This window comes from Oncorhynchus clarkii, chromosome 10 (genome assembly GCF_045791955.1).
Source record: "Oncorhynchus clarkii lewisi isolate Uvic-CL-2024 chromosome 10, UVic_Ocla_1.0, whole genome shotgun sequence".
Taxonomy (NCBI): Eukaryota; Metazoa; Chordata; class Actinopteri; order Salmoniformes; family Salmonidae; genus Oncorhynchus; species Oncorhynchus clarkii.
In genome coordinates, this window is record NC_092156.1 from 20,529,956 (window position 1) to 20,651,735 (window position 121,780).

At 42.9% G+C, this 121,780-nt stretch overlaps 4 protein-coding genes across 10 annotated transcripts; 3 read left to right on the forward strand and 1 right to left on the reverse strand.

Annotated features, from left to right (window-relative positions):
* The first annotated feature begins 11,613 nt into the window (after positions 1–11,613).
* Positions 11,614–39,181, forward strand: LOC139419464 (solute carrier family 8 member 2a). The gene is made up of 13 exons (XM_071169411.1): positions 11,614–11,976; positions 12,266–12,403; positions 13,046–13,273; positions 13,395–13,676; positions 13,944–14,399; positions 15,187–15,551; positions 19,975–20,078; positions 31,299–31,316; positions 31,561–31,673; positions 31,889–31,927; positions 36,372–36,474; positions 38,074–38,340; positions 38,694–39,181. The coding sequence occupies exons 1-13, from the start codon at positions 11,614–11,616 to the stop codon at positions 39,068–39,070; spliced, it is 2,853 nt and encodes a 950-aa protein (XP_071025512.1). The 3' UTR covers positions 39,071–39,181.
* Positions 39,182–50,186: 11,005 nt separating this feature from the next.
* Positions 50,187–71,150, forward strand: LOC139418112 (serine/arginine-rich splicing factor 7-like). Of its 4 annotated transcripts, none has more exons than XM_071167313.1 (7): positions 50,187–50,312; positions 53,725–53,953; positions 54,129–54,311; positions 54,479–54,547; positions 62,218–62,391; positions 70,178–70,288; positions 70,713–71,150. In XM_071167313.1, exons 2-7 carry the CDS (start codon positions 53,733–53,735, stop codon positions 70,762–70,764), a joined length of 810 nt encoding a protein of 269 aa, XP_071023414.1. In that variant the 5' UTR covers positions 50,187–50,312; positions 53,725–53,732; the 3' UTR covers positions 70,765–71,150. The 4 variants fall into 4 exon arrangements, with proteins under 4 accessions (XP_071023414.1, XP_071023415.1, XP_071023416.1 ...); XM_071167314.1 differs by having other exon boundaries at positions 50,191–50,312; positions 54,129–54,312; positions 54,486–54,547; positions 62,215–62,391; XM_071167315.1 differs by having other exon boundaries at positions 50,191–50,312; positions 54,129–54,312; positions 54,486–54,547.
* A 1,877-nt stretch (positions 71,151–73,027) lies between these two features.
* Positions 73,028–85,662, forward strand: LOC139418111 (heterogeneous nuclear ribonucleoprotein L-like). 4 transcript variants are annotated; one of them, XR_011635274.1, is made up of 14 exons: positions 73,028–73,204; positions 74,040–74,158; positions 74,304–74,541; positions 76,583–76,668; positions 76,987–77,083; positions 77,196–77,268; positions 82,708–82,743; positions 83,009–83,077; positions 83,204–83,484; positions 84,046–84,167; positions 84,264–84,465; positions 84,618–84,675; positions 84,762–84,904; positions 85,284–85,662. XR_011635274.1 is itself a non-coding variant. In XM_071167309.1 (14 exons), exons 1-14 carry the CDS (start codon positions 73,124–73,126, stop codon positions 85,340–85,342), a joined length of 1,665 nt encoding a protein of 554 aa, XP_071023410.1. In that variant the 5' UTR covers positions 73,028–73,123; the 3' UTR covers positions 85,343–85,662. The 4 variants fall into 4 exon arrangements, 2 of the variants coding, with proteins under 2 accessions (XP_071023410.1, XP_071023411.1); XR_011635275.1 differs by having other exon boundaries at positions 84,762–84,952; positions 85,284–85,521; XM_071167309.1 differs by having other exon boundaries at positions 84,809–84,952.
* A 19-nt stretch (positions 85,663–85,681) lies between these two features.
* LOC139419465 (cation channel sperm-associated auxiliary subunit gamma-like) lies at positions 85,682–117,911 on the reverse strand. Its single transcript, XM_071169412.1, has 29 exons — positions 117,654–117,911; positions 117,501–117,554; positions 117,266–117,413; positions 116,985–117,108; positions 116,404–116,476; positions 115,972–116,127; positions 109,731–109,902; positions 107,223–107,360; positions 106,915–106,980; positions 106,438–106,560; positions 106,254–106,301; positions 102,877–103,006; positions 98,143–98,257; positions 97,834–97,995; positions 96,921–97,039; positions 96,591–96,804; positions 96,150–96,212; positions 95,823–96,024; positions 95,519–95,631; positions 95,119–95,199; positions 94,899–94,955; positions 94,428–94,584; positions 93,942–94,005; positions 93,685–93,783; positions 93,436–93,537; positions 86,552–86,644; positions 86,351–86,450; positions 86,026–86,152; positions 85,682–85,773 (listed from the first exon to the last, which is right to left on the reverse strand). The coding sequence occupies exons 1-29, from the start codon at positions 117,909–117,911 to the stop codon at positions 85,682–85,684; spliced, it is 3,450 nt and encodes a 1,149-aa protein (XP_071025513.1).
* Positions 117,912–121,780: the final 3,869 nt, after the last annotated feature.

A 121,780-nucleotide genomic window follows, 5' to 3' on the forward strand; every position in this document is an offset into this window, starting at 1 on the left:
GTTCCAAATGGTACATAGTCACAACATAGCGATACTTGTTTTAATGAATCTCACTCGCACAGAGACCCATATGTATTTTTCATGTAACAACAGTAACATGCTATTACCATTTTACCTTTAATCGTGTAGGGTAAAGTTGAACTGGAATTAAATTCCCCCCCCCCACCCCCCCACCCCCCCCCCCCCCCCCAAAAAAAAATTGTCAGATGTTCAGACCTCCAAAGTAGTCTAATGTCAATACAAGTACACATTTTATATCAATGGTTGTGTAGATCCATCTACATGCCTCAACCCCAAATGAATGGAAAAGATAAGCGCTGCAAATATGGAAATTATATGGTGTCACGCAAACCTGACCTTAGAGATCATTTTATTGTCTCTATTTTGGTTTGGTCAGGGTGTGAGTTGGGGTGGGCATTCTATGTTTTGTGTTTCTATGATTTTCTATTTCTATGTTTTGGCCAGGTATGGTTCTCAATCAGGGACAGCTGTCTATCGTTGTCTCTGATTGGGAACCATACTTAGGTACCCTTTTTCCCACCTGTGTTTGTGGGAAGTTAACTTTGTTTTATGGTATATAGCCTTAAGCTTCACGGTTTGGTTTGTATTGTTTATTGTTTTGTCGGCGTCATTTCGAATAAAAGAGAAAATGTACGCTCACAACACTGAACCTTGGTCCAGCTCTTTTAACGGCCGTGACAGAACTTCCCACCACCAAAGGACCAAGCAGCGCGGTAAAGAGGACTCCTGGACATGGGAGGAGATCCTGGATGGTAAGGGACCCTGGAGGCAGGCTGGGGAGTATCGCCGTCCACGGGAGGAACTGGAGGCAGCTAAGGCAAAACGGCAACGTTATGAGGGAACACGGCTGGCAAGGAAGCCCGAGAGGCAGCCCAAAAAGTATTTTGGGAAGGGCACACGGGGACTTTGGCAGAGTCAGGTTGGAGACCTGAGCCAACTCGCCGTGCTTACCGTGGCGAGCATGTGACTGGTCAGGCCCCGTGCTATGGGGTGATGCGCACTGTGTCTCGGCCGAGCATTCACAGGCCGATGTGCTCGGTGCCTGCGTCCCGCATTTGCCGGGAGGAAGTGGGCATCCAGCCAGAACGGGTGGTGCCAGCTCTGCGCTCAAGACCGCCAGTGCACCCCGGCCCAGTGTATCCGGTGCCTCAGCCAAGGAAGAGGTCTCCTGAATGTCTCCCCAGCCTGGTGAGTCCTGTGCCTGCTCCCAGAGCCAGGTCTCCTGTGTATCTCCCCAGCCTGGTGAGTCCTGTGCCTGCTCCCAGAGCCAGGTCTCCTGTGTATCTCCCCAGCCTGGTGAATCCTGTGCCTGCGTCCAGGCCAGAGCCTCCAGACGGCCTCCAGCCCGGAGCCCGCTGCGAGGGTCCCCAGTCCGGGGTTGGCGGCGAGGGTCCCCGCACCAGAGGTGCCACCAAAGTGGGGTGAGCCAGCCGTGGAGTTGGGTCTGCGTCCCGCACCTGAGCCGCCGCCACGGATAGATGCCCACCCAGACCCTCCCCTATAGGTTTAGGATTTGCGGTCGGAGTCCGCACCTTTGGGGGGGGGGGGGGGGTGCGCTGTCACGACCTAACCTTAGAGATCCTTTTTATGTTTCTATTTTGGTTTGGTCAGTGCGTGAGTTGGGGTGGGCATTCTTTGTTTTGTGTTTCTATGATTTTCTATGTTTTGGCCAGGTATGGTTCTCAATCAGGGTCAGCTGTCTTATCGTTGTCTCTGATTGGGAACCATATTTAGGTACCCTTTTTCCCACCTGTGTTTGTGGGAAGTTAACTTTGTTTGACGGCACATAGCCTTAAGCTTCATGGTTTTTGTATTGTTTGTTTTGTCGGCATCATTTTGAATTAAAGAGAAAATGTACGCTCACCACGCTGCACCTTGGTCCAGTTGTTTTAACGGCCGTGACACGTGGTTCTTCTTTTTCCATTTGTTTTAGATTAATTTGTGTAGTTATGATTGTCATATTTTCTTGTGTTTTTATGTATCTGCACTCCTACCTTGTTGGATAGATAAACTATTTTGATTTGAAAAAATATATATATAAATATTGTCAAATCACCTTTAAGACATGAACTTTGGCGACTACTAAGTATGATTTAACCCTCCCACTTTAGTCTGGATGTGTCAATGTATAGTTCATACATGCATAATCTATGAGCAAAATTGTTTTTACCTCAATTGGCCACAAACTCCTTAGTTTGAAAGCAACTGTTTTTCTGGAAGCTGTGCTGAGCCATTTTCCACCACATGGACCAGCCCCCTAGCAATTTAAGTTCAACCAATGAGCTTCAGCCCCTCACCATGAGTGACAGCTAGCATGAGGCACATCATGCACACAGCAGAGCGAGAGAGCAATGTATGGTGCACATATGTGATGTTGTATGCATGTTACGGGGACCACTTTTGGTTCGTGAGCTCTACTTTAAGAAATACTACCTAAGGTATACAAAAGTACGTCATGTCAAACAAAATAATTGTTAATTTCAGTTAATTTGGCCAAAACATTTTGTAAATTGCACAGTTGAAGGTGCCCCTATTACTCTCATTGACTTTTAGCTAGCAGTGGCGAAAGTTCACTGAAGTTTATAATGACTGTTTGAAGAAATCTGAACCATGGATTACAGTTTATCCTGGCCCATAGTCACGCTCGCTATCCTCAAACTCCCTGTCATAAATCGACCAAGGCGCAGCGTGCATGTAGTTCCACATCTTTTAATGAAAGTGAAACCGAAACAACCCCCCAAAAAAAACAGGTAAACAGCAAAGAACGTGACGCAACCGAGGTGCGCACACACACACAGAAAAATAATTACCCACAACACACAGGTGGGAAAGGCTACCTAAGTATGGTTCTCAATCAGAGACAATGATAGGCAGCTGCCTCTGATTGAGAACCACACCCGGCAAAAAACATAGAAATAGAAAATCATAGAACATAGACTGCCCACCCAAATCACACCCTGACCAAACCAAAATAGAGACATAAAACGCTCTCTACGGTCAGGGCGTGACACATAGACTACTTTCAGGCTGAGTAACCATCTAACATTAAGTTGTGAAATACTGATCTTCCCTTTGAGTCAGACATTTGCATCGCTATTATCATCCCTTTGTTAATGGAAAGTTTTAAAACTGAAAAGGTTCACATATACTGTATCTTGACATTCATTATGTGTGGAAAAAAATGAATATGGAAAACAACCTAACCGGGAGATTGTTTAACAAATCCTAGGTTAGGCCTAACTTTGAACCAGAGGTCCAGGATCCAATTTATTTTCAAGTGGTAATTATTACCTCTGTCTTAACAGATGCAATGTGTTGGCGGTAAATTGCTCTTCAAAAAGGTGTTTTTCAGTGAAGTCACAATTGTAACATTATGGAAGTTACTTTGGATAAAGCTTCTGCTAAATACTGGTAACCATGAATTACTGTGTGTCCGTCAATCCTATTCTTAATCATCTTGAACATCTGCATGTACACATCCCTCACTTATATCAGAATTGTAACAGTTGTATGATAGTAGGTCTAATTGTAACAGCGCTATGATAGTCTGTCTGTCTGTGTGGCCCGGGGCCAGAGGTAGATTAGTTTACACTCTGACTCATCTGGTTCTTACAGGTTCCATGGACAGCCCTCACTTTACTTATTAAAGGGATGGATCACTTTCCTTTCTTTCATTTAACAGCAAACAGGGTGACTGTCTAACTGCCATGATTTGTGGGTAACTCAGACTAGCATTACCATTACGGCATAATGGATCGGTTGCTTTGTTGCGAGTAGCTACATTTTGCTATCACATTTGTGGTTTTGCTTTGGCATATTTTCAAGGGCATTGAATAATAAAGTGTGTTCCGTGAAAAGACCAAAAGGGTTATTTCTAAGCTGTCCATGTTAGGAGTAATGCTGTATACAGGCCTCTGTGTGCTAACAGAAACGAGGCAGACTTTGGCATGCTAACCCTCCTGAAACATTCACTCTAGGAACAAAAACACAGTGAAAGACTTGAAGCTGGGTTGTCTTTGAGCCAAAACAGAGTCACTGTAGAGAGTCCAGTGTGTTGTGTTTGAGCCAGAATGGAGCCAGCATGCTCTCATTGACAAAATTAATGCAAATGGAGTATACTGCCACCTGCACCATGATGGTTACAGTTCACTTGAGTGAAGGTTTGTGGTCTTCTTTACTCCTGTTAAGTGCTATAAAATGTCAACACAGGCTTTCTATTAAAGGAACAGTTCAGATAAATGGCATATTTAGACATTTGTTTCCTTGCCTTGAAAGAGCTTTATGTACAAGAAGTGACTGCAATCCACACTTTGGTATTTTTAAACTAGCCATTGCCAACATACGCATTGGTAATATAAGCATTTTTAGATTTAATTCAATTTAACAATGTAGCGTGTTTAGGCTAACACTGTACCAGAGGTGTTATATACTGTATATTGTTTGATTATGAAATTAAACAACAACAAAAACATTTTGATAGTGACTTTTTTTCTCTATATAATTTTAAAAACCATTCTTGGCCCATTTGAGTGTATTCTCTTATATTATTCCTTCAGCAGTGGGGTCCATTTACATAGAAAGACCTCACTTTGCTTAAGTGTAAAACACTCATCTCTGTCTCTTCCTCTCTCACTTTCTCTCTCTTTCTCTTTCACTCTCTCCCTCACCTGAACCTAGAGAGACAGTATCCCTTACCTTACCTGACGCTTCCCCTCCGTCACCATGTGGGGAGAGAAAATATGAAACGGTAAAAGGTGCTAACTCCCATTTTGTTGACGCCGCTATCTGTGTAAATTAATCCCAGGCAATCACTTATCGGCGTCGCTGAAAGACAGCAGCCGTGTCGCTGGGGTTAACGAGAGAAGAGCTGTCACACAGCTCAGTGTCCTGTACAGGAACAGAACAGGCGACGGACGAGACGGTTTACCGTACTGACACCTCAGAGAGGACAGGGGAAACGAGCTTCTCCATCAAAGAACAGCTTGCTTGGAAGGCGCGTGGAATGCTTAAATCTCATTAATGGTCATTGTTAGAGAGTTAGAAAGTAGTTCAATACTTTCAAATATTAAATTATTAAAATATTTACATCCATTATAATTTCTACATACTTTCTGGTTTTAGTCAACAAGCAAGAATTGACCAGCAGGCATGGAGTGATTTCAGTGCAAACAGAAATTGTATTTGAATTTAATAATGTTTAATTTGTATTAAGCTATTGAATATGAATGTAATATTTGTTTATGTTTAATGCACAAATTTAATCATTCAATTAATAAATTGAACTTGTATTTCATGATTTTAAACCGAATTTAATGAACATTGCATTCAGTTTGAAAATTTTATTTAAATTACATTTTATATTCAATATTTATATATTCAGTTTCAATATTGTAGATACTGCATTCATTGTTTGTGTATCAAGTTTATAAACCATAATTTCAGTCAGGAAAGGTAAAGGAGAACAGATGGAATCAAATCAAGTTCAATTTATGAATTCAATGATTCAATTTGTGCATTACAAATGAAATATTATTCAATTCAAATTCAATATCCTAACACAAATTCAAAATTTGCTCCATAAGTATTTGGCCACATAAGACTATTAAAACACAGTCAGGGTCTCACAGATTTAAACAAGGAGACGCAAACAGCTGAGCAGCAGCCACAATCCCAACAGTTTGCCCTCTGCAGATCTGCTGAGTAGAGAGACTGAAACACAACGGAAGTCATTAACCCATCTAAGCTCTCACCCATTGTGAACTGAATTAAAATACACTCTAGCCTGGGAACTACAGTGCATTTGGAAAGTATTCAGGCCCCTTGAATGTTTCCACATTTTGTTACGTTACAGCCTTATTCTAAAATTGATGAAATAGTTTTCCCCCCGCATCAATCTACACACAATATCACATAATGACAAAGCAAAAACAGGTTTTATTTATTTTTGCAAATTTATTCAAAATAGAAACGGATATCACATTTACATAAGTATTCAGACCTTTTACTCAGTACTTTGTTGAAGCACCTTTGGACGAGATTACAGCATAGAGTCTTCTTAGGTATGACACTACAAGTTTGGCACCTATATTTGGGGAGTTTCTCCCATTCTTCTCTGCAGATCCCTCAAGTTCTGTCAGGTTGGATGGGGAGCATTGCTGCACAGCTATTTTCAGGTCCCTCCAGTGATGTTCAAGCCCGGTTCAAGTCCGGGCTCTGGCTGGGCAACTCAAGTACATTCAGAGACTTGTCCTGAAGCCACTCCTGCGTTGTCTTGGCTGTGTGTTTAGGGTCGTTGTCCTGTTGGAAGGTGAACCTTCACCCCAGTCTGAGTTACTGAGTGCTCTGGAGCAGGTTTACATCAAGGATCTCTCTGTACTTTGCTCTGTTCATCTTTCCCTCGACCCTGACTAGTCTCCCAGTCCCTGTTCCTGAAAAACATCACCACAGCATGATGCTGCCACCATCATGCGTCACTATAGGGATGGTGCCAGGTTTCCTCCAGACGTGACGCCTGGCATTCAGGGCAAAGAGTTCAATCTTGTTTTCATCAGACCAGAGAATCTTATTTCTCATGGTCTGAGAGTCCTTTTGGTGCCTTTTGGCAAACTCCAAGCGGGCTGTCATGTGCCTTTTACTGAGGAGTGGCTTCCTTCTGGGCCTGATTGGTGGAGTGCTGCAGAGATGGTTGTCCTTCTGGAAGGTTCTCCCATCTCCACAGAGGATCTCTGCAGCTCTGTCAGAGTGGCCATCGGGTTCTTGGTCATCCCCTGAACAAGGCCCTGGCCAGGCAGCCAGCTCTAGGAAGAGTCTTGGTGGTTCCAAACTTCTTCCATCTAAGAATGATGGAGGCCACTGTGTTCTTGGGAACCTTCAATGCTGTAGAAATGTTTTGGTACCATTCCCCAGATCTGTGCCTCAACACAATCCTGTCTCGGAGCTCTACGGACTATTCCTTCAACCTCATGGCTTGGTTTTTGCTCTGACATGCACTGTCAACTGTGGGACCTTATATGGACGTGTGTGCCTTTCCAAACCATGTCCAGTCAATTGAATTTACCAAAGGTAAATTGTTTAATTTGTATTAAGTTGTAGAAACATCTCAAGGATGAGCAATGGAAACAGGATGGACTTGAGCTCAATTTCTAGTCTCATAGCAAAGGGTCTGAATACTTGTATAAATACTTGTATAAGTATTTCTGTTTTTTATTTTTAATACATTTGCAAAAAAAAAACTGTTTTCCCTTTGTTATTATGGAATATTGTGTTCAGATTGAGGATTTATTTTAAATCAATTTTAGAAATAGCTTATTTATACAAGTATTCAAAACTAAATTTGTAAAAAGAGTCAAAAAGTCAAGGGATCTGAATACTTTCAGAATGCATTGTAAGTCTATTATGGGATTTATGGGAGTGATAAATAATCTCTACACCTCTGTTACCCTAATGAGTCTATCGATTGACTGTTCTTATAAACGGGTTTCATCTGCAGTGTTACCTGATGGTGGTCCAGAGGGAGAACCTAAAGGCCATTGATCTCAATATGGATTGGAAACCCAGAGTGAGTGCACCACTTAGTAGTGCCTTCACCCAATCAGAATCACAATGTAAACACATTTGAACTGCCACAGATGGGTCTGGGTCCCGACCAGAAAAGGCCTCAATAACGGACAATGCAGTGCAGTGCAGTAAGCACTTGTGGAGATCTGAAATAATTTGACAGATAGAAGCAATATGGTGAAAGTCCTACCAAGCCTATCAGTTATTAATACACTTAGTGTACAAAACATTAAGAACACCTGCTCTATCCATGACAGACTGACTAGGTGAATCCAGGTGAAAGCTATGATCCATTATTGATGTAATTTGTTAAATCCACTTCAATCAGTGTAGATGAAGTGGAGGAGACAGGTTAAAGAATACTTTTTAAGGCTTGAGACAATTGAGACATGGATTGTGTATGTGTGCCATTCAGAGGGTGAATGGGCAAGACAAAAGATGTGCCAGGCACACCGGTTTGTGTCAAGAACTGAAATGTTGCTGGGTGCGCAACTCAATATTAGGACAGTGTTCCAAATGTTATATCTATTCAGTCCTCTCAGATCTACATGAAGTGTAGTGGCGCAGCGGTTTAAGGCACTGCATCTCAGTTCTAGAGGCGTCACTACAGACCCTGGTTTGATTCCAGGCTGTATCTCAACCGTCCGTGATTGGGAGTCCCACAGGGCGGCGCACAATTGTCCCAGCGTCATCCGGGTTAGAGCTTGGCCAGGGTAGGCCGTCATTGTAAATAATCATTTGTTCTTAACTGACTTGCCTAGTTAAATAAAAGATAAAAAATTTTAAAAAAGGTTTACCGGTGAGGGTTTGTTTATGGACCAGGCCTCAGAGTGTGAGTTTACAGGCAGCTAGCTGTCTGTCGATAAGGTTTATTTTCTGGTATGGTGTGTTAGCGGTGTCCTATGAGTGCCTGTATGAAAATAAGTGTGTGTTTTTGCATGGCTCACTCCTCTATTTGTGTGTATGATGTCCATGATAGCACAGCCTAGGGGTCACAAGGAGTGTTTATGTATTTTGTAAGTCTGTTGATTAGTATTACTAATCAATTAGTGCTGCTGCTCCAGTTTCAACTGTTCTGCCTGCGGCTATGGAATCCTGACCTGTTCACTGGACGTGCTACCTGTCCCAGTCCTATTATTTGACCATGCTGGTCATTTATGAACATTTGAACGTCTTGGCCATGTTCTGTTATAATCTCCACCTGGCACAGCCAGAAGAGGACTGGCCACCCCTCATAGCCTGGTTCCTCTCTAGGTTTCTTCCTAGGTTTTGGCCTTTCTAGGGAGTTTTTCCTAGCCAACGTGCTTCAACACCTGCATTGCTTGCTGTTTGGGGTATTAGGCTGGGTTTCTGTACAGCACTTTGAGATATCAGCTGATGTACGAAGGGCTATATAAATACATTTGATTTGTGCTCTGTCACCTGTTCAGTATTCCTGTCCAGGTGTGAACAGTCGGTGGGTTATTTTTGGTTCGGGCCCCTTGGCCCCACTGCCCGGTGTAAGGTGGCCCTCAGTCTGAGGCCATGGTAACCATAGCAGGCCTTGGAAAGTGAAATGTGATGCGGTGCATGGTGCTCGGGGCCACATTTCTCAATCACAACCTAATAATGAGCTTGCCAAGGCACAGGAGGCATCAATGATGCAACACTGCGGTGTCTGTTACCGTGGGCAACGCACACCTGCCAGCACGCTTCCATTTCCATCACTCACTCTCACTCAATCACTTACCCCCCTCCACAAACACACACACACAAGCTCATGCTCTACACATTCTTTCAAGTCCATAGATGACCCATCCCCATTTTTTTCACCCACACATGCATGTATGATACATGTTACATGCATGCATGCACGCACAACCTTGCATGCATTGACTTACACAAACACACACTCAAGCATGCATTCACTTTTTTTATGTAATAAGTGTGTGTGTGTTCCCTAGATCCGGTGTTCCCAAACGTTCTGCTTCCTGACCCACCAATTGCAAAAGGGTTGAGTGGTGAAAAAATATACCCAGACCAGACAAAAGTAAAAAATAATTATAAAATCATCCTCTTTAAAATATTTAACTCTTATGTAGATTTGACTGTGAGCTCTTGTGACCAATTCTAATTAACTGAATTGTAACAATGCACAAAAAAAGCACCTGGACCCCTGCCGTGGCCCACAAGTGGGTCCTGACCCACAGTTTAGGAACCACTGCCCTAGATGACATACATGGGGTTTTAAAGTTCTTACCTATTAACAGTTCAAATTAGCATTAGCCTAAAGCATAGGTCTTGTTTGTGATAGCACTGAAAATGTACCCCGTATTTAGTAGTGTAGATAAATATTAATGTATTTGTAGCTAGTTACAGAAGTTATCATCAAAAACCATTAAGATGTCTGCCTCCATTCTGTTTTTCAAAGTTATCATGGCAGCATACTTGACCTGCTAATAGACAGATTCTTTCCATTGTAAGGACACTTTTTTCATAATGCATGTTTATTGGGGACCAGTCACAGCCAGGCTTGTGCCCGTCATAACTAATTGAAGAAGTAATGACCTTAAGTTCTCAATGAATAAGACATGGTGCCACACACACCACCCCAGGGTTACCTGTGCGGGAGGGGGGGGGGGGGGGGGGTGGCAGGTGACCCTATAGGTGGCCTCACGCTGTGACATAAACCCCCCATGGCCAGTGGGCAGCTCCAGGGTAAGGATGGGTTTAAGTCAGATAGGGTGTTTAGTGTTACCCCACCTGCATCTGATCTCCACCTTCAAAGGTGCTCTGGTAGGACTTTACATTAAGGTTCTGTTTGAGGGGGGTGGTTTTCCCTTTTAAAATAACTTTCGATATTTAGTTATTAGTTCATGATTTATAAACATATTAAAGCTATTTTAACTGTCTATAACCTACATGCAAAACCTTCCCTTAAATGGTACCTACATGTAGTGTTACCGCTGCACCACCTTTAGTACTATACAGGCCTCACATCTTTCTGTGTTTGAATGTTCTTTCATGTTTCTGTTTATGTCATTGTAACTCTTTGCCTCCTGCAGTGATCTTATATCAGTGTCTTTATACCTTCTCTCTGTTTGTTTGTTTGCACCTCTACTCTCTCTTCCCCCCTCCTCACTCTCTCTCCCCCTCTCTCTTGTTTCTGTCTCCTCTCCTCTCCTCTCGATTAGATCGCTGCTGACTGATAGCACTCTGCATTTGTCTAGACTGGCATTTGATACCGCCAGAGTGAGGTAACATGCATATTTTACTTACACACTCATTAGTCCTTGTTCTTTTCATTTTGACGATATTTGTCTATATTTCCTTAACTTGAGAATGGTCTGTGTGCCAGAAGAGACTTCAATCCACGCTTTGGGTTTTGTTTACTAAGCTCCAGTGCCCAACCACTAGCATTGGCATCGATGACTGTAAAACAATGGTACGTTTCTAGAGAACTCGGGTTTGAAGTAACTAAGGTAATGTTGGACAATGTAGAGCATGCTAACTCGGGTCCCTTAACTTCCATTGTGTATTAGTCCTAGCTGCTAATATTAACCGTTGGTGACTGTAGCTAAATAAACAAATATGAAACATCCCCAATCCTTAATCCCCCCCCACCCCTACCAAGGCGCATACAAAAAACAGCACAAGAAACAGATAAACAGTTCAAAACAAACAAACAATAGCAATAAATATTATACTAATACTTATAAAATGGTAATTATAGCAGCATTGCTGACATTCAGAATGTTAAAATAACTACTTTAAAGTAGGTAGGTTAGAAACAATTTAATTTTTATTTTTGGGTGAACTATCCCTTTAATTCATCTCAGAAATACCCAAATGGCATTCATGTATGTGGGGAGTGGCACAGTTGAATGTATTGTAGGCCTTATTAATATACCCTAGTGAACAATTTAGAGAGCCACATCCTCAACCCCTGTTGTTCTTTTGGTCTTTCTCTCTCTCTCTTTTAATGTTCTCTCAGGAGAGTGTTCCTACCCAGCTGCTCCTCCGGTGACCCCAGGCACCACCTAACTCAGGGATAGCATGGGACCCCACCCTGTGTATCCCCCACTCCCATCCTTCCTACTCCTCCTCTCCATCCTCCTCCTCCTGCCCCACCCGGCCACCTCTTCCTTCCATTCCAAGCCTCAGGTGGTGGAGCGGGCATCTGTATCAGGCACCCCAGCTTCCCCATCTGGTAACACCACAGGGGGCAAGCGGGCGTGCACAGACAAGGTTATGTGTAGACCTGGCATTGTGCTGCCTGTGTGGCTACCACTCAGCCCTCCACTGGCGGAGCAGACGGGGAGGGCGATAGTCTACTTTACCTGCCTCATGTACATGTTCCTGGGTGTGTCCATCATCGCCGACCGCTTCATGGCCTCCATCGAGGTCATCACCTCCCAGGTGACCAGTGACCACTTCTCTCTCTGTTTTGTCCTTCAGTCATTCTCATGCTGTGGTGATTCTGAAAACTTTCCCCAAAGTTCCCAGGTTTTTCAGAAATTTAGCAGGAATGATTCTGGGATTCTCAGACCGGGATTTCTGAAAAACCTGTGAACTTTGGTGAATGTTCTGGAACTTTTGAAATACTGTCCTCTAGCATCAGCTCATAGGCAATATCACTGAATTGTTGTATTGGTAAAACACTAGCTGCATGTTCCCCTAACTGTGATGTGTGTCCTTGTCTTTGTAGGAGAAAGAGGTGACTATCACCAAACCCAACGGGGAGACGTCAGTGACCACTGTGCGGATCTGGAACGAGACTGTGTCTAACCTCACGCTCATGGCCCTGGGCTCCTCTGCACCAGAGATCCTTCTCTCTGTCATCGAGGTATGCTGGTGACCTCACAAAACCTTCATCACTACACACCACCCCATAGTATATACAACACACTACCCCAGTGTCCCCACTCCCCATAAACCTAAAAAACCTATCAGATTAGGGCTGGGTAGGTCGTAACTTTCATCACTAACTAGGGTACGGGCAGGGCTCAGGTATCACAAATTGATCACTAACATTTTGAAGCTGAGCCATTTGCGCTTGCTCCCCTGCGCGGTACAGTCATATCTGAGTAAGATCATAACAGGATGTCAGAAGTGCTTCAACCTGCACGCAGGGAGCGAGTGACAGACAGAGAGGAGCGGCTAATGCATTTACTAATGGAGGAAGTTATTTCTGATCTTGGGTTTCGGACAGGGCCTTCAATTTCGCAGAAGCAATCGGCCTGGGTAGGGTAGGGCCTGAACGTTGCGAGTATGGGTAGGGCTCGGGCTTAAAATTCATGCCAGTGCAGGGCTCTACACACTACCCCTGAGTGTCCCCACAATCCATTTGTACTACATGCTACACCTGACGGACCCTTGATTTGCTTGAATTAGACTGGGTTCCCCATTGACAGATACCTTAATGGAGGTAGCGTAACCTTAGCTTATTTTGTTATTCAACTTGATTTCTTTGCTGTCTTGTTGGCAGGTGTGTGGTCACAACTTTGACGCGGGTGAGCTTGGACCGGGCACCATCGTGGGCAGCGCTGCCTTCAACATGTTTGTGATCATCGGAGTGTGTGTGTGGGTCATCCCCGACGGGGAGTCGCGAAAGATCAAACATCTGAGAGTATTCTTCATCACAGCCTTCTGGAGCATCTTCGCTTACATCTGGCTCTACCTCATCCTGGCTGTTATCTCCCCGGGAGTAGTGGAGGTCTGTATTATTTGCGTGTGTGTGTCTGTGTGTTTGTGTTTCAGCGGGGGTTTATAGACAGATTTTGAATGCATTTGTGTGTTTTTATATTATATAGAAATGTTGTGTGTTAATTCTGCAGGTGTGGGAGGCTCTGGTCACTCTGCTCTACTTCCCAGTGTGTGTGATCTTGGCTTGGATCGCCGACCGCCGCCTGCTCTTCTACAAGTACATGCACAAGCGTTACCGTGCCGACAAGCGGCATGGCATTGTTGTGGAAACGGAAGGTGACCTGGCGCCCAAGGGGATCGATGTAATCATGGACGCTAAGTTCTCGGATAGCAATTCCACTGCTGGAAACTCCTCTAGTGTCTGCACAGTCTCTGTTCAGACAGGCAAGGAGCTGGACCAGAACAGAGATGAGGTAGGCTGAGCCAGGAGATCAGGAAAGAGAACAGTCAGGACGAGTCAGAAGAGTTTAGCATTATAGGAGAGTGGAGTGGGCAGGGAGATGGTATTGGTCCTTTACGTGTCTTGGCCCTGGTGCTGTTCCTTTTTTTAAAACATTGTGTTAACGTTGTATTTCAAACATTGTGTTTACATTGCGGTATCATTTTGTTATCCTTGTTTAAGCCTGGTATTAACACATTAACATTAGTTAATATTGTGTTTACGTTGTGACCTAACCTAGGTGGTACGCATACTGAAGGACCTGAAGCAGAAGCACCCGGACAAAGACTTGGAGCAGCTTATCGAGATGGCCAACTACTCAGCTCTGGTGCAGCAAAGGAAGAGCCGCGCCTTTTACCGCATCCAAGCCACACGCATGATGATCGGTGCCGGCAACGTGCTCAAGAAGCATGCCGCAGAGCACACGAGACGCAAAGCCGCCGCAACGGAGTGTGGAGCCCTGGAGAAAGAGGACAGGGCCACGTGCACCCACCTGTCCTTTGAGCGTTCCCAGTACCAGTGCACAGAGAACTGTGGTACCCTGAGCCTAGCAGTGATCTGTGAGGGTGGCATGGGGCAGCACACCTTCTATGTGGACTACCACACGGAGAATGGCTCGGCAAATGCCGGGGCGGACTATGAGTTTAGCGAGGGGACGCTGGTGTTCAAACCAGGGGAGAGTCGGAAGGAGATTAAGGTTAGATGGAGAGGAGAGAGAAGGAAGGAGAGGGGAAAAAAGGGTGGGAAATTATGAGAGGAGGGAGGTGAATAGTCGCTGTTTACTGTAGTTTTGAGTAATACTTCGATCAACCAAACAATCAATCAACTAACTAATTGACTAGTATTTGTTTACTAGTCAATTTACTAGTTTACTAGTACAGTACTTGTCAGCAACTTGTCATGGTCTGCACCTCCAAAGAGCGAAAAGAGGCGACAGTGGCAAGGGAAAACTTGCTCTTGGATGGATTAGAGATTAGTTTCAATCATTTCAGATGATATTAGATTAAAGGCACAATGCAGCTGTTTTTACTTCAATATCAAATCATTTCTGGGTAACAATTAAGTACCTTACTGTGATTGTTCTCCATCAAAATGCTCTAAAAGGAACAAAAATAACTTCTTAATTAACAAGAGCAATTTCTCAAGGAAGAATTTTGCTAGGACTGTCTGGGAGTGGTCTGAGTGGGGGGGGGGAACTAGCTGTTATTGGCAGAAAGGTTTGGAACTCTCTTTCTTATTGGAGTGATGTCAACAGGCAGGCCAAAACTCCATCCCACCAAAACAGCATGAAATTTCCAACAGCTCTCACACTAAAAAGTGCATTATCATCATGTTCACAATTTCACAGTATTATTCCTACATGGAAATATATATAAAACCCAGGAAAGTCACATTTTTGACTGCACTGGGCATTTAAATAAGATTGTCTCAATGCATACAGTAATTCCCAACACAACTTTTTGTGTGTCCCCTGTCCTTTTTAGGTGGGCATCTTGGACGACGACGTCTTCGAGGAAGACGAGCACTTCTTTGTGCGGCTGCAGAATCTCCGTCTGGATGAGGGCGGCAACGAGGTTTCACTGGGAACGCCGCCCAAGGGCCGGCTGGTGGAGCCGTTAGTTGCCATGGTTACCATCCTGGACGACGACCACGCCGGCATCTTCACGTTCGGCGAGCGCGTGCTGCGAGTGAGCGAGAGCTCCGGTACGATGGTGGTGACGGTGGTGCGGAACTCTGGCTCGCGGGGCACCGTGATGTTGCCCTACCGCACTGAGGATGGCAGCGCCCGTGCCGGCGTGGACTACGAGGAGACCAAGGGCGAGCTTGAGTTCTCCAACGAACAGACGAGGTGAGGCCTGCTCTATGCCAACCCTAAAGTAGGGGGACGGTACCCAGCCGGAAAAACTGTTTGAAATGGCGTCATTACAACCAAATTACAACCTGTTGGTTGTAAACCGGTTGTAATTATATAATTTAATTTGGTTGTAAACTAATTGTAATCTGGTTGTAATTACATAATTTCAACCAGATGTCAATGCTAGGTCATCAACAGCCTATAGCCTGGCACATGAGGTTAGACCAGGGAAGGGTTACTCTGGATTTTGCTAGCCACAGTATACTGATTGCTGCTCTTTCCTTTTAACTGGTGTCTGATTCCACCTGGAAAACCAGCTGTATGCACTTAGTTACACAAACAAATCAATGATGTACAGACAGGAAGCTGAGAAACCCAGTAGACACTGAGGCTCCAAAACAAGATTGCCTAATGCCTACTCTCTCTGCTAAGGAATCAGATGGAAGGTTTGTTAGCAGCAGTGCTGTACAGATGAGAGTACAGAGTACAGATGAGGGTTGAGGTCTAGAGGGAACTGTCATACAGTTTAGTGTAAATGCATCGTTGTATGTTGGTAAATGTGTTTTTCCATCAGTTTGTGTCCACATATACTGAATGTTATACGTGTCCCTCCCATTAAGCAAATGGGATCAAAATTATATTCATGTACAGAATGTGTGTGTCTGTGTAGGTGTCCACATGTACTATGTAATATTGATGGAAATGTATCCTAAGGCTACAGTAACTGGGGTGATGGGGATTATTATGGGTTGTCACTGTGTCAGTCAGTGACTCCCATGTGGAGCAGCGTCCATTAGTTTATGATTGACAGCCTCTTGCTAATGTTAGCGGACAGATCCTTTCTTAAACGTTCAGACGATATAAGCTGTGGTTGCACATTGGACTAATTGTGCACTTACAGGTAGTACTCATACTGTAATGTGATGTCATTTCAGGTCACATATTGTAGTTATTACTGTAATGGTGCACTAACACCTCGACCTACAGTGGGGCAAAAAAGTATTTAGTCAGCCACCAATTGTGCAAGTTCTCCCACTTAAAAAGATGAGAGAGGCCTGTAATTTTCATCATAGGTACACTTCAACTATGACAGACAAAATGAGAAGAAAAATCCAGAAAATCACATTGTAGGATTTTTAATGAATTTATTTGCAAATGATGGTGGAAAATAAGTATTTGGTCAATAACAAAAGTTTATCTCAATACTTTGTTATATACCCTTTGTTGGCAATGACAGAGGTCAAACGTTTTCTGTAAGTCTTCACAAGGTTTTCACACACTGTTGCTGGTATTTTGGCCCATTCCTCCATGCAGATTTCCTCTAGAGCAGTGATGTTTTGGGGCTGTTGCTGTTGCACGGACTTTCAACCTCCAAAGATTTTCTATGCGGTTGAGATCTGGAGACTGGCTAGGCCACTCCAGGACCTTGAAATGCTTCTTACGAAGCCACTCCTTCGTTGCCCAGGCTGTGTGTTTGGGATCATTGTCATGCTGAAAGACCCAGCCACGTTTCATCTTCAATGCCCTTGCTGATGGTAGGCTTTGTTACTTTGGTCCCAGCTCTCTGCAGGTCATTCACTAGGTCCCCCCGTGTGGTTCTGGGATTTTTGCTCACCGTTCTTGTGATCATTTTGACCCCACGGGGTGAGATCTTGCATGGAGCCCCAGATCGAGGGAGATTATCAGTGGTCTTGTATGTCTTCCATTTCCTAATAATTGCTCCCACATTTGATTTCTTCAAACCAAGCTGCTTACCTATTGCAGATTCAGTCTTCCCAGCCTGGTGCAGGTCTACAATTTTGTTTCTGGTGTCCTTTGACAGCTCTTTGGTCTTGGCCATAGTGGAGTTTGGAGTGTGACTGTTTGAGGTTGTGGACAGGTGTCTTTTATACTGATAACAAGTTCAAACAGGTGCCATTAATACAGGTAACGAGTGGAGGACAGAGGAGCCTCTTAAAGAAGAAGTTACAGGTCTGTGAGAGACAGAAATCTTGCTTGTTTGTAGGTGACCAAATCAGTATTTTCCACCATAATTTGCAAATAAATTAATTAAAAATCCTACAATGTGATTTTCTGGATTTTTCTTCTCATTTTGTCTGTCATAGTTGAAGTGTGCCTATGATGAAAACTACAGGCCTCTCTCATCTTTTTAAGTGGGAGAACTTGCATAATTGGTGGCTGACTAAATACTTTTTTGCCCCACTGTACATCGTCAATGCGCAAAATGGTACGCAGCATCATCTGGATATGTGTGCAACAAAGTTCAACATTCACCGTCTGCTACCATTTCTGTCAAGCCGTCTATGCATACATTTTGATACATACGTTCGATAAATCCAAATGAATATACTTCTGGTGTACCAAAATGCAATGATGCTGTCGGTGTGATCGAGGAGTAAGTGGTAAGTGGTTTAAGGTTCTGTTTATCTGTTGTTTAGTTCATGTTTGTATTTCTGTGTGTGTACAGTACCGTGTGTGTTTGAGTGTTGTGTATGTGATGCACTGTGAATTATTTAGCCTCCGCTATGTGTTAAATTCTTTATTGCACCTCAGCTACTGATGTGATTTAAATGACAGGGTGTTTGTTAATGTTTCAGAGGGTAGGAAAGTATTGTTTGCTTGCTTCATGGGACGGGTGCGAGACCATTCCATCATGGTTGACAACTCCAGGAGTTCACCTTCCAGAGTTCAAAGAACCTTGGCGTGATCCTGGACAACACCCTGTCACTCTCCGCAAACATCAAAGCAGTAACTCGCTCCTGCAGGTTCATGCTCTACAACATCCGTAGAGTACGACCCTACCTAACACAGGAAGTAGCGCAGGTTCTAATTCAGGTCATCTCCCGTCTGGACTACTGCAACTCTCTGTTGGCTGGGTTCCCCGCTTGTGCAATCAAACCCCTGCAACTTGTCCAGAACGCTGCAACCCGCCTGGTGCTCAACATTCCCATGCTCTCCCATGTCAACCCGCTCCTTTGCACATTCCACTGGTTCCAGTCAAAGCCCGCGTCCACTACATGGTGCTTTCCTATGGAGCAGCAGAAATTAAACCCTTGCATTTCGTGAAGTAACAGTCGCACTTATTGAGAAACAATTGAAGAGTTTCATTCCAAAACGCTATATATCCATTTTCAGAATTGTTTGAAAATTAACTTTTATTTTTTAAAGAAATTTTGAAAGATATTTTTTTACCGTCTAATCATGGCATAGGGTTGTTCAATGACAGACATGTATTTGTTTAAAATCTGTTACTTGACGGTTTCATTTCAGAGACAAATAATCATGTTTTTTTAATGCTATATATCCACGTCACTCTGAGAAATAAGTAGTACTGCTGGGTTTTACACAGTTAACTGTTACAAATAACTACATTTGAAATAAAGAACTGTACAAATTACACATTTGTGACAAAAATAAATAAATAATAATTCAATACAGTTATGAGATCTGTATGTAAAACATTTACATTTGACATTTTTGTCAGGTGCTCTTATCCAGAGAGACTTACAGTTAGTGCGTTCATCAACCACAAATCACAGTCAAATGTACAGGATAGGAACGATTCCAGCTAAACAATGAATATACTGTCTAGTGTTTTGCAAAATAACACATCTAAACTCTATGTATAAAAACATGTGTCCCGTACGTGTGGAGAGACGGACCAAGACACAGCAGATGTTGAGTTCCACATATTTATTATAAAGTGAAACTTAGTTTATTGATTTATTTTTTTGTTAATGCTAACTTCGAAACGTGACTATGTGGTGCACATGCACAAAACACAAAGTAATATTCCACAAACACAGGTGGGAAAAATGCTACCTAAATATGATCCCCAATTAGAGACAATGATTACCAGCTGCCTCTAATTGGGAATCATACAAATCACCAACATAGAAAAATAAACTAGAACACCACATAGAAATAATGAACTAGAATACCCCCAGTCACGCCCTGACCTACTACACCATAGAGAAACAAGGGCTCTCTATGGTCAGGGCATGACAACATGAGGGTACCCATACACATTAAGTTACTCATAAGCAATAATTTCTGATGAAAAAACAAGTGAAAATGTGTGGATTATACGTGTTTTATAAGTACTCTTCAGTTGTACTTGCTATTACTGAGATGTGGTTGTCTCACCTAGCTATCTTAAGATGAATGCACTAGCTCTGTGTGTGTGTGTGTGTGTGTGTGTGTGTGTGTGTGTGTGTGTGTGTGTGTTATTCAACAAAATATTTATCTTAACATGTTTTCCTTTTATCCTCATCAAATGTGTTTAAAACGTCTACAAATATAACAATGTGTATTGATGACAACCCTCTTCTCTCTCTCCCTGTGTGAGTGTGGGTGTGTATATGTATGTATGTGTGTGTGTGGGGGGGTGGGTGCATGCTTGCATGTCTCTCCACAGTCAGACTCTACAGGTACGCATTGTAAATGTGGAGGAATATGAGAAGCAGGAAAACTTCTTCATTGTGCTGGATGAGCCCAAATGGCTAAAGCGAGGAATCTCAGGTCAGTGGGGTGTGTTGTGTGTGAAGGTTAGTGTTAGTTAATAAAAAATCTCAAAAGGTTTGTTCAACCTACTATCCACTGTTACACACAGCGAAAATTGCCATTTGGCACATATTGTGAGAAACCTTTTCCCACTACACTTGCAGTATCTCTAGAAGAGTTTTATAAGATAATATAAGATTAAAGGGATACTTCGGGATTTACAGAATCTACTTCCCCAGAATCAGATGAACTGTCTCTGCAGCCAATTTTCACAGAGATGGCCGCCTCGCTTCGCGTTGCTAGGAAACTATGCAGTATTTTGTTTTTTTACGTGTTATTTCTTACATTGGTACCCCAGGTAATCTTAGGTTTTATTACATACAGTCGGGAGGCACTACTTGATATAAGAGCAACGTGAACTCACCATCATTACGACCAGGAATACGACTTTCCCGAAGCGGATCCTCTGTTTTGCCCACCACCCAGGACAATGGATCGGATCCCAGCCGGCGAACCAAAACAACGACACCGTAAAAGGGGCAGACGAAGCGGTCTTCTGGTCAGGCTCCGGAGACGGGCACATTGCGCACCGCTCCCGAGCATACTACTCGCCAATGTCCAGTCTCTTGACAACAAGGTTGATGAAATCCGAGCAAGGGTAGCATTCCAGACAGACATTAGAGACATTTTTATGTAACGTTCTTTGCTTCACGGAAACATGGCTCACTCGAGACACGCTATCGGAGTCGGTACAGCCAGCTGGTTTCTTCACACATCGCGCCGACAGAAACAAGCATCTTTCTGGTAAGAAGAGGGGGGGGGGGTATGCCTTATGATTAACAAGACGTGGTGTGATCAAGTCCTTCTGTTCACCTGTCTTAGATTCCTCACAATCAAATGTCGACAGCAGGGTAGCCTAGTAGTTAGAGCGTTGGACTAGTAACCGGAAGGTTGCAAGTTCAAACCCCCGAGCTGACAAGGTACAAATCTGTCATTCTGCCCCTGAACAGGCAGTTAACCCATTGTTCCTAGGCCGTCATTGAAAATAAGAATTTGTTCTTAACTGACTTGCCTAGTTAAATAAAGGTAAAATAAAAAAATATTGATTGTGCTACCAGGGCTGGTAAAACCCTGCATCATTGTTATTCTAACTTCCGCGACGCATATAAGGCCCCGCCCTCCTTTTGGAAAAGCTGACCACCACAGCCTATAGACAGAAACTAAAACAGGAAGCTCCCGTGCTCAGGTCTGTTCAACGCTGGTCCGACCAATCTGATTCCACGCTTCAAGATTGCTTCGATCACGTGGATTGGGATAAATTCCGCATTGCGTCCATCAACAACATTGACGATACGCTGATTCGGTGAGCGAGTTTATTAGCAAGTGCACCGGCGATGTCGTACCCACAGCAACTATTAAAACATTCCTAAACCAGAAACCATGGATGGCAGCATTCGCGCGAAACTGAAAGCACAAACCACTGCTTTTAACCAGGGCAAGGTGACCGGAAACATGACCGAATACAAACAGTGTAGCTATTCCCTCCGCAAGACTAATCAAACAAGCTTTGCGTCAGTATAGAGACAAAGTAGTCGCAATTCAACGACTCAGACACAAGAGGTATGTGGCAGGGTCTACAGTCAATCACGGATTACAAAAAGAAAACCAGCCCCGTCGTGGACAAGGATGTCTTGCTCCCAGACAGACTAAACAACTGCTTTGCTCGCTTTGAGAACAATACAGTGCCACTGACACGGCCACTACCACAACCTGCGGACTCTCCTTCACTGCAGCCAACATGAGTAAAACATTTAAACGTGTTAACCCTCGCAAGGCTGCAGGACCAGACGGCATCCCCAGCCACGTCCTCAGAGCACGCACAGACCAGCTGGCTGGTGTTTACAGACATATTCAATCAATCCCTATCCCAGTCTGCTGTTCCCACATTCAAGAGGGCCACCATTGTTCCTGTTCCCAAGAAAGCTAAGGTAACTGAGCTAAACAACTACCACCCCGAAGCACTCACTTCTGTCATCATGAAGTGCTTTGAGAGACTAGTCAAGGACCATATCACCTCCACCCTACCTGACACCCTAGACCCACTCCAATTTGCTTACCGCCCCAATAGGTCCACAGACGACGCAATCACAACCACACTGCACACTGCCCTAACCCAACTGGACAAGAGGAATATCTATGTGAGAATGCTGTTCATCGACTACAGCTCGGCATTTAACACCATAGTACCCTCCAAACTCAACATCAAACTCGAGACCCTGGGTCTCGACCCCGTCCTGTGCAACTGGGTACTGGACTTCCTGGCGGGCCGCCCCCAGGTGGTGAGGGTAGGTAACAACATCTCCACCCCGCTGATCCGCAACACTGGGGATCTGAGTCCTCTCCTCTCTTTCTCCTGTACTCCTTGTTCATCCACGACTGCGTGGCCATGCATGCCTCCAACTCAATCATCAAGTTTGCAGACGACACTACAGTGGTAGGCTTGATTACCAACAACGACGAGACGGCCTCCAGGGAGGAGGTGAGGGCCCTCGGAGTGTGGTGTCAGGAAAATAACCTCACACTCAACGTCAACAAAACAAAGGAGATGATCATGGACTTCAGGAAACAGCAGAGGGAGCACCCCCCTATCCACATCAACGGGACAGTAGTGGAGAGGGTAGTAATTTTTAAGTTCCTCGGCGCACACATCACGGACAAACTGAATTGGTCCACCCACACAGACAGCGTGGTGAAGAAGACGCAGCAGCGCCTCTTCAACCTCAGGAGGCTGAAGAAATTCGGCTTGTCACCAAAAGCACTCACAAACGTATCACCGCCTGGTACGGCAACTGCTCCGCCCACAACCGTAAGGCTCTCCCGAGGGTAGTGAGGTCTGCACAACGCATCACCGGGTGCAAACTACCTGCTCTCCAGGACACCTACACCACCCGATATCACAGGAAAGCCATAAAGATCATCAAGGACAACAACCACCTGAGCCACTGCCTGTTCACCCCGCTATCATCCAGAAGGCGAGGTCAGTACAGGTGCATCAAAGCAGGGACCGAGAGACTGAAAAATAGCTTCTATCTCAAGGCCATCAGACTTTTTTACATTTTTAAATTTTACCCCTTTTTCTCCCCAATTTCGTGGTATCCAATTGTTAGTAGCTACTATCTTGTCTCATCGCTACAACTCCTGTACGGGCTCGGGAGAGACGAAGGTTGAAAGTAATGCGTCCTCCGATACACTACACAACCCAACCAAGCGCACTGCTTCTTAACACAGTGCGCATCCAACCTGGAAGCTAGCCTCACCAATGTGTCGGAGGAAACACTGTGCACCTGGCAACCTTGGTTAGCATGCACTGCGCCCGGCCCGCCACAGGAGTCGCTGGTGCGCGATTAGACAAGGATATCCCTCCTGGCCAAGCCCTTCCTAACCCGGACGACGCTATGCCAATTGTGCGTCGCCCCACGGACCTCCCGGTTACGACAGAGCCTGGGCGCGAACCCAGAGTCTCTGGTGGCACAGCCCTTAACCACTGCGCCACCCGGGAGGCCCGGCCATCAGACTTTTAAACAGCCACCACTAACATTGAGTGGCTGCTGCCAACATACTGACTCAACTCCAGCCACTTTAATAATGGAAAAATTGATGTAAAAAATGTATCCCTAGCCACTTTAAACAATGCCACTTAATATAATGTTTACATACCCTACATTACTCATCTCATATGTATATACTGTACTCGATATCATCTACTGCATCTTGCCTATGCCGTTCTGTACTGTCACTCATTCATATATCTTTAAGTATAAGGTAGTTTGTATAAGGTAGTTGTTGTGAAATTGTTAGGTTAGATTACTCGTTGGTTATTACTGCATTGTCGGAACTAGAAGCACAAGCATTTCGCTACACTTGCATTAACATCTGCTAACCATGTGTATGTGACAAATAAGATTTGATTTGGTAGTTTGGTGAGCCAATGCTAACTAACATGCTAGCACTTACCCTAGATGTCCAGTCATTGCGCTAATGCTAGTTACATTAGCAACTTCCATCAAACTGCATGCAGAGACATACAAATGGTATCCATGAGTTCATCGGACTTTGGGGAGGTAGATAAAGAGCTTCATTGCCAAAATCCTGAAGTATCCCTTTAATTGTATTGTCCCTCGGGGAAAATCATCCTGAAACAACACTGCGCATTTTCTTGCAACGCGATCTACGTCGGCCCTGCCAAACATTTCCCATATTAAGGAGACCACCCCGGGGTGTAGCCTCCACTCCTGAGAGAGAGGATCCCACCTGGATAAAAGATCTGCACTGTAGTTGAGTCAACCGGGGACATGCTTCAACTGAAGCGAGAACATGTGCTCACTGCTCCCCAGCAGTAGGGAGTGAGCCAAGATTAGAGTCTCCCAGTGTCCATGAGAACAAGTACAAACTTCAGCCCCCAACGTCCAGGGGCTGAGCAAGCTCTACCACTATAGGACAGTTTAGTTGGCGCAATGTAAGACAGTCTCGTTTTCCAATTGTTTGTTTTAGTAGTGTGAATTGTTCCTGATCACACCGAGGTGAAGAGCTGAATAATTGAAGGAATGAAGCCGAGCCTCATGCTTATCACCTGTGGAAGGCAGGACTTCCAGCGAGGCACGGATTTCATGGGCCTTATCACGTGTGATTGCATATCCTTCATTCAAAGTTGTGAGAGTGCAACTCCCCCATAGTATGTTGTAGCAAAGTTGACTGACTGAAAGGGAACTCAATGTGCCAAGGAGGAGGTGGTGTGGGAATCAGAAAAAAAGGAACAGAATAGATTAAAATTGAATTGAGGAATGGAGGATATTTATTTGAAAGGAGGGAATTAAAGAAGAGCTGAACTTCAAAAACAACTTAGCTGATTGAAAACGGCCTATATATCATCGGTACTAGTCGTAAAAAATTGTAGTAGTTGCAAAATGGACTACGGGTAAGTGGTAGAACTTTGGTCATTGCGTAATATTTTCCATAACCAATCTTCCAAAATGTAGGGAATCTAGGGTACACAACAGCTTTCCCACAACAGCTTTCCTTTTTTGGGGTTTAGATTTCAATCCTGCCCACATGCTCATGGTTGGCAGTGCCAAAATAATCAGTGATTCGGAGCTCAGCAGCAAGCGACCCGATCTCACTGCAGACTCAACCTAAAGTACAGCTGCATGCTATCCAATCGTAGCAGTAGAAACAAACCTATAGCCCGCCCTTTTCTTTATTGACACCAATTGAGGCATTAGCGCACAGTGTCTCTGGACTAAAAACGAGACATACATCATCGCCAATGTTATGTTGACAGAACGAGACTTGTTCATCATAAACAGCTTGGGTTTTTCCAACTCAAGCATTTTCACATTTTTGAGTTAATGTTAGCATCACAAACACAACTGTTATCAAAGATACTACTCTTCTCCTTCTATTGTATCATTTTTATTGTATAAATGTTTTTATTTCACCTTTATTTAACCAGGTAGGCCAGTTGAGAACAAGTTCTCATTTACAACTGCGAACTGGCCAAGATAAAGTAAAGCAGTGCAACAAAAAACAACACAGAGTTACACGTGGGATAAACAAATGTACAGTCAATAACACAATAGAAACATTATATACAGTGTGTGCAAATGGCGTAAGGAGGTAAGGCAATAAATAGGCCATAGTAACAAAGTAATTACAATTTAGAAAATTAAGACTGGAGTGATAGATGTGCAGATGATGATGCAAGTAGAAATCCTGGTGTGCAAGAGAGCAAAAAAAAGTCAATAAAAACAACATGGGGATGAGGTAGGTAGTTGAATGGACTATTTACAGATGGGCTGTGTACAGCTGCAGCGATCGGTAAGCTGCTCAGATAGCTGATGCTTAAAGTTAGTGAGGGAGATATAAGTCTCCAACTTCAGCTATTTTTGCAATTTGTTCCATCATTGGCAGCAGAGAACTGGAAGGAAAGACGGCCAAAGTAGGTGTTGGCTTTGGGGATGACCAGTGAGATATACCTGCTGGAGCGAGTGCTATGGGTGGGTGTTGTTATGGTGACCAGTGAGCTGAGATAAGGTGGAGCTTTACCTAGCAAAGACTTATAGATGATCTGGAGCCAGTGGGTCTGGCGCCGAATATGTAGTGAGGGCCAGCTGATGAGAGCATACAAGTCGCAGTGGTGGTTGGTATATGGGCTTTGGTGACAAAACAGATGGCACTGTGATAGACTGCATCCAGTTTGCTGAGTAGAGTGTTGGAGGCTATTTTGTAGATGACATTTCCGAAGTCGAGGATCGGCAGGATAGTCAGTTTTACGAGGGTATGTTTGGCAGCGTGAGTGAAGGACGGTTTGTTGCGAAATAGGAAGCCGATTCTAGATTTAATTTTGGATTGGAGATGCTTAACATGAGTCTGAAAGGAGAGTTTACAGTCTAGCCAGACACCTAGGTAGTTGTCCACATATTCTAAGTCAGAACCGTCCAGAGTAGTGATGCTAGTCGGGCAGGTGGGTACAGGCAGCTATCGGTTGAAAAGCATGCATTTAGTTTGACTAGAGTTTAAGAGCAGTTGGAGGCCACGGAAGGAGTGTTGTATGGCATTGAAGCTTGTTTGGAGGTGTGTTGTATACAGAATGGTGTCGTCTGCGTAGAGGTGGATCAAGGAAGCACCCGCAGCAAGAGCGACATCATTGATGTATACATAGAAAAGAGTAGGCCCGAGAATTAAACCCTGTGGTACCCCCATAGAGACTGCCAGAGGTCCGGACAACAGGCCCTTCAATTTGACACACTGAACTCTATCTGAGAAGTAGTTGGTGAACCAGGCGAGGCAGTCATCTCAGAAACCAAGGCTGTTGAGTCTGCCAATAAGAATGTGGTGATTGACAGATTCAAAAGCCTTGGCCAGGTCGATGAAGACGGCTGCACAGTACTGTCTTTTATCGATGGCAGTTGTGATATCGTTTAGTACCTTGAGCGTGGCTGACGTGCACTCCGGATTGCACAGCGGAGAAGGTACAGTGGGATTCGAAATGGTCAGTGATCTGTTTGTTAACTTGGCTGTTTGTTAACTTGGCTATAATGGCATTTGCAATAATTGGATGTGCATTCTGCCACCTACTGTGCAGGTAAATATTAAGGATCCCTAAAAGGAAAAAATAATATACAAAACTAACAACGAACAAAATAATTACTAAACAAAATCAACGCTTTTCTGTAAACCCCCCCCCCCCCCCCCCCCAATTCTAATCAGGTACACAAGCTCAGAAGACTCCTGTGAGGGCGGGAACATTTCCCAGTGACAATAGTCCAGTCTTTGAGCCCCAAAATCATATTGGCTGCAGATGTAATGATATCCAGTAATGATATCCAGCTTCTTGGACTTCTTAGACACTTATGCTGTACAATTAATTACTGTGGCTATAAATGCCACAAAATCCACCTTCTTCACAAGGAATGTATCAGGATCACTCGATTGACTTAAAACACTAGCAACTGGTTGTAATGCATCTTCAACACTGTTGCCTCTTGCCCCTGGGACTGTCTTCAACGCCTCCACATAGATCTGCTGCACAGCCATGATCCTTGACACCTCCTTCACCCTAACAGGGCACTTAAGGAAGTCTGGAGTATGATCCCCACCACAGTTGCAACAATTTCCATTCACATATTCTTCAATACCATACTTCTCCCTTCTACAAACATGTGACCATATAATACCTACATGTTTCAAGCAGACCTCCCTGTGCCCTAGAAAGTGAAGGTAACCTGCCTAAATGATTACCGCCCCATAGCATTCACGTCGGTAGCCATGATGAGATTTGAAAGGCTGGTCATGGCTCACATCAACACCATTATCCCAGAAAACCTAGACCCATTCCAATTCGCATACCACCCCAACAGATCCACAGATGACACAATCTCAATGGCCTTCCACACTGCCCTTTCTCACCTGGACAAAAGGAACACCTATGTGAGAATGCTGTTTATTGACTACAGCTCAGCGTTCAACACCATAGTGCCCATAAAGATTATCACTAAGCTAAGGACCCTTGGACTAAACATCTCTTTCTGCAACTGGATCCTGGACTTCCTGACAGGCCGCCCACAGGTGGTAAGGCTAGGCAACAACACATGTGCCACGCTGATCCTCAACCCGTGGGCCCCTCAGGTGTGCGTGCTTAGCCCCCTCCTGTACTCCCTGTTCACCCACAACTGCGTGGCCAAGCACGACTCCAACGCCATCATTAAGTTTGCTGACGACACAACGGTGGTAGGCCTGATCATCGACAATGATAAGACACCCTATAGGGAGGTCAGAGACCTGGCAGTGTGGTGCCAAGCGAACAACCTTTCCGTGTGCAAGACAAAGGAGATGATCGTGGAATGCAGGAAAAGGAGGTCCGAACATGCCCCCATTCACATCGACGGGGCTGTAGTGGAGTGGGTTAAGTTTCAAGTCCCTTGGTGTCCACATCACCAACAAACTATCATGGTCCAAACACACCAAGAAAGTTTTGAAGAGGGCACGACAACGCCTTTTCCCCCTCAGGAGACTGAAAAGATTTGGCATGGGTCCCCACATCCTCAAAAAGTTCTAAAGCTGCACCATTGAGAGCATCCTGACCGGTTGCATCACCGCCTGGTATGGCAACTGCTCGGCATCTGACCGCAAGACGCTACAGAAGGTAGTGTGTAAACCACTGGGGCCAAGCTTCCTGCCATCCATGACCTATATACTAGGTGGTGTCAGAGGAAGGCACAAAAAATTGTCAAAGACTCCAGTCATGCAAGTCATAAACTGTTCTCTCTGCTACCGCACGGCAAGCGGTACCGGAGCGCCAAGACTAGGTCCAAAAGGCTCCTTAACAGCTTCTACCCCCAAGCCATAAGACTGCTGAACAATTCATTTGCATTATTTGCATTGGCCCCCCCCCCCCTTTGTTTTTACACTGCTGCAACTTGCTGTTTATTATCTATGCATAGTCACTTTACCTCTACCTACATATACAAATTACCTCAACTAACCTGGACCCCCACACATTGACTCGGTTTTATTGTCACATTTTATCTTGTACAATTCCCACACTATAATGGTTTGGGCACAAGTGCTCTCACAGCTTACCTTACATATCCAAGCTTCACATATTCAGGTAGAGTCTCCTCAAAGAACAATAATAATGATAGTCTTTTCTTCTTCCTTCCATTTACCATACGGATCAGGTGAAATGCACTGACCACTCCTAGGATTTTCTGACTATATCCAACGAGACTCCAGCTATAACTCCTTTGGCAGGCGCCCTGCTCCGAAGATCAATAGATGTTACTTCTGACGTGGACAATTTTGCCAGATCCAGTGCAGCTTCTTCTGTTCTTCATCGACACAATAAACCAAAACAAGGCCGCTTCGAGTCACCTTGATTGAATGCACCTTTCCCACTGCTTTCTTCACAGTCCTCAATATTGCAAATGGATTTCCCAAATTAATCTCCTTGTCCAAAAAACGCAGTCCAATAAGAAATGCATTATTGGACCGGTCCTTGTCTTCTACTACAACTTGCTTGGTTTGTTCCATTCTTTTGATTTCACTATTTTTGACTCATTGTTACACACTTCACTTGCCACACTTTCAGATTTAAACACATTCAAAGATACTTCTCTAGAGATGAGGACATTTTAACACTCGGAGCTTGGGATTCTTGACCAATTACGTTCACGTTTTCATGCTGCGTCACGCAGTTGGTACAGTGGCTGTTTGGGATATCACACCCACATCAAACCACACCCCCAAAACGAATGGCTTCTTGCATTTTTTGTGAGAAGGCTAAAATACTAGGCCTAATCAATGAGTTCAGCCCCTCTTTGAAGGCAGAATGTAGTGAGGCTGGGAGATGTGCCAAAGATTTTTAACTACACTGACAAGATAATGGACTTGCCTTGGGAATCGTTGTCCATGTAGTCGGAGAAAAGGCTGGAACTCTTAACCAATAAGATGCCAGAGAGATTTGTCACTAGGCAGAACAAGACCTGAAATAAAGTTGTTTTCCTCAAATTCGTTGTGATTGTTATATCTAGCTGAGCTGTAGAACACACGTTTGCACGGTTTCACCTTGTAAATCACTCCGACGTTTAATGTACATACTACCTCAATTGGGCCGACCAACCAGTGCTCCTGCACATTGGCTAACCGGGCTACCTGCATTGTGTCCCGCCACCCACCACCCGCCAATCCCTCTTTTACGCTACTGCTACTCTCTGTTCATCATATATGCATAGTCACTTTAACCATATCTACATGTACATTCTACCTCAATCAGCCTGACTAACCGGTGTCTGTATGTAGCCTCGCTACTTTTATAGCCTCACTACTGCATATAGCCTGTATTTTTACTGTTGATTTATTTATTTACTTACCTATTGTTCACCTAATACCTTTTTTGCACTATTGGTTAGAGCCTGTAATGAAGCATTTCCCTGTAAGGTCTACACCTGTTGTATTCGGTACACGTGACAAATAAACTTTGATTTGATTTGACATGTGCCACTCATTCTGATAATCCATTCATATATAAAGCAGCACACTGTCGTGCACCATAACAACAGCACAGTACGACGTACAGTGCATAACAGTGATGTCAAGCTTGTCCACTCATACAGGACCTTCGTAACAATGTAAACATTATGCACCTCCTAGTCGATCAAATAGGCCTCACATAGTGAATTAGCTTTCATTTTTTTATGTTAATCGAACTCGATGGACCCTCTCCCATTGAAAAAGCACTTCCACATTTTTTTTCACATGGATTAAAGTCACGCCTATACCTCTTTGGATGAGCTCACTATTGCATTTAGTAGAGGATGGAGACGCAGGAATATTTAAATTTGATGTCGGTTAATTTGTACTGATTCTTTCCTAACTGCATGGTTACTTTCAGAATGCACATTGTGATCTGATGAATCTGTCATTAATTTATTGTTTGTACATTGTCCCAAGTATAATGTTTCTCAGTTGATCAATTCCTTGCATGTGTACTGTGTACTGTCACTTCTGTCTTTTGTCGACTGCTGCTATTTTGACAAGGTCTCGCTTGCAAAATACATTTGATTTCAATGAGACTAACGTGAATAAATAAAGGTTCAATGCAAAAATCACTTTAGCTTGAATAGCATTATAAGTAATCACATCTCAAAATCACGCATTTATTTTTTTCTCTTCCTATTGCAGCTCTGCTGCTCAACCAGGGTAAGATCTAATAAGTTTTGCACACAATTGAAAGGTCCACTGTGATTTTTACAGACGCTTTTGAACATTAAAATGATATATACCCATTGATTATTTTACAACATCGCTTATTAATGCATCATGAGCTTAGTTCACCTGTCTAACCCCATCATTACTACAAAATATGTATTTGTTTAACTCCATTTATATTAGTCCCATCATGTATTGTAGTAAGAGAACATTCCCCTTTCCTCTCCCCCTTTAGGGAACCCTACTCCAGAAGAGGAGGACGCCAGACGTATCTCAGAGATGGGGAAGCCCATTCTAGGGGAGCACAGCAGGCTAGAGGTCATCATAGAGGAGTCCTACGAGTTTAAGGTGTGTGTGTGTGTGTGTGTGTGTGTGTGTGTGTGTGTGTGTGTGTGTGTGTGTGTGTGTGTGTGTGTGTGTGTGTGTGTGTGTGTGTGTGTGTGTGTGTGTGTGTGTGTGTGTGTGTGTGTGTGTGTCATATACAGTGTGTGCGTGCGTGTCTGTATGTGTGTTGTGTTATGTTTGATTAACCCCTCTCACTGTGGCACCCTCTCACCCAACAGATCCGACAGGGAATGACTCCAAATGGGATACTAGACCCGGTATTGTAGCAACTAGCATGCAGTGTGCTCTGGGATTAATTTGACAGGACTGAGGTGTCTCTTAACTGAGAACCTCTAGAACTGGAGGATCTCTACTTCAATTTACACATTCTCATCTTTCAGAATAGAACAGAGCTGTTGCTCAACCTAGTTTTGCCCCCCACCAGCCATTACACATTTGGTCTATTCAACCACCAGAACACCTGATTCAACTTCTTAAGGGCTTGGTAATTAGATTACTAATTGAATCAGGTGAGCTAGTTCTAAAAATGTATTTTAAACTAATGTGGAATCGCTGGGGTAATCTCTCGGGGGGATGTCCGAGGACCAGGTCGGGAAACACTGGAATAGATACAGTATATTGTGATGTTGATAGAATGTATATCAAAGCCAATAAACCTTTTCACACAAACTGTCCTGTAAGTGACAAGACAGGAAATGTATGTAATGTAATTGAAAAATAGGGGTAGGATTGTAGAGAATCGAAGGACTGTGAATGTAATAAGAAACCTTAGGTGCTGGTTTGAGCCCGGTAGCAAACACTACAGAATGTCCGGTCAGAACAAGGATGAGGCGGATATAGGAGTTTAATGGAGGATATCCACACTCACACACACAAATGACACATCTGACCACTCATGGTTCAGACAACTGAGAATCATGTCCAGTGTTAACTGACATTAACTACAGTGGGGCAAAAAAGTATTTAGTCAGCCACCAATTGTGCAAGTTCTCCCACTTAAAAAAGATGAGAGAGGCCTGTCATTTTCATCATAGGTACACTTCAACTATGACATACAAAATGAGGGAAAAAAATCCAGAAAATCACATTGTAGGATTTTTTTATGAATTTATTTGCAAATTATGGTGGAAAATATGTATTTGGTCAATAACAAAAGTTTATCTCAATACTTTGTTATATACCCTTTGTTGGCAATGACAGAGGTCAAACGTTTTCTGTAAGTCTTCACAAGGTTTTCACACACTGTTGCTGGTATTTTGGCCCATTCCTCCATGCAGATCTCCTCTAGAGCAGTGATGTTTTGGGGCTTTTGCTGGGCAACACGGACTTTCAACTCCCTCCAAAGATTTTCTATGGGGTTGAGATCTGGAGACTGGCTAGGCCACTCCAGGACCTTGAAATGCTTCTTACGAAGCCACTCCTTCGTTGCCCGGGCGGTGTGTTTGGGATCATTGTCATGCTGAAAGACCCAGCCACGTTTCATCTTCAATGCCCTTGCTGATGGAAGGAAGTTTTCACTCAAAATCTCACGATACATGGCCCCATTCATTCTTTCCTTTACACGGATCAGTCATCCTGGTCCCTTTGCAGATAAACAGCCCCAAAGCATAATGTTTCCACCCCCATGCTTCACAGTAGATATGGTGTTCTTTGGATGCAACTCAGCATTCTTTGTCCTCCAAACACGACGAGTTGAGTTTTTACCAAAAAGTTATATTTTGGTTTCATCTGACCATATGACATTCTCCCAATCTTCTTCTGGATCATCCAAATGCTTTCTAGTAAACTTCAGACGGGCCTGGACATGTACTGGCTTAAGCAGGGGGACACATCTGGCACTACAGGATTTGAGTCCCTGGTGGCGTAGTGTGTTACTGATGGTAGGCTTTGTTACTTTGGTCCCAGCTCTCTGCAGGTCATTCACTAGGTCCCCCCGTGTGGTTCTGGGATTTTTGCTCACCGTTCTTGTGATCATTTTGACCCCACGGGGTGAGATCTTGCGTGGAGCCCCAGATCGAGGGAGATTATCAGTGGTCTTGTATGTCTTCCATTTCCTAATAATTGCTCCAACAGTTGATTTCTTCAAACCAAGCTGCTTACTTATTGCAGATTCAGTCTTCCCAGCCTGGTGCAGGTCTACAATTTTGTTTCTGGTGTCCTTTGACAGCTCTTTGGTCTTGGCCATAGTGGAGTTTGGAGTGTGACTGTTTGAGGTTGTAGACAGGTGTCTTTTATACTGATAACAAGTTCAAACAGGTGCCATTAATACAGGTAACGAGTGGAGGACAGAGGAGCCTCTTAAAGAAGAAGTTACAGGTCTGTGAGAGCCAGAAATCTTGCTTGTTTGTAGGTGACCAAATACTTATTTTCCACCATAATTTGCAAATAAATTCATAAAAAAATCTTCTCATTTTGTCTGTCATAGTTGAAGTGTACCTATGATGAAAATTACAGGCCTCTCTCATCTTGCACAATTGGTGGCTGACTAAATACTTTTTTGCCCCACTGTATGTGGTCCTGAAAGGAAAGAGGAGAAAGAAATAATATCACATATGGCATCATTTAGTAACCAAAAAAGTGTTAAACAAATCAAAATATATTTTAGATTTTAGATTCTTTAAAGTAGCTACCCTTTGCCTCGATGACAGCTTTGCACACTCATTCCCTCAACCAGCTTCACCTGGAATGCTTTTCAAACAGTCTTGAAGGATTTCCCACATATGCTGAGTACTTGTTGGCTGCTTTTCCTTCACTCTGCGGTCCAACTCATCCCAAACCATCTCAATTGGGTTGACGTCAGGTGATTGTGGAGGTCAAATCATCTGATTCATTCTCCATCACTCTATTTATTGGTCAAATAGCCCGTACACAGCGTGGATGTGTGTTAGGTCATTGTCCTGTTGAAAAACAAATGATAGTCCCACTATGCGCCAACCAGATGGGATGGCGTATCGCTGCAGAATGCTGTGGTAGCCATGCTGGTTAAGTGTGCGTTGAATTCTCAGTAAATTACTGGCAGTGTCATCAGCAAAGCATCCCCATACCATCACAACTCCTCCTCCATGCTTCACGGTGGGAACCACACATGCAGAGATCATCCGTTCACCTACTCTGCGTCTCACAAAGACACGGCGGTTGGAACCAAAAATCTCAAATTTGGACTCATCAGACCAAAGGACAGAATTCCACCGGTCTAATGTCCATTGCTCATGTTTCTTGGCCCAAGCAAGTCTCTTCTTATTGGTGTCCTTTAGTAAATGTTTCCTTGCAGCAATTCGACCATGAAGGCCTGATTCACCCAGTCTCCTCTGAACAGTTGGTGTTGTGTCTGTTACTTGAACTCTGTGAAGGATTTATTTAGGCTTATCCTCTGTTGCAGAGGTAACTCTGGGTCTCTGGGTCTTCCTTTCCTGTGGCGGTCATGAGAGCCAGTTTCATCATAGCGCTTGATGGTTTTTGTGTGTGCACTTGAAGAAACTTTCAAAGTTTTTGAAATTTTACGCATTGACTGACATTCATGTCTTAAAGTAATGATGAACTGTAATTTCTCTTTGCTTATTTGAGCTGTTTTTGCCATAACATGAACTTGGTCTTAGCCCTATTTGGTAAATCTTCTCTATACCACCCCTACCGTGTCACAACAAAACTGATTGGCTCAAACGCATTATGAAAGGAAAGAAATTCCACAAATAAACTTTTAACAAGGTAAACCTGTTAATTGAAATGCATTCCAGGTGACTACCTCATTAAATTGGTTGAGAGAATGCCAAGAGTGTGCAAAGCTGTCATCAAGGCAATTATATTATATAAAAATATATTTAGATTTGTTTAACACTTTTTTGGTTACTACATGATTCCATATGTCCTATTTAATCATGTTGATGTCTTCACTATTATTCAACAATGTAGAAATGGCAAAAATAAAGAAAAACCTTTGAATGAGTAGGTGTGTCTAAACTTTTGACTGGTACTGTATATAGAATAGAAAATAGCTTAGCACAATAAATGAGTAATGCTAATAAATGCTAATCACTAACAGTTATGCTGAAATGCTCATGCATTCCAATACAAAATGCTAATGGTAGTGCCAACGCGAGCGGGAGCTCGAGCTAGCTAACAACCTCAATACACAGTAATTGTACACAATAAACCACTAAACTTAGCTCCACATAATATGACACAGATCTCAAGGCACTTATGTTTAGATGCACACACAATTAAACATCAGACATACAGGGATTCAGTCCACAGCAGGAAAAGTTCAGAAAGTGGTAAAACTGTGGATGTGCTCATCAGGATGGGGATAGCATGTTTCTGACCACACAGAGTGCTGGGGTCATAGACTAACTGAAACTGAAGTCCTGGGAATCAAGGCCAGTGATAGGCTGAAGGAGATGTGGTGATAATTATTTGGACTGACCTTGACCAATAAGACACTAACAAAAGTGGGGGTCCTCTGAATGGGAGACTAAGCTGCCGAAGTAATGGCTAGAATCAGCTGACTGAAGCTGGCCGTTTTAACAGTAATGATACTTCTCTTCTACCCTCATGTCTATCCTGACTTCAGTTTGATAAGAACAGAAGTCATGAGACAGAATGTGTGTGACATTTTATGTGTTTGCGCTTCAGAGCATGCCGTGTCAGCTTTTGTTGTTGAATACTTGCCCACTCTCATTGCTAATCTTTTTTGTGTTTTGATAGAGCACCGTGGACAAACTCTTGAAGGACACCAATCTGGCTGTGGTGATTGGAACTCATTCCTGGAGAGAACAGTTCATTGAGGCAGTCACAGTCAGTTCAGGAGGTCAGACATAACCTGAGTTATGTCATGTAAATAATTCACAAATATGTAATGATACATACAGTGCATTCGGAAAGTATTCAGACCGCTTGACTTTTTCCACAATTTGTTACGTTACAGCCTTATTCTAAAATGGATTAAAAAACAACTTTTATTAATCAATCTACACACAATACCCCATAATGACAAAGCGAAAACAGAAATACCTTATTTACGTAAGTATCCAGGCCCTTCGCTATGAGACTCGAAATTGAGCTCAGGTACATCTTGTTTCCATTGATCATCCTTGAGATGCTTCTACAACTTGATTGGAGTCCACCTGTGGTCAATTAAATTGATTGGACATGATTTGGAAAAGCACATACCTGTCTATGTAAGGTCCCACAGTTGATATTGCATGTCAGAGCAAAAACCAAGCCATGAGGTCGAAGGAATTATCCAGCCTCCATCATTCTTAAATGGAAGACGTGTAGAACCACCAAGACTCTTCCTAGAGCTGGCCGCCCGGCCAAACTGAGCAATCAGGGGAGAAGGACCTTGGTCAGGGAGATGACCAAGAACCCAATGGTCACTCTGACAGAGATCCAGAGTTCCTCTGTGGCGATGGGAGAACCTTCCAGAAGGACAACCTTCTCTGCAGCACTCCACCAATCAGGCCTTTATGGTAGAGTGGCCAGACAGAAGTGACTCCTCAGTAAAGGAACATGACAGCCCACTTGGAGTTGGCCAAAAGGCACCTAAAGGACTCTCAGACCATGAGAAACTAGATTCTCTGGTCTGATGAAAACAAGATTGAACTCTTGGGCCTGAATGCCAAGCGTCACATCTGTAGAAAACCTGGCACCATCCCTACGGTGAAGCATGGTGGTCTGGGAGACTAGTCTGGATTAAGGGAAATATGAACGGAGCAACGTACAGAGAGATCCTTGATGAAAACCTGCTACAACGCAGGAGTGGCTTCGGGACCGGTCTATGAATGTTCTTGAGTGGCCCAGCCAGAGCCCAGACTTAAATCTGATCGAACATCTCTGGAGAGACCTGAAAATAGCTGTGCAGCGGGGCTCCCCATCCTACCTGTCCAAGCTTGAGAGGATCTGCAGAAAACAATGGGATAAAGTCCCCAAATAAAGGTGTGCCAAGCTTGTAGCGTCATGTACCCAAGAAGACTCCAGGCTGTAATGGCGGCCAAAGGTGCTTCAACAAAGTACTGGGTAAAGGGTCTGAATACTTATGTAAATATGATATTTCGGGGTTTTTTTGTAATAAATTTACAAAAATTTCTAAAAACCTGTTTTTGATTTGTCATTGTGTGTCATTGTATTGTGTGTAGATTGAGGGATTAAAAAGAAAACTTTTTTTTTACAATAAGCCAGTAACGCAACAAAATGTGGAAAAATCAAGGGATCTGAATACTTACCGAATGCCCTGTACATATATATTGTGTATATTTTACAGTATATTGTGTGTGTGTGTGCATGCGTGTTTGTTTGTCTGTATGGTTTGTATCATGGTTTGGTCTTTTCTCCAGCAAATGTATGCTATCGATAAATGCTCATCGATAACACTGTTTTTCACTGTCCTCTACCTGCCTCATTTTGCCAGGTGACGAGGAAGAGGGAGTGGAGCGGCGAATGCCCAACTGCTTCGACTACTTCATGCACATTGTGACAGTTTTCTGGAAGATTCTGTTTGCCTGCGTGCCACCTACCGAGTACTGGAATGGCTGGGCCTGCTTTGTGGTGTCCATCATTGTCATTGGCTTACTAACCACCGTCATCGGGGACCTGGCCTCCCACTTCGGCTGCACCGTGGGCCTCAAAGACAGTGTCACTGCTGTGGTGTTTGTGGCTCTGGGCACCTCCATCCCTGGTGAGTGTGTGTGTGTGTTGGACGTGTGTGTGTGTGTGTGTGTGTGTGTGTGTGTGTGTGTGTGTGTGTGTGTGTGTGTGTGTGTGTGTGTGTGTGTGTGTGTGTGTGTGTGTGTGTGTGTGTGTGTGTGTGTGTGTGTGTGTGTGTGTGTGTGTGTGTGTGTGTGTGTGTGACTGAGTGTCTGCTTTAAGTTACTTTATCTTCAATCCAAGCTAGCTATTTACCCTAAACCTAGCTCTTGAACCAACTATATCCCAAAACCATACCTCCCAACCTCTAATTAAACATCTCCCAGCCTTAGTGATACTAATCCTAACCTTATTCTAAACTCTAACCCAAATCTCTTTCCATAGACACCTTTGCCAGTAAAGTCGCTGCCACCCAGGACCAGTATGCCGACGCGTCGGTGGGCAACGTGACGGGTAGCAATGCAGTCAACGTTTTCTTGGGCATCGGGGTGGCGTGGTCCATCGCTGCCATCTACTGGGAGACCAAAGGTCAAACTTTCCGCGTGGACCCCGGCTCACTGGCCTTCTCGGTCACGCTCTTCACCATCTTCGCCTTCATCAACATGGGGGTGCTGATGCTCCGCCGCCGGCCATCTGTAGGGGGAGAGCTGGGGGGGCCCAAAGTCACCAAGGTGCTCACCACCCTATTCTTCTTTGGCCTCTGGTTCATCTACATCCTCTTTTCCAGCCTGGAGGCCTACTGCCATGTAAAGGGCTTCTGAGGGAGCACAGGGCTAGATAGGTAGATGGGTAGATTGAGAAACTCACACATGCACACAGACACACACACATGCGCATACATGCTTGCACGCACACATACACACACATATACATACACATCATCATCATTGCCACTGCAACGACACATCTTCGACATCTAGCAGAAGATCCACTACCAGGAGTAATGATGCAAATGTCTATTTTCTGTACTCACTGCTCACAGAGAGAATGTCAGACACTCTCTCTCTCTCTCTCTCTCTCTCTCTCTCACATACACACACACACACACACACACAAACACACACACACACACACAAAATGTAGGGTGTAGAAGAAAATGTAGAAGGAAAAGCTGGTTATTAGTAGAGGAATGTGGTGGTGATGGACTATGTGATGATCTCAATCACAGGATGCTAATATGCCTGGTATAGAAAGTGGAGGGGACACCGTGCAAAGACACTCTTTAAAATAGGCTGCTCAGGTTAAGAGGAAAGATATGGATGGAGTGTGAAGTCTGGATCTTGACACCACCGGAGACCACATCAACATGATTCTGGTCTGAGTCTGTCTGGGCCTCAGCTCCTGAGGTCTAGGTATAGTTTTACAGTTTTGGACCAGGCCATGATCTTTGGTAGTCTCTCAACTCACGTGGTCAAGATCTGTCACTGAATACCATCTCTTGTCAGAGTTATTTGGCCATGTAGCTCTGGTCCATCGTGCAACGACAACAACGAGTTACCTCTTCAGAGGCAACTCGTTGTTGTCATCACGCGATGGACCAGAGCTAGTGGCCAAGTAGGACTGACACAACACTGAGGGGACACCTTGTTCTGCATGCCTTGCCGGCGGCAAAGTATCAGCACCCCAATGTTAATTCCCTAATGTGGGAGCCGGGTAGGAATGCAATGGCTAACACTTAGGTGGACCCATTGTGCAAAACTGTTTGAAATTATATAATTTCAATCAGTGTTGCCCACTGGGGAAGATGCCTTATTTGACTGTAAGGTCAAATAAGAGTTTTGGTTTGAGTCTAGGTCTTCATCTTGCAGCTTATGACCTACCTATGTTAGTTGAACGAGGGCACTACGGTGGCTGATCCAGATAAACTTGATGAACAGAACAATGTAAACTACACATGGCAGATAAGCATCTCCCTTTCTCCCCTTTTGTCCTGTATGGCTCAATGGATACAGCTGCCTCCGACACCCACAACAACCTCTTCCCCAGCTTTTGTATTATACAGTGCCTTGCGAAAGTATTCGGCCCCCTTGAACTTTGCGACCTTTTGCCACATTTCAGGCTTCAAACATAAAGATATAAAACTGTATTTTTTGTGAAGAATCAACAACAAGTGGGACACAATCATGAAGTGGAACGACATTTATTAGATATTTCAAACTTTTTTAACAAATCATAGGACAATAGGACAACAATCAGTCGTATATTGCACAAATCTGGCCTTTATGGAAGAGTGGCAAGAAGAAAGCCATTTCTTAAAGATATCCATAAAAAGTGTTGTTTAAAGTTTGCCACAAGCCACCTGGGAGACACACCAAACATGTGGAAGAAGGTGCTCTGGTCAGATGAAACCAAAATTGAACTTTTTGGCAACAATGCAAAACGTTATGTTTGGCGTAAAAGCAACACAGCTGAACACACCATCCCCACTGTCAAACATGGTGGTGGCAGCATCATGGTTTGGGCCTGCTTTTCTTCAGCAGGGACAGGGAAGATGGTTAAAATTCATGGGAAGATGGATGGAGCCAAATACAGGACCATTCTGGAAGAAAACCTGATGGAGTCTGCAAAAGACCTGAGACTGGGACGGAGATTTGTCTTCCAACAAGACAATGATCCAAAACATAAAGCAAAATCTACAATGGAATGGTTCAAAAATAAACATATCCAGGTGTTAGAATGGCCAAGTCAAATTCCAGACCTGAATCCAATCGAGAATCTGTGGAAAGAACTGAAAACTGCTGTTCACAAATGCTCTCCATCCAACCTCACTGAGCTCGAGCTGTTTTGCAAGTAGGAATGGGAAAAAATGTCAGTCTCTCGATGTGCAAAACTGATAGAGACATACCCCAAGCGACTTACAGCTGTAATCGCAGCAAAAGGTGGCGCTACAAAGTATTAACTTAAGGGGGCTGAATAATTTTGCACGCCCAATTTTTCAGTTTTTGTTTTGTTAAAGTTTGAAATATCCAATAAATGTCGTTCCACTTCATGATTGTGTCCCACTTGTTGTTGATTCTTCACAAAAAAATACAGTTTTATATCTTTATGTTTGAAGCCTGAAATGTGGCAAAAGGTCGCAAAGTTCAAGGGGGCCGAATACTTTCGCAAGGCACTGTACATTCCCTCTTGGAAATAGTTGTATCTCTATTCCCTATTATGTCATCTTGTGGCAAGAGGTGAAATGCTAATATAATTCGCCTATCCCCTTTCATTTGGGCTCACCCCAGTCTTCATAGCAACAACAACCAAAGACTATGGGCTCAATGCTGTTTAGTAGCATGCTATTGCATGCTGTTTAAAAATGCTGAGAAGCTGCTATGACATGAAATACTGTAAATTATAGAGAAATAACTGAGTATCTGCCATTTAGAGTGACAATGTGACAGAGATAATTCATCCAACTCAAAATGAGTAGTCTTATCATCAATTTATTTATGAATTTTGTCATTAAATGTATGTATATTTTAATGTAAGAACTTACATTCACAAGAAATGACATTGTAATTTATTTCAAGTTGTAACAATTACATTGAAAATGTATCACAATTCTCAGTCTCTGTTTGATCAATCTCATATTTTATTGTAATATTGTAATTATTTTTATGCCTAAGATGTGAGATGTGTCTCAGTGTCTGTGGCCTATGGAAGTTTCTGCTGGAGCCAATGTCTATGGCTGGAGCGAGCTCAATATTGGACTAAAGGAGCATAATGTTACTCCTTAGTCCTAGGACCATACATGTTCTGGTTAAAGGGCAAATTGGCTCTGGAAGCCAAAACAGCTAAATACTCCATCTAAATGTGAATCGATTCTCAATTGCAGTATAGTCCTAGAAACATAAATCCCTCTACTTTCATATCACATCCAAAATAATTTCACAAATGCAAAATACACACTTACTTTTAATCTATTTTTAACACTGTTGCAGCTGACAATATTTTTCAGTGACAACATGTTTGTGTTGTCTGTCTTCTGTTTACACACAGGTGTTCAGAGAATCAGATAGCTAATTAGCACAGGTAGTCCACACCAATCTTCCCTCTAAACTGCGTGCGTGCGCGGGACTGCCATACGAAGGAAATATAAGCGCACACAGAGAAGCACAAGATTGAACTTCACTCAAAGTTCTAGTTTTCCCCCTTAGTTAACACTATCAATGTTTCCCATTACTGTTGGAATTGTGATAGAATAAACACAATATTAACCATCAATGTAACATACTGAAACAAAACCAACGATGCAAGAATAGTAGGCAGAACGTATTGTAGTAGGATTCTATAGCATTAACATGCACGACACTGTACTCTACACAGACCTGTGCGGCTTAACGAATCAGAACTCTAGTAAGTCTACAGTTGAAGTCAGAAGTTTACATACACCTTAGCCAAATACATTTAAACTCAGTTTTTCACAATTCCTGACATTTAATCCTAGTAAAAATTCCCTGTCTTAGGTCAGTTAGGATCACCACTTTATTTTAAGAATTTGAAATGTCAATAATATTTGTCAGAAATAATGTCAGAAATTATTTATTTCAGCTTTTTAATCCATTCCTCCTGACAGAGCTGGTGTAACTTAGTCAGGTTTGTAGGCCTCCTTGCTCGCACACGCTTTTTCAGTTCTGCCCACACGTTTTCTATAGGATTGAAGTCAGGGCTTTGTAATGGCCACTCCAATACTTTGACTTTGTTGTCGTTAAGCCATTTTGCCACAACTTTGGAAGTATGCTTGGGGTCATTGTCCATTTGGAAGACCCATTTGCGACTAAGCTTTAACTTCCTGACTGATGTCTTGAGATGTTGCTTCAATATGTCCACATCATTTTCCCTCCTCATGATGTCATCTATTTTGTGAAGTGCTCCAGTCCCTCCTGCAGCAAAGCACCACCACAAAATGATGCTGCCACGCCCGTGCTTCACGGTTGGGATGGTGTTCTTCGGCTTGCAAGCCTCCCCCTTTTTCATCCAAACATACGATGGTCATTATGGCCAAACAGTTATATTTTTGTTTCATCAGACCAGAGGACATTTCTCCAAAAAGTACGATCTTTGTCCCCATGTGCAGTTGCAAACCGTAGTCTGGCTTTTTTATGGCGGTTTTGGAGCCGTGGCTTCTTCCTTGCTGAGCGGCCTTTCAGGTTATGTCGATATAGGACACGTTTTACTGTGGATATAGATACTTTTGTACCTGTTTCCTCCAGCATCTTCACAAGGTCCTTTGCTGTTGTTCTGGGATTGATTTGCACTTTTCGCACCAAAGTACGTTCATCTCTAGGAGACAGAATGCGTCTCTTTCCTGAGCGGTATGATGGCTGCGTTGTCCCATGGTGTTTATACTTACATACTATTGTTTGTACAGATGAACGTGGTCCTTCAGGCATTTGGAAATTGCTCCCAAGGACGAACCAGACTTGTGGAGGTCTACAATTTTTTTCTGAGGTCTTGGCAGATTTCTTTTGATTTTCCCATGATGTCAAGCAAAGAGGCACTGAGTTTGAAGGTAGGCCTTGAAATACATCCACAGGCACACCTCCAATTGACTCAAATGATGTCAATTAGTTTATCAGAAGCTTCCAAAGCCATGACATAATTTTCTGGAATATTCCAAGCTCTTTAAAGGCACAATCAACATAGTGTATGTAAACTTCTGACCCACTGGAATTGTGATACTGTGAATTATAAGTGAAATAATCTGTCTGTAAACAATTTTGGGAAAAGTTACTTGTGTCATGCACAAAGTAGGTGTCTTAACCGACTTGCCAAAACTATAGTTTGTTAACAATAAATTTGTGGAGTGGTTGAAAACTAGTTTTAATGACTCCAACCTAAGTGTATGTAAACTTCCGACTTCAACTGTATATGCAAATATACCATTGCCATATATGGATCTGTGCCATTCACTTTGAACTGGACTGTATTTACAGCATGAGGGTCGTGAGTAGATGTTTTGTTGAGATCAAAGCGAGAGCGGCATGTAGCCACGTGTGCACATTTGTTCATATCCTTTGCTAGTTAGTGAGTTATTATCTCAGATATAGATCATTGATAGTTAACAATGGGGGCGTGATTTCTTCCTACAAGAGCACAAAACTTTCCAGACATTTTTGAAAAGCTAGTTGGGTAAAGAGCTTTTTTTGTCTTAAAGGGGCAGTGTTGCATTTTGAGACAGGCTTGAATAAGCTATGTAGCCAATAGGCAGAGGGTAGCAAAATGTGTCTGATTCTCTGTAATAATGGTATGGGAATAATAGTGCATTCTATTTTGTAAAGTGTTTTCTTGCATCAAATAACACAACAACACAACAACATTTTCAGTCACCTCCTTGTCAGAAGGACAAGTAGATAATCAAGCCCTGCATGTTTTTTTTCTAAAGTCTCATGGAATGTAAGGCCTACATTGAACACCACACATTGGTTGCTTCTGTAGGCTGAATGATAGAAAAGCTATTTTCATGTTAAAAGGTTATGGGATGCATTTTCTCCTTTGTTTTTTTTAAATGGTAGACCACTCTGGTAGGCCTACATTATGATCAAATAACCAAAGTAGCCTACTTGACCACTGTCTGAAATGGTACATTAAAGTGGGTACAGCCTCAGTGTTCACAGTAAACGCATCTGGATGTTGCACCGAAATTTCACAAAGTTCAAGTTTGTGCTCAGCAGACCTGAAATTAGCTCAGTGACCAACATTTTTGGAAGGAACATAGGTCCACACTGTCTTCCATCTGTTTTCCATAAACAAGTGCTGTAACATGGAAATATGGCTATGGGAACCCTAAACCTATAAAGGTTTGTGTCAATTTAACCTTTTTTTTTCCTCACTGATATGAAAGATAAGGTCCTTATGCTTCTAAAACTGTACCGCAAGCGATTCGTGTTCATGTTCAGACCAAGTGTCATGGCTCTTAACAAAACACAGAAGACGCATTCGTCCAATGACTTATGTGTAATGTAATCAGTGGTGATTTTAGCATGTAAATATTGGTGGGGCAAAAAAATAAAAGTGGGATGCAAGCCAGCAAAGCCACTACACAACACAATACAACACTAAACAATACATTAATTGCACTATACAGTGCCTTGCGAAAGTATTCGGCCCCCTTGAACTTTGCGACCTTTTGCCACATTTCAGGCTTCAAACATAAAGATATAAAACTGTATTTTTTTGTGAAGAATCAACAACAAGTGGGACACAATCATGAAGTGGAACGACATTTATTGGATATTTCAAACTTTTTTAACAAATCAAAAACTGAAAAATTGGGCGTGCAAAATTATTCAGCCCCTTTTTGCTGCGATTACATGTCTCTATCAGTTTTGCACATCGAGAGACTGAAATTTTTTCCCATTCCTCCTTGCAAAACAGCTCGAGCTCAGTGAGGTTGGATGGAGAGCATTTGTGAACAGCAGTTTTCAGTTCTTTCCACAGATTCTCGATTGGATTCAGGTCTGGACTTTGACTTGGCCATTCTAACACCTGGATATGTTTATTATTGAACCATTCCATTGTAGATTTTGCTTTATGTTTTGGATCATTGTCTTGTTGGAAGACAAATCTCCGTCCCAGTCTCAGGTCTTTTGCAGACTCCATCAGGTTTTCTTCCAGAATGGTCCTGTATTTGGACCTGATGCTGCCACCACCATGTTTGACAGTGGGGATGGTGTGTTCAGTGTGATGAGCTGTGTTGCTTTTACGCCAAACATAACGTTTTGCATTGTTGCCAAAAAGTTCAATTTTGGTTTCATCTGACCAGAGCACCTTCTTCCACATGTTTGGTGTGTCTCCCAGGTGGCTTGTGGCAAACTTTAAACGACACTTTTTATGGATATCTTTAAGAAATGGCTTTCTTCTTGCCACTCTTCCATAAAGGCCAGATTTGTGCAATATACGACTGATTGTTGTCCTATGGACAGAGTCTCCCACCTCAGCTGTAGATCTCTGCAGTTCATCCAGAGTGATCATGGGCCTCTTGGCTGCATCTCTGATCAGTCTTCTCCTTGTATGAGCTGAAAGTTTAGAGGGACGGCCAGGTCTTGGTAGATTTGCAGTGGTCTGATACTCCTTCCATTTCAATATTATCGCTTGCACAGTGCTCCTTGGGATGTTTAAAGCTTGGGAAATCTTTTTGTATCCAAATCCGGCTTTAAACTTCTTCACAACAGTATCTCGGACCTGCCTGGTGTGTTCCTTGTTCTTCATGATGCTCTCTGCGCTTTTAACGGACCTCTGAGACTATCACAGTGCAGGTGCATTTATACGGAGACTTGATTACACACAGGTGGATTGTATTTATCATCATTAGTCATTTAGGTCAACATTGGATCATTCAGAGATCCTCACTGAACTTCTGGAGAGAGTTTGCTGTACTGAAAGTAAAGGGGCTGAATAATTTTGCACGCCCAATTTTTCAGTTTTTGATTTGTTAAAAAAGTTTGAAATATCCAATAAATGTCGTTCCACTTCATGATTGTGTCCCACTTGTTGTTGATTCTTCATAAAAAATACAGTTTTATATCTTTACGTTTGAAGCCTGAAATGTGGCAAAAGGTCGCAAAGTTCAAGGGGGCCGAATACTTTCGCAAGGCACTGTAACAGTGGCAAACTGTGCCCACAAACTGTTAGGGCCTACATAAAGCTGTCCCAACAGCAGTCCCAACATCTTACCACTGCTACACCTAGCTAGCAATGGAGCCTTGTCTGGCAGCGAAACAGTTCATTCAGCCTCATTTACTGCCTTTTAAAAAAACATAGCTGATATGGCTGACTTGCTTAAACAAATGTGTTTTTTAATGACAATTGAGATGTACAAACTATGGCATAAGGGAAAGGAAAAGGGGGATACCTAGTCAGTTGTCCAACTGAATGTATTCAACTGAAATGTGTTTTCTGTATTTAACCCAACCCATATGAATAAGAGAGGTGCGGGGGCTTCCTTAATCGACATCCATATCTTCGCTCGGGGAACAGTTGGTTAACTGACTTGCTCAGGGGCAGAACAACATATTTTTACCTGGGGACAACAAGCGGATAAGAGGCAATCCATAATTTCGATTAAGACATTATTGAATGAGCTAGGATGGACGTAGTCAATATACTGTAACTATTTGTTTAGCACTTTTTAAATGTACTGCGACAGAATTCAGAACATGGGCCGTTCTTACAGTGTTCTCCCTGTACACCAAGTCAGAACCGTAGGATAAATAAAGGGGGGCATATAAGCAGACAATGAAAGCTCTTACAAAATTTGATGATTACATTTCTCTAAAACAGGTTATAGGCTATATGTGCACCACCAAGTCAGAACAGTAGGCGAAATGAAGAGGGGTAAACAGATCAAATTATTAGGGTGAGGCACATGGCTACTAACAGCTTACAACATACACTTAGTATTACTTTCTTAGCTACAGTATACATATCGCCCTGGCATATTACATCATTTATGCAGCAGCATTCAAGACATTTTTGGACTCACCTTGTGTTGTGCTCACTTGAACAGGAAGGTGGCATGGCGGTCCTTTGTGGGCAAATTTTGTCATCAAAGTCTGGCATTCGCTGGATGTATAGTGCTTTCAAGACAACTGGGAACTGAAAAAAAACAAGGTAATTTCATGATGACGTCGTTGATCTTCAGGTCGTAGCTCTAGAAAAAGGCCCGAGTTCCCAACTTACAATTCCGTTCAAAATGTATTTCCCAGTCGGAGCTCGTTTTTTCCGGAATTCCCAGTTGTCTTGAACTCACTGAAGTCAAGTTTTCACAGTTCCAAGTTAACAGTTGTTTTGAGCGCGGCAAAATCATGCTTCATTGACAGCATGGCCAATGTTGAATGTTTATAATTTTAAATTTGGAAAAGAGCCCCTTAATCCCAGATTTGGGACCACACAGCCACTGTCACTGATTCCTTACAAACCACTCATTGTTGAATTTGCGATTTCCAACTTGCTGAGTAATGTTAATGTCCAATGGCCGATGAGCACCGAATACGTTTTATCTATAATTTCTCTTCATTATTTCTCTTCATATGATAAGGATTAAAAAGGATTTGCCAGTAGATTGTCGACTTGATTCATGATGATTACTGCTAGCTAAGATTTTGAAAGTATGATGTTGATATGATCAGTCCAATCCAAGCTACTGTTCATATAATGTGATTTGACGTCATTTTATCTGTGGCCAATGACCTTGAGCCTTCTTGGACGGGCACTTCTATTGCAGCACCCAAGGGGATAGAATTTACAAAGTCTACCATTAAACTTGGAGGTGAGCAATGTCCCCATGAGTGACAGAACACTGAGCCAATCACGGCGCAACGCTCCATATTTTCTGCTGGCTTGCCCCACCACCACCACAGAAAGCACTGAGCTAGGTTGTGACACCTGCATTTTGGAGCTGCCTTAGTCAAGAAAACAAAAAAGAGACCATGTTTGTATGCGGCTTTATTAACTCAAATATATATATTTGTTGCAAACAGATATGTGACACATATTAATGCCAAAATAACATGCGAAACAGGCAAGTGCTAGAAATGTTGGGCTCAAAACTGGTGGGTCTCTGCCCCACCTGCCCTGAATGACGGGTCGCCACTGGATGTAATATAACTGAGAGTCTTTTTATTTTATTTTTTTAGTTAACCTTCATTTAACTAGGCAAGTCAGTTAAGAACATTCGTATTTACAATGGTGGCCTACCAAACAGCAAAAGGCCTCATGCGGGGGCTGGGATTAAAAATAAATCATAAAATATAAATGTAGGACAAAACACATCACGACAAGAGAGACAACACAACACTACATAAAGAGAGACCTAAAGACAACAACATAGCATGGTAGAAACAGAACATGGCAACAACATGGTACAAACATTATTGGGCACAGACAACAGTGCAAAGGGCAAAAAGGTAGAAACAACAATACATCACGCAAAGCAGCTACAACTGTCAGTAAGAGTGTCCATGATTGAGTCTTTGAATTAAGAGATTGAGATAAAACTGTCCAGTTTGAGTGTTTGTTGCAGCTCATCCCAGTCGCTAGCTGCAGCGAACTGAAAAGATGTGCGACCCAGGGATGAGTGTGTTTTGGGGAACTTTAACAGAATGTGACTGGCAGTACGGGTGTTGTATGTGGAGGATGAGGGCTGTAGTAGATATCTCAGATAGGGAGGAGGGGGGCCTAAGAGGGTTTTATAAATAAGCATCAACCAGTGGGTCTTGCAACGGGTATACAGAGATGACCAGTTTACGGACGAGTATAGAGTGCAGTGATGTATCCTATAAGGAGCATTGGTGGCAAATCTGATGGCCAAATGGTAGAGAACATCTAGGCGCTCTAGAGCATACCTGCCAATCTATAAATTATGTCTCCGTAATCTAGCATGGGTAGGATGGTCAACTGAATCGGGATTAGTTTGGCAGCTGGGTGAAAGAGGTGTGATTACGATAGAGGAAACCAAGTCTAGATTTAACTTTAGCCTGTAGTTTTGATATGTGCTGCGAGAAGGACAGTGCACCTTCTAGCCAGACTCCCAAGTACTTGTATGAGGTGACTACCTCAAGCTCGAGTCATGTTCAAGGGCTAGGCTGGAGCCAGACCCAATTGTGTAAAATGTTTCATTCATCCATCCACCTGTTTATTTTAATAGTCCATTTTGTTTACTTGTGGAATAGTCCATTCAACGTTAATGTATAATTGGCGTGTGACGTGTCAATAGCATTTACCATGACTAGTAGTCGTCACTCGTTCCAATTTTTATTTTTTTCCCATTCATTTTTACACCAATTTTGAGTTTGTATCTTCACCATCTAGTGGAAACCGTGCATAGTGTTTGTAGGAACCAATGGGATGTTACTATTGAGGAAATCCCTCCTCCTTGAAACCGAAAGAAGAAGCGCTCTCCGGTTGGCCAGGGAAGGCTGGCGGTATTTCCTTCTCTGGGTTATCTGTAAAACGTGCTGCTGCTCTATGTGAAGAGCTAACAGCTAGGTCAATACGGGAAAGGTGGACCTGGAAAAGGTGAGTGCCCGGATTGATTTGTAACTACGCTAAGGAAATAAAGACGACATTAATTAAATGTATAAACTCTTGAAAAGAATCACATTTTCTTACTCGTGTTTTCAGCTGACTGTCTGAGGCCAACCGGGAAACGGTGTTCATTCACTCGCTGAGTTGAGGCGGCTAGTGTTAGCATAGCTATCTGCATCAAGTGAATATGGCAGCCATTGAATATGGTGGTCCAAGCTGCGTTTTCGACATTGTTTTAAATCACATTTAGGATATCAAACATGCTTGGGGTAAATTTAAAGCAGTCTGTGTTTTATATCGTGATATTTATCCTACTTGTATAGCCTTATTTGGTGAACAAAGCCGTATGAAACAATGTGCGGCCTATCATTTCTAACAAGCGCAGTACGCGCACTTTTTTGTACGGCACACACTGGTGCTAGCAAGCGAGCTAATTGTGTGCATTGGTCCCGGCTTAATTACACATTTACCCGTAGTAACTAATTACTGTTACTTGTAATACATTAGTTACAGTTGTTAGTTAACGTTATGTGGTTATCAAAAAGTACATGTCTGGCTTACCAGCTAGTTACTCAAAGTCCGCCCACAAGGCCTGAGAACTAGGCCAACATTTTTCGCTGCTAGAGAGGAGTTCTCACATTTATCCATAATGTGTCTCCATAATGACAATTATAATACAACTGGTAAAAATTAATTTACCTGGTTCTCAGCATTTCGCCCTTTCTGATATTGGTTCGTCACATAAATTATTTAATCTGAACGATATGAATGGTTAAGAAAACATTGTGAAATGGTGTAACAAGGCACATTGCTTTAAAATCGATTTTTAATCTGGAGTATAAAAATCGAAAACCCCCAACAGTTTGGTTTTATTAAATAAAACATTTTACATTCATGTGGCTGCAGGCAGCTTGATTTTTATTTTTCCCCAGTCATAATCCCTCTGGAGCTAGATGGCTCTCGTCCCTCTTTCCTTTCCATCGTGAGTCCAGTACATCAAGTTTTATTATACTATTATTCGGTCACTACTACGACAATTTTATAGCCAGTAATGAAGTTGATCTGTTCCTCTCTCTCCTGGCTTCAACTTTCTAGCCAATGTTGGCTAGCTAGTGCTACATACAGGGCTTGAGGCAAACTTTTTTTTCACCATCATCCCAAAGTGCAATTTAAAACGTCCCAAACTGAAGATGACCAGTACCAGATTTAAAAAAATGTTTACTGGTAGCCTACTACTGAAATTGATAAATGGGTATGTCAACTGAGCCAACAATTGACATTAAAAGGATTGCCCCTAAAAAGACCAACATTGGAATAATACTTAAATCTATTTTGCATAAATGTACACAATTAGACTACATGTAAAAGTATAGCCTTGGTTTTATTGGCTACTTACAGCCTCATGTCCACAGTGACGCTTACATGAGGGATATGCCAGAAATGTAACCAAACTTGAGACTTTTAATTACATACATACAGGCTAAACAGCGGTCATGTTTTACAATTATAATGTAGGATAATTCACATTAACGTCTAAAGTCTTGGTTCTGGTGATGTCATTGAGGCACAGGTTCTTCAGATCAAATGGTCACAAGAGAAAGAGAGAAAGGCCGGCGCACATCGCCCACTTTGCAATCTGAGCGAAGGCAGTCGGCATTCACAATCGTAGTTATTTTAGTAACCCTCGTTGCATCTGTAGATCTCCCCTCTTTGAAAAATTTGAATGGCTATTTTAAACTCTGCAACATTGAAACTACACGTGTGTGAGGTGCCTTTTGTATTTAGGAACATTTGTCCATCGCCTACTCCTGTGTGTGCATTGCTGTGCTTGTAATGTGAAGAAATAATAGTTGATATCAACATTTTAAGCTAAACGTTCTGATCTGTTGCATCAGCCTCATTGCTGTTGTCATTGTTTTATGTACAGTAGGCCTAGTTGAATGAATTTTGGATCTATCGTCCCAGGGCTGTCCTTGAGTCTGTTTGGACCATCCCTGACTATATAACATACCCAGAGAGAAAGCACAATATTCAATCCTCTCTCTGGAACTGTTGGATGATTATTTCTCATTTTATCTCCCCTGCTGTGTAGGCTCTAGTAATGATTGGTAGGACTGTGGGTGGTCAGGAAGCAACTTGCGCTGCTTTTCTCGAATACTTGACTCTGCTGCAGATCTTTCTCAACACACACACAGCCCTCCGCACCACTCATTCTTAGCAACCACCTGCCTCACTTCCTGATAGTCAGTAGTAGCAGGGCACAGATAAAATAAATAATAATTCGATGCCATGATGGCCGCACTGGAATTTTGGCGTAGCTCAAAAACCCGCGACCAATACATTTTCACCCGCAACATACTTTTCAAAGTAGCCTAATTTGGCAGGAAAGCTGCTGATATAGCAACCCTGGTTGGGTTTGAGTCAAACCTACTGGCAGCACACAAATGGTGATCAATTTGGTGTGTGTGACCTTTATTTAACTAGGCAAGTCAGTTGAGAACAAATTATTATTTACAATGACGGCCTACACCGGCCAAACCCGGACAACGCTGAGCCAATTGTGCGCCGCCCAATGGGACTCCCAATCACGGCAGTTGTGATACAGCCAGGGTTCAAACCAGGGTGCCTGAAGTGACACCTCTAGCACTGAGATGCAGTGCCTTCGACCGCTAATCCACTCGGGAGCCTTTGCACGTGGCCCGATTTGTAATTCCTGTGGTAAATCTGTAAATTTGGGTTGACTTTGCATATCCTTCTGGGGCTAGTTAGGGGCCATCAGTAAATTTGTGTACATGGGACAATAACATTCCAAATAGCTCCAAATTTTAATGCCTTAACCTCAAACCAACTATAAATTGCAGAAATTCTTATGCAAATATTGAAAGCGTTTGAGAACTAAAAGGTGTGCAACATGAAAATATTATTTACTGTGTAATTTATTGATGGTCCCTGACTAGCCCCGGCGATTCAAAGTAAAAACCAACTTAGCCAAACCAACTTAGCCACGGTTGCACACCAGCAACTCATGCCACCTGCAAACACACACATCAAACTAACACACAGCATTTCTTAATTAGCCAAATCTAAATCAAGACATCAGGCTGTCTACAGCCACACATAAATTTGTTTTTTTATTTAATAAGAGGCCAAGTGCAGTTGCCTTTTAATGTTAGCTAATGTTGTAGCTAGCTAGCTCATCTTGATTTTGCCTCTTTGTAGCGTGCGCTGAAACTATTTCATTGTTGACAGGGTGTTCCCATAACATGAGCTTCTGGATAAATTCAATATTTTCATAAAATGATGAGTTGGTGATTATTTCCTACCCACTTCAAAAGGCCATGCTAGTTTTGGAGATCTGCATGGTGCTTCAATGTCTGTTTGCCACTCCTTTATCTGGTTTCAGATTTTAAGATGTCCTACTCGTCATCACGAAGCTCCTCGCGCAACACTGACTGCAAGGTGTATGTAGGTGATCTAGGCAACGGTGCTGCCAAGGGGGAGTTGGAACGGGCGTTCAGCTACTATGGACCTTTGCGCAGTGTCTGGGTGGCCAGGAACCCACCTGGTTTTGCCTTTGTCGAGTACGAAGATCCCAGAGATGCTGAGGATGCGACAAAGGGCATGGATGGCAAGTGAGTACACGTGCGGTTGAATTGCTTACAGCAGCAGCACAGTATTGATTGGATTCAAAGGGCTCAATCTATGACACTTGGTCTTCAACATTAAATATTTTTTCATATTCCCCCCCCCCCCCCCAGTTGTATGCCCCAAAATGCTGTCTATTCTTAAACCATTGTCATGTTTCAGAGTGCTCTGTGGTGCCCGCATAAGAGTGGAGTTGTCAACGGGTATGTCTCGCAAGTCACGCCACGACCGCCCCAGCCGCCGGCATTTCGACCCCAACGACCGCTGCTACCAATGTGGCGAGAATGGCCATTATGCATATGACTGCTATCGCTTTAGCAAGAGGGGTGGTGGCCGCCGCAGCAGGTAGTGTAGAGGCGGTCTTCCCCGCTGTTATTGGAATGTTACTTTTGTTGAATGACATTCAACAACATGGTGGCTCCAAGAGAATGTACTTTTTGTGGAGGCATCATACATGTCTTTAAATGCTACACCTTTCTACTGCACATATTTGATCAATGATCCTCTCGCAGGTCCCGCTCACGGTCAAGGTCCAGGGGAAGGCGTTACCGCTCACGCAGCCGAAGCAACGGCCGCGACCGGTGAGTGGTTCTGTGTCACAAAAGGACCCCTGCAAGTTGACTCTATCTTTTGAAAGACTTGGTCTCTTTATTTGATCAGTTCTTGTTCTAGCCGAACTCGAACCTGTCTGAAATTCGAAGAGACCTACCTGACTGATTCAGATCAGTGTTCTCTTAATTGCTGTTAATAGCTTTGAGTTCCCTTATCTCCCTCCACTAGGTGTTATAAATCCCCATCATACTCAAAGTGCAAAAACAGGTAAGACTTAATCTACTGCAGAAATTGGTGAACATATTTTTCTCTTTATTGTATTTTTTCTGACTTAGTTTGTAGCTATCATCCCAACTAGAGTGCCTTCGGGAAGTGTTCACACCCCTTGATTTTTCTAGGTTGTGGGATTAAAATAGATTTGTCTTTTTTTGTCAACGATCTACACAATACTCTGTTAAAGTGGAAGAAACTTGTGTCACGAGAATTATGTTCTCAATGTTCATAAACTGCTGTCTGCAACCCAGAATTTGTAAGATTCTGGTTGAATGAAACAGACTGAGGCTCAGCTATGATAGTCAAAATGTTTATTCACGAGAGCGCTAGTCCGTTGTACAAAACCATTCATTTTATACTGGCTCCTTACGCACTTACATTCACACACAAACAGTAGGTATCCTATGCACATACTGTATTGCTACCCAGCCAACAAAGATTAGGGAGACCTTGAGAAGTACTCCCTGTCCTCTCCCAAATCTCTAGCTAGGTCGGCACTGAATTTTGCTCAGGCAGTCTAAGATACTATAAAGACATATTGTACAGATATATTGTTTTACCCTAATTCTGTCTAAAACTACACTCGCATATATATATATATATATATCTTACTGACTAAAACTGCACAAGAACATCAGATAATAATTGTATGATTCTAATCAATTTCATACAGTTATAAGGTTTCTGAGTGGAATTATTTCATCTTTCAACATTTAAATCACTAACAATCCACCCTTAATGACTAAATAATACATCAAACACTATATGGAGACATAAATGGTATCCAAGAATATTTCAAACCAATACATGTATGTATATTTGATATTCATCAATGACTGTTATAGGCCTATATCAAATTATAACGCTTCCTGTTTGTAATAAAAATCCTATCTTCATAAGTCTAAACATTAAAAATAGTCTCATCCAACATAGGCTCCTCGTAGTTAAAAGAAACAGAGCCATCTCCTAGGCCTGCAGGCCTGTATTCGTCATCCCACTGACCAGAGCTCGGAATCGGTCCGTACCTCACCATCTGTTGCGTCACTGACCTCTCCAGAGTCCTGGTGATCAAACCTCTCATACACGGAATCAACAACGTCCACACAGAACCAACACACTCATACAGGTGAAAGTTGCCCACAACAGTGATGATGACATTTTTCCATTTCCCAAACATACTGTCAAACCAATTTGTAAGAGAATTATCCACCCCAGAGTTCTCTGCTAATTTGTGAGCCAATGTGGTTAAACCAGCCAGGGCCTTGGTCACTGATCCGTCTGGAGCTGTGTTATCAAAAAATAAACGTACAACAACGAACCCCAATCATTCTACCTGCCCGCCCTTTTCTGCCAATTAACATATCGAGAGTCAGTCTACTTTACCAGGCCATGAGGGAAGTGGCGGATAATTGGTCAGAGAACCCCTTTACTGCATCCCCAGTATCATTCATAAATCTCTGATTATAGTAGATGTCATTAATCCAATCCACATTTTTATTTATTGTCCACCACCAAAATAATGTAGTGGTAAAGCCTTCATCGATTTGCTTCATTTGGAACTTCCCTGAGGATGCCAATAGCATCCATCTAAACTCCCATCCTGGTCAAAACTCCTGTGCCTACTTTAGCCTCCTATAACTGGCCTCTGACTAACTCGAACTGGTTGGACCAATAACCCCGGGGCGCAAGTTCCTGACCACCCTTTTTGGTAGTTTCTGTCGTATGCGTCCTTTGCTGGTACGAGCCCACCTTACATCAGTTATAGGTGCTGTGAGGTTAAGAATTGTCTCCTGTTCTTCCAAACCTAAGTCAGTCACATTAACGATTACCTTTCAGCCATTAAAATCATCTAAGTTGTCAGTGCCATTCTTGTATCTATAACACTGGTACTCATCCGGAGTTCAAGTGAACCGAGGTGGTTTGGCCGAGTATGTCAATCTGGCCAACCCAATCCCTGTAAAGTTATTTGCTTTCCTAGGGAATTGCTTAATGTTTACCTTAAATCCTACATCTTGATCTTCTTTGACTCCTTATTCTGTAAGACACTCATCGGTGTATTATATAGTTTGTCTTTTACTTTTTATCAATGACAATGGCGTCCTATAATTAGTACCCGCCGGTGGTGGATCTGGATGTATCGGAGAGGTTTCAAAGACTAGGATGCAGCTCAGAGCCCCTACTCTTCCCAAAAACCGCCAACCCTCTCCTGCCCTTAGTTGGTCTGCTAGGTACCACCCCATACTCACACTTCTAGGATCACCCACAGTGATGAACGGTCGGGATAGGAATTCTTCGTTAAGGAGGTCACCCCCGGAACCTGTTGGTACTTGGTTCTTCTCCTAACTCTGTGTGTGATCATGTGTACATACTTTCTTGCAGTGGGTAACGTGGACCCAAGTGACTCTCAGCTATTCTAGTGGAAAAGGCAGTGGTTTAACTTCTTGCGACTCTCAAACCCGGATCCGTGTACATCGCCTCAAACTAATTAGCATAACGCAGCGGACATAGATCTTCCTATTCATGAAAATCACAAATGAAAAATATTGACACACAGCTTAGCCTTTTGTTAATCACACTGTTATATTAGATTTTCATAATATGCTTTACAGCCAACGCTAGACAAGCATTTGTGTAAGTTTATCATGGCATAATGCTATGCTAGGCTCTGCTAGCAGCAGGCAACATTTTCACGAAAATAAGAAAAGCAATCAAATTAAATAATTTACCTTTGAAGAACTTCGGATGTTTTCACTCAGGAGACTCTGTTAGATAGCAAATGTTCCTTTTTTCCCAAAATATTATTTTTGTAGGCGAAATAGCTCCCGTTTGTTCTTCACAATTGGCTGAGAAATCGACCGGAAAATGCGGTCACTACAACGCCAAACTTTTTTCCTAATTAGCTCCATAATATCGATGGAAACATGGCAAACGTTGTTTAGAATCAATCCTCACGGTGTTTTTCACACATCTATTCGATAATATATTCGTCAGGACAATTGGTTTCTCATTAGAAGCGATTGGAATAATGGCTACCTCAGTACTTTATGCAGGATTTTCTGCGGGAGCCATCATGTGACCACTTGCTCAATGTGGTCCCTTACGGCTATTCTTCAACATAAATGCGTAAAAAGACGTCACAATGCTGTAGACACCTTGGGGAATACGTAGAAAGCGTAAGCTCATACGTAGCCCATTCACAGCCATATAAGGAGTCATTGGTATGAAGCGCTTTCAAAAAATGCGGCACTTCCTGATTCCTGGTTTCGCCTGTAACATCAGTTCTGTTGCACTCACAGACAATATCTTCGCAGTTTTGGAAAAGTCAGTGTTTTCTATCCAAAGCTGTCAATTATATGCATAGTCGAGCATCTTGTCGTGACAAAATATCCCGTTTTAAAACGGGAACGTTTTTTATCCAAATGAAAATACTGCCCCCTAGTCACAAGGTTAACAGAACCTGGTATGGGCCTTCCCAACGGGGCTGCATAAGTCTACCATTAATCCAAGGCTATGCCATTTCTTTCTTCTCATTGGTTCAAGTTACAAATAAACTCGTTCATAATTATCAATTACACAATTTACCTTGAAATCAGTTTTACAAATTTACAATAAATTCATTATCCTAATGGCCCTCCCATGAGGCTGATCAGACCACAAAGGAAAGCCATGATAGAGGTCAAAAGTCATACCACCTTTTTATAGTCGTGTTTCCTACTATATTATACAAATTAATGAAAAACCAAACATTTTCTACATGTTGTATCCCAGGTTTCCAGAACATTCCCGTTATCAAAATAATTCACGTGTTTAATTAAAACTCAGAAAATAAAACTTAGAATATTCCATATATGTGTGTGTGTGTATACCCCTTTTAAGATAGAATATGAAAAATGGAAATCTCCTCAAACCCAAAGACAACCCCCAGGTTCTAAACAAACAAAACACTTCCAGGCCATTTCAATTTGGTAGAAATATGCCTCGATCTCATCAAAAGAAAGACAATGAAGCACTCCTTTTCACAGAAAAAAACCCATGGTCAGCATTCATTCAGAAACGCAAACAAAATCTAATAATAGTGATATCTTCTCATTGAACTACCTCCAACCATTAGTTTTAAATTTCATCAATGGTTATATGTACTTAATTGAGCATGCGCTACCCTTGGATACAATACTGTACTTTAAATCTATGAAATTCCCCTACTACTTGACTAGTTTAGCCCAAGCTTGCTTTGCAACATTAAAACCCATTCAGTTTGTCTGCTAACAAGTCTCTCAAAATTCTTGACATGAATACCCTGCCATTAGACCCACACAACTGTGATTAATGTGCACTGCCCCTGTAAAATAAAATGAACTCAACCTGCAATCCACTTTACTGACCTGACATTGTTCCAAGTAATGGAAACAGATTATAATGTTAGAATACCTTAACTTCCTGTTCAATTTCACTGGTGTTATCAAACCAAGAATCAATAACCTAAACAAGCAAACCAAGAACCAATAACCAGAAACTATCACAACTTGTACGATTCAACTATTCAGACCTGAATCTCTTACAGCCAAATATTGCCCAGTGAGCGCGACTAACTCCTCTTCTAACCAACTCCAGTGGACAAAAATATAACCTCTCCTCCAACAACGTTCTGCCATACCGCTATCGTACGATTAAAACTAAACTTTACAACTGTCCCTTCTCTTTCGGCTTCACACTTATGAAATGTCCAATACTTAAAGGTAACATGTAAGTCACCAAATGTATAACCTACATCAGTCAATCCATAAGAATAATAACACAATTCGATGGGCATAACTCTATCGCAATTATCTCTCCGCTATTATTTAGAATTCATTACATTTGGGTAACTGTCGCTTCTATGATCCAGTAATTTAAATACGACTCCATTCTCAATAGTTATTCCAGCAGATCATTTAGGCAACAGACACCATATTACATCGACATCGCCTCGCTATTATTTAGAATGAATTAATCTCTCAATTTAACCTAAACAAGCTATTAAAACGTTCCGTTTATATCTTAAACGAACATAAACAACCGTATCTTTCCAGGCAAAACATGTCAATCGTTGAATTACAATCAGAAACCCAAATTGTAGTCAATTGGTGCATAGGCTGAGATGTGAACCCGAGTCTCCCGTGTTGTAGGTAAGAATTCTACCGCTGGACCACCAACACTATTGAAATGACGGGGACGCAAATAACCCTATTTCTACTGAGGCAATTCCCAGAATATAGCCCTAATTTAAAGGTCCACGCGTTTCCCCAGCGAGGATTCTCCTCTCTCTCGTTGTCTCTGCTTCTCTTTTTCCCTGTATATCCCCTTATCTTCTCTTTTCCTTTCCTCTCTTGGCCCTTGTCACTCTATCTCCTACTCAGAATTTAGGAATAATTACTACTATGACTTTTGATAAGTTATTAGGTCTCACACGCACATAATTTCCCCCCCTGCTGATATCCTTCTTGTAACTTTCTCTCACCCTCTCTACGCTTGCCTTCTTACCTTCTTTTCCTGGATTCAGACAGCCAGGTATTTAACCCTCGACCTGCTGTTTCCCTTGACTATCTACACACGTCTTATGTATCTACCTTATCATTCATTCAAATGTTTCTACATCTCAAATTTGTACTTTCTCCATTTTGGGCATTAGATTTACCTCTCATCCCCGGTTAATTCCTGGACCTCCTTTGAGGATTTACTGCCCATCGTTAGTAAAACCTTGAAGTTACTATGCTTATTCTCACAATCTATGTATTTCTATGACCTATGTATCTGCTCTTTTCCCGTTATCCAATTACTATAGTTGCTCTCCTGCACAATCTGTGTGTCTCTTTAATCTTTTACTCAAATGCTATCGTCCTTTACTATTGTGTATTCTCTTAACCTGTGTGTTTTTCCTTTCTTGCAACTTTATCTATAGAGGTGTCTTTCGATCGGACATTAGGTCTCACCCGTATACAAACTATAAGCTATTTTCCAGGGATCGTAAATCCCTAGTCAGCTGCCTATTTTTCTGTTCCTTGTTATTTTGACATTAATATCTCGTATCTCACGCCGCTGTATTAGGCTTCCTCCTTCGTTGGATAACCAGACCTAGATGTGCGTAGATCTGACTCTACCCTTCCTGCTATCTCCTTTCAGTTAGTTTACATAGGTAGTGTCCACTGATAGTCTTTGTGGTAGCCACTGATACCTCGTGTCATTATGGACCTAGTTTATATTGGTACTGCAGATACCTCGTGTCATTACGGACCTAGTTTACGTTGGTATCGTGTCATTACGGACCTTCTGTTGCCTAGGTGGCTCTACACCCAATTCCTATTTTCCAATTGCCTAAAATACTACCTACCTATATCGGGGTTCTGTACACAAAATTCTAAAAATAGGTCACTGGGTAAGAATGCCCTTTGGGAATTTTAAAATCAACTACACACTTTTTATAGTCCTCAATAGTCCTTGCCGATGACAAGCATACCCATAACATGATGCAGCCACCACTATGCTTGAAAATATGAAGTGGTACTCTGTGATGTGTTGAGTTGGATTCGTCCTGAAGATTACGCTTTGTATTCAGGACATGAAATTAGTTTCTCTGCCACGTCTTTTGCAAGTTTTACTTTAGTGCCTTATTGCTAACATGATGCATGTTTTGGAATATTTTTTATTTTGTGTATGCTTCCTTTTCACTGTCCATTAGGATAGTATTGTGGAGTAACTACAATGTTGATCCATCCTCAGTTTTTGCCCATCACAGCCATAAAACTCAACTGTTTGGCCTCATGGTGAAATCCCTAAGCGGTTTCCTTCCTTTCCGGCAATTGTGTATCTTTGTAGTGACGGGGTGTATTGATACACCATTCAAAGTGTAATTAAGGACTTCAATTGTTATTCAATGTCTGCTTTTATTTTTTTTTACCCATCTACCAATAGGTGCCATTTGCGAGGCATTGGAAAAACTCCTTGGTCTTTGTGGTTGAATCTGTTTGAAATTCTACGCTATTATTGGGCGTTTTTTTTAACAGCTGAGGTAGTCATTAAAAAAAACATGGTACACACTAATTTCACAGTGAGTCCATGCAATATATTATGTGAATTGTTAACCACATTTTCTTTCTCCAGAACCTATTTAGGCTTGCCATTAACAGGGTTGAATACCTATTGACTCATACAATTATTTTTTATTAATAATAAAAACATGATTCCACTTCGACATGGGGTATTGTGTGTAGGTCAGAGATACAATTGCAATTTAATCCATAATAAATTCAGGCTATAACACAAAGTAGATCAAGTCAAGGAGTTTAATTAAAGGCACTATAGGCACCCAACCCTTAGTTAGCTTATAGTGGATAGAGCAGCTTTGAATAGATAACATGATGATGCTGAGGGTATTGTCTTTGCACAGTAGATCTGGGTCCCCAGCACGTTCCAAGTCCAGAAGTCCAGTGCGCAGGTCGTCCAGAAGTCCAGTGCGCAGGTCGTCCAGAAGTCCAATGCGCAGGTCGTCCAGAAGTCCAGTGCGCAGGTCGTCCAGAAGTCCAGTGCGCAGGTCGTCCAGAAGTCCAGTGCGCAGAGCAGCAAGGTAAGGCTCACATACACGATAGTCAGTAATGAAGTGGTCTTTCAACATGGTAGGCCCATCGTCCAGCTCTTACTGAGACAGATTATGCAACTGAAAGTAATGACTGATAAAAAATGTATTGTAAGTGCTACTTTCATTTTGTGTAGTGTCGCCACTGCCCCCTTTAAGGGGTTTTCATCAATGTTGAAAACCAACCTATATTGCACCCAAGGCTGTACTGTCATGGCAGAGGCAGCTTACTGGTGAAATCTATTCCTTGGGAGAATAATATAGGACTTTGGCACGTTTTAAAGTAGACCTAATCTACAATCTGACTAGAAGACCGGATAATTGCTATATGTTGAATGTATGCCAATAACCAAGTTTCCATTCAACTATTTTTTTTGAGTAAAGTACCTGTTGGATAAACAAAACCCTGATGGAAACTAAAATTGTTAAATGTCGGCAAAACAAAATACGCTAGACGGGGGTGGGTATTTTGTTGTTGGTGATTAGATTATGCGGTGAATTGAGGCGTAAACAATTTCTTGTGCAATTGTTTCAGATTGTCTTATGGTCACGTACAGAGTTGCAGGTGTGATTGCAGGGTACAATGAAAATATTAGGCTTTGAGCTCCAACATGCAGGACTAGTGACTGGTTATAAAATTAACTATATAAATAACACTATACATAATAATAACTGAGGCAGTGATGAATGAATGTGTCCATTAGGGTGGAGGCAGAGTAAATGCTGTTGGTGGGGTGGAATGACCATAGGTGGAGCAGGAGAGAAATGTCCATGGCGGGAGAGCTGACTAGGGGTGGCTATTCAGCAGCCTGAGGGTAGAAACTATTGGCCAGTGGTTCGGTTTTTAGCATCATACTCCTGTACTGCCTGCATCTGAGTGATGAAGCGGGGAGAACAGGGCGTGGGCTGGTGTCCCTGATGATCTTCCTGTGGCACCTGGTGTTGTAGGTGTCCTGTAGGGCACCCAATGGTGCGTTCGGCTGCACGTATCACCCTCTGAAGAGCCTTGCGGTCCACAGCGGTGGAGTTGCTGTACCAGGCTGTGATGCAGTCCAACAGTATGATCTCTGGTATGCCTGTAGAAAACTGAGGGTCCTCAGGGACAGGCCGGGGGTGGCCCCTCAAGAAGTCCAGGACTCAGTGGCAAAGGGAGGAGTTCAGACCCAGGGTTTTGAGCTTTGTAATGAGCTTATTTTTTATTTACTTTTTTTAACTAGGGAAGTCAGTTAAGAACAAATTCTTATTTTCAATGATGGCCTAGGAACAGTGTGTTAACTGCCTTGTTCAGGGGCAGAATGACAGATTTGCAACCTTTCGGTTACTAGTCCAACGCTCTAATCACTAGGCTACCTGCCGCCCCATTATAGGGCACTATGGTATTGAAGACCGAGCTGTAGTCAATGAACATTTTAACATGCATTTATTTTGTCCAAGTGGGTAAGGGCAGTGTGCAAGGCAATGGCGTTGTCTGTGGAACTGTCAGGGCGGTAGGCAAATTTGAAAGGGTCGAGGAGGGAGGAAGCGATATGGTCTTTGACTAGCCTCTCGAAGCACTGATGGCGGAAGTGCGTGCTACTGGTCGTAGTCATTCAGTTGGTTCACTTTCCTTCTCTTGTGCACAGGTATGATAGTGGACATCTTGAAGCAGGTGGGTGTAGAGGTAGACCGATTATGATTTTTCAATGCTGATACCGGTTTATTGGAGGACCATAAAAAGCCGATGCTGTTTATAAAAAATAAATAATAATAATTTTTTAAAAAATAGATGGGGGGAAAAACACTTTAAATTGTTTCAAAAATATATATTTTTAAAATGTATATTTAAAAAAAGTTATATAAAAAAAATAGATGTATTTTGTAATGACAATTACAACAATACTGAATGAACAATGAACACTTATTTTAACTTAATATAATGAATAAAATCAATTTAGTCTCAAATAATGAATTATGTTTGGTTTAAATAATGCAAAAACTGTGTTGGTGAAAAGTAAAAGTGCAATATGTGCTACCTACATAAAGCTAACGTTTATGTTCCTTGCTCAAAACATGAGAACATGTTGGTGGTTCCTTTTAACATGAGTCTTCAATATTCCCAGTTAAGAAGTTTTAGGTTGTAGTTATAGGACTATTTCTCTCTATACCATTTGTATTTCATATACCTTTGACTATTGGATGTTCTTATAGGCACTATAGTATTGCCAGCCTAGTCTCGAGAGTTGATGGGCTAGAGGTCATAAACAGCGCAATGCTTGAAGCACAGCGAAGAGCTGCTGGCAAATGCAGGAAAGTGCTGTTTGAATGAATGCTTACGAGCCTGCTGCTACCTACCACCGCTCAGACTGCTCTCAAATCATAGGCTTAATATGGTCAAATCCGGAAAACATTTTGAAAACAATGTTTATTATTTCTGTAAAATACGGAACCGTTCCGTATTTTATCGAACTGGTGGTATCCCTAAGTCTAAATATTGCTGTTACATTGCACAACCTTCAATGTTATGTCATAATTATGTAAAATTCTGGCAAATTCATTACGTTCTTTGTTAGTTTGCAATGAGCCAGGCGGCCCAAACTGCTGCATATACCCTGACTCTGCTTGCACAGAACAAGAGAAGTGGCACAATTTCCCTAGTTAAAATAATATTGCCTGCTAACATGAATTTAACTAAATATGCAGGTAATACAAATATGCTTGTGTATTGATTTTAAGAAATACATTGAGGTTTGTGTTAGGTACACATTGGTGCAACGACCGTGCTTTTTTCGAATGTGCTTGTTTAATCATCACCCGTTTGGCCAAGTAGGCTGTGATTCAATAAATTAACATGCACCGCATTGATTATATTTTATTTTACCTTTATTTAACTAGGCTAGTCAGTTAAGAACAAATTCTTATTTTCAATGACAGCCTAGGAACAGTTAACTGCCTTGTTCAGGGGCAGAATGACAGATTTGTACCATGTCAGCTCTGGGATTTGAACTTGCAACCTTTCGATTACTTGTCCAACGCTCTAAGCACTAGGCTACACTGCCGCCCCAATGCAACGCAGGACAAGCTAGATCAACTAGTAATATCAACCATGTGTAGTTAACTAATGAATATGATCGTTTTTTAATTTTTTTTTAATAAGTAGTTTAATGCTAGCTTGCAACTTACCTTGGCTTCTTACTGCACTTGCATAACAGGTGGTCAGCCTGCCACGCAGTCTCCTCGTGGAGTGCAATGTAATCGGAATCCAAAAAATGCCTATTACCGATTTTTGTTATGAAAACTTGAAATCAGCCCTGATTAATTGGTCGACCTCTAGTATTAGAGGCCTGAGCTAGGGGGAGATTGAAAATGTTAGAACATAACAGCCAGCTCATTTACACATGCTGAGGGCACGACTGGAGATGCCTTCTGGGCTGGCAGCCTTGCTACGGTTAACATGTTTTGAAAGACTTATGTCCTCAGGAGAGACTGAGTATGTAGCCCACGTTTTCAACGTGGGCTCTCCTCGGCAGCGCAGGGTCATTGTGCTCAAATCTTGAGAAAAATGTTTACCTTGTGGGTGGCATTGGCGACTATAAGCAGCATCGGTTTCCCTACAAGGGTATCCATACATTTTTTTTTTTTTGTTGGCTATCAATCAGTGGTTTTTGATTCAGGTACGTTTTGAAAGATCCTATAGGTAAGCATTAACTAAGCATTTTTTTTTATGGATCCGGTGACGGAGCCTGCATATTTGTTGACATCTCCAGAGGCAACCCGGAACATATTCCAGTCCACGTAATCAAAACCTTCTTGGAGCGTGAATTCTGATTGGTCGGACCAACGCTGTACCAACCTGATCACCGGAACTTCCCTCTAGAATCTTTGTAAGCGGGGAGAAGCAAGATGGGGTCATGGTTGGATTTTCCGAAAGGACGGGAGAGGGCCTTATACCTGTGTCAAGTGTGTAGCAATGGTCAAGAGTAGAATTTCTGTGAGTTAGACAGTAGATGTGTTGGTAATAATTTGGGAGCACGGTTCTCAAATTACTTTTATTAAAGTCCCCTGCAACAGTGTACTCTGCCTCCGGGAATGCAGTCTCCAGTTTGTTCAGGGTCCAATGAAGACCTTTCAGATCCTTTTTGGTGTCGGCTTGGGGCGAGATGTACACACCTATGGCGATTAATCCTGGTGAACTCTCTCGACGATAAAAAGGACAACATTTTATGACCAAGTATTCCAAGTCGGCGGAGCATAAACTCAAGTTCCCACCGACACACCATGTGTTGGTCATAAAGCAGAGCCCACCGCTCTTGCCAGAGAGCCCGCTTCCTATCTGCTCAAAACTGTAAAACATGCTGGTTGTATATCATCTGTCTGGATGTCGGAGGAAAGCAAAGCCTCAGAAAAAAAGTGTTGCAGGATCTGATGTCCCACTGAAAGGAGATCCTTGCTCTGGGTTTGGAAAGTTTGGTCATTAATGATTGAAAATTGGTGAATATTATAATCAAATCAAAGTTTATTTCTCACGTGCGCCGAATACAACCGGTGTAGGTAGACCTTAGTGAAATGCTTACTTACAAGCCCTAACCAACAGTTAAGTAAACAGTGAAAGGCTTTATACAGGTGGTACCGGTACAGTCTGTGGAGGGGCACCGGTTAGTCGGGCTAATTGAGGTAATATGTACATGTAGGTATAGATGATAAACAGAGTAGCAGCAGCGTAAAAGAGGGGTTGGTGGGACACAATGCAAATAGGCCGGGTAGTCATTTGATTACCTGGTCAGGAGTGTTATGGCTTGGGGGTAAAAGTTGTTGAGAAGCCTTTTGGTCCTAGACTTGGTGTTTCCGGTACCGCTTGCCATGCAGTAGCATAGAGAGCAGTATGGCTGGGATCTTTGACCATTTTTAGGGCCTTCCTCTGACACCGCCTGGAATAAAGGTCCTGGATGGCAGGCAGCTTACCCCCACTGATGTGCTGGGCCGTAAGCACTAACCTCTGTGGTGCCTTGCGGGCCGAGCATTTGCCGTACCAGGCAGTGACTCAATCAGTCAGGATGCTCTCAATGGTGCAGCTGTAGAACCTTTTGAGGATCTGAATACCCATGCCAAATCTTTTCAGTCTCCTGAGGGGGAATAGGCTTTGTCGTGCCCTCTTCATGACTGTCTTGGTGTGTTTGGACCATGTTAGTTTGTTGGTGATGTGGATACCAAGGAACTTGAAGCTTTCAACCTGCTCCACTAGAGCCCCGTCGATGAGAATGGGGGCGTGTTCGGTCCTCTTTTTCCTGTAGTCCACAATCATCTCCTTTGTCTTGATTACATTGAGGGATAGGTTGTTATTCTGGCACCACCCGGCCAGGTCTCAGACCTCCCTATAGGTTCTCGTCGGTGATCAGGCTTACCACTTGTCGTCTGCAAACTTAATTATGGTGTTGTAGTCGTGCTTGGTCATGCAGTCGTGGGTGAACAGGGAGTACAGGAGAGGACTGAGCACGCACCCCTGAAGGGCTCTGGTGTTGTGGATCAGCGTGGCAGATGTTGTTGCTACCTACCCTCACCACCTGGGGGCGGCCCGTCAGGAAGTCCAGGATCCAGTTGCAGAGGGAGGTGTTTAGTCCCAGGATCCTTAGCTTAGTGATGAGCTTTGAGGGCATTATGGTGTTGAATGCTGAGCTGTCGTCAATTAATCTGTAATGGAAGACTGGTTGCCCAGCATCTTAGTGAGATTAAGACCCCGCCACGTCTGCCTTGCCGTTAGGTGTCTTTTCTGCCTACTCTCTGATAGGACTCTCAAGCACCTCAGCTCCTCGCCGAAGAAGCTAGTCTATCGTTCTGTTGTCTCAGGGATTTCTTTGAGGTCAGGTGGACAGTGAGTACCCAGCGATTCGTATTCCAAAAGTTCTACCTGTGTGTGTGTGTGAGTAGTAATGCACGAAACAAACTAAGGAAATTTGAGAAACACTAGAAAAAAACGAAGAATCCTGAAATGTTTTATCGAAGCTCAAGGCGCCCTCTTAGCCATTGTTGATAGAATAACAATTTTGCGGTAGTGTGGCGTGGTCCTCACTTAAACTTAAAAAAGCGTGCACACTATATTAAGCTACAGTTTCAATAAATTGTGATTAACTTCACAAGGTGGATGAAAGAGAGTACATCGTGATAAGCTTGATGCTCCTTTCCAATAGATGGGTCATCTGTGTTTGGCTGCCAATTGACCACTACAAATGATCTTGCTCTTATCCATAATCTCATGTAGCCTACCCTCTGCACTGTATCTGTAAACTGTTTGCTAGAGTACATGTTAAGACAAGTGTGCATTTGTTTATCGCAGACTTTTTGTGCAAAAACCTTTGACAAAGTAAAGAAAATGCAATGGATTACATTTTTTTTTCAATAAATGAAAGTTGACAGTGCACTAAAAGCACTGTCATTACGCACAACCTTTTATTCACAAGACAGTTTGACAACACCTCTGTTGGTAAAATGCCAATATTATACACTGCTCAAAAAAATAAAGGGAACACTTAAACAACACAATGTAACTCCAAGTCAATCACACTTCTGTGAAATCAAACTGTCCAATTAGGAAGCAACACTGACAATAAATTTTGCATGCTGTTGTGCAAATGGGATAGACAACAGGTGGAAATTATAGGCAATTAGCAAGACACCCCCAATAAAGGAGTGGTTCTGCAGGTGGTGACCACAGACCACTTCTCAGTTCCTATGCTTCCTGGCTGATGTTTTGGTCACTTGAATGCTGGCGGTGCTTTCACTCTAGTGGTAGCATGAGACGGAGTCTACAACCCACACAAGTGGCTCAGGTAGTGCAGCTCATCCAGGATGGCACATCAATGCGAGCTGTGGCAAGAAGGTTTGCTGTGTCTGTCAGCGTAGTGTCCAGAGCATGGAGGCGCTACCAGGAGACAGGCCAGTACATCAGAAGACGTGGAGGAGGCCATAGGAGGGCAGCAACCAAGCAGCAGGACCGCTACCTCCGCCTTTGTGCAAGGAGGAGCACTGCCAGAGCCCTGCAAAATGACCTCCAGCAGGCCACAAATGCGCATGTGTCTGCTCAAACGGTCAGAAACAGACTCCATGAGGGTGGTATGAGGGCCCGACGTCCACAGGTGGGGGTTGTGTTTACAGCCCAACACCGTGCAGGACGTTTGGCATTTGCCAGAGAACACCAAGATTGGCAAATTCGCCACTGGCGCCCTATGCTCTTCACAGATGAAAGCAGGTTCACACTGAGCACGTGACAGACATGACAGAGTCTGGAGACGCCGTGGAGAACGTTCTGCTGCCTGCAACATCCTCCAGCATGACCGGTTTGGCGGTGGGTCAGTCATGGTGTGAGGTGGCATTTATTTGGGGGGCCGCACGAGCCCTCCACGTGCTCGCCAGAGGTAGCCTGACTGCCATTAGGTACTGAGATGAGATCCTCAGACCCCTTGTGAGACCATATGCTGGTGCGGTTGGCCCTGGGTTCCTCCTAATGCAAGACAATGCTAGACCTCATGTGGCTGGAGTGTGTCAGCAGTTCCTGTAAGAGGAAGGCATTGATGCTATGGACTGGCCCGCCCGTTCCCCAGACCTGAATCCAATTGAGCACATCTGGGACATCATGTTCCCTTTATTTTTTTGAGCAGTGTATTTGTGTAAATCTGACAAATTGAGGGAAACCTAGCTATTGCTTGAAGTGGAATGAAATTGCGTGCCAGTACAAAAAATAACCAGTATTGCAATGAGGATTTAGTCCCCTCCTTGCCTACTGACCACCATGCTGTTTCCTCTGCAGTCGCTCCCGATCTCGCTCCCGCTCCCGGTCCATGTCCCGCCCCAGGGCGCGCAGCGTCTCCAGATCTCGCTCCCGGTCCAAGTCCCGCTCAGCCACCACCAAGAGGGACAGGTATTGAACTTCAATCTTCACACCCCTACATTATTTTTTTTTTGTCATGTGGCACTGACGTAAGACTTTTTTATTCATGCATGTGGTACTGAAGACAGTTAAATTCAACTGGTCAAAATGGATCACCTGTCTGAACTGGTTTTCCCATCTTCTGCACCACCAATGTAGTCTCTTTCCAGTTTTTATCCCAGATTACTCGCTATTGTGTAGTAATTGGGATTTCCAGATTGTTCAACTATCAGTTTCTACCATTTTTGTCCCCTGTATCTAAACACAATGATATATTAAATTAGGATTAGTGGTTTGAGTGCTCTCCACACTGCCTGGTGCACTATGCTGAAGGATTAGCTATGCTAATGTTCTTGCTTTGTTTTGAAGGTCGTGCTCCACTGAAAATGCTAACGGTCTTCATCCCTTGTTTCAGTCGATCCAGGTCTCCGAGCCAGAGGAAAAGCCCCACTCCTGATGCCGACTGACCATGGGGGCGAGACCGCTCCCTGCACTCTCCTGTTCCGCTGTCCCCGTTTGCCTCGGGGCTTGAAGCCATTTTACACCTTTGTCTATGTATTTGATTTCTTTCTCCTGTCATTTTTTTTAAAATTTATCCCTTGCTTTTCATCCTCTGGCTTTGGCATTATTTCATCTGTATGTACAAAGGATTCCCAAACTCCTTTTTCCATCATGTACATTTCAATAGCTCGTTTTACAGTATTTTTTAAAATAATCTTTTTGCATTCTGTGCGTTTTACTCTAGTTTTTATTTTTATTTTTTTATTTTTTTTTAAGCTAAATGATTTGGGGTTTTATTTCATTTTCAATGTAAATGGCGGGATCTTTTTAATAAAATTAATCTTTACACTAACGTTAGTGATCTAATTCATGGTCCAAGTGGTTGTAACTACTCACCATTGACTCAAAGTATTTTAAAACTTGGATGTAACTTTTCAATTAAATTATCTAATTGGGATCAGAATCAATATGAATCACATTTAAACAATAGCTGATGTCAGCGTATTTAGTAGTTGGATTCAATTTTCAGGCAAACTATGCAGACAGTTCAAAAAGAGCATGTTCAAATTGAAGGCTAATTGTTTAATTGAGATTTACATGGTGGTTTAGGCTTGATTTCAATGTATAGTAATTTTGTAACCTCTTTTTGAAATATGTCTAAATCAAATACTTGTATAATTTTGGGGTGGCAGGTAGCCTAGTGGTGAGAGCATTGGGCCAGTAACTGAATGGTTGCTAGATCGAATCCCCGAGCTGCCGAGGTAAAAATCTGTTCTGCCCCAGAACAAGGCAGTCATTGTAAATAAGAATTTGTTCTTAACTTCTTGATGTACCCATCCCGTTAGCGGGATCATTTTCGTCAACATCCGCTGAATTGCAGAGCGCCAAATTCAAATTAAATTACTAAAAATATTTAATTTTCATGAAATCACAAGTGCAATATAGAAAAACACAGTTTAGCTTGTTGTTAATCCACCTGGCGTGTCAGATTTTAAAAAACCTTTCCCGCGAAAGCATGTCAAGCGTTTATGCAATCTTTTTCAGCAGACAAAACATTAAACAGCTAGCAGACAAGTAGATTGGTCACAAATCAGAAAAGCAATTAAATTAATCGCTTACCTTTGCTCTTCGGATGTTTGCACTCGCGAGACTCCCAGTTACACAAATGTTCCTTTTGTTCCATAAAGATTATTTTTATATCCAAAATACCTCCATTTGGTTGGCGTGTTATGTTCAGAAATCCACAGGCTCGAGCGGTCACGTCCGGGCAGATGACAAATTCCAAAGTATCCGTAAAGTTCGTAGAAACATGTCAAGTTTTTTGTTATCAATCCTCCAGTTGTTTTTACAATATATAATCGATAATATTTCAACCGGGCTGTAGCTTCTTCAATAGGAGAGAGAGAAACTGTCTGCTCCAAGCTGTTGCTCATGCAAAACGCTGTTGGCACCCAGCCATCCAATGACGCAATGTGATCTTTCTTGCTCATTTTTCAAAATAAAAGCATGAAACTATGTCTAAAGACTGTTCACAACATGTGGACGCCATAGGAAAAGGAATCTGGTTGATATCCCTTTTTAAATGGAGCGAAGGCAGGCAATGGAACAGAGAGCTTTCAGGAAAAACAGCACCTCCGGGTTGGATTTTCCTCAGGTTTTCGCCTGCAATGTCAGTTCTCTTATACTCAGACAATATTTTGACAGTTTTGGAAACTTTAGAGTTTTCTATCATCTGACAATTATATGCATATTCTGGGCCTGAGAAATAGGCAGTTTCATTTGGGTACGTTTTTCATCCGAACTCCTATGATCTCAAGGATACAACATGTACTGACCAAAATAATTGCAGATAATTTTATGATTTATTAGCTACTCTGAAGAGGTTTTCACAGGGAAACCTTTGCCCATCTCCCAGACAAACTGTACATTATAGCTAAATACTTTAGCATTTGATTTGCAATCCTAAATGTGATTTTTTTGTTGTGAGAAACGATTTGGTAATGGTAGTGCTTGTATCCCCAGCTAACGTTCCATAGACATTGGTAAACATAACGTATTAATTATATGATGTGATATAACATTGGCTAGCTACATTGAATAACACATATTCAAGAGACTAGACATGCAACTTCCCAGTGTTCACCTCTTTCTATCAATGTTTCTACCGTCCAAACACTAGGGGAGGGAAAATGTATCACACTCGGTCTGTTGTGAAAGATTGAAGGATCACTCTCACCACTAAGTGTGCTCGAGCTCCTTTGTGTTACGTTGTAGGATTTCACTCGGCTTCACGATTTTCCATTTGAGGGTTTTGTCTGGGACAACATGGCCGCCGCAGCAGGTCGCTACTACAACGAGGGTGGCAGATCAACGAAAAGACAGAAAACCGAAGACGGGATGACGACGGTAAGCATTGACTCGCGACTTCGTTAGGAAGGAAAGGTGCATGCATCAGTAAAACAAAAATAGCCAGCGTTTTGGAACTTCAAGTGTGCAAAATGTGAGTGCTGAACATGAGCGAGCCTAAACTAGGCGGAACTAGTTAGCTATGGTAACGTTTCTGTAATTAGCTAGCAGAACTAGCCTCACAACCGGCGTTTTTGCTTGTTCAACCAAGCTTGTATATAAAATCATAAACTGTATTAAACGTTAACCATGTTAACTAGTTTTTTTTTTGTCAGATGTGCGGTTAATGAAGCTATGTTTCTAGTAAGCTAACGTTAGCGTTGTGTGATGAAGATTTAAGTTCAGGTTTGTCATCAGGCTCACCATCAATAAAACCAAGCGGAGATACTTGGTGACCGTTTTCATTAATTGAGTACACTTGTTTCCTAGTATGTTCAAACACCGCAATGCATTTGGGCAGAACCTTGTGATGATATCACTTGTTTGTATGGGGTAACGTAAGCTATTTTGGGCCTACGTGGAATGTACGACAAGCGTTAGCCAGCTAACAATCTAATGGCAGGCAGCCATTCCACTCACTTATGCACGGGCTTGTCTTTTCAAGAAGACCAGGCTTTATGCAAAGCCCCCCACTACTCTATAAATTCAGTTTGTGTTGTTCATTATCAACCCCATCATTGTTTAGGATTTTTTTGGTACCCTGGGGTGGTGCCTGTCATTAATGGCGGGTTGGTTTTTGATTGGTATCACACCCTGGGGATGTGTATATTAGCGTGGTATTGTCATCTGTAGTTTTTAAAATGTTTAAATCTAACTTTTTTGTCTTGTTTGTAAGGAGGGCTATGATGACCCCCATAAAACGCTCCCTTCCCCGGTGGTTCACATCAGGGGCCTTGTTGATGGCATCATGGAAGCAGATCTAGTGGAAGCCCTGCAGGAGTTCGGGACCATCAGGTGACTGTCCAACACACTTGAACAAGCCTTTTCTTGGACTGGATAGATTTTAGATTTTGCATCATTGATGTATTTTCTTCCTGTAGCCTATTATTCTAATTACAGTGCATAGAAACAAAATTATTCAATCTTCCATTCTCTTCAGTTATGTGGTCATGATGCCCAAGAAGCGCCAGGCCCTGGTGGAGTATGAGGACTTGAATGGATCCTGCAATGCTGTGACTTACGCAGCTGAGAACCAGGTCTACATTGCTGGGCACCCCTCCTTCATCAACTACTCCACCAGCCAGAAGATCTCCCGGCCCGGAGACCCAGACGACTCACGCAGCGTCAATAACGTGCTTCTGCTCACCATCATGAACCCTATCTACCCCATAACCTCGGTAACACACCCACCGTTATACAAGGCAGCTGTTTCATTGCTATGACAAGGCACCATTGTTTGGCTCACTGCAACACATTGTTAAAGGTCCAATTCAGCCATTTTTTTGTCTCAATACCCAGAAATGATTTGATAAGAATGAAGTACCTTACAGCAAAGAGCAATTTCTCAAGCAAGAATTTCGCAAGGACTGTCAGAGTGGTCTAAGTGGGGAGGTCGAAAACTAGATGTTATTGGCAGAGTCTTTCTCATTAGTCTATTAACTAATTTACCACCAGGCAGGCAGGCCCCAACTCCATCCCAATAAAACAGGCTGACATTTTTGCCAGTCTTTTCAAACAGCTCTTACAATAAAATGGCATTATATTATAATTTTCACAATTTCCCAGTATTATTCCAACCTCAGTGTGGAAATACATTGTAGAATAATAGTGAAGACATCAAAACTATCAAATAACACATGGAATCATGTAGTAACCAAAAAAGTGTTAAACAAAGCAAAATAGATTTTAGATTCTTCAAAGTAGCTTGCCTTTGACAGCTTTGCACATTCTTGGCATTCTCTCAACCAGCTTCACCTGGAATGCTTTTCCAACAGTCTTGAAGGAGTTCCCACATATGCTGAGCACTTTTTGGCTGCTTTTACATCCCTCTGCTGTCCAACTCATCCCAAACCATCTCAATTGGGTTGAGATCCGGTGTATCAATCCGTCACTCTCCTTCTTGGTCAAATAGCCCTTACACAACCTGGAGGTGTGTTGGGTCATTGTCCTATTGAAAAACAAATGATAATCACAGTAAGTGCAAACCAGATGGGATGGTGTATCGATGTAGAATGCTGTGGTACCCATGCTGGTTCAGTGTGCCTTCAATTCTAAATAAACCACAGACCGTGTCACCAGCAAAGCACCTCACACCACCTCCATGCTTCACGTTGGGAACCACACATGTGGCGATAATCCGTTCACCTACTCTCCGTCTCACAAAGACACAGCGGTTGGAACCAAGAAGCTCAAATTTGGACTCATCAGACCAAAGGACAGTTTTCCACTGGTTGAATGTCCATTGCTCGTGTTTCTTGGCCCAAGCAAGTCTTTGTATTTTGGCGTCCTTTTAGTAGTGATTTCTTTGCAGCAATTCAACCTTGAAGTCCTGATTCACACAGTCTCCTCTGGGGCGGCAGGTAGCCTAGTGGTTAGAGCGTTGTACTTGTAACTGAAAGGTGCAAGATCAAATCCCCGAGCTGACAAGGTAAAAATATGTCGTTCTGCCACTGAACAAGGCAGTTAACCCACTGTTCTGAGGCCGTCATTGAAAATAAGAATTTGTTCTTAACTGATTTGCCTAGTTAAATAAAGTTGAAAAAAAAGTTGATGTGTCTGTTAATTGAGTTTATTTGGGCTACAATCTGAGGTTCAGTTAACTCTAGTGAACTTATCCTCTGCAGCAGAGTGGGTCTTCCTTTTCTGTGGCGGTCCTCATGCGAGCCACTTTCAAAGTGCTTGATGGTTTTTGTGACTCTTAAAATTTTCCACATTGACTGATCATGTCTTACAGTAATGATGGACTGTCGTTTGTCTTTGCTTATTTGCGCTGTTCTTGCCATAATATGGACTTGGTCTTTTACTAAATAGGGCTACCTTCTGTATACCACACCTACCTTGTCAAAACACAACTGATTGGCTCAAATGCATTAAGGAAGAAATTCCACAAATTAACAAGGCACTCCTGTTAATTGAAATGCATTCCAGGTGACTACCTCATGAAGCTGGTTTAGAGAATGCCAAGAGTATACAAAGCTGCCATCAAGGCAACTGGTGGCTAATTTGAAGAATCTCAAATATATTTTGATTTGTTTAACACTTTTTTTAATAGTTTTGATGTCCTCACTATTGTTCTACAATGTAGAAAATAGTAAAAAGAAAAATCCTTGAATGAGTCGGTGTGTCAACTTTTGACTGGTACTGTATATAAAACACAGGAAAATCAAGTTTGACTGTACTGGGCCTTCAATCAAACTATTTTGGTTTTCTGTTCTGCAGGATGTGCTGTATACCGTCTGTAACAACTGTGGGCCTGTGCAAAGGATCGTCATCTTCAGGAAGAATGGAGTTCAGGCCATGGTGGAATATCCTTTGCTCAAAATCTCATTGTTCAAAAATGTGTATCGGACCTGGGATCTCATCACCACACAGGTTCACATTCCCTGCAGTCCATGCCACACAATCTTAATTCACTCCACACTTGAAGCTTCTGTCAGCACCCCTGACAAGTCGTCTGCAGGTGGCAGCTAGTAAATATTTGTTTATTTGTTCTTGATATAGGTCTAATTGTGTAACAAGTGCTCGTTGTTTTCGTGAGCAGAGCTTTGAATGACAAGGTGAACATGTAATGTGTAAAGTAGGCAAATGCTTTTATTATCCATAGTTTCCTTCACTTCCCATACATTTGACTCTGTGCAAAGTGCCCAGAGGGCGAAAGCCTCTCTAAATGGGGCAGACATCTACTCTGGCTGCTGCACACTGAAGATTGAGTACGCCAAGGTGAGTGGTTACATGCTTATCTCCATTTGTCCATCCAAACACCGAGCTCATTTCACTGAAGGAACACCGCGATGGGCAAAATAATGAAATGTTTGAATGTCTGTCTTCACAGCCAACCCGCCTCAATGTGTTCAAGAACGACCAGGACACCTGGGACTACACAAACCCCAACCTGAGTGGCCAAGGTAAAACACACACGGCCCCTCAAGCCGTCCCCCTACCCTTCCTCTCCTCCTTTTGCTCTAATGACACTGTGGGATGGGTAGAGTCCCAGGCCTCCGGCTGTAGTGCCTTTGAACGCCCTGCTCCACGGTAACTTTGGCCACAACCACAGCGAGCAGTGGAAGCTGTTCAGAGGCACTACGTCTGTGATGCATCACCCTGTGTCCTCATGCTCTCTCAACACCACAGACGTGCAGTAAGGGCACGAGGAGTGACCTTGAGGGGCAGCCATTTTGCAGCACATGCTCCTGCATGTTGAATCGTCTGCATTGCAGACTTCTGCATGCATTCATGGGTAAACTGATGAATTCCCTGTTATGCCACAGTGAAGAACCTGGGGTCTCATCACACAGGTTCACATTCCCTGCAGTGCATGTCACACCTCACAATCTCACTTCCACACATCAAGCTCCTGTCAGCACCCAGCACCCACTGTGTTGCACCCTAGGCGTCTCACTTGGAATGCCCATGCATCCGTTAATCTTAACATATTGGAGATTTTGTTTGCAAAATACAGTTCTGGTTATTTCTTCCTTTTGATTAGTCAATCACAGTTAAGGTCAAGTTTTGGCATTCAAATCTGTTCCTTGGGGCTTAAGTGTCTGTAGGTTTCAATTCTAGCCAGGGGGTTAGATAACCGCTGACCCTGTAGTTGTCATGGACCAGGTTTCCCTGACACTGGGAGGGATGGGGTGGTTAAGTGAAATGTATAATCCACCCCAGAAATTCAACTCCTGTCAATTTGGTGAAAGCCTATGTTCTACCGGGGTAAAATTAAAATGCTCCGTCTGTGAAATCAGGAAAATCATGAAGGAACGTGTCATAGCTACATGGTTCTCATCACTGGAGATAACACACATTTAATAAAAATAAAAAAACATTACCTGCACTTCAGATCATCAAATCAGCCAGTCGATTGTATTTGTATTTATTATGGATCCCCATTAGCTGCTGCCGAAGCAGCAGCTACTCTTCCTGGGGTCCAGGAAGAGTATGGGCATACATCTATCTGTTTATATCGTCTCATGACAAAGTATATATTTATTTTAGATGGTACACTGTTTAGATTGAGTACAAGTTATTCAGCTCAGTGTCCCCTTGCAATGCACCCTGTGTCTGGGAAACATAGCATTATACTCTGCACTTGCTCTGGGCAGAGAGGAACTGCAAGTTGAATCCAGTGAGAGACTCCTTAATTGATAGTAGTTTTGCCAATGTTACAGCTAGCTAGCTACTTCACATGAAAATTACTTTGTTATTGTGTGTAGCTACGTTTGCTAGTTAGCCAGCCAGTCAGCCCAGAGAGAGTTTTGTAGTCAGATTTCCACAATGATTTTCACATTGCTAACAACCTTATGACAAAATGAAACATTTCTTCAAAGATTTTTTCACATCAAATCAAACTGTCACCTGACTCTCACAAGAGTCAATACATGTGTAGTAGACCTTACGTGAAATGCTTACTTACAAGCCCTTAACCAACAGTGCAGTTCAAGAAAGAGTTAAATTTATTTGTTAAATATTTTCTTAAGTACATTTTTATATAAAGTAACACAAATTAACAATAGAGGCTATATACAGGGGGTACAGGTTAGTTGAGGTAATTTGTACATGTAGGTAGGGGTGAGGTGACTATGCAGTGTAAAAATAAATACATGGGGAGGTGTCGATGTAAATAATCCGGTGGCCATTTGATTAATTGTTCAACAGTCTTATGGCTTGGGGGTAGAAGCTGTTAAGGAGCCTTTTGGTCTTAGACTTTGCGCTCTGTTACCGCTTGCCGTGCGGTAGATGAGAGAACAGTCTATGACTTGGGTCTTTAACCATTTCTGGGGCTTTCCTCTGTCACCGCCTAGTATATAGGTCCTGCATATATTAGTGTTAACACTGTTAATCATAAGACTTAGTGGTTTGTGGTGGATTATCCCTTAATTTTATTTCATTAGGAACATTGCAGAGACATTTGTTCAATGGTATTTCTGGAACTTTCAAGAAGTCCAATTTACGACCTGTCAGTCAGTCGTTTACTCCATTTGTGGATGGATGTTTTGTATCCAAGTAGGGTTTCTTGTGGCATTCTGTCTCCATTTGGAGATGCTGTGGTGCCATGAGTCGAAAATAAAATCATAGAATTCCAGTGATGTATGATGTTTGGTAGATACATTGCTCTTTTAGTTCAACCTCTTAAAGTGCAGAATATTTGGCATCTAATGGGACACGGTGCAACAGCAGTATGTGCTTTTTCCTTGCTTTTAGCCATATGCCCTGATCCCTTTCAGTTAAAAGGGAACACAATTTTAGTTGGAGTGGTAGTCCATTTAATCACCCTGGTGAGGTTTTTTTTTTTTTTTTTTGTAGTTCAGATTCTCATATGAGTCACAATGAATTTGTCTTAGTAGTTTCATGTCCACCATGGCCACATCTTCATTTCAGACACTTGACACTGAGGTAACAGGTGAAAAAACGCCTGTCCCATGTGTTTAGATGGTCCCTGTTAATGTGCGGCTGGCTGCCCCGTGAGAAAGAGGTGCTCCTCATTGTGTCCTCACTGTGCACACTCATACAGACTCCACTACAGCCCCCACCCACTGGTACTCCAAACCAACCAGCTCCTCAGTAAACATCGGACACAATGGGGGCAACAGACACTGGAATTCACACAACCTCAACTCTCAATACTTCCTACTCCCAATTTTCACCACCACTCTCCACTTCTGCAAGGAAAAAACATTTTACTCTTTATCCCACTGTTGGTTTGAGGAAAGTAGTCGTCCTGTTTTGATCATGGTAAGGGCCTGAGACACTCCCAAGAGTCAATTGTGAGCAGACACCCAGCATTAACCACCACCACAGACTGATCTAATAGATTTATAGCCATCCATCCTCTTACAAGTACAGTATATCTCATCTCCAGAATGCTGAAGATCTCACGTTTTGACAAAACACATTGTGTGATGGGGGCGGGAGTCTGGTGTGTGGCCGATAAGGCCACTCCTCCCAGCCCTCGGGATCTGACTGTCAGACACAACCACTTCAGTGAGCAACAGAGGAGTTTTCTAAACACACTCTAAACAGCCTAAGAAGGGAACAGATGACACTACATACTGAGACAATATACAGAGGCAGAGAGAGACCACTCTTTTCCCAAACTACCACTATGCCATCCCATCTCTTGACTTGGGTGTGTGGGCTTCCTTTTGCTATCACTCTCCCATCTTGTGCTGAACAACACAACACACCACCGAGCTGAATATTCACGGCAACGACACACCAAGCTGAATCGCCATGACAACACACCACGCAGACAATGCCATTCCAGATGATTTTACTGCCAAGCACTAGATGCCTTTCACTTCGCCATGGGGGGACCACCTCTATTGTACAAAAAAACAAACAAGCAGCACACGTGTGCCCACTTACATGAGAAGACGCACCCCACAAACTCAAAAGGGGACCACGAAGACACAAGCATCAAACACCCGCCAAGCATACAAGCATAGAGGCAGACTGATAGAAACTTCAGCATTTTCCCAAAGCTCTCTCTGCATTGATGGACTCAGGTGCTGTTTTTTCCCCTTTACCTTCCCCTCCCATTTCCCCTCTTTTCCGTGCTGTTCTTGTTGATTCTACTACGTTGTTTTTTTTTCTTTCTGAACTGGCCCGTAAGTGATACCTCTAACGCCTCCCGTGTGATGCAGGTTTGGCTCTGTGTGTCTGACGACAAGACACGCCTCAATCAAACGGTGCAAATGTCCTCCGGCTTTGCGTTCAAAGCACGGTAAGCTGGAAATTGGCCTCAAATGGCAACCCATAAAAACAAAGCGACAGCAACTTGAAGCCAAGCATGGAAGATTGGTGGATGCTCTTTCTCTGGTGGTGGGGAAAGGTGGAAACTGTGAGTTGAAGCTGGAGTCACAGGTTTGGCGGGTAGGATCCTTGCTGAAGAGTGCCCCCCTACCTGCCCTCTGCATCCTGTGTTCTCCGTGTTTGGTGCTGTAAGTACATGTAAAGAGACATGACTGACCTGGTAATAGATAATGATTGTAATGTAAATGGTTTGTTGTGATTGACTTTGTCAACCCCATATGTGAATCGTTGACTTTTATCAAACTCATGCATCAAATTCCAGGTCTGGAATTTCCTCAGATTTCTGCTAGTGCTCTTTAAGATAGAAATGTGTAGTCTCACAGCAACATGGAAATATCTAGTTTTCCACATTGAGACAGACCACGGTTAGATGTATAAGCTGATGTAGTTTGTAAAATCACAGTAAGCTGGACATTTTAGGACATTTCTTTGTTTGTTGTTGGGTAGTCCATGATATTATCCAGGTGACATCCCTTAGTGATGTCACCTATTAAATCCACTTTAATCAGTGTAGACGAAGGGGAGGAGACTGGTTAAAGAGGGATTTTTATGCCTTGAGACATGGATTGTGTATGTGCCATTCAGAGGGTGAATGGGCAAAACAAAATATTGGGGTATGTTGGGCTCCTGAGTCGCGCAGTGGTCTAAGGCACTGCATCTCAGTGCAAGAGGCGACACTACAGTACCTGGTTCGAATGCAGGCTGAATCACATTCGGCCATGATTGGGAGTCCTATAGGGCAGCGCACAATTGGCCCAGCATCATCCGGGTTTGGCCAGGATAGGCCGTCATCGTAAATAAGAATTTGTTCTTAACCGACTTGCCTAGTTAAATAAAGGTAAACATTTTATTTAAAAATTGCAGGTGCCAGGCGCACCAGTTTGTATGTGTCAAGAACTGCAATGCTGCAGGGTTTTTCACGCTCAATTTCCTGTGTGTACTAGGAATGCTCCACCACCTAAAGGACATCCATTAAACTTGACAACTGTGGTAGTCAACATTGTCCAGGATCCCTGTGGAATGCTTGACACCTTGTAGAGTACATACCGACGAACTGAGGCTGTTCAACTCAATATTAGGAAAGTGTTCCTAATATTTTGTAAACTCAGTATATTCATTCACACAAAATAGGTCCAGCATTCCAGGCAATGGCAATATGAAATTCCAGGCCTGGTTTTTGTTTTTCTGTCAACTGTATTTCAGACTTTGTGGCCCATGGGTGGGGTACCATGCATTTGTTGTCAGACTAGGAAACCCAACTCATGCTAGAATCAATCAGTTGTTTTGATGTCTACATTTAATAGCTCAATAAAGAGTATAATAATTCGGGAATTAAAAATGTATCTTAATTCATGTAACCCGTTAGTTGTTTCAATTTGTTTTTGCCACGGTTGTGCTCTAGTCTGCTTTCTTAGAACATCCTTCACAATATAATATTTTTCTAATAAATCTATTGAGCCTTTCTTTAGGTAGAAGAATATTTGTTTAGAGTTTGTACATAATTTGTTTTTGACTATGTGTATGTACCTGTACAGATGCTGACGCTGAAGGCAATTGGAACAATTCACAAGGTGTGTGAGTTCGAATGGGAGTGGTTAAGAGTATCCATTCCATTTGCTGTGCTAATGTTAAATCCTCCTACAAATCTCCAGTATGTTACATTTTGTAGTTATGGTAACAAATACATATGATTTTCTTAACACGCTCAATATCTCTACCCAGCTTCTTGTGCATGTTAATCACAGCACTGACCCATAGTTTGTAGATGTGCCCCTTTTGACACACTGATAGACTGTCGAGTCAGGGGCTCACTTTATTGCTGTTTCTTACCCTCAGATCCCAATGCCAACCCCAACAAGCGTGTGAGACAGCCAGCACTACTAGGAGACCATCCTCCAGAGTATGGTAGGCAGAGACGTTCATTGTACTATGAGCGTCACAGGTCAACTCTGTTGGGATGTCTAGAATGACTCCAGTAACGGTTTGAGTCGGTTTGCCCAATCACCTCTGTATATCTTTTTCTTTCACAAGGCGGCCCAACCGGTGGTTATCACGGCTACCATGATGAAAGTGGCTACGGACCTCCTCCACACTATGAGGGTGGTCGCCGCGTGGGGCCTCTGATGGGAGGGCGTGGCCGCGGACGTGGCGGCAGTTACGGGGGACCTGGGTATGGACATGGCCCACCTCCCCCTGGTGACTACAGCGCCCACGCTGACTCCCCCGTTGTCATGGTGTACGGCCTGGAGCCCGCAAAAATCAACGCTGACAGGGTCTTCAACGTCTTCTGTCTCTACGGCAATGTGGAGCGGGTGAGTTCAGATGGGAACGGCGCATTACTGAGGCGGAGGTTATAGACTCTTCAGGGTTATGTTCTTGCTGGGGGTATAGACTGGTGAAAACAAGGTTCTATGGTCATGTTGGAGGTGGGTAGTAGCAGTGGTGGAGAAAGTACTCAATTGTCGTACTTGAGTAAAAGTGAAATACCTTAATAGAAAATGACTTTAGTAGTATTCTACTTGGTGACTTTCACTTACGGACAGACAGGCACACTCAATTACAAATGCTGTATTTGTGTTTAGTGAGTCTGCCAGATCAGAGGAAGTAGGGATGACAACGCATAATATTGATAGGTGTGTGAATTGGACCATATTGCTGCCCTGCCTGAGCATTCGAAATTTAATTTTGGGTGTCCGGGTAAATGTATTGGAGGAAATCACGTTTTCTTTAGGAATGTAGTGGAGTAAAAGTTGTCAAATATAAATAGTAAGGTACAAATACCCCCAAAAACAACTTTAAAGTACTACTTAAGTATTTTTACACCACTGGATAGTAGGATAGGTTTTCTGAGCCCTGTCCCCCTCCGTCCTCAGGTGAAGTTCATGAAGAGTAAGCCGGGGGCAGCCATGGTGGAGATGGGCGACTGCTACGCTGTGGACCGCGCCATCAGCCACCTCAACAACAACTTCCTGTTTGAACAGAAGCTCAACGTCTGGTCAGTGCTGCTTTCAAACTCTGCATACACATTGATGTCCATAGAAACTGACTAGAAACACATTGATGCAACATGTTGTCCATCCTCTGTCCACAGTGTGTCCAAGCAGCAGGCCATCATGCCTGGTCAGTCCTACGAGCTGGAGGATGGCTCCAGCAGCTTCAAGGACTTCCATGGCTCCCGCAACAACCGCTTCACCTCCCCGGAGCAGGCGGCCAAGAACCGCATTCAGCACCCAAGCAACGTCCTGCACTTCTTCAACGGGCAGCCCGACATCTCCGTGGAGGTCTTCAACGGGGTAAGACAACTGGAGAGGATTGGGGGCTGGAAGCTTAGAATTGGGCTGTTGGTTCTCTTGGGAGGGTTGAACTTGACAAGTTTGGCTTACTTAGTTTGTGTGTGGGTGGAAAATGCATTTCTCATGAACAAACCCTTTATCTATCCTTTCAGGTCTGTGAGGAACTTGGTGTGAAGAACCCATCTAACATCAAACTCTTTACTGGAAAGAGTGAGTATTATGAACTTTATTTGCATGAATTATGTTTCATCTGGTCTTTCAAATTGGAGTGAGTTCCCATTGGTTTGATGTTGCAGTGTCAATAAATTGGAATGTGTGTCTCTCGCCTCGGGTGGCGCGACAGGTGAGCGGAGCTCATCCGGGCTGCTGGAGTGGGAATCTATAAACGACGCCATGGAGGCTCTGGCCATGATGAACCACTACCAGATGAAGAACCCCAGTAAGTACTCAGACTGCGATAACAACACCACAGCTAATGATACCAACGGTGAGCAAACACACAGTAACTAGTCTGTCATTCAGGAGTGACTTTCCCAAAAACATGATCTTTAGTACTAAGATCAGTCTGGGATTCATTTGAAGGCCCTGCACCACCCTACCGACAATGAGCCTTTTTAAAAGGCAATTTACCAAATGTTCACAGATCACATTCATGGTAAACGCTGCGGATGTTGACTCATGCATAAATGGAGGAACACTGATCTTAATGCAAAAAATTCTTTGTTTTTGGGAATTCACCCCAGACTAGTTAATGAGAATGTATTATTCTGGCCCGACATCTCTCCACAGTTGGCTAACCTTCCCCCCCTTTCTTCCAGGTGGTCCGTACCCCTACACACTGAAGCTGTGTTTCTCAACCGCGCAGCATGCCAATTAGGCATGCCAACTGCCCCCCCCCTTAACTCTGTGTCCATACATAGTGTATATTGCAGTCACGTCTTCACTCCAAGTCCCCTCTATGACCCAATGAATTGTAAACAAAATGTATGAGATTGACCAGCGTTTTCCTTTAACTTAAGTGATTATATTGAGGGCAAGATTTTTTACCAGAGTGTGTATTGTTTGATTTTTATTTTAAAACATTTGAATTTGTTCAGTACATTAGACCTCAGAACAAATAACCTTTTCCTATTATGAAACAAATTAAAATTCCATGTTAACACTGCCTCTTTTTTTAATAAACTGAATGGTGAACTATGGTGCTATTTTTCTTCTTTCAATTAGTAGATGTTAGGCTTAAGCCCTGCCTTGAATCCCTGGATCTGTGAAATCCATCCCCTATACTAGGTGCCAGTGAGACATCGGATTCTGAAACACAGATGCCACCCTCTTCAGTACATAGCATCAGATACAAAACCATGAACAATGTCAGAAGAAATACAGTTCACTCTTAGTTACATCCGAACAGAACAATTTGATCGCTGTAGGCGGTTGATTACTAATCCCATTCTCAAGGAGCATGCACTGTATCACTAACTTTGAGGTACGACTGTTTGCAGTCAACAACTAATCACTGAATATACAGGTCATTCTCAAAGATAAGGTTTTGGGGTGGTTTACCATGCGCTGCGTGGGTCCTGTGCTTGGTGGCATGGTAGGCTGCCTTTAACAGATTCTTCAAGCCTGGACCACAGCAGTTATACACAATGAAGCAGAAGAGGATTCCTACGATGGTGGCCAGAGTCATCTGGAGGAAGAAAGACAGGTCAACCAAATGTAATACTTGACAACAGTGCAGAAAGAGTTGTGGTTCTATTCTATTTGAGTCCAGGGTTACATCCCAAATTGCACCCTATTGCCTATTTAGTGCACTACTTCTGACCAGAGAAAGTTGTGCACTATATAGGGAATAGGGTACCATTTGGGACGCATACAGGGAACACACCAGCATGTAGAAAAGGCCTCTGCTGGGGTCCAATGGGAATCCATGCACATGGAGTATAAACCGCAACGCATAGTCACAGTACGTACTCAAATCTATACCCCTAAAGAAGAACACAAGGCACTGTTAATATGCAATCAGACCTTTTGTGTGCACCCATTGACAAAAGGTACACCCTATACACAGATGTAATGCAGAACTTACTTGTTTGAGACTTCGATGACAAAGTAATAGTCTGGTGCTTCCAGGCTCTGAGCCGCCATGTTGCCACAGGGAGATTTCCCCTGACACATCCACCTGCACATCAACAAGTAGCCCAGTCAGTGATCAGTATGTAGCCTGGTACCAGACCTGATTGTGCTGTATAGCCAACTCACATTTTACTGCACCTATCCAGTGTATGTGACAATATACAGTGCATTCAGAAATTATTCAGAACCCTTGACTTTATCCACATTTAGTTAACTGCTGTATTTTAAAATTTATTACATACATTTTTCCTCAAATCTACACACAATACCACTTAATCACAAAGCAAACATGGTTGCTAATTTATTAAAAACAAAACTAAATACCCTATTTTAAGTATTCAGACACTTTGCTATGAGACTCAATTGAGCTCCGGTACATCCTTTTTCTACAACTTGGGAGTCCACCTGTGGTAAATTCAATTGATTGGACATGATCTGGAAAGACACACACGTCTATATAAGGTCCCACAGTTGACAATGCATGTCAGAGCAAAAACCAAGCCATGAGGTCGAAGGAATTGTCCATAGAGCACCGAGACAGGATTGTGTCGAGGCACAGATCTGGGGAAGGGTACCAAAACTGCTGCATTATAGGTCCCCAAGAACACAGTGGCCTCCATCATTCTTAAATGGAAGAAGTTTGGAACCAACAAGACTCCCCAGAGCTGGCCGGCGGGCCAAACTAAGCAGTTGTGGGAGAAGGGCCTTGGTCAGGGAGGAGACCAAGAACCCAATGGTCAATCTGACAAAAATGTTGGGCCTGAATGTCAAGCGTCACGTCTGGAGGAAACCTGGTACCATCCCTACGGTGAAGCATGGTGGTGGCAGCATCATGCTGTGGGGATGTTTTTCAGCAGCAAGGACTGTGACACTAGTCAGGATCGAGGGAAAGATGAGCGAGATACTTGATGAAAACCTGCTCCGGGGCATTCAGGACCTCAGACTGGGATGAAGGTTCACCTTCCAACAGGACAACGACCCTAAGCATACAGCCAAGACAATGTAGGAGTGGCTTCGAGACAAGTCTCAATGTCCTTGAGTGCCAGAGCCCGGACATAAACCTGATCGAACATCTCTGGAGACCTGAAAATAGTTGTGCAGCAAGGCTCCCCATCCAACCTCACAGAGCTTGAGAGGCTCTGCAGTGAAGAATGGGAGAAACTCCCCAAAAAAGATGTGCCAAGCTTGTAGCGTCATACCCAAGAAGACTTCAGTCTATAATCGCTGCCAAAGGTGCTTCAACTATGTACCCAGCAAAGGGTCTGAATACTTAAGTAAATCTAAATGCAAATGCACTGTGAGTATGTCTTTTTTTTTAATGTAACCTTTATTTAACCAGGAAGGGCTCATTGAGATTTAAAATCTAATTTTCAAGAGCGTCCTGGCCAAGATAGGCAGCACCAAGTCATTACAAAAAATACAGACAAACAACATGAAAAACTACAAGTAATCACCATAGAATTCACAAGAGTATAACAAAATCAAAAACAGCAAATTAAAAACATTGACAGGTCAGGGAATCAGTCTCAAGATCATTCATCAGTGATTTAAAAATACCAATCGGGACAAGTTCTTCCAGTTTAAAAGTATTTTGTAAGGCGTTCCACGACGATGGCGCAGAGTACATAAAAGCCCTTTTACCAAATTCAGTTCGGACATTTGGAACAGTTAGCAGGATAAAGTCCAGCGAACGAAGAGAGTACCCACCACATTTCCGAACAATAAAAATGCCCAAATAAAAAGGTAGTAAACCCCAAATGGCTTTGTAAATCAAAGTATACCAGTGCCTACGAGTGACTAGAGAAGGCCAGCCAACCCTGGTATACAAAGTGATGCGTAAGGGTGTGTGTGTGTGTGTGTGTGTGTATATATATATATATATATATATATATATATATATACACACACTGCTCAAAAAAACTAAAGGGAACACAAACAACACAATGTAACTCCAAGTTAATCACACTTCTGTGAAATAAAAATGTCCACTTAGGAAGCAACACTGATTGACAATAAATTTCACATGCTGTTGTGCAAATGGAATAGACAACAGGTGGAAATTATAGGCAATTAGCAAGACACCCCCAATAAAGGAGTGGTTCTGCAGGTGATAACCACAGACCACTTCTCAGTTCCTATGACTGATGTTTTAGTTATTTTTGAATGCTGGCGGTGCTTTCACTCTAGTGGTAGCATGAGACGGAGTCTACAACCCACACAAGTGGCTCAGGTAGTGCAGTTCATCCAGGATGGCACATCAATGCGAGCTGTGGCAAGAAGGTTTGCTGTGTCTGTCAGCGTAGTGTCCAGAGCATGGAGGCGCTACCAGGAGACAGGCCAATACATCAGGAGACGTGGAGGAGGCCGTAGAAGGGCAACAACCCAGCAGCAGGACCGCTACCTCTGCCTTTGTGCAAGGAGGAGCAGGAGGAGCACTGCCAGAGCCCTGCAAAATGACCTACAGCAGGCCACAAATGTGCATGTGTCTGCTCAAACGGTCAGAAACAGACTCCATGAGGGTGGTATGAGGGCCCGACGTCCACAGGTGGGGGTTGTGCTTTACAGTCCAACACCGTGCAGGACGTTTGGCATTTGTCAGAGAACACCAAGATTGGCAAATTCGCCACTGGCACCCTGTGCTCTTCACAGATGAAAGCAGGTTCACACTGAGCACATGTGACAGACGTGACAGTCTGGAGACGCCGTGGAGAACGTTCTGCTGCCTGCAACATCCTCCAGCATGACCGGATTGGCGGTGGGTCAGTCATGGTGTGGGGTGGCATTTCTTTGGGGGGCCGCACAGCCCTCCATGTGCTCGCCAGAGGTAGCCTGACTGCCATTAGGTACCGAGATGAGATCCCCAGACCCCTTGTGAGACCATATGCTGGTGTGGTTGGCCCTGGGTTCCTCCTAATGCAAGACAATGCTAGACCTCATGTGGCTGGAGTGTGTCAGCAGTTCCTGAAAGAGGAAGGCATTGATGCTATGGACTGGCCCGCCTGTTCCCCAGACCTGAATCCAATTGAGCACATCTGGGACATCATGTCTCGCTCCATCCACCAATGATGCACCACAGACTGTCCAGGAGTTGGCAGATGCTTTAGTCCAGGTCTGGGAGGATATCCCTCAGGAGACCATCCGCCACCTCATCAGGAGCATGCCCAGGCGTTGTAGGGAGGTCATAGAGGCTCGTGGAGGACACACACACTACTGAGCCTCATTTTGACTTGTTTTAAGGACATTACATCAAAGTTGGATCAGCCTGTAGTGTGGTTTTCCACTTTAATTTCGAGTGTGACTCCAAATCCAGACCTCCATGGGTTGATAAATTTGATTTCCATTGATAATTTTTGTGTGATTTTATATGTATATATAACATATATATATATATGTGTATGTATATGTATGTATGTATGTATATATGTATATATATATATATTCATATGTCATGAAGTGGAACGATACATGTGTATGTATGTATATATATATATATATATATATATATATATATACATACATACATACACACACAAGTGTATATGTATATATATATATATGTATATATATATATATGTGTATATATATATATATATATGTGTATATGTATGTATTGGTGTATATATATATATATGTGTAGATGTGTGTATATATATATATATATATATATATATATATATACATATACATACATACATACAGTGCCTTGCGAAAGTATTCGGCCCCCTTGAACTTTGCGACCTTTTGCCACATTTCAGGCTTCAAACATAAAGATATAAAACTGTATTTTTTTGTGAAGAATCAACAACAAGTGGGACACAATCATGAAGTGGAACGACATTTATTGGATATTTAAAAAAATAAAAAAATAAAAAAAACTGAAAAATTGGGCGTGCAAAATTATTCAGCCCCCTTAAGTTAATACTTTGTAGCGCCACCTTTTGCTGCGATTACAGCTGTAAGTCGCTTGGGGTATGTCTCTATCAGTTTTGCACATCGAGAGACTGACATTTTTTCCCATTCCTCCTTGCAAAACAGCTCGAGCTCAGTGAGGTTGGATGGAGAGCATTTGTGAACAGCAGTTTTCAGTTCTTTCCACAGATTCTCGATTGGATTCAGGTCTGGACTTTGACTTGGCCATTCTAACACCTGGATATGTTTATTTTTGAACCATTCCATTGTAGATTTTGCTTTATATTTTGGATCATTGTCTTGTTGGAAGACAAATCTCTGTCCCAGTCTCAGGTCTTTTGCAGACTCCATCAGGTTTTCTTCCAGAATGGTCCTGTATTTGGCTCCATCCATCTTCCCATCAATTTTAACCATCTTCCCTGTCCCTGCTGAAGAAAAGCAGGCCCAAACCATGATGCTGCCACCACCATGTTTGACAGTGGGGATGGTGTGTTCAGCTGTGTTGCTTTTACGCCAAACATAACGTTTTGCATTGTTGCCAAAAAGTTCAATTTTGGTTTCATCTGACCAGAGCACCTTCTTCCACATGTTTGGTGTGTCTCCCAAGTGGCTTGTGGCAAACTTTAAACAACACTTTTTATGGATATCTTTAAAAAATGGCTTTCTTCTTGCCACTCTTCCATAAAGGCCAGATTTGTGCAATATACGACTGATTGTTGTCCTATGGACAGAGTCTCCCACCTCAGCTGTAGATCTCTGCAGTTCATCCAGAGTGATCATGGGCCTCTTGGCTGCATCTCTGATCAGTCTTCTCCTTGTATGAGCTGAAAGTTTAGAGGGACGGCCAGGTCTTGGTAGATTTGCAGTGGTCTGATACTCCTTCCATTTCAATATTATCGCTTGCACAGTGCTCCTTGGGATGTTTAAAGCTTGGGAAATCTTTTTGTATCCAAATCCGGCTTTAAACTTCTTCACAACAGTATATCGGACCTGCCTGGTGTGTTCCTTGTTCTTCATGATGCTCTCTGCGCTTTTAACAGACCTCTGAGACTATCACAGTGCAGGTGCATTTATACGGAGACTTGATTACACACAGGTGGATTGTATTTATCATCATTAGTCATTTAGGTCAACATTGGATCATTCAGAGATCCTCACTGAACTTCTGGAGAGTTTGCTGCACTGAAAGTAAAGGGGCTGAATAATTTGGCACGCCCAATTTTTCAGTTTTTGATTTGTTAAAAAAGTTTGAAATATCCAATAAATGTCGTTCCACTTCATGATTGTGTCCCACTTGTTGTTGATTCTTCACAAAAAAATACAGTTTTATATCTTTATGTTTGAAGCCTGAAATGTGGCAAAAGGTCGCAAAGTTCAAGGGGGCCGAATACTTTCGCAAGGCACTGTATATGTATGTATATAGGTATGTGTGTATATATACAGTTGAAGTCGAGAGTTTACATTACACTTAGGTTGGAGTCATTAAAACTAGTTTTCAACAACTCCACAAATTTCTTGCTAACAGTCATTGTTGGTTAGGACATCTACTTTGTGCATGACACAAGTAATTTCTCCAACAACTGTTTACAGACAGATTATTTCACATATAATTCACTGTATCAATTCCAGTGTGTCAGAAGTTTACATACACTAAGTTGACTGTGCCTTTAAACAGCTTGGAAAATTCCAGAAAATTATGTCATGGCTTTAGAAGATTCTGATAGGCTAATTGACATCATTGAGTCAATTGGAGGTGTACCTGTGGATGTGTTTCAAGGCCTACCTTCAAACTCATGGGCTCCTTGCTTGACATCATGTGAAAATCATAAGAAATCAGCCAAGACCTCAGAAAAATAATTGTAGACCTCCAGAAGTCTGGTTCATCCTTGGGAGCAATTTCCAAACGCCTGAAGGTACCACGCTCATCTGTACAAACAATAGTACGCAAGCATAAACACCATGGGACCACACAGCCATCATACCGCTCAGGAACGAGAAGTGTCCTACCTCCTTGAGATTAACGTACTTTAGTGCGAAATGTGCAAATCACTCCCAGAACCACAGCAAAGGACCTTGTGAAGATGCTGGAGGAAATAGGTACAAAAGTATCTATATCCAGAGTAAAACGAGTCCTATATCAACATAACCTGAAAGGCCGCTCAGCAAGGAAGAAGCCACTGCTCCAAAACCGCCACACAAAAGCCAGACTACGGTTAGCAACTGCCCATGGAGACAAAGATCGTACTTTTTGGAGAAATGTCCTCTGGTCTGATGAAACAAAAATATAACTGTTTGGCCATAATGACCATCGTTATGTTTGGAGGAAAAAGGGGGGGGGCTTGCAAGCCGAAGAACACCATCCCAACCGTGAAGCACGGGGGTGGCAGCATCATGTTGTGGGGGTGCTTTGCTGCAGGAGGGACTCGTGCACTTCACAAAATAGATGGCTTCATGAGGAAGGACAATTATATGGATATATTGAAGCAACCTCTCAAGACATCAGTCAGGAAGTTAAAGCTTGGTCGCAAATGGGTCTTCCAAATGGACAATGACCCCAAGCATACTTCCAAAGTTGTGGCAAAATGGCTTAAGGACAACAAAGTCAAGGTATTGGAGTGGCCATCACAAAGCCCTGACCTCAATCCTATAGAAAATTTGTGGGCAGAACTGAAAAAGCATGTGCGAGCAAAAAGGCCTACAAACCTGACTTAGTTACATCAGCTCTGTCAGGAGGAATGGGCCGAAATTCACCCAACTTATTGTGGGAAGCTTGTGGAAGACTACCTGAAACGATTGACCCAAGTTAAACAATTTAAAGGCAATGCTACCAAATACTTACTGAGTGTATGTAAACTTCTGACTCACTGGGAATGTGATGAAAGTAATAAAAGCTGAAATAATGTGTATATATGTGTAGGTGAGTGTTACCGAATCTTGTTTGTATTGCCATGCATGACCACGAATCCTTCCTTAGTGATATTAACACTGCTGTCCATGTCTTCAAACATCCAGACCAGTGTCCTCTGGGAGCTGTGGGACAGAGGGAAACCAGGGTGAATCACACACATATGCATCTCTATTTGTATCGTATTTTAAACCAACCTGGTCCTAATATATTAAAACGATACATTTGGTTCCTGTGTGTTTTCCTGTGTAGCTCCAGTGCAACTCCATTACCTGTAGTTGAGGCTGTTATACATAAGCACCTCCTCTGGAGTGTAGAGGCGGATGTGATCTTTCGAGTAAGCTCCTCCGCCAACCACCTTAAAGGTATAGCTGTAGTGTAACAATTAGAGACAGTATGATATCAAGCCATGGGCTTCAACAACAGCAATTAATGTATAGAAACCACAAAGACGTTTCTTTTTATGTCTTGAGTACAAAAAGGTAGCACAAGATGGGATGAGATTAATATGAAGGGGGAGGGGGTTTACCTCCCGAGGAATCTCTCGGACTCTCCAGAGACCATATCCTGGATCAAGAAGAAGGGATAGAACACTGCAGACACAGAGACACAATGGAGGACATGTAAATTGGGTAGGTAGTTGACGGCAGGTAGCCTAGTAGTTAGAGCGTTGGGCCAGTAACCCAAAGGTTGCTGGATCGAATCCCTGAGCTGACAAGGTAAAAACCTGTCCTTCTGCCCAAGCAAGGCAGTTAGCCCACTGTTCCCCGGGCGCTGAAGACGTGGATGTCGATTATTGCAGCACCTCTCTGATTCAGAGGGGTTGGGTTAAATGCAGAAGACACATTCCCTATTTAGAGGGGGCTTACATTATACATTTTCACTGCCGTGCTCCCCGCCGCACTAATGTACAAGATGTATGTGTGCAATTTAGATTTAGGTTGAGGGTCAAAACTTATGTCTTCGCAAACGTTGACTATTTCAAATCAGGTTTAGTTCAGGGTCATAGTCTCACGGTCTTCGTAGTAAAAGCAAGGCATGATGGGGTCGGGTTTGGGGCAGTTGAAGTAGCGCTTGTTGTTGTTGGCACACTGCTCCAGGGTGGTTGTGATGTCAAACGCCAGGCGGTTCCCGGGAGGGCAGCCAATGTAGATGGGCACCCTGTGCAGCCCCTAAGTGGTGGTGCAAAACAAAACGGAATATCAGTTACAGGTGGCAGAGACATGTATGCCTGGTCACACTATAGGGCTGAGCTGAGCTGTATTGGGCTAGCCTGGTAACACATCCACCATAGTTGCTGGAATTGTGATGGAAAGGATGACATGAAAGGAAAATAATCGAGCCATGTGAATTATGCATTAGATGGCATTGAATGGCCTATAGCACCAGTGTTTTCAATGCATTGGGTTGTCTTGAAGTTGACCCTACTAAGTGAGTCTAACAAAATAGGACAGCATAGATGGAGTACAGACAACATAATACTGACTCTAAGGGCTATCCCCTGGTCTTTCTGTTGGTAGCACTTCATCTCCGAGCTGCTCACCTGCATTCACACATCAGTTTGAGAGAGAGAGAGAGAGAGACCCATGGTGGATAGAAGACTCAACAACACTACTCATAAAACATCTCCAAACATTCAGAGTTGTAGCATTCCCTGTCAAATATATGAGCCATATTGTTCCAGGCCCTCGCCGTTCGCATCTCACCCTTAGCAGGAGGTTGAAAGCCAGGAGCCCCTCACCCGCCAGCACTTGACCGGGAAACAGCCCCCTGTCTTTCACAGTCACCTGGGAACGTGGAAGAACAACATTTTGTTCTGTTATGGTAACACTATACAGTTTGTCCTGTTTGCTCAGTTGGTAGAGCACGCTAGGGTCGTGGGCCATGGGTTCGATTGCCACTGGGGCCACGATGTGAAAATGTATGCATGCTCTGGATAAAAGTGTCTGCTAAATGGCAAATATTATATTACACTGAGCTGTGAGCACACTTCCACTGTGATCAACTGAAAATATGTGAAAATGAAGCTGTGTGAGAAATATGTTGTAGGTTGTAAAAGTCAAGGACATACTGAGGTATCTTAGGCTTGGTTTCTGTATGTGTTACCTTATATAACACGGCCCCTCTGTTGAAGAGCTCGTTCCTGGTCACAGACACATGGATGTAGCGGTTGTTGGATACCTCAGCTGAGAGCCAGATGTAGTTGATGTCACTGAGCTCTTTAAGGTACGACAATCATTAGAGACACACAACAAATGACGTAAAACATCACAGGAACGCCAACAGAATGCTCTTAAACAGTTCATTAGTATGTTGAAATGATTTTCACTGGTGTATGACTTGAGTACAAACAGCATTCACTTTCTTTTAAATATAGCCTAATGAACATGAGCCCATTCTCTGCTCCCACCTCGGGGTTTCTCCTCCACAGAGAGGTGTTTGGCTGAGCCGCAGGCGATGTAGATGGAGAAGGAGAAGGAGGAGACCCGGTCCAGGTACACCATGTCTGGGAAGGTGATCTCCGAACTCATGTAGGCCCGGGAGTAGCCCCCAATCTCCACGTTAAAGCCTGTGGACGACACGCCGTTGCTAGCCATGTAGAAGTAGTAGTCCTGGAGAGCCAAGAGGACATGATTGGTATTAAGGGGTAAAAGGAAACTTTCATGTGGAGTGACAGATGGTGTATATATGTGTGTGTTTTCTGTGCAGGGTCAAACTCTTAGAAGAAGAATCTGACCGCATATATAACTTTGTCCTTCCACCAGCGCCAGGTTGGGTTATGGACGGGATCGCCAATGTCCTGGAAAGAGGTAAAGTCAATCAAGTCAGTATCGTTAAATCCTTCACAAAAGCAATGCCTCCTCTGGCAATCACAACAGCACTGAGGTGAGGGATTTCACCAGCCTGATGGGAGGCGGTAATTTTACACTGGAGCTTGAGGAAGGAGAATGAAGGAGTAGGACACAATCCCAAATCGGCCCCTCGATTCTTCGCTCTATGCACTTGTGGAGATCTGAGGTAGATAATGGTCAAATGTTTTTTAACCCTTATTTTTGTTGACGGAGATGACATTCTCATTTGTAGTACCTGGGGAAATCCTCTCATCTCCACAAGTGAATTGGGGTCGATTTGGGATTGGGCAGTGTATGGAGCAGACAGACGGCTGATGTAGGCCTACCATGATGTAGTCCGAGTGCAGTTGGAGCAGGTGGTGCAGCAGGCCCTGGTAGGTGGCCAGGGAGGCAGTGGTCTGGAGGCCCAAGGAGGTGGGCACCAGGGGGGGCCGGGTCAGGTATTGCTGGATGCGGTTGTAGGGCTCTGGGTGGGGCAGGTCTGCCATGTGCTCCCAGAAGAAGGGGCAGGTGAGGGGAAAAGAGAAGGCACTGAACGACCTGGGGGGAGAGGGGAAAGGGCGGGAGAAAGGAAAACGGTAATATATATATATATATTCGGCAAAAAATGTACATTGAAGTATAGTCAGTAGAAAACCCAGATAAAGGAACAGTACTCCAAGTGGTGGACTTTGCGGGGGGTGGTCGAGAAGTGGCTATAGGAAAGTATCTCTGGCACAGGCAGCTCCCTCTTCACCACAGAACCCTTTCCCTTAGAGTCCACTGTGTAAACCACCTAACGAGAGGAAAGAGAGACGAGAGAGAGGGTTTACCGTCAACCTCCCACAGGTGGAATTATACAACATCTACACTGAGAAAACTAAACATTAGGAACACCTGCTCTTTCCATTGCAAAGACTGACCAGGTGAAAGCTATGATCCCTTATTGATGTCACCTGTTAAATCTGTGTAGATGAAGGGGAGAAGACAGGTTAAAAGAAGGAGTTTTCAGCCTCCAGACAATTGAGACGTGTGCCATTCAGAGGATGAATTGACAAGACAAAAGATTTAAGTGCCTTTGAAAAGGGTATGGTAGTAGGTGCCAGGTGCACCGGTTAGAGTGTCAAAAACTGCAACGCACTCAGGTTTTTCACATTCAGCAGTTTCCCGTGTGTTTCAAGAATGGTCCACCACCAAAAGGACATCCAGCAAACTTGACACAACTGTGTCAAGCATTGGAGTCAATATGGGCCAGCTTCCCTGTGGAATGCTTGATACCTTGTAGAGTCCATTCCAGACAAATTGAGGCTGTTCTGAGGGCAAAAGGGGATGCAACTCAATATTAGGAAGGTGTTCCTAATGTTCTGTACACGCAGTGTATATTCTCATGAAAACAAATAGGCGTAGTGCACACTCAGATTGTACAAGTGATGTACAACCTATTTTATATAACAACTGTGATCAAATCTTAAGACTGCCACAACTGTCTGATTCTACCACAATACACTTGTCAATCTGGTTAATCATACACATCCCTATGAAACTGATACACAATCCACGTTTATAAATTCATAATAGTTATAGGGTTACCTCCTGCAACTGTTTGTCCCAGTCGTAGAAGACAGTGAGCAGGCTGTGGGTCATGGAGTAGGAGCTGTCGCCCTTCAGAGCCTGCAGGCTAGAGAAGGCCTGCCAGCCCAGGGAGGGGCGCACTCGCATTACCTGGTCCACGCCCTCCTGCCCCCACCACAGCTGAAACACACACACGTGCACACAAACAAACATGCTCACACACACTAATTTTATATTGTCACAAATGAGTGTTTCATTTCACAAAAGTTTTTAACACAAATACACGTAATTTCACAATGAGCAAAAAAGTACTTCACACAGATATACCTCTTCGGTCTCTGTGACGAAGGCGAACTCTCCGTGGTAGGACAGAGTGAAGTACTTAATCATCTGATCCAGAGGGAAGCCATTAAAGAACAGGTAGCTCATCCCCTGGTCTTGACTGTTGGGAACCACAGACAAACGATAGACAAAGACTTTCTGCAAATATGACCTACCTTCACGCAAGCATCATGTACAATTGAAGTCGGAAGTTTACATACACCTTAGCCAAATACATTTAAACTCAGTTTTTCACAATTCCTGACATTTAATCCTAGTAAAAATTCCCTGTTTTAGGTCAGTTAGGATCACCACTTTATTTTAAGAATGTGAAATGTCAGAATAATAGTAGAGAGAAAAATTTCTTTCAGCTTTTATTTATTTCATCACATTTCCAGTGGGACAGAAGTTTACATACACTCAATTAGTATTTGGTAGCATTGCCTTTAAATGGTTTAACTTGAGTCAAACATTTCAGGTAGCCTTCCAAAAGCTTCCCACAATATGTTTGGGTGAATTTTGGCCCATTCCTCCTGACAGAGCTGGTGTAACTTAGTCAGGTTTGTATGCCTCCTTGCTCGCACACGCTTTTTCAGTTCTGCCCACAAATTTTCTATAGGATTGAGGTCAGGGCTTTGTGATGGCCACTCCAATACCTTGACTTTGTTGTCCTTAAGCCATTTTGCCACAACTTTGGAAGTATGCTTGGGGTCATTGTCCATTTGGAAGACCCATTTGCAACCAAGCTTTAACTTCCTGACTGATGTCTTGAGATGTGTTGGGGATAAATCAGAATTAGTTGGGTAACATAGATAAGATGTTTTATTTTCATTATATGCTTGTGAGTTACTTCTCATCAGAATGTATCTTGTTGTACTATATGGTGGCCATTTGCAGTTATCTGTTCTCTGTCAGGGTTCAGTTACTTGGGCCGCAGAGAGGGGAGAGGTCAAGCTTGTCGTCATGTGTAAACGTATATTTTAAACCATGTGAAGGGATGATTGAGGGGGAACCAATTATCTCTTGGCTCCACCATGTCTGTGTGCCAGTCACTCCCTACTTTTCCCATCGGGGAGAGGAGGATGGCAGTGTCTGGAACCATTCTATGTTCCTTCTCTCGTTGCCCTTATCTTGACCTAGAGGCTCACTCTCCTCTCCGTGAGCTTGTCCAGAATTGGTTGTATTTGGGATGGGAGTGTCTAAAATGACAATTGATATATATCATTGGTTGGGGGTAATGTCTTGGTACCACTTTGTACCAAGAACGAGATAAGAGCTTTGTTTAGCCAATGCTGTCTGGCTATGGGATACTCCTCTCTGAAGTAAAGTCTTTCTTTGTGTAAGTTCCTAAGACCTGTGGTTTGTCATGTCGACTAGGGGGGGGTGAATCTTTGCTATAAAAGATCTCAGTTGCCATTATGTTGACCACTCTCAACTTTTCATTAGAGATACTGAAAAGTTGAAAGTCAAAATGCTATTGCAAAAGCTTAATTATTATTAAAGGTGAAGATTAAGCATAACTCTGACTGGTGTGTGATTTGCTCTCTCATCATTTGGTAATTAAGGAAATTTCCATGACAGATGTTGCTTCAATATATCCACAGAATTTTACTTCCTCATGATGCCAACTATTTTGTGAAGTGCTCCAGTCCCTCCTGCAGCAAAGCACCCCCACAACAAGATGCTTCCACCCCCGTGCTTCACGGTTGGGATGGTGTTCTTCAGCTTGCAAGCCTCCCCCTTTTTCCTCCAAACATAACGATGGTCATTATGGTCATCAGACCAGAGGACATTTCTCCAAAAAGTACAATCTTTTTCCCCATGTGCAGTTGCAAACCGTAGTCTGGCTTTTTTTATGGCAGTTTTGGAGCAACGGCTTCTTCCTTGCTGAGCGGCCTTTCGAGTTATGTCGATATAGGAATAGTTTTACTGTGGATATAGGTACTTTTGTATCTGTTTCCTCCAGCATCTTCACAAGATGCTTTGCTGTTGTTCTGAGATTGATTTGCACTTTTCGCACCAAAGTACGTTCATCTCTAGGAGACAGAACGCGTCTCCTTCCTGAGCGGTATGACAGCTGCGTGGTCCCATGGTGTTTATACTTGTGTACTATAGTTTGTACAGATGCACGTGGTACCTTCAGGCGTTTGGAAATTGCTCCCAAGGATGAACCAGACTTGTGGAAGTCTAAAAAAAAACTTCTGAGGTCTTTCACAGTATTTCTTTTGATTTTCCCATGATGTCAAGAAAATAAGCACTGAGTTGAAAGGTAGGCCTTGAAATACATCCACAGGTACACCTCCAATTGACTCAAATTATGTCAATTAGCCTATCAGAAGCTTCTAAAGCCATAACATCATTTTCTGGAATATTCCAAGCTGTTTAAAGGCACAGTCAACTTAGTGTATGTAAACTTCTTTGGAATTGTGATACAGTGAATTATAAGTGAAATAATCTGTCTGTAAACAATTGTTGGAGAAATGACTTGTGTCATGCACAAAGTAGATGACCTAACTGACTTGCCAAAACTATAGTTTGTTAACAATAAATTTGTGGAGTGGTTGAAAAAGTAGTTTTAATGACTCCAACCTAAGTGTATGTAAACTTCCGACTTCAACTGTACCTGCGTTTACACACACATGCACCAGGGTTTCCGTTAGCCGGTAGTAGCTGGCTATTGGCAGATTAAAAAAAATATAAACCGAGAAATAAACTTGGCATCAGCTAATTATCCGAAAAAAAAGAAGAAAAAAAATGCCATTGCAAAATAATGCTTTTTAGCCTATTAATTTATGAAAATACCAGTTGATGCAAATACATTTGACCGCTCATACTTATCGGTCTATGGGTTACTTTGCATAATTTAGAGGAATTAAATGGCCAGATGTATTTTCATTAGTCGTTATGATTATTATTTATCACACGTGCACAGCATACAGATAAGAGAGTCTAGTTAAAGCTGAAAATCTGTTTCAGCTTCTGTTGCAGCTGGAGTGAAACGTGATTTTTTTTTTTAAAGGCCAATCATTGCGCAAACAATTCTAAATGAAATCGCATGTTAAAAACAGTTTTGATAGCCCGGCTAAAAAGAGCTACTATTTTTATTTCTCAACTGTAATTGAAGCATGCTTTCCCTTTGCCATTCAAGTGCATATAACGGTAGGCAGGCTTCAGCTCGTCACACGCCACTTTGCAATGAGCTGGAGGCAGTATGCATTTTGAAAACATACACTTAATTATTTGAAAACTGATCATTTTACGACATATTATGAGGAATGTTCACCTTGCTTCAAAACGGCCTAGCCAAAACACAACCAAACATGGGAGGTAATTATTTCATAAATATGCCATTGAAACAAGTAGCCCATTTCTCTCATGTTCTATTGGTTTTCAAATCAACTTTCTTTCATTGTCCAGTAGCCAAAGGCACAAACCTGCGCATTGCTCCGCTTATAATGTGAAGAAATAATGGTTTATCAACATTTTAAGCGAAACATTCTGATCTGTTGCATCAGCCTCATGGCTTATTTAGATTTTTTTTTTTTTTTTGCCTAGGCCTACTGGTTATATGAATGTGGGATATATCATCCCAGAGTCCGTTTGGAATAGGCTATTTAGAATAGGTCAACTTTTCTACTTTGGGGGATAATAGATTGACATAGACTACTATTTTATTCTAAAATCAGAATTGTTAAGTACGCATGCAGTTGCATCATCGAGTTGCATATTCTGTTAATAGGATTAATTAAGTTTACATTTTAGTCATTTAGCAGATGCTCTTATCTAGTTAGTGCATTCATCTAAAGACAGTTAGGTGGGACAAACACATGACAGGCATAGACAGTAAATTCTTCCTCAAAGTAGAGTCAGAGCTAGAAGGTGAGGAGGAGGATTATTTAAGATACTGCTTGAAGAGGTAGGATTTCAGGGGTGTTCCGAAGATGGTAAGGGACTCTGCTGTCTTAGCATCAGGGGGAAGCTGGTTCCACCATTGGGGTACCAGGAAAGTGAAGAGCTTGGACTGGGCTGAGCAGGAGCTGCCCTAGGGGTGGGAGGGCAAAGAGACCTGAGGTGGCAGAACAGAGTGCTTGGGTTGGGGTGTAGGGTTTGAGCATAGCCGGAAGGTAGGGATGAGCAGTTCCTCTTGCTGTTCCGTAGGTAAGCACCATGGTCTTGTAGTGGATGCGAGCTTCAAGTGGAAGCCAGGGGAGTGTGTGGAGGAGCGGGGTGACATGAGAGAACTTGGAAAGGTTGAAAAACAGGTGGGCTGCAGTGTTCTGGATAAGTTGCAGGAGGTTGATGGTACAAGCGGGGAGCCCAACCAACAGCGAGTTGCAGTAGTGCAGACGGGAGAGGACAAGTGTCTGGATTAGGACTTTGACAGTGTGTTGTCCAGGGTCACGCCAAGGTTCTTTGCACTCTGGGAGGGCGACACTGTGGAGTTGTCAACCGTGATGGAGAGGTGATTTCTGTCATTCTGAGAACCGTGGGTGTCTGGTAAATTAAAATAATGCCAGCGAAATGTTCGGCGCCACATTTTCCTAATGGAAACCCTTACACGAACGTTATGCACACACTTCTGCTACTTTCTAGCCTTTATTTCAGAGACGGTTTCAGTTGTGTGTGCTCACAGTCCAGTCGCTCAAATCTATAGCTATACGAACCCTAAATGTAAGCTAGCCGCTCTCTCTCTCTCTCTCTCTCTCTCTCTCTCACACACACACACAGCTGAATACCCACGAGCAGAGCAGAGCGTTGCCCCAGATGTAGAGGATGGCACTGATGGGGTTGAACACCATGCCCCTCAAGTGCAGAGTCACTGTGACATTTTCCTGAGTCTTGGTCACCACCGTGAACGAGTCTCCACTGCCTGCACAAACACACACCGTTACTCACCCTAATGCAAAACAAGTCAATATTTCACATAATACAGTGAGGGAAAAAAGTATTTGATCCCCTGCTGATTTTGTACGTTTGCCCACTGACAAAGAAATTATCCGTCTATAATTGTAATGGTAGGTTTATTTGAACAGTGAGAGACAGAATAACAAAAAAAAAAAACAGAAAAACGCATGTCAAAAATGTTATAAATTGATTTGCATTTTAATGGGGGAAATAAGTATTTGACCCCCTCTCAATCAGAAAGATTTCTGGCTCCCAAGTGTCTTTGATTGGAACGAACTACAAAAATCTCTGAAACTGGAAACACTTATCTTCCTCACTAGCTTTAAGCACCAGCTGTCAGAGCAGCTCACAGATTACTGCACATAGCCCATCTATAGTTTAGCCCAAACAACTAGACAACATAGACAACCCACCCAACTCACGCCCTGACCATACTAAAACAAAAGACAAAACAAAGGAACTAAGGTCAGAACGTGACAGTACCCCCCCCCCCTCCCCCCCAAAGGTGCGGACTCTGGCCGCAAAACCTGAACCCCCCCCCCCAAAGGTGCGCACTCTGGCCGCAAAACCTGAACCTATAGGGGAGGGTCTGGGTGGGCGTCTGTCCGTGGTGGCGGCTCTGGCGCGGGACGTGGACCCCACTTCACCACAGTTTTTCTCCGCCTCATTGTCCGCCTCCGTGGCCTCTTAAACACGGCGACCCTCGCCACCGACCTCGGACTGGGGACCCTAGAAATGGAGACTCCGGCAGCGCCAGACAGGTGGGAGACTCCGGCGGCTCCAGAGTGAAGGGCGATTCCGGCGGCTCCTGGCTGACTGACGGCTCTGGCGGCCCAGGACATGCGGGCGGCTCTGGCGGCCCAGGACAGGCGGGAGGCTCTGGCGGCCCAGGACAGGCGGGAGGCTCTGGCGGCCCAGGACAGGCGGGAGGCTCTGGCGGCCCAGGACAGGCGGGAGGCTCTGGCGGCCCAGGACAGGCGGGAGGCTCTGGCGGCCCAGGACAGGCGGGAGGTTCTGGCGGCCCAGGACAGGCGGGAGGCTCTGGCGGCCCAGGACAGGCGGGAGGCTCTGGCGGCCCAGGACAGGCGGGAGGCTCTGGCGGCCCAGGACAGGCGGGAGACTCTGGCGGCTCAGGAGAGGATGAAGGCTCTGGAAGCGCTGGACAGGCGGGAGCACCTGTAGGGAGAAGACGGAGAGACAGCCTGGTGCGGGGTGCTGCCACCGGAGGGCTGGTGCGTGGAGGTGGCACCGGATAGACCGGACCGTGCAGGCGTTCTGGCGCTCTTGAGCACCGAGCCTGCCCAACCTTACCTGGTTGAATGCTCCCCGTAGCCAGGCCAGTGCGGCGAGGTGGAATTGCCCGCACTGGGCTGTGCTGGCGAACCGGGGACACCATGCGTAAGGCTGGTGCCATGTACGCCGGCCCAAGGAGACGCACTGGAGACCAGATGCGTAGAGCCGGCTTCATGGCACCTGGCTCGATGCCCACTCTAGCCCGGCCGATACGAGGAGCTGGAATGTACCGCACCGGGCTATGCACACACACCGGGGACACTGTGCGCTCCACCGCATAACACAGTGCCTGCCCGGTCCCTCTCTCTCTCTCCGGTAAGCACAGGGAGTTGGCGCAGGTCTCCTACCTGACTTCGCCACACTCCCCCCACGCTGCTTGGTCCTTTTTTGGTGGGTGTTTCTGTAACGGTTGTCTTGGGAAGAAAGAGAGGACCAAAGAGCAGCGTGGTAAGGGTTCATCTTATTTTAATGAAACTGAACACTTTCAAAAACGAGGAATGGGCTACAAGACCATCGCCAAGCAGCTTGGTGAGAAGGTGACAACAGTTAGTGTGATTATTCTCAAATGGAAGAAACACAAAAGAACTGTCAATCTCCCTCGGCCTGGGGCTCCATGCAAGATCTCACCTCATAGAGTTGCAATGATCAGGAGAACGGTGAGGAATCAGCCCAGAACTACACGGGAGGATCTTGTCAATGATCTCAAGGCAGCTGGGACCATAGTCACCAAGAAAATAATTGGGAACACTACGCCGTGAAGGACTGAAATCCTGCAGCGCCCGCAAGGTCCCCCTGCTCAAGAAAGCACATATACATGCCCGTCTGAAGTTTGCCAAACATCTGAATGATTCAGAGGACAACTGGGGGAAAGTGCTGTGGTCAGATGAGACCAAAATGGAGCTCTTTGGCATCAACTCAACTCGCCGTGTTTGGAGGAGGAGGAATGCTGCCTATGACCCCAAGAACACCATCCCCACCGTCAAACATGGAGGTGGAAACATTATGCTTTGGGGGTGTTTTTCTGCTAAGGGGACAGGACAACTTCACCGCGTCAAAGGGACGATGGAAGGGGCCATGTACCGTCAAATCTTGGGTGAGAACCTTCCCTCAGCCAGGGCATTGAAAATGGGTCGTGGATGGGTATTCCAGCATGACAATGACCCAAAACACACAGCCAAGGCAACAAAGGAATGGCTCAAGAAGCACATTAAGGTCCTGGAGTGGCCTAGCCAGTCTCCAGACCTTAATCCCATAGAAAATCTACGGAGGGAGCTGAAGTTTCGATTTGCCAAACGTCAGCCTCGAAACCTTGACTTGGAGAAGATCTGCAAAGAGAAGTGGGACAAAATCCCTCCTGAAATGTGTGCAAACCTGGTGGCCAACTACAAGAAACATCTGACCTCTGATTGCCAACAAGGGTTTTGCAACCAAGTACTTGCAACCAAGTACTAAGTCATGTTTTGCAGAGGGGTCAAATACTTATTTCCCTCATTCAAATGCAAATCAATTTATAAAATTTTTGACATGCGTTTTTCTGGATTTTTGTTGTTGTTATTCTGTCTCTCACTGTTCAAATAAACCTATCATTAAAATTATAGACGGATCATTTCTTTGTCAGTGGGCAAATGTACAAAATCAGCAGGGGATCAAATACTTTTTTTCCCTCACTGTATAATACATAATATTAATGTGGTCACGCTGTCGGTCAATAGTTTAGCTTCCTCGCTCAAGAGTTCACACTGGAACTCAATCTTGCATCCTCTGTCTTGCAAACACACGTGCCCGTCCTCTGGAGACACCTTAGCCAGCTGCACCACCGAAAAGCTAGCGGGTGGGGGTATTTCAACCTGAGGAGTGAGTTTAAACCAACTCAACTCAGTTACAAAATGCAAAACATATATAAGAGGGGCAGAAAATACCTTTTGGTATATACTTGGGCAAGGTGTCGCCAAGGTGGAAATTATTGTCTGCAAAGACCAGAAACAGTTTTATTATTACATGTCCTACTTCTCACACCACTCTGTTACATTGAAATTATAGTGTGCAAACTTTCGGGCTTCAAAGTTTCTGTAAGTCATCTGAAATAACATGTTACTACTGTACCTAATATGAGGAGGTGGTAGGAGTGGGCCTGTTTATTGTCCGGTAGCAGTTCGAGGAGAACCAAGTCAATCAGGTGGTTGTGGGAAGAATCCTGGGCTGCCCATTTGACCTGGCAGGCTTTACCTGAGGATAATATACACATGAGGGGTGAATCTAAACAGTTCAGACCTGGGTTCAAATACTACTTGAATTCATTCAAATACTTCCAGCGTTTGCTTGAGCACCAAATGGGCAGGGTTAGCACCTTTGTAACTATTCTATTGGTTAATTAAGCCAGGAAAGTTCAATCAATCACAGATAAAGTATTTCAAATGATTTAAAATACAATTTTACCCAGGTCTGCAGAAAATGAAAATTAATATATCATAACACAACCATCAGTTAGCCTACATTAGACAGTTGTGTATAGTACTTCAAAAAACCTTCATATAAAACATTCATGGTAATTCATGGAAATATAGTGGCTGGTGAACTCACTGTTCATAAACTCGCAAGCAGTGCTGCCCTTGGAGTCTAGCAACTGAGTAAACGTCACATCCCCATCTGTTGGGGAAATTGAACCGGGGAAAATAATAAGAGAAGTAAAGACTAAGAGAATTGTGTGATAAGAAAAAAACAGATAAGTAAATCCCAAATAAGAGACAGCTAAGCACATAGCCGGAGTAAAAAAATAATCATCATATCTGACAGCCAGGGATTTGGGACTGACTGGCTGACTGATTCATTGTTTGACTAATTGACTGGCTGCCTGTCTGCTTGAATAACTAACTAACTGACTGACTGACCGTAGACCTGGGCCCTGTAGAGTGTGCCCTTCTGCCAGCCTCCTCCCAGGATGTAGAAGTACTCGGTGCCGTGGTACGGGATGAACACAGGCACCATGCGGGACACGCACACTGTGCGCAGCACCTGCTGCCACGCCTCTGACACAGGGTAGAGAGAGGGGGATACGGAGAGTTTTAATGGAGCCATGTACGGTTTTGTTAGTGGATCTGATTGCTATGGCCACAAAGAGACTTTGTGTCCGAAATTTTGCCACTGTTTTTTTTTCAATGTGAGTCATCCATTGACAGTATTTTTACATATGCAGCTTATCCAAAAATAGTTGAGTTGTTTAACTTGGACAGAAACATACAATTCATGAATGAATATGTGTGTTCATGAGTCTCTAGGTGCTGTAGTCTCAGTTTGAGAATCAACTGTGCAATTTCTAGGACAAAGTCTAGGACAAAAAGTCTTCTCAACAATTTTTTACCCCCAAGACTCCTGAACAGGTAATCAAATGGCTATCTGGACTATTTGCATTGTGTGCCTCCCCCCAACCCTTATTTTTACGCTGCTGCTACTCTCTGTTTATCATATATGCATAGTCACTTTAACTATACATTCATGTACATACTACCTCAATTGGGCCGACCAACCAGTGCTCCCGCACATTGGCTAACCGGGCTATCTGCATTGTGTCCCGCCACCCACCAACCCCTCTTTTACGCTACTGCTACTCTCTGTTCATCATATATGCATAGTCACTTTAAACATATCTACATGAACATACAGTGGGGCAAAAAAGTATTTAGTCAGCCACCAATTGTGCAAGTTCTCCCACTTAAAAAGATGAGGCCTATAATTTTCATCATAGGTACACTTCAACTATGACAGACAAAATTAGATTTTTTTCTCCAGAAAATCACATTGTAGGATTTTTTATGAATTTATTTGCAAATTATGGTGGAAAATAAGTATTTGGTCAATAACAAAAGTTTATCTCAATACTTTGTTATATACCCTTTGTTGGCAATGACAGAGGTCAAACGTTTTCTGTAAGTCTTCACAAGGTTTCCACACACTGTTGCTGGTATTTTGGTCCATTCCTCCATGCAGATCTCCTCTAGAGCAGTGATGTTTTGGGGCTGTTGCTGGGCAACACAGACTTTCCACTCCCGCCAAAGATTTTCTATGGGGTTGAGATCTGGAGACTGGCTAGGCCACTCGGTGTGTTTGGGATCATTGTCATGCTGAAAGACCCAGCCACGTTTCATCTTCAATGCCCTTGCTGATGGAAGGAGGTTTTCACACAAAATCTCACAATACATGGCCCCATTCATTCTTTCCTTTACACGGATCAGTCGTCCTGGTCCTTTTGCAGAAAAACAGCCCCAAAGCATGATGTTTCCACCCCCATGCTTCACAGTATGTATGGTGTTCTTTGGATGCAATTCAGCATTCTTTGTCCTCCAAACACAATGAGTTGAGTTTTTACCAAAAAGTTATATTTTGGTTTCATCTGACCATATGACATTCTCCCAATCTTCTTCTGGATCATCCAAATGCTCTCTAGCAAACTTCAGACGGGCCTGGACATGTACTGGCCTGGACTGTACTTTTTGCTCACCGTTCTTGTGATCATTTTGACCCCACGGGGTGAGATCTTGCGTGGAGCCCCAGAACGAGGGAGATTATCAGTGGTCTTGTATGTCTTCCATTTCCTAATAATTGCTCCCACAGTTGATTTCTTCAAACCAAGCTGCTTACCTATTGCAGATTCAGTCTTCCCAGCCTGGTGCAGGTCTACAATTTTGTTTCTGGTGTCCTTTGACAGCTCTTTGGTCTTGGCCATAGTGGAGTTTGGAGTGTGACTGTTTGAGGTTGTGGACAGGTGTCTTTTATACTGATAACAAGTTCAAACAGGTGCCATTAATACAGGTAACGAGTGGAGGACAGAGGAGGCTCTTAAAGAAGAAGTTACAGGTCTGTGAGAGCCAGAAATCTTGCTTGATGTAGGTGACCAAATACTTATTTTCCACCATAATTTGCAAATAAATTCATTAGAAATCCTACAATGTGATTTTCTGGATTTTTTTTCTCATTTTGTCTGTCATAGTTGAAGTGTACCTATGATGAAAATTACAGGCCTCTCATCTTTTTAAGTGGGAGAACTTGCACATTTGGTGGCTGACTAAATACTTTTTTGCCCCACTGTACTACCTCAATCAGCCTGACCAACCAGTGTCTGTATGTAGTGTCGCTACTGTATATAGCCTCGCTACTGTATATAGCCTGTCTTTTTACTGTTCTTTTATTTCTTTACCTACCTATTGTTCACCTAATACCTTTTTTGCACTATTGGTTAGAGCCTGTAAGTAAGCATTTCACCTGTTGTATTCGGCGCACGTGACAAATAAACTTTGATTTGATTTATTCTGTGGACACAGGGGACAGAGATTCCCGATTTCATGTTCCAGTGTGTAAGCAGGGTGAATGGGAGCCAGCGGTGTCTGACGGTGTGCTGGTACCTGAGGGCGGGGCTCTTAGAGGCAGCAGAGAGAAGTTGCCCACGAAGCGGTGCAGCAGCTGGTTCTGGCGGATGAACAGGGAGCTCTCTGTGGAGATTGCCTCCAAGATCATGGAGGAGAACTCCACCTGGGGGCAGTTCAGGGAGCCCGCCCAACAGCTCTCGATGCCCACCTAAGTGTAAACCGCGGGGGTCAATTCCATGTAAATTCAGGTAGTAAACTGAAATTACAATGTTTTTCTTATGGAGAAGCATTCAGGAAAATTGGAATTGAAATTTACTAAAATGAAACGTTTGCTTGAGCCTGCTTGGTGTGACAGATGGGCAGGGTTTGCACTTTAGGGACTATTCCATTAGTTCCATTGCACCATGCAAGACCAATCAAGCACACCTAAAGCTTTCAAACATTTTCATATTTTTGTATAGTTTATTATTGGGAGTATATGAAACAAAAATATCAAAGGTAAACGTTTCTTACGTTGTAGGAGTTGCATCTATTTTGCTCTGTTCTTGGACAACGTGGACCGGCCCAATTTCCAATGCAACAACTGTTTACTTGTGGAGGACTACAGTCCCTCAGCCTCTGGGTATTCTACTGATTGGCTTGGGTCCACCATGTCCCACTTCCCGTTGGTCATCGAGGGATCTCCCAAACCTATCGAGTCGCAACAGTGGCCGAACCTCTATACTTAATCGGCTATTAAAATTTTACATGAATTATCCCAATGCGAGTTATCCAGAGTTTCCCGTATTCCTGACTCAGTTAGCCATTCGACATTTCTCCTCTATTTTTATTCCCCTCGCTGTCTGAGGTCTGACAGGCCTGGGCAACTCCAGTCCTCGGGGGCCTGATTGGTGTCACACTTTCCCCCATTTTGCCCCTCCTAGCAAACACAGCTGATTTAAACTAATTGCATTGTAAACTGAAGATCATGATTAGTTGATTATTGGAGTCAGGTGTGTTGGCTGGGACTGGGACAAAAGTGTCACACCAATCAGGCCCCCGAGGACTGGAGTTGCCCAGGCTGATGCCTAGCAGATAAACATGCACCTTTAAAACAATATAGAGTTAAGAACAAATCAAACTCTTGGTATTCATTTGATATTTCAGAGCTTATTCACAAGAGGAACCAAGCCTCGGCCAAAGCTAGGAAAACTGACTGTCTCTGATTGGCAATCTTTCAAACAACTCAGAAACAGTTGTACTATCTTGATTAAGAAAGTGAAATCCAACTACTTGTTAAGCTCTATTTCTGACTCTGCTGGTGATTCTTATACATTTGTGAAAGAAATGTATTTTCTGAAGTGTGCAAATTCCTCCCCTTCCCTGCCTAAGCAAGTTCTGTCAGACTCAGGCATCATTACAAAGTTGCCAATGTCTTTGCAATTCATACAAAAAAGCGACGTATAAAAAAATATGCTTCAAATTAAAACAGATGACTGCATTCAAATATAAATAGTCTACAGTAGGCTATAGGCCTATGTTCAATGAATTGAGTTCTATTTTTCTACTTGTACACTACTGTCTGTAATTTGTCTCAATATATTTCATGAAGTGTAGCCTAACATGTACATAATGATGTTCCCAAATCTTGATTTAGTGCATTATTATACGGCAGTGGTTTCCAAACTTTTTATAGTCCCGTACCCCTTTAAATATTCAACCTCCAGCTGCGTACCCCCTCTAGCACCAGAGTCAGCGCACTCTCAAACGTTGTTTTATGCCAACATTGTGAGCCTGCCACACACTATACGATACATTTATTAAACATAAGAATGAGTGTGAGTTTTTGTCACAACCCGGCTCGTGGGAAGTGACAAAGAGCTCTTATAGGACCAGTGCACAAATAATAATATAATAATAATCAATAATTTTGCTCTTTATTTAACAATCTTACATATAAAACCTCATCTGTTCATCGAAAATTGTGAATAACTCACCACAGGTTAATGAGAAGGGTGTGCTTGAAAGGATGCACATAACTCTGCATTCTTGGGTTGTATTAGAGAGAGTCTCAATCTTAAATCATTTCCCACACACAGTCTGTGCTTGTATTTAGTTTTCATGCTAGTGAGGGCCGATAATCCACTCTCGCATAGGTACGTGGTTGCAAAGGGCATCAGTGTCTTAACAGCGCGATTTGCCAATGCAGGATACTCCGAGGGCAGCCCAATCCAGAAATCTGTCGGTGGCTTCTGATTAAATACATTTTTCACAGAACCCCTTGTTGCAGTTTCAATGAGGCTCTCTTGTTCAGATATCGGTAAGTGGACTGGAGGCAGAGCATGAAAGGGATAACGAATCCAGTTGTTAGTGTCATCCGTTTCGGGAAAGTACCTGCGTAATTGCGCACCCAACTCACTCAGGTGATATATCACATTTGACATTGTCCATAAGCTTGAGTTCATTTGCACACAAAAAATCATACAATGATGGAAAGACCTGTGTGTTGTCCTTGTTAATGCAGACAGAGAAGAGCTCCAACTTCTTAATCATAGCCTCAATTTTGTCCCGCACATTGAATATAGTTGCGGAGAGTCCCTGTAATCCTAGATTCAGATAATTCAGGCGAGAAAAAACATCACCCAGGTAGGCCAGTGGTGTGAGAAACTCGTCATCATGCAAGCGGTCAGGAAAGTGAAAATGGTGGTCAGTAAAGAAAACTTTAAGCTCGTCTCTCAATTTAAAAAAATGTGTCAATACTTGGCCCCTTGATAACCAGCGCACTTCTATATGTTGTAAAAGCGTTACATGGTCGCTGCCCATATCATTGCATAGTGCAGAAAATACATGAGAGTTCAGGGGCCTTGCTTTAACAAAGTTGGTAACCTGTTATAGGGTAAGCATTATAATAAGCCGTATCAATATTTGCAGCCATAGGTGATAATATCTTTCTAGGAGCTGATCCATTGTCAGTATCGTAGAATAATTATAATGTTAAGTTAAGATTTTAATGGAGAAAGCTGATCCGAGAGCAGCATTGTCTTTCTTTTGATACTATCAGTATCGACATGCCTCAACGACGTATCTGCGGGGTGTTTTGGGAAATGTCTTCAGCCGTTGTAGGAAAGATGCATAGTTAAAACACTCGTATACCTAGGTTCCATCACTATCGGGATACAGGGCCCTGATCAGTCAGTTTGTTCCCAGCCTCTAGCTGAAAACTCCTCAACTACTAGTGAATCTGTGTTTTCATTTCAACAAGTTACTACCTGTGATGTGCTAACTGCCTTGCTTAAGATTGATGTTACATAACCTACTGGGGTTAATATGCTTGACCTGTTTTTACTGCAGGTTTCCAGACCCTTGATTGCTGAATTATTAACCATTTTTTTGTCTGCCGTTCATATCTGGTTTTATCCCGAGCATTTGGAAGGCGACCCATGTGCTCCTTCTCCACAAAGATGGTGACCCATCGGAACGAAATAATTACCACCCTCTCTCTAAACTTTCTTGCCTAGCAAAAATATTAGAAACTCTGATCAACTCTCAGCTAAGATCATTCCTATCTACAAAATGTATTTTAAGAGTTCCTCAATCTGGCTTCAGGCAGCACTATCTCTACTGCTTCATTGGTTATAAATGATATAGTTAACTGTATGGACAAAAGGCAACATTGTGCTGCCCTTTTCATTGACCTGTAAAAGTCCTTTCACACTGTTGACCACTCATTATTCATTAAAAAGGTTGTCCAAAATTGGTCTGGATGAGGCTGCATGTAATTGGTTTAAAAACGACCTGACTGACAGGACACAATGTTTATTTTCTGATGGTGTTAAGTCAGGTTTCCTTGATATTACAAAAGGTGTCCCACAGGGGTTGATTTTAGGTGATGTACTTTTTACTATCTATATAAACAATATTGGTTTGTCTGTAAAAAAATGTAACTGTCACTTGTATGCGGACGATATTGTTGTGAATTCTATTGCCCTTTCTGTTAACCAGGCTCTATCTGAACTTCATTGTTTTACAGAAAACATTTGACCTTAAAATAGTTTTGAAAGCGGGTAAAACTAAAACTAAGTATATGTTGTTTTCTAGAACGGATAGAGATGACGCCAATGACTTAAGCATAAGTTCAGTGCCTTGCAAAAGTATTCGGCCCCCTTGAACTTTGCGACCTTTTGCCACATTTCAGGCTTCAAACATAAAGATAAAAAACTGTATTTTTTTGTGAAGAATCAACAACAAGTGGGACACAATCTTGAAGTGGAACGACATTTATTGGATATTTCAAACTTTTTTAACAAATCAAAAACTGAAAAATTGGGCGTGCAAAATTATTCAGCCCCTTTACTTTCAGTGCAGCAAACTCTCTCCAGAAGTTCAGTGAGGATCTCTGAATGATCCAATGTTGACCTAAATGACTAATGATGATAAATACAATCCACCTGTGTGTAATCAAGTCTCCGTATAAATGCACCTGCACTGTGATAGTCTCAGAGGTCCGTTAAAAGCGCAGAGAGCATCATGAAGAACAAGGAACACACCAGGCAGGTCCGAGATACTTTTGTGAAGAAGTTTAAAGCCGGATTTGGATACAAAAAGATTTCCCAAGCTTTAAACATCCCAAGGAGCACTGTGCAAGCAATAATATTGAAATGGAAGTAGTATCAGACCACTGCAAATCTACCAAGACCTGGCCGTCCCTCTAAACTTTCAGCTCATACAAGGAGAAGACTGATCAGAGATGCAGCCAAGAGGCCCATGATCACTCTGGATGAACTGCAGAGATCTACAGCTGAGGTGGGAGACTCTGTCCATAGGACAACAATCAGTCGTATATTGCACAAATCTGGCCTTTATGGAAGAGTGGCAAGAAGAAAGCCATTTCTTAAAGATGTCCATAAAAAGTGTTGTTTAAAGTTTGCCACAAGCCACTTGGGAGACACACCAAACATGTGGAAGAAGGTGCTCTGGTCAGATGAAACCAAAATTGAACTTTTTGGCAACAATGCAAAACGTTATGTTTGGCGTAAAAGCAACACAGCTGAACACACCATCCCCACTGTCAAACATGGTGGTGGCAGCATCATGGTTTGGGCCTGCTTTTCTTCAGCAGGGACAGGGAAGATGGTTAAAATTGATGGGAAGATGGATGGAGCCAAATACAGGACCATTCTGGAAGAAAACCTGATGGAGTCTGCAAAAGACCTGAGACTGGGTCAGAGATTTGTCTTCCAACAAGACAATGATCCAAAACATAAAGCAAAATCTACAATGGAATGGTTCAAAAATAAACATATCCAGGTGTTAGAATGGCCAAGTCAAAGTCCAGACCTGAATCCAATCGAGAATCTGTGGAAAGAACTGAAAACTGCTGTTCACAAATGCTCTCCATCCAACCTCACTGAGCTCGAGCTGTTTTGCAAGGAGGAATGGGAATACATTTCAGTCTCTCGATGTGCAAAACTGATAGAGACATACCCCAAGCGACTTACAGCTGTAATCACAGCAAAAAGTGGCGCTACAAAGTATTAACTTAAGGGGGCTGAATAATTTTGCACGCCCAATTTTTCAGTTTTTGATTTGTTAAAAAAGTTTGAAATATCCAATAAATGTCGTTCCACTTCATGATTGTGTCCCACTTGTTGTTGATTCTTCACAAAAAAATACAGTTTTATAAATTTATGTTTGAAGCCTGAAATGTGGCAAAAGGTCGCAAAGTTCAAGGGGGCCGAATACTTTCGCAAGGCACTGTAAGTCCACTTTATCGTGTCCCAGATAACAAATGTCTGGGCATCTTGAAAGACAATAAATTGTCTTTTAAAAAGCATATTGAGGAGTAAGTAAAGAAGCTTAGAATAAAAATTGTCTTCTTCTATAGAAATAGGTCATGCCTCTTGCTTAATAGTAGAAAGCAGATAATTCAGTCGACAAGAGTTGTGTAAATCAGGTTTTAGGAGAAAATATATTCACCTTGTGGAATAATCTCCAAAACTCTCCAAAATTGGATGATATGGTGCCTCTATAGCAATTCAGGCAGCTGATTTTTGACGAAGAATGTGTTTGCCTTCCATGAATGTATCTCTCTTTTGCATAATGTATTGTATTGACTTTTATTTTTGTAATTACAGGGCTAATCTGCAAAATAGACCTTGGTCTCAGCATGACTCCCTGACAAAATAGATTGACCTTTTTTCAAATGCTATTTGAACCCAAGTCTGCTGGGTACACAGTTCTACACACTCACACAAACAGTCAATGAGCCTGCATCTTTATACTATGTGTCTGGTTTTACCTCGATGGGGGAGGTGTGCTGGAACTCTGTGGCGGTCATCAGAACAGCCTTGAAGCCAGGAATACCAGGGAGGATGAGGACGGGAGAACTCTGCACCACCGCCCACAGAGGGCGAGAGGGACTGCCCAAAACCATCATGTCCTCCAGTGCTGGCATCTATAGACATACAAACAGAGAGAGATAGAAAGAGCAGAGTACTGTATATACATTTGAAATATCATAAATCATAAATAATCTATACTTTAACAATTACTCGTGGATAATCAACTTCAATACATTTTTGTTTACATGTCTTTAAAAATCCTTCCTTGAGAAGACACCTAGTGCAAAACATTTTCGCACAAAACCACCCACACATCTACAGAATGTCTATTAGCTTAATTTTCTCTCTCCTTCCTCCTCTCCCTCTTTGTGGATCTGTCTGTCCCTCACCTCCGTACCAAAGGAGATCTCCGTCTCCCCTCTGTCAGTGGTGCGCACATAGCCATTAACATTCACTGCAAAGCTGCTCACACAAACACAGACACAGCATGCAGTTCAGCAGTCATGTAGAGAGAGAGTCATGATCTTGGTTCTGGCCCTGAATGCTGATTGGCTGACAGCCATGGTATATCAGACCGTATACCACGGGTATGACAAAACTTTTATTTTTACTGCTCTAATTACGTTGGTAACCAGTTTATAATAGCAATAAGGCACCTCGGGGGTTTGTGGTATATGGCCAAAATATACACGGCTACGGGCTGTGTCCAGGGACTCCGCGATGCGTTGTGCATAAGAAAAGACCTTAGCCGTGGTATATTGGCCATATACCACACTCCCTCGTGCCTTATTGCTTAATAGACATACCCCAAAACATATTTTCTAGATGAGAATTCAATAGTAAACTTTTAAGAGTGGTGATTTGACATCCTGTAAAGTGAAGTAAGTACATGACCAACGCTAGGCAGGCACTGTGTGGTATAGGCCTATGCATGCATGCACATTTAAATACACAAACAGTTGTCACTGACCTTCTCTCAGGCACCAGTTGACCCTGGCCATTTGACACCACTTGAACCCTGTATACTACCGACCCATTAAGGATGGGCATGGGAGCATACCAACCCAGCTGGCACAGGTCGCTGTCACAGGGCACTGCAGGGGGAAACACACACACTTGACGTTCCTGACCGGGAGCACAAATGAACATGAGTGAATTCCACTCTACAAACAGACCACACATGTAGCTCATAAAAACTTGGCCTAGTTCAAATCAACATGCAAGACAAAACTGACACACATGCGCACACACCACTGTCCAGCAGGGGGGCTGTGGTAAGGATGATCTGCAGTCTCTGCGATTTGAGGCGGATGGGGTGGACGGGTTCCTGGAAGGTCAGGACTACATTGGGGGTCAACCCTGTGAGAAGGGCCTCCCGAATGGCACGCTTAGAAGACTCCTGTATGTAGATGTAGATTCTTCTTCTAGTCAATGTGTTTGCATTCAAAATAAGTCATATTAAAGGATGTAAGAGGTGTTATGTTACCTTTGAACCACACAGTAGGTCTATGCGTAGGTAGTAAGGGAAGCCAAGATAACTCTGCAGAACAGAAACTGCACAGTTAACCAGTGAAGAATATTCCTCTAGTTACAAGGTATAAATCTCAACCACTGTACTTCGACTGGGTTGGAAACTCACAGTGGTACTCTCCTGGGTGTTGACTGGCTGGTCAGTCAGAGTATTTATAATGTCCTGAACCTTGGTGCTGAACTGCTGCATCTCTATGCCTCCTGACAGGGTGGTCAGAGGACTTTCAAAGTTACAGGTTGAAATGCGGTTGAGGGGGTCACCGATTTCACAAAGACTGACACCCCATTCACACTCTCCTCTAGCTGCTCCTCCTAATCCTCTTCCACACAGAAAGCTCAGAATGAGGGAGACCTGGATGGTCCACATTTCTAAAATGGACAAAACCAAAAAACCATGTTGATATTTGTGTGAAATTAAATTCAACTTTGCTAGCAAGTTAACCGTTAGCTAACAAAGAGTTGACTACAAATATCTACACAGGTGGTTAGTTATATAAGATAATAAAAGTATGAGCGTAAAAGTAGCTGGCTAGCTACTTACTGCAAAAGTAATTTATTTCACCAATTTAACATTATTGTGTACTGTAACGTTAGCTAGATAACGTTAGCTAACTATGCATTGGTTAGCTAGCTCGCATTGAGTAACGTTAGACATGAACGTCACCAAAACTTTTGACAAAAGTCAAATTCAATCAAAATACTTAGCTAATTCGCGAATTTGTTTCAACATCTGAGTATATAGTTTACACCTGTAGCTAGCTTAACAGTTATGAATAGACAAAGAAAGAGCCTACTTTTCACTCAATTGGGGACAACGGACATTCCCTCATGCCCATGGCCTCACCAAGCAAATCAGATAAGCACATTAAAACGGCACTGTCGTGTATGGAAGGAAGCCCAATCCAGCCACCAATTTATAAAATGTATTTTATAAACACCAATTTATAAAATGTACTATCTCAATTTGAGATACGTATGTAAAGATGTTGAGATACTATCTAAAAAAATCGAGATAGTATCTCGACATTTTGAGATAGAACAAACTGGATATGTTTCTTCCAATGTAGCATTAGGTGGAGATTTATATAGATCTATCATTGCAGGGAACAGCACAACAGGGCCACTGGCAAACAATTGGTGAACTGGTATTTGCCCCAACACTTTAGATTAGGTTTAATAAACACAAAAGCGCTGAAAAGAGGGACCAAGTACTGTTGTTTAGTCTGTTTTGCCTCATGATTTGTCAACTCATGCACAATTAATCTGTGCTTCAGTCTGATTAAGTGTAGCCTACTAATAACAACCACAACTGTAGGTAGCCTAGAGAAGCCTATGCAGTCTTATCCCCTCTGACCAGGGGAAACGAAGCAGTAAGGCCATGTATTTATAGACCATAAACTATGTATTTATCGACTATTTATGTGTGTTAAGAGAACACGTGAATGTGATCAAATGTTGATTATATTCAAACTTCGGGTGAATAGGCTACCTAGACCTTATGAATCCAAAATTATTGACTGGAATTAATCAACACAATAGGATTTGTGTAAAGGAAGTACTTAAGTAAAAATACTTTTAAGTACTATTTAAGTAGTATCTGTACTTTACTATTTACATTTTTGACAACTTTTACTTTTACTCCACTACATTCCTAAAGAAAATAATGTACTTTTACTTCATACATTTCCCTGACACCCAAAAGTACTCATTACATTTTGAATGCTTAACAGGGCAGGAAAATGGTCCAATTCACATACTTATCAAGAGAACATCCCTGCTCATCCCTACTGCCTCTGATTTGGCTGACTCACTAAACACAAATGCTCCATTTGTAAATTATGTCTGAGTATTGGAGTGTGACCCTGACTATCCGTAAATTAAAAATAATAATAATAACTTGCAGTCTGGTTTACCTGATATAAGCAATTTGAAATTATTTATACTTTTACTTTTGATACTTAAGTATATATTTCTTAAATTACATTTACTTTTGATACTTAAGTATATTTAAAATCAAATACTTTTAGACTTTTACTCAAGTAGTATTTTACTGAGTGACTTTCACTTTTACTTGAGTCATTTTCTGTTAAGGTATCTTTACTTTTACTCAAGTATGACAATTGTGTACTTTTTCCAACACTGCACAGTGATGACATACTGCGTGAGTAACTGTTTAATTACTGATGCAATTGCCTACACTATGCAACCCTGCATAAAGCAAGCTCATTCCTGTTAGTTATGTTGTCTAATCGCAGTTGTCGTTAAAAAAAAATGTATGACCTGATTAGAAGTGGTCCCATTATAGCCCATATAAAACAGTTTTAAATTAAAGCTGATTACTTACTTTGTCATACCCTAGAATTACGGTCCAGATTTTTTCCTGGTTAGCTTTGCCTACCAGATCAGGATAAACTTTGGGCCCCAGGAAAACACTCCTGTGGTGTCACCTTTGAAATCACCTCACAATGTTACAAATGATGAATTATAAACTGGGTGGTTAGAGCCCTGAATGTTAATTGGCTGACAGCCGTGGTGTATCAGACTGCATACCGTGGGTATACAAAATATTTATTTTTTACTGCTCTAATTACATTTGTAACCCGTTTATAATAGCAATAAGGCACCTCAGAGGTTCGTGGTATATGGCCAATATACCACAGCTAAGAACAGCCCTTAGCTGTGGTATATTGGCTATATACCATACCCCCTCGTGCCTTATTGCTTAAATATACAGTGCCTTGCGAAAGTATTCGGCCCCCTTGAACTTTGCGACCTTTTGCCACATTTCAGGCTTCAAACATAAAGATATAAAACTGTATTTTTTTGTGAAGAATCAACAACAAGTGGGACACAATCATGAAGTGGAACGACATTTATTGGATATTTCAAACTTTTTTAACAAATCAAAAACTGAAAAATTGGGCGTGCAAAATTATTCAGCCCCCTTAAGTTAATACTTTGTAGCGCCACCTTTTGCTGCGATTACAGCTGTAAGTCGCTTGGGGTATGTCTCTATCAGTTTTGCACATCGAGAGACTGACATTTTTTCCCATTCCTCCTTGCAAAACAGCTCGAGCTCAGTGAGGTTGGATGGAGAGCATTTGTGAACAGCAGTTTTCAGTTCTTTCCACAGATTCTCGATTGGATTCAGGTCTGGACTTTGACTTGGCCATTCTAACACCTGGATATGTTTATTTTTGAACCATTCCATTGTAGATTTTGCTTTATGTTTTGGATCATTGTCTTGTTGGAAGACAAATCTCTGTCCCAGTCTCAGGTCTTTTGCAGACTCCATCAGGTTTTCTTCCAGAATGGTCCTGTATTTGGCTCCATCCATCTTCCCATCAATTTTAACCATCTTCCCTGTCCCTGCTGAAGAAAAGCAGGCCCAAACCATGATGCTGCCACCACCATGTTTGACAGTGGGGATGGTGTGTTCAGCTGTGTTGCTTTTACGCCAAACATAACGTTTTGCATTGTTGCCAAAAAGTTCAATTTTGGTTTCATCTGACCAGAGCACCTTCTTCCACATGTTTGGTGTGTCTCCCAAGTGGCTTGTGGCAAACTTTAAACAACACTTTTTATGGATATCTTTAAGAAATGGCTTTCTTCTTTCCACTCTTCCATAAAGGCCAGATTTGTGCAATATACGACTGATTGTTGTCCTATGGACAGAGTCTCCCACCTCAGCTGTAGATCTCTGCAGTTCATCCAGGGTGATCATGGGCCTCTTGGCTGCATCTCTGATCAGTCTTCTCGTTGTATGAGCTGAAAGTTTAGAGGGACGGCCAGGTCTTGGTAGATTTGCAGTGGTCTGATACTCCTTCCATTTCAATATTATCGCTTGCACAGTGCTCCTTGGGATGTTTAAAGCTTGGGAAATCTTTTTGTATCCAAATCCGGCTTTAAACTTCTTCACAACAGTATATCGGACCTGCCTGGTGTGTTCCTTGTTCTTCATGATGCTCTCTGCGCTTTTAACGGACCTCTGAGACTATCACAGTGCAGGTGCATTTATACAGAGACTTGATTACACACAGGTGGATTGTATTTATCATCATTAGTCATTTAGGTCAACATTGGATCATTCAGAGATCCTCCCTGAACTTCTGGAGAGAGTTTGCTGCACTGAAAGTAAAGGGGCTGAATAATTTTGCACGCCCAATTTTTCAGTTTTTAATTTGTTAAAAAAGTTTGAAATATCCAATAAATGTCGTTCCACTTCATGATTGTGTC

Excerpts from the sequence above, each read along its gene's own strand:
- LOC139418112 (XM_071167311.1), top strand. The coding sequence starts at position 53,733 with ATGTCCTACTCGTCATCACGAAGCTCCTCGCGCAACACTGACTGCAAG. Across the intron at positions 54,312-54,478 it reads GGTGGTGGCCGCCGCAGCAG|GTCCCGCTCACGGTCAAGGT; the intron begins GTAGTGTAGAGG and ends ATCCTCTCGCAG. Across the intron at positions 54,548-62,214 it reads CGAAGCAACGGCCGCGACCG|TAGATCTGGGTCCCCAGCAC; the intron begins GTGAGTGGTTCT and ends GTCTTTGCACAG.
- LOC139419464 (XM_071169411.1), top strand. The coding sequence starts at position 11,614 with ATGGGACCCCACCCTGTGTATCCCCCACTCCCATCCTTCCTACTCCTC. Across the intron at positions 13,274-13,394 it reads TCTCCCCGGGAGTAGTGGAG|GTGTGGGAGGCTCTGGTCAC; the intron begins GTCTGTATTATT and ends TTAATTCTGCAG. Across the intron at positions 31,674-31,888 it reads AGGAGTCCTACGAGTTTAAG|ATCCGACAGGGAATGACTCC; the intron begins GTGTGTGTGTGT and ends CTCACCCAACAG.
- LOC139418111 (XM_071167309.1), top strand. The coding sequence starts at position 73,124 with ATGGCCGCCGCAGCAGGTCGCTACTACAACGAGGGTGGCAGATCAACG. Across the intron at positions 74,159-74,303 it reads CAGGAGTTCGGGACCATCAG|TTATGTGGTCATGATGCCCA; the intron begins GTGACTGTCCAA and ends CATTCTCTTCAG. Across the intron at positions 77,269-82,707 it reads CCCCAACCTGAGTGGCCAAG|ATGCTGACGCTGAAGGCAAT; the intron begins GTAAAACACACA and ends GTACCTGTACAG.
- LOC139419465 (XM_071169412.1), bottom strand. The coding sequence starts at position 117,911 with ATGTGGACCATCCAGGTCTCCCTCATTCTGAGCTTTCTGTGTGGAAGA. Across the intron at positions 117,109-117,265 it reads AGCCCCCCTGCTGGACAGTG|TGCCCTGTGACAGCGACCTG; the intron begins GTGTGTGCGCAT and ends TTCCCCCTGCAG. Across the intron at positions 97,040-97,833 it reads GGGACAAACAGTTGCAGGAG|GTGGTTTACACAGTGGACTC; the intron begins GTAACCCTATAA and ends TCCTCTCGTTAG.